Source organism: Pantherophis guttatus, chromosome 6, assembly GCF_059756535.1.
Source record: "Pantherophis guttatus breed Tessera chromosome 6, ASM5975653v1, whole genome shotgun sequence".
Taxonomy (NCBI): Eukaryota; Metazoa; Chordata; class Lepidosauria; order Squamata; family Colubridae; genus Pantherophis; species Pantherophis guttatus.
In genome coordinates this window covers 26,056,139-26,168,777 of record NC_142068.1, presented here as the reverse complement: position 1 = coordinate 26,168,777, position 112,639 = coordinate 26,056,139, and the positions used below count along the sequence as shown (strand labels likewise).

Here is a 112,639-nt window from a genome sequence, read left to right as displayed (position 1 = left end):
ATGTAATTATTGTTTTTACTTTGATCTACATTAACAAAGAGATTGAACTAAAACAATTGTATTCACTGTAGCCTCCACTTCCAGAGGGATGCTGTTTGCAGTTGTGTAAATTCATCCTTTCTGAGAGTTTAAATTTTAATTAAGAAAACCTGATATACAATCTTTGCTAGAACCATCGATTAGGATAAAATTCTTCAGACATTCTTTTATGACCTGAGGATTCATCTGCAGGAACAAAATAGTACATTTTGCAGACAGAATATTGTTGGTTTTGTTGTTATTTCATACTTTTTAGATTTAGCCATGTCAGCCATATTGTCTGAACTTTGGTTCAAATTGACTTCATTCATTTTTTCTTCCATTTATTCTTTATCGTAAAATTACTTTTCCTTCCAGCAAATAATTGGTGCAAGATATGATCTTGGATGATGATTTCAAGCATTTTACCCAGACTTTAAAACTTTAAATGAACAGTTAAGCCGTTAATGGCAAACATGTGTTTACCTGCTGTACTAAGATAAACGAAACATTGAAATGCTGAGTATAGAAAAAGGAGTTCTTTTTGTTTTTTTAAATAGGATTAATTATATAAAGGACAAGTTAAAGAAAACTACTGGTCAAGAGAGAAAGAGAATAAACCCCCAATGCATTGTATGAACTATAATCAAATTCAAATAATCACTATATTTATTATCTGTTTGTTTAATAAATAGATCCAAATAAAGTCTGGCGCCAACAGATGCTGGGTTGTTTGCATAATAAAAGTAGCATAATAAAAATAGATTTATGTGGGATTCTAGCCATGCAAGGTTCTTGCTTCTTTTCAACATTGAGGGCAAGAATGTCTTTCCCTGTTCTCCAAACCCAGGAAAACCTCCAGAATTGACACACATAGAAGCATGGTTATACAACAGTGTTCTTTTTCATACATAAAAAGAGAGAAAGTATCTTCTATATAATTATGAGCCAACTATTATTTTTAAAAGCACTATACATGATCAGCACATTCTTGTATTTCATACTAGTATGCACTGATTTTGATAAAAATCAAAATGTTCAAGGGCAGTTGTAGCCATATAGAAATCAAGTGAACGATGACCATACTTAAGGGGGAAAATGTGTGATTTTCTCCATTTTTAATATCTTGTTAGCTGTCCAGATTCGCATCTGTAATAGGTACGGAATATAAATCAAATAAATAAAATAACAGAATAATAATAGAGTTGGAATAGACCTTGGAGGTCTTCTAGTCCAACTGCCAGCTCAAGAAGGCAACCAGATATCATTCCAGACAAGTGGCTGTCCAGTCTCTTGTAGAAAGCCTCCAGTGATGAAGCACCTACAACTTCTGAAGGCACTGGTTAATTGTTCTCAGTGTTAGGATGTTTCTCCTTAGTTCTAGGTTGCATTTTCACTGTAAATGCAAATATATTTTTACTGTGCCAAATGTGCTAGCATGTATTAGAACTATCTGTAACTCTGTTTATCTTTGAGCACATTAGCATCAGCACTAAATTAATCTAAAGCTAGAGAAGTTTATGGAGATGCTGCTTACTAGCGCCATTTAAATAAATACAAAGAGGGTATATATTTTTTAAAATAAAGAGGAGATAATTATGTTTATTTCATATGTAGATTGCCCTTAAGATGACGTCCTGGTAAAATGCATCAGGGAAATACAAACAAAAAGCAGGTAGAGCAGATAAAGTAATAGTATGTTGGGATAAATTATATAAGGTACTGTGATTCTCAGATATATTTGATGTTACAAAGGTCCTGGGCCGATGCAGAAGGAAAGATGTAAATGACATTCTGCCACATATAAATCAAGCACTGTGCCAGCTTACAACGGAAAACGGCATCTAAGTTAAATAAATATTCTCTCACATGATCCTTTTTAAATATCAAGCATAGTGTTTCTTCAGAAAGCACACCCTGTTATGTCCACCCTTTTGTATTCCTGGAAAAGGCACATCCTGCTCACTTTGTAGTAATCCTAACCACAAAAGTGTTCTTTGTTTTTCCCTCTCAGAAAAGTAATAATGGTGGATGTCACTTGCTGGCTCTCATCCCAAACCTGAGAAATTCATAGGAATTGAAACAAGAGCCAAGTAAACGTCTGTGGTTTTTGTCAAAGAACCACTGGTTCAACTACTTGATGGTATGCCTAGATTAAACAGCCAATAAGAGTAAGCAACACTTAAGACAAACTTTGCATTCAACATGTCATTAGAACCACTGAAAAAAGGGGGTGCTAGACAATCTCACATTCTGTTCAAGAAACAGGGGAAATTTGGGGTGAGTTTGTTACAGTTATAAAAATGTTGCTTTGCAGCAAGCTTATGCCCATGCTCCTTTGATGCTTATTTTATAGAAAATCTCAGAACATAGATATTTAGCCCATTTTAAAGAACTACCCTCGCGGAAAGCCCAGTGTCTATTTCACACTGCTTTTATCTGACATATTCAAGGTTGCCTGATTTTGTGCTCTCATTTGTTGTATGCATCCTATTTATGAAGTTTAGAACAAATTGTGGTAATAGCCACTGCTATCTTTGTTAGAGTTACTATAATGTGTTTTCTGTAATTTTATTGCATTGTGTGTCTTTTCTTTAAAAAAAAGTTTTATTATAATAATGACAAATTTATGTATTTTATTGTTTTCCTATCTGGTCTAAAGGCTGTAATAAAGGTTTGATGATTGATGATGATGATGATGATGATGATGACGATGATGATGAAATTGCTTCAAAGAAACAAGGTGTATATCTACCCATTTCCTAAGTATCAGACATGCTTCTTGGAACTGTTGAAGGGACTGTGTTGTAGATTGGAAATAGATGATGCCGTATCTTTCCCCCTCTGTTGAGAGAGGGCTGTTCAGTTTTGACATAGATGGACTCTTTAACCTCTGTTTCAAACCAGTGATCCTCTCTGTCCAAAATATGGACTTTGTTGTCTTCAAAAGAGTGGCATCAAATGCTAAGGCGTTGAATGATAATGTATACAACATTAATGAAAATTGATACTGATCTTTAGCTGACTCTTGGTTCTGAAGACTAGTTACTGGAATGTTTCTTCATTAGCTTGCCCATGGAACTTCTCTAACTTGCTAAATTCTATATGTTGCTCCTTGGATATCATTTTTGATGAATGTTACAGTTTGGACTCACCTTGTTTCAGCTTTTCATTCTATACTGATATAGTTCTGTATTCTGTGCCCTGATACAAACAGCTAGTTCTGATTGTGGCTCCACAGTTCTCCACAAGCAATTTGGCCAAGAGGAGATTCCAGACATATATATGGCCTAGCCTTCTAAAATATATGCTTCTCCTAAAGCCCTTATTCCTCTGGTGATACTTTTATCAAAGATAGAAAAAACTGATCTGCCAAAGTAATCAACTGCTGTTAAGATTCCAAGAGTACTTGATTTTTGCATGTAATGCCTATCATCAGAGTGGCTTTTTAAGTGTGCAAGCAAAAGATAGCACCAGATTCATTTGCATATGATTTAAATGACATTTTAATCATTTCAATCATTTTTGGGTGCATTTTATAATTATTAGAGAAGGTTCTCCCAAAGTAGAAATTGTTATTATCACCATTTATACAGCCACATTATTTGAGTTCCCGAAGACATTGTCAGATATTCTCAAGACTCACAACTATTCAACATATGGTCCATTGCCATCAGATTTAATGTAAATTTTGGCGCAGAATAAAATAATTCTATTTTGCTAGAATTGTGCAGCTGATTAAACATTTTATATGTCCTTGTCCCTTCTATTTATAGCCCTTGTACTTAAAATATTGATTTGGTAAAATGAAATATATGTATCTGATTTCAGATTGGACTCAAATGTATGGACTGAGATGATAGCAATAGCTCTTAGATATTTGTTAAGTATTATCTGGACAATTTTCATAGATATCTATATTCTGAATCTTTTACGTGTAACACAGGGATATTGGTTACATTATTCAGTTTTTAATCCAGTAGTCTAAATGATATAAAAGTTACGAGCTGTAATTTAAAATCATTTGTGTACAGTGGCAGCTGCAGACAATTTTACAATCCTCAGCGATCTCCTTATTAAAGCAATGGCCAGCACTGTCAGTTTTGACAATTCTTATCACCTTAGTGAAAAATAGAAATGGGAGAGTCAAATGTTAGTTTTATTTTTCCAGCAGAATTACTTAATACCTGCCATTTTTTAGCTGCTGATTTGTAGTCTGAAGACAAGTTTTTAGGAACAGAAAGAAATTAAGTTTACAGAAGGATTATTCGTAGTAATACATTTCTAAAGCAAGTATCAGTCAGTGAATTGCTAATATGCAAGATGGCTTTTAGACACCATGGAAAAGTATTTGTGAAAACATTATTTTAGAAGTAAAGAGCTATAGGCATCATTTATACTAAAATAAAGCCAAACCTGCCAGGGCTTTGACAGGTATTTTAGGCAACCAGGCAGTGCAAAGGAAAATGTGAGTTATATATCTAAATATATATTAAAATTATGGTATATAAGCACCTAATGAAGAATTCTGCTGATTCTGTTGATTTAATAAATGTTGATTTACATAATTGTAGTTTATGAATGAACATTTCTTTCAAATGTAGATTTTTTAAATGTAGATTTCTTTATTTAGTTCAGCTGAACTCTGGACATAAAGTGGTACTACTTCAATTCTGTTCCAACCAGAAATGTAATTTTTAGTTTAGTTTTAGTTTAGGATTGTAGCTGATGCAATTCATTCAATAAAGTTTATGATATTATTTTTGATAAAATGGTAAAAATATGGGCTATAAGATATAACTATTAGGGGAATTCATTATTGGCTAAATTATTGTATCTAGAAAATACTAAAAAATGGGTCAGCTTGGAATACCACCTTGAATGCAGTGCTGGTCCTGTGCTTTATGTGTTGTTCCTATTTTATTTTATTTTATTTTATTTTATTTTATTTTATTTTATTTTATTTTATTTTATTTTATTTTATTTTATTTTATTTATTTTATTTTGGTTTGGTTTGGTTTGGTTTGGTTTGGTTTGGTTTGGTTTGGTTTGGTTTGGTTTGGTTTGGTTTGGTTTGGTCTGGTCTGGTCTGGTCTGGTCTGGTTTGGTTTGGTTTGGTTTATTATCAGATATTACTATATTATTATTTAGAGACTACCCATCTCATTCTCAGAGCAATTCTTTATTACCAACCTGGAGAAAGTGGCTGAAAGGATGATTATCAGTTTAGCAATTGATATAAAACTAGGAAATGTGGCTAACACTTTGGAGGAGAAAGATGGTTATAATATTTTATTAAAGTTTGTTATGAGATAAAATACAAATAAAAAGAAAGGTTCGAAAAGGATACAGTTGGAAAAGAGGTGTAAGGGTACAAAAATAGTGACTTCTGACTTTTTCCAGAGCAGTAGAACACAATAAAAATTACAAGCTCAACCTTTTGCTTTACATGTCTAATTATTTCAAACTATTTCTATGACATCAAAGTTAATCTAGTCATCAAAACCTAAATTTAACATTTCATTTTTTCTCCACTTTTAGCTCAAGGTCCAGAAGTGGTTTCCACGTGGAAACAAAACTAGTTAAAGTTTTCTCTTTAATTAAAACAGTTAGTTTCTCTATCACCATCATTTCATCTTTACCATGCATTCTTTCATTGTGGGAATTAATGTATCTTTCCATCTTTGTGTATATAAGTTTCCAGCCATTGTCAACATATATAATAACAATGTTCCAAATTTTATTTCAACCTCTTTGAACCAAAAAGAAAAACTTCTGGTTTCAGTTGTACATTTATTTTAAGTGTCGTCTTGATCAAAATTAAAATCTGGTTCCAGTATTTCTTCACTCTGTCACAAAGTTCACTAGAGATGATAAAAATTATCTTCTTTACATTTGCAATATACATTTGAAATTCCTTTATTCATCTTCAACAGTCTTCAGGTGTTAAATATCAGTGATACATCATTTTATTAAAACAAATACTTTGGATTATAATTCAATGTAAACTTCAATCCATTCATCCACATGTTTTCCCATTGATCAATCATATTATCACCAGACTTCTTTGCCTCTTGAATCATACAATCTGTAACATACTCATTTTCCATATTTCAACAACAGTTTGGCAATAACATATTCATCATTAGCACACAATGTATTTTGAAACTCATTTTTTTGAAGATTCAAAGCCATGCTTTTTCTTATCTATACTAAATCTTTCTTTTGATTGTAGTGATGTGAGCCAGTGACAAACAAGTCCTTCTAATTCCAATTCTTCTTTCAGCTTCAAGTTAAATTCACTTTGAATAAAGCATATTATTTCATGATAGGTCCATAATTTACTATCATTTCTTTTCTTTAAAAAGGCTTCTTTTTATAGCAGGTCTGCTGAACAAAGATAGTTGCAATTTATCCCACCTTAATAAATCCTTTTTAATATCATTCCAAACAGTCACAAAATTATTCTGAAATTATTCTGATGTTAGTGCCCATGGTCATTCTGTTTCTCTAATTTGTTAAAGGAATATCATTGAAAGGATAACCCAGTGGGTCATGATTGTCTAGTAAGGATATAGAATCCAAGATATAGAAAAAAGATATCAATAGAATGAGTGGTTTCAGAGGAAGGTGCATTTAAATTTTGGGAAACAATAATCCTTACAAACAAAAAATAAATTATGTCTTGCTTTTATCAAACATTTTGCTTTTCTTTTAATTGCTTAATTATTGCTTAGACTGAAAAACTATAATTTTAACATGTCTAATTTATATTTGCAAATTTCTCTGTTGTATAAAAATTACTTATTTATGTCTATATGAGTTCCTTAAATTTGAGGACTTTAGGAGAAAACCTCCCATACAACCACTGCTTACAATATTAGACAACACAGTATCAATAGTAGAGACCTTCAAATTTCTAGGTTCTACCATATCTCACAACCCTCAAAAATGGACACCCAACATCAAAAACGTCATCAAAAAAGCACAACAAAGAATGTTATTTCTGCACCAACTCAGAAAGCTCAAACTGCCAAGGAACTGCTGATACAGTTCTACAGAGGAATTATTGAGTCTGTCATCTGCACATCTATAACTGTCTGGTTTGGTTCTGCAACCCAACAAGACAGACACAGACTTCAGAGGATAATTAGAACTGCAGAAAAAGCAATTACTACCAACCTGCCTTCCATTGAGGACCTGTATACTGCATGAATCAAAAAGAGGGCTGTGAAAATATTTACAGACCCCTCGCATCCTGGACATAAACTGTTTCAACTCCTACCCTCAAAACAATGCTATAGAGCACTGCATACCAGAACAACTAGACACAAGAACAATTTTTTTCCTGAACGCCATCACTCTGCTAAACAAATAATTCCCTCAACATTGTCAAATAATTACTAAGTCTGCATTACTATTAATCTTCTCATCGTTCCTATCACCCATCCCTTCCCACGTATAACTATGACTGTAACCTTGTTGCTGGTATCCTTAAGATTTATATTGACTGTTTCCCTATGACTATAATTTTATTTATTTATTTTATTTATTTATTTATTTTATTTTATTTCTATATCGCCCTTCTCCTGCGGGACTCAGGGCGGTGTACAGCCGAGATAAAACATTGCATATAAAATTTAAAAACAGTTTAAATTTTGTTTAAATTTAAACAAAATTAACAACAGTGTTGTACCTTATGATTCTTGACGAATGTATCTTTTCTTTTATGTACTCCAAGAGCATATGCACCAAGACAAATTCCTTGTGTGTCCAATCACACTTGGCCAATAAAGAATTCTATTTTATTCTATATCATTTTTGCATGCCAAGACAACAGGTACATTAGCACAGGTAGACAATATTTATATCATTTACATTGCTTTTAGTATGCAATGATGATGTTTGGTGGCTGTTTCAAATATTTGCATGTATGACAAGCAAATATTTGGGTAGGAAGGGTGGGTAGGATGTATGAACTACGAATATATTTTCAACAGTTTATCTTGATCTGTGAGCACACTTCCACAGAGTAAACATACTCTTTAAAAAAATCAAACAAAGAAGATAGATAAAGCACATAAAATACAGGCAAAGCTTTGTTCACACTGTTGTTATCTTGACTTCTTTGATCACACACTGACGATACCCAAGTCTCCACTATTTCATAGCAGCTGTATTGAGATTGTATAAAATGGGACAAAATAACTCAAGTTAAAGGGGAAGAAGAAAAAGCTGAGTCATCTCAAGTTATTTTGGTAACTGCATATAGGTTGATAAACAAACAAAGAAATTGTTGTGGTCCGCGAGCAGCCTGCAGAGCTGGCAGCAGAGTCAGATAGTGAGGAGGCTGAGGAAGAGCATAGGCCAGTCCTGGAGTCTGGGGAAGACTCGGAGGAGGGCACTGTGTCGGAGGCAGAGATGGGGCCAGGGCCATCTGAGAGTTATGTGCAGAGTCTGGAGCCTCCAGAGTCGGACATCAAAGAGGCAGAGGAAAAGGATGAACCTGTTCCTAAGTGTGTCCATGTGCAGAGCTGCCAGAAGGCAAGAACAGTTAAAACAAAAGGAACGACTCGGGAGTAAGGCCTGGAGATGATTGGCCCCTCCCATAAGGCTTAAAAGAGGAGAAAAGGTGCATGGGCCCTTTGCAGGAAAGCAACGTTAATTCTGTTCCCAGTTGGCATTTCTGTTTGATTCTGGACTCTGTGTGGCTTTGCCAAGTAGGTCTTTGGCAGCATGTCAAGGGAAATAAAGGTTGGTGATTATCCTGAAGGACTTCTCCTGAAGGACTTTTTGCAACTAATTGGAACTCGGCTGTGAATGAACGTAATTCACAGCTGTTGCAATAAAAGAGGATTTTGGGACTACTCCTGTGTTTTAATGACTCAGGAAGCCTAGGTCACAACAGAAATGTAACTGAGGGATACATTGATGATTTCTTTCTGGAATGTTCTTCACTGCCCCACCTGATTGGATCCTGCTGCCTGCTTCTTCTCCTATACCATCAGACCATTTCTATTCTGTTAGTTATCCTGCTGATGGACAGACAGGTAAAGTCCAGGAATGCATTCTACTTACCTTTACTACCGGTTTGCAATGGGGCCATGCACGCTTGCTTGCTTCATGCGCATGTGTGCACACACTCTTCTGCGCATGCACAGAAGCATTTTCATGATGTCAGGGTCAGTGGGCGGGGCCTCCCACTGGTTTTACTACTGGTTCTATAGAACTGGTGTGAACCGGGGGCAATCCACCACTGGTAAAGTCCCAAGCCCTTTTACACAATACATTTAGTCTGGTGGTGCAGCAGACTAAAGCACTGTTATTAACTGTTATTAACATCAGCTGTCTGCAATTATTGCAAGTTCAAATCTCACCAGGCTCAAGGTTGACTCAGCCTTCCATCCTTTCTAAGGTAGGTTAAATGAGGACCCAGATTGTGGGGGCAATAAGCTGACTTTGTATAAATATACAAAAGTATGAAGGCTATTGCTTAACGCATTGTAAGCTGCCCTGAGTCTTCAGAGAAAGGTGGCATATAAATCAAATTTAAAAAAAAAACATTTTGTGGCCTTGAAAAGAATAAGTAAACAGAAAAATAAGTAAACAAACAAAAATACTCCTGTAGAATAGTTGTTCAAAGATTATTTGAACTCGACATTGTGGGCTTTATTTAGGCCACTCTACGTGGGCTACCCTTGAAGAGCATCCAGAAGCTTCAACCAAGTGCAGAATGCAATGCTGTCGGCAGTTATGTGTGACACTAGAATGGCACACCTTACAACTTGACTCCATTAGTTGCATTAGTTACCAGTTAGATCCAGTTCAAGGGACTGGTTTTGACCTTAAAGCCCTTCATGACAGGGGTTCAGATTATTTGAGGGACTGACTCTCTCCAATTACATCTACCTATCCCATCAGTTCCAGCATATTGTTGATCCCATCTGTTACAGAGATATATGTGGTAGGACCCAGGAAATTATCCTTTGAATCATATTATTAATATTGTTTAAGTTGTTTTTCCATATTGCTGTTTTGTTTTGTTTTAGATTTTATTGTACGCCACCCAAGGTCGTATTTTGTGAGATGGATGACCATATAAATGAACAATTAATCAGTGGAACAAATTGCCTCCAAAAGTTGTGAATGCTCCAACACTGGAAGTTTTAAAGAAGATATTGGACAACCATTTGTCTGACATGATATAGGGCTTCCTGCCTGAGCAGGGGATTGGACTAGAAGACCTCCAAAGTCCCTTCCAACTCTTCTCTTCTCTTCTCTTCTCTTCTCTTCTCTTCTCTTCTCTTCTCTTCTATCCTGTCCTGTCCTATCCTATCCTATCCTATCCTATCCTATCCTATCCTATCCTATCCTATATAATGAACAAATAGATAAATAATCATGTCAATTCCATACCGTAGAGGCCTGAATTCCTTGACTCCTTTTACCTCTTTCAGTGTGCAGACACCATATTTTAATAGGAATGTATGTTTTCTTAGTAGGATAGTTTTTCCCATGCTTTAAAAAAAAAAATACAGCTCCACAGATCATTCTTCTGATCCCTCTTCACAAAGTCTTTTGATAATAAGTTATTGAAAACAATATGGATGTAAAGTGGTGTTGATAACGCTGTTGTAATTATGCCTAACTTTGAATACAGAACCAGGAAGAAATAAAATTTCTGTCAATGCTACAGCAATGCATGAGGGAATAATACAACTAACTTCGCTCCATGGCAACAATAAAAATCAGTAACTAGGGTGAAGCAATAGCAACCATGGTCAACCAGCCATGTAAACTAGTTGGTAGCACTTCAACACATATTTAGAAATCAATCAGTTTCTAGACTATTTTCAACAAGAACGATTTTAATATTCATAGTTTTTGTTTGCTTGTTTTCGGTTTGATTTTAAGGGCTTGCATCCCGTACACAGCTAGAGAATTCCAACAATACTAGTCTGTCATTCTTCATATATTGGATAATATTCAAATATAATACAAAAAAAAAAATAGATTTGGAACAGTGCACCAGTCTGAGCTATCAGATATCGTTTCATTGCTATTTTATCTTAATATATTTAAAGAAATTAAATGCAGTTTAAATACTTAAACTTCAAATGAAATAATTTGTATGTGATTTCTTTTGAACATAGAGCTATAAATTAGCAATCCATATCCCAAAGACACATGCAGCCCCCAGCTCTTTTTTGAAGACCTTGGAGATCTCTTAGTTTATGTTACTAGATAAAAGTGATGCAATTTCCTGCAAATATTTGATGTGAAACCAAAGAAAACAGATGTTTTATAGTTAAGCTTTTGCTAGGCTTAACACATTTATAGAATGCTAACATCTCCCCCTCCCCCAAACAAGTAAATAAACAAAATTGAAAGGTAAAGGCCTCCCACCGACCAGTCCGCTCCCACAGAGAGGGTCTCCTCAGGGTGCCATCAGCCAAGTTATGTCGGCTGGTGACACCCAGGGGGAGGGCCTTCTTTGTGGGAGCCCCAGCCCTGTGGAATGAACTGCCCCGGAAATACGTAAGATCTCCGATCTCCGGGTGTTTCGCTGCGCATTGAAGATCCTGTTGTTCCGCCAGGCCGGGCTATCAACATAATAATTTTAAATTGGGGTATTTTAAATTTTTGGGATTTTAAATTGGCCAAATCTATTTAATTATTTTAATTTTTAATCATTGTTGTGTCTTGTGTTTTTAAATTGGCTGTACACCACCCTGAGTCCTTCGGGAGAAGGGCGGTATAGAAATAAAATTATTATTATTATTATTATTATTATTATTATTATTATTATTATTATTAGTAGTAGTAGTAGTAGTAGTAGTAGTAGTAGTAGTAGTAAGTCAAAAAGTCCTTAAGGCTCCAATACTATTTAAGAGTTACAATAGTATTGAGTTGTATGCATCCATCAGGGGTGAAATGCTTCCGATTTGGACCAGATTGCCCGATCCAGTAGTGAGGGTGGTGGGTGGTTCGGAAAACCGGTAGCAAAAATCCCACCCCCACCATGCCTAGCTGAGCCACGCGATCATAAGAGGTTGATCTACAACCTCTTCGGCTGAAAAAAATGCTTTAAAAAGATTTTTAAAAAGCCTCTGATGATCATGCGGCTGAGCTGGGATCGTCAGAGGCTTTTAAAAGCATTTTTTAAATAACCTCTTCGGTTGAAGAGATTGTAGAAAAAAATGGTTTAAAAAGTTTTTTTAAAAAAGTTGGCCACACCCACTCAGTCACATTACCCCCTCAAGCCACGCCCACAGAACCGGTAGTAACAAATTTTACATTTCACCACTGCATCCATCTGTATATGAAACCATGTACGTCCCATAAATACTTACAAAAAAGAAAACAAAGGAAAGAAATATATAAAGGGAAAAGAAACAATATCTGTCATCTGCACTGACTTTTAATCTGCCTCCAGATCAGTGGTGGGTTTCTACCGGTTCGCCCCAGTTCAAGCAAACCGGTAGTGGAGGTTGCGGGTGGCTCTGCCCACCCACCCGGACGTCATCATGGACGCTCTTGCCAGTGGTGGGTTGCCCCCAGTTCGGACCGGTTCTATAGAACCGGTAGTAAAACCAGCGGGAGGCTCCGCCCACTGACCCTGATGTCATCAGAAGTGATCTGCACATTGCACGATCCCATTGCGAACCAGTAGTAAAGGTAAGTAGAACTCACCCCGGTGTGCGCGCTCCCAGTTCTGAACCGGTAGCGAAGGTAAGTGGAACCCACTACTGCTCCAGATGTGTTTAAGAAAAATGGTGTCATCATTTAATAGAATCTTTTTTATCACCATCCTGATATAATCCTAGGAAGCCCTTCTCCAAATGTCTAAATGTTTTGGGGAAAGTACAGGTAATCCTCTCAATTTACAACAGTTTGTTAAATAACCGTTCGAAGTTACATTGGCACTGAAAAAAACATTGCAATCAGTTTTTCACACTTGCAACCATTGCAACATCCCCATGGTCATGTGATCAAAATTCAGATGCTTGCCAATTGGTTCACAGTTGCTGTGACCTGGGGTCATGGGATCACCTTTGGAATCTTCTGACAAGCAAAGTCAACAGGGAAGCCAGATTCACTTAACAACCATGTTACTAATTTAACAAATCCAGTTAAACCATGTTAATAATTTAACAACTCCTTAGCAACTGTGGCAAGAAAGGTCATAAAATGAGGCAAAATTCACTTAACAAATGTCTTGCTTAGCAATGTAAATTTTGGGCTTGATTGTGGTCATAAGGCAAGGACTGCCTGAAACTGTTTGAGTTTCAGGTAGTCTCATCGTGGGATGCCATCTATGAAAATATATGTTGGGTGTCTTGTTTACATTGTAGGAACAGAACTATGGTATTTCTACGGTGGCAAAAATGAAGAGGAGACTGGTATCCCTTTTTCTGATGAACAAATGTTATTAGAAGGCAGAAATTTTCATAAGCTTTCAAGTATTAACAATGGTTGCTTTCACAGTCTTTTCAGAGCACTACCATAATAGCATACCAGCTCCGGCTATAAATATCATTAAGTCCAAGGAGAAACAGACCATCATCAGCTATAAGAAGAAGCAAATTGAGCCATATCAGCCTAGGTTTCAAAATTATTGAAATTGTGTTACTGCAGATGATTCCCTCTGCTGGATTAGGAATATTTGTTTAATTAAACCAAATAAACCTTCAAAGACAATGTGTGTCTGGGGAATGAAAAAAAGTCGTTTGTTTTATTTATCATTTCTCAATTTTCCCCATGATATTTATGGAAAGTTGGGCCTCATGGAGGCACTTAAGAAATTTTAGGGTGGACATGTGTTAAAGAAGAAAATAATATGATGAACAGGACATAATGTTGGCAGACTTCCTGTGCATGAACGAAGTGCATTATATAAGATTGTGTTAATACCCTGGATACCAGTCTCTTCACATCAGCAAACAGGGAGCAGCAGTGTTCACAGTTTGGAGGAGTACAATCAAGGGATGACAAACAACAAAAGCAATGACACATCATTGAACTAGAAATTCCATCCCTTTTATACATGTCTTATGATATTCTAAGAAAGGACAGGACTTGCGTTGCAACAATGTGAGGCTGCTTTGAGCATTTTGACAAAAGAGATACAGGTAATGCAAGTAATCCTCCACTTACAATGAGCCAGTTAATGACCATCTGAAGTTATGGCAGACTTGAAAAAAAAGTTACTTATCATTTTTATCCTCGGAGTAACAAATGCTGCATCACCCCTGCTGTCATATGGTTGCAGTTTGGCAACCAGCTTGCTTTTATGACCATTTGAAGCATCCAGTCATCACCAGGTTGTGTTTAGCATCTCTGTTCTGCTGATATAAAAGGGTTAAATTGGAATGAAAAAAAATGACTATGTTAATTAGCCACAATTTTGATTCCAATGAGTGTGGAAACTTTTTTGAGAGGGCGGTAGGGAGGGGGAGGAGGAGGGGGAAGGAGGGAGGGGGAGAGAGAGAGAGAGAGAGATGATAGATAGACTGACTTGATATCTATTTCCTAAAATGGCAAAAATGAAGAGGAAACTGGTAGTAGCTTTTAATGATATTAAAAGGCAAAGCCTTTTAGCTGACAAAACCATGGAAATGTCTCTCTCTATTTCTCCATGGTTTTGTCAGTCTTTTGTCCTATTTTTTTCCAGCAAAATATTTTCATGTTTGCTGATGCTCAATAAATAAACATTAAAACTTTTTTGTTAGCTGAACAGAATTGATGTGTGTTATTTCTCTGATCTGGATACAGGGATTTCCTGAGAGTGTATTAGATTCAAACTGACTTGGAATTTAGTAACTTTCCAATATTAAAAATAATTATGTGATTACATCAAATAACTATTTGATTACATCAAATAGCTTCAGCACTATAAAAGTAGTTGATAGTCATTGTCCTTTAGGTGGACAATCTACAGTTTCAAGGACTGAAAGTTTTTCAAAGCAGGGTAGAGCTGTTCAGCCCAAGGATTAAACAGTTTAAAGATGTAAAGGTTTAAAGATAAAGAAGTAAGATCAAAGCCTTTAAAACTCTCTTCCAGAAGTAATTGAGCAAATATACAAATTGCCTGTCATAGTTTTTTCTACTATATCAGAGTCTTTTCTATTTTTTCTCTGAACATATGTTTCTAGAATTTGCCTGTGTTCATGTAGATTAATGCACGTATATTTTATGTATAGCAATGTTTTTGTTTGGAAGAAATTGCACATTTGATTTAGATAATGCCTATGAGGATACTTTAAAGTTTGCTAATGCTAATCTCAATTTCGTAAGAGTAATAAATTACTTCCAAATTAAATTTTTCTATGTGTTTAGTCTTCCTGAGAAAGAAAGCTCTTGATTGTGCATCATCTTCAACATGAGGAACTTGTGCTAAATTAGTGAGCATAGTGTTGTTTGATTAACGGATGTCAGATATGACTCCATATAATATAATATTTAGCCTTCTGCTTGTAAAATATAAAATATACAGTGACATCCTTTCCAACTAACTACTCTATATTACCACCCTGATTGCCTGGAGATTTTCCATCCCAATAATAATCACACTCAACTCCATTTAGCTTCCAAGCCTAGACAAGGTCAACCAGCTATTTCCACTCTTGTGAAACCTAATTAGGGAAAATATATATGCCTTTTGCACTGGAAAATGATACCTATTTTGAAAGTATTGTTTTGTAATCCAAATTACATAACTGATTTAGATAGAATTAATTAAATACATCTTACAAATATAGTGCTCTACAAATTAATAACTTTGCTAGAATAGGTTTTCTACATGGTTTTGCAGAACCTAGGAATTTTCCCCTCCCAATCTGTTCTATTTTAAAGGTATGTCATTGCTCATTATTGGAGCAGTGTTTCTTCCTTATTCTTCTTCCTCATTTCTCATTCCTCAGACAATTATGACTGTCCTTCAGCTGAAAATGTTGTCTTTGGGGGTATGCATTAGTCAGAGATAGTTGTCTTGAAAGTAGTTTATCATCTGCTCAGGGTAACAGTGATACATACCAAGAGATGTGAAGTAACCATTCACAAAAGTGAGTGATTCAGGGATTCATGAAAGTATGGAAGAAACTGGCTTGTTGGAATAATGGTGGAGATGATTAGCAACTTAATCTTGTTACACTGAGGCTACCCTGTAGCTATTTTTGTTATCATTTGAGATGCCCATATAAACTTTCTTGTCAACTGGTGCATTAAAAAGGAATATTGAACACATAAAGCCAAGTTGGTAATACCACAAATACAACTGAGGAAAAACGAGTTGCTGAAGTAAACACTAGCTGGAAGCATTTAGCAGTGGTGCAATGGAATATCTGCAAGAGATATTTTCCTATAAGCATGAACTGGTGGGGCCATAAAATAGACAAAGTAATAGAAAATAAAGCTAAAGTGCTTGGGATTGGATTATTTGAATTAAATTTCAATGAGCATCTACCACAAAACACCCCAGACTTAACAAATGTTGATAAGAAAGACAAAAAAGTCTGGATAATGGACATTGCAAATTGGAGACAGTAGAACTGAGGAGAAAGAACTGGAAAAAATCACAAAATAAAAAGACCTGCAAATAAAAGCAGAACAATTGTAGCAAAATAAAGCAAAGATAGTACCAATGAAACAAAGATAGTAATAGGCACCTTGGGCACACTTCCAAAATGTCAAATCCAGTCTAAATATCTGGCTGATTATGTTACCAACCATAATAATAATTTATTAAATTTGGCACTTAATTTGCTTAGATCTTCCTCTGTTAAAAATGGAGTAATGGCAGATTTTTTGAAAAGGCAAATGCTATGTCTGCTAATACAAAAATAACTTGCAATGATCAAAAACTGATGTGTTTAAGTTTTAGCAGCACCAGTGGTGGGTTCCTCCCGGTTCGGTCCAGTTTGGCCGAGCCAGTAGCGGTGATGATATGACGTCACTGAACCGGTTCTCCCCCCCCCCGCCCTCCCACCTCCCCACCCACCCACGTTATTCTTACCTTTTATTTGGTCCCACCCCCAATCTATTGCTGTCTCCTGAGTCCCAGCTGATTACTAGAGGGAAAAAACCTGTTTAAACTCTTGCCGCGGGGCTTCAAAGGGCTGTCCTACAGCTGATCAGTGTTAAAAGCAAACAAATGAGTCGGGTCGTAAGTGCGAGGACCTTCCAGAAATGACTCTGACCAGCTAGCCACGCCAGCTAGTCACATGACCTCCAAGCCACCACCCACAAAATAAGCCACGCTCACAGAACCGGTAATAAAAAAATTTAGAACCCACCCCTGAGCAGCACTATGGTTAGATTTTTGACTCAACATTCTTCTTTTTAAGATTAGTTTTGTTTAACAATTCTGATGTTTCAAAATGATGTGAGCTGTAATCCAAGATACCTGGAAGCCACAAAGTTGGGCTTGCCTAGACGACTTTAAAAATGAAGTGCTTTAAGTGGAAAAACATTAGAATACTTCAAAATGGGTTTCTTCCCATTAGTGTTGTGATTTACTATAATTGAGAAAACTGCGTACGATGATCAAACAGAGTGACATTTTTACAGCTGCATCAGAAAGAACATTAAAATGGCCCTGTTAAGCAAATGAGCTGCTTTAATAATAGAAGTGGCAGGACTTGAAAGAAACATGCAGGAAAATTTGAAACTGATATGGCTTGATTAATTTAGGTGCCCTTTTTGAAAGACAGAGTCTTCATTATTATTACAAGACTGCAACCATTGTTATTGTTTAATTAGTGGAAAATGAAAGGATGGCTCATTTGCTGGATGAAAATATTTTAACGCAGAGCATAGTAGGTGTGATTTCATTGCAATTCAGGAATATAATAATGTTTTCTCTTCTTTCATTTCTTCTTCATCGTTTTGTTTTTTTAAAGAGAAGTTGCATCCAGTGGTGGAATTCAAATTTTTTACTACCGGTTCTGTGGGCGTGGCTTGGTGGGCATGGCAGGGGAAGGATACTGTAAAATCTCCATTCCCTCCCCACTCCAGGGGAAGGTTACTACAAAATCCCCATTTCCTCCCAATCAGCTGGGACTAGGGAGGCAGAGAATAGATGGAAGCTGGGCCAGTCAGAGGTGGTATTTACCGGTTCTCCGAACTACTCAAAATTTCCACTACTGGTTCTCCAGAACTGGTCAGAACCTATTGAAACCCACCTCTGGTTCCATTTCATGTTTTTTCTAATCATTCTACTGAGATGCATTCTGGGTTCATTTGCTAATCATGAGAGAACTCATCCTGCTGCATTTCTGAGAACGTGGAGATATGAACTTGGTATATAGGTGGCATTGTGCCGCTTATACACAGTGTCCTTAAGCCAGTACTGGACACATTTGTCCTAGAATCTTCTCCAGGCAGCAAGGAATATCATAGTGTGCGAGTTTCAGAAGTCTCAAGTTTTCTGTTATCAGTAGCAGTATATCTTTGATACTACTATCTTAGACTTGATATGTGATTAGGGGTAAAAGACTCAAGGCTAGAACAGAGATTCCTAATCTTTTCTTGTACTGTATGTAGATCTCTGTATCATCTCTGAAACCTTTTGGAAACGACCATGCATGCCACCCATTTTAAGCATACTACCTTCAAAGTGTATCTACTTTGAAGTGTAGATAAAAGTTATCTGTTTTGGAGTCTTACTTTCAAGACCACCAGACTACTGGTTCATACGGTCATCACCCCAAAGTTCCACTCTTTAAAACTAGGGAATATAACATTATTAAAAGATGCTCATGAAACAAATAATAACAAGGGGAAATAATAATGTAACATCAAATACAATAGATATGAAAGAATATCATAATTGTCACCTCCCCACTCATTCCCCAAGTAGTCTGCAATATCCTCCTGGACCATCATCGATGTCCATAGGGTGCAAACTGGGAAGCATCAGACCCTAAGATTGTTTCAAAGATATATAAATTCTGACCACTTCTTTGAATGTATGAATTTCATATGTTCTTCAATTTCGCTTTGCCCTTCCAGTACTAGTTGTTGATACTTCCTCTTGGTCCCAAAAAACAATTCAGAAGGGAATAAAATCTAGCAGGTTCTGCAAGACTTCATAATTCAGCACTGTTATCTCTACTGTGGAGCAGAGCATATGGCCAAAATGGCCAACAGGTGGAGTCCAGAATAATTCCTTATAGATAGAAGTTAGACTGACCTTGTCATTCTCACCCAGTCTTATAGGCATTTAAAGGGGCTTTATTTAGGAAGTTACAAACCTGTAAAAGTTTGTAGGCATGATCAAGCTTTGGGGAGCCATAGACCTGCTGAAGTTTTAGACAAAGCGAACAATGAACTATAATGGGGAAGATAATGGTTCCAAACTGACAGAGCTATACAAACAGAGTTCCATATTTCTGGCTATTTTTCCTGGGGTTGAGAAAGGTCTTTGGAAAAATAGTGTAGAAGGTTAACACCCGTCCCTCTCCTAGAAGAATGAAATATTCTAGGAAACATTAAAAAGGCAGAATATTTCCCCTAAAAGAGAAAGAGAAATCTTAAGGGACACAGAAACTCAGCCCCAGCAGATATTTTGGTGCCAGCTTATCTACAAGACAAAAGACCTTTAGCTCCAGGATGATAGGATTAGCCCTCACTCAAGATCCAAACCAGGACAAAGCCATTAAGCCATAATAGGAATTGCCCAAAGCCCCTTCATTACCTCACCCAGCAAGATTCAACCAAGCCTGGGACTCAAGACAACCTACAAAGTTACCCCTGCATGGCCCATGGGAGTCTGACAACCTATCAAAATACATTTCTTTCTCAGGAACAGGAAGCAAGTTCAAAGCCCAAGAGAGGGTATAAATCTCTCTCTCTCTCTCACCCGTGTGCTTGATTGCCCAGGATCTCAAACCATATGGTCCTGTCCACCATTAAACCATCTTTCCAATCAGCCCCATGTTTCCAGTGTCTTTTTCCCCACTTGGAACTGAGCCCAGATGGATATTTCTTCCAACAATAGTTTTTAAAAAATAAAAGTTTTCATTTTTAAATACACTGTTTCTACCTGTTCAGCCACCCATATTGGAGATTTTATTTATGTATTTGAATTTATTAGCCACCCAACTCGAATAAACTATAATTTTCATGCAACTCAAGTTTCAAGTCAGTGAAAACCATCTTGGTGATTTTCTATGGTTGTGTAGAGAAATGTGTTAGGAAATACAAAAAGGTTTTCCAGAGCAACTCTGAAATTCCAGGTTATCCATCTCTGGTGTAGAGTGAATATTGGGAGTCATGCATAGGGTTGACATGCATGACTATTTGCTTGATTTTTACCTATTCATAATATGTTTCATGACATTTTCATGACATTTGCCTTAGGATATGGAAAAAGAAAGGTCTGTTGGCTATCTGAAGTGATGTTTCTTTTTCATTTTCCTACCAGCCAAACAAAATAAATCCAGTTACATTGCTAAGTGGTCTCCAGAGTTTGAGCTTCTGGCAGATCCAATATTATGTCAGGCTCATATTGGTAGAGTAAAAATGGAGTTGATTTTTTTCCCCATCCTTGTGGAGGGAGTAAACATTTGAGACATTTGATTCTAGTGTCAATTTAGTGAGCTGGGAAAATATAATAGCCTAGATGCATTTAGTGATCACAGATCACAAAACTCTTCATTCTAACTCTCATCTATCTATCTATCTATCTATCTATCTATCTATCTATCTATCTATCTATCTATCTTCGATATCATCTATCTATCTCTATCATATCCGAAGTTCATATTGCCACAGCTCAATTTGAGCTTTCCAACTATAGAAACAGCCATTCACAGATGCTGGCAAAGAAGAACTAATTTTAGATTTGTCTCTCTGTACTGTATATCCCTATCTCCCAACAGGAGTCATAGGATTGCATCCTGGAAGGCTTTAGTAAAAACACTACCAAAACTCCATCACCGCCTAATATTTCCAATGTAATAAATAAGTGTTATTGAATTTAGTGAAAGTTTTGAGTCGATACATTTAGAGTCAGTCTGTTTACACTGTCGCTCTACTTAGTTCAGCCTTTTCTTGTGGACCCTTTGTTTGGTTTCCAGTACCAGTGCCTTCACAAACTGATTGGCAGCAATTAGCAAGCAAATCTCTTCATAAGTGGATATATCAGTTGCTAATTGTCTCAGATCAAGAATTGGTTTAAAGGCATATACACAAGGGGTAGTTCAAAACTTGGCAAGCCTAAATCAGACATTATTTGAAAAGCAGAGTGATAATGTTGTTAGAGTACTGAATGACTCGGCTGTCAGCTTCAGATGTTGTTCAGCCATGAAGTTCAATGGGTGACTGAGGGTCAGTGTTTTCTCTCAGCCTTAATTTTTCTCACAAGGTTGCTGTAGTGTGAGAAAATGGAAGGGAGTTTATGCATTTTGGTTTATCCTCATTGGGGAAAATGCGAGATATAAAGAAAAAAAAAGTGTGTAAGACAGAAACTACATTTCAAATTTCAATTCCTGGATAGCTCTGCACACAAGGCACTGTAATTTAACACCAGCTGTCTGCAATTAAAGTAAGTTCGAATCTTGCCAGGCTCAAGGTTGACTCAGCCTTCCATCCTTTCTAAGGTAGGTAAATTGAGGACTCAGTTTGTGGGGGCAATAAGCTGACTTTGTATAAATATACAAAAGTATGAAGGCTATTGCTTAACGCACTGTAAGCCACCCTGAGTCTCCGGAGAAGGGCGGCATATAAATCAAAATTAAAAAAAAAATTCTAAATATGACCATTCTCAGTTAACAGAACACGTTTGGGTGGAGGAGAGCGTGTGAGTGCAGAACACATTTGGGTGGAGTGTGTGTTTATTTGTGTTTAAATCTCTTTTAAACAGGACATAAAAGGAACATTAGTATGCTATAATGTTTCTCAAATATGATTCGGTTTCCTTAGTATCGTTCATGATTATTCTCAATGTGAACAATGCACACAAACACATACGTAAACACAAAAGCATCAAGGTGACAGCAGTGGTGGTCCCTCCAACTTGAAAGACCTGCTTGTTAATGCTAGATCAGTTGCTGGTATAACATTTAATCCTGGATGAAAGGGCTGACTTGGCATGTAAAATGAAAATCAGACTGACAGAAGAGCAGCGAATTAATCTTTCCCAGCATTATTCACCAGAGAATGGCACAATAAGCTAGGATGAAGTGGCATATCCATGCTCTATAGAAATTCCAGTTAGTTGACCAAAGGCTCCATCTGGCAGTCTGTTGATTTTGAGAACAAACTGATGTCATCAGGCGTTCCAGAAAGGGTGGAGATATCATTCATCCTGCTGCCTAACCATTTCGCTTCATAACCTAATAGGTTATGTTCAGTGGTGGGTTTTAAATTTTTTTACTACTGGTTCTGTGGGTGTGGCTTGGTGGGCATGGTATGGCTTGGTGGGCGTGGCTTGGTGGGCATGGCAGGGGAAGGATACTGTAAAATCTCCATTCCCACCCCACTCCAGGGGAAGAATACTGTAAAATCTCCATTCCCTCTCCAATCCAGGGAAAGGTTACTGCAAAATCCCCATTTCCTCCTGATCAGCTGGAACTCGAGAGGCAGAGAATAGATGGGCCAGTCAGAGAATAGATGGGCCAGTCAGAATTTTTACTACCGGTTCTCCGAACTAATCAAAATTTCTGCTACCGGTTCTCCAGAACTGGTCAGAACCTGCTGAAACCCACCTCTGGTTATGCTGGAGAAGACTCCTGTGAGTCCCTTGGACTGCAAGGCAATTAAACCAGTCAGTTCTAGAGGAGATCAATCCTGACTGCTCTTTAGAAGGCCAGATCCTGAAGATGAAACTCAAATATTTTGGCCACCTAATGAGAAGGAAGGACTCATTGGAGAAGAGGCTAATGTAGGGAACAATTGAGGCAAAAGTAGAAGGGGATGACAGAGAATGAGGTGGCTGGATGGAATCACTGAAGCAGTCAGCATGAGATTAAATGATCTCCGGGGGATGATAGAAGACAGGAAGGCCTGGAGGAACGTTGTCCATGGGGTCGCGATGGGTCAGACATGACTTCGCAACTAACAACAACAACCTAATAGAAATAATCTTCTGGATTGGATTACTTTAGGGGTCTTGTCCTGTGGGATTTCACTGTCTATATTGAGGCTGCCCAGTCAGAAACATCTCTATCCCACTTGATATCTAGTTATGTCAGCCCTTTCAGGTTGTCCAGATCTGGAAACAGACTACACAAAAACTAGGAACTAGACTAGGAAATCACTTGAGTTATATTATACGGTAGTAGCAGAATCTTGCAAGTCTGTTTGCTTTTTTACTTCACTCCCTCTTGCTCTCTAGGGTGCCCAGGAGGAGCCAGGTTAAGTTTTTTTTTTTCCCCAAATAGGTTCCATTCTCCCTGAGCTCAAATCATGTTTCTGCACATTTTGTTTTTGTAAGTTACTAAATAGTTTCTTAAAGGCCTGTCACCATGGCTCTCTGCAGGCCCCATGCAGAGAGCAGGACATATATTAGATTTAGCTTTCTGTTCAGGTAGAAGGTGAAGGAGCCTTGTGTGATTTTTCTTGTCATGACAGATGGGCAAAGGCACTTCTCTTAACTTGACTGTGGCTTCCACCTGCAAATTCAAGAGTTGTCCTGAGTCCAGAAGGTCATCCAAATTATAGTCTTGCTCCCAGAGCGGCAGTCAAATTCAGTCCAGAGTTAGAACTGGAACAGCAGAGAATCATAATGTGCCTTACCCACATTATCTAGATACTGGGTCAAGATTTCTACAGTATCTCTTGCTTGATCTAGTTTGGAGATGTGTAAGTACCTATCATCAGCATTCTGATTATACCTCATCCTCAACCAAAGTATAACCTGTCCCAGTGGTTTCATTTCATGTTGAAATAATAGTGTAGAAAGGAATTAATGCTATAGAAGTCCCCAGAGAAATACCATTGGATCAGTTTCTCTTTTACTGACACTGAATAATCCTGACCGTTTAAGAATGAACAGAATCTTTGCAAGGCAGTGTCCCCAGCCCTCACACAGTATTCATAAAAATGAACCAATGGCCAATGTTATTGAAAGCACCCAGATCAAGTAAGACTACTGTAGGAGGAGTACATTTTATGGATTTATAGCTGCTATGAATTATTGCAAAATACTTTAAAGGGGGCTACTCTTGAAAAAACATCTGGAAGGAGCAGTAGTAAAAAGTGCAGCAGCCAAACATTCATATAAAGGTTGTGTGGAAAGATACCTGCTGGCTGCCAATTTCTTCCTGGCACAAACTGAACTTTTGATATTGCCTTTAAAACTTTAAATGGCTTAAGGATTGGAACCTTTCCCTTTACAAATCTGTTGGGTTCTTAGGTTCTGCTGGATGGGCTCTTTTGAAAATCCTCCCCCCTCCCCCCCCCACACACATTGCCATCCTGCCAATTGGTCATTGTATCTTATAAGAGGACTGGATAAGTCAGAGCAGTATGGGGCTGTTATTCTTGAGATTTGGTATTATCTGTGGATTGGGGGCAGCATGCCTCCAACTACCCCTTGCAGAGGAATGAAAGCAGAACGGAAATGTACTGTAAGCACCCCAGAGATTCTTGGTTGGTCCTTTCAAAAAAAAGAAAATGCTGGGCTAAGATGGGCTTGGCCTGGAACAGCAAAGCTATTATGTCCTTATGTCTTTGTAACAGGCAGAATAACAGATTTGGAAGGTACCTTGAAGGTCTTCTAGTCCAACCCCCTTCTCAGGCAGGAAACCCTATACCACTTCAGACAAATGGTTGTCTAATCTTCTTAAAAATTTCCAGTACTGGAGCACCTACAATTTCTGGAGGCAAGTCATTCCACTGATTAATTGTTCTCACTGTCAGGAAATTTCTCCTTAGTTCTAAGTTGGTTCTCTCCTTGATTAGTTTCCACCCATTGCTTCTTGTTCTGCCTTCAGGTGCTTTGGGGAATAGCTTGGCCCCCCTCTTCTTTCTGGCAGTCCCTTAGGCAAGAGAATGTACTCTCTTAAGAGTTGTATACAGGTAGTCCTCAACCTACGACCACAATTGAGCCCAAAATTTATGTTAACTGAGAAATTTGTTAAGTGAATTTTGCCCCATTTTACAACTTCTTTTGTCACATTTGTTAAGTGAATCACTACAGTTGTTAAATAGTAACGTAGTTGTTAAGTGAATCTGGTTTCCCCATTGACTTTGCTTGTCAGAAGGTTGAAAAAGGGGATCAAATAATTCCAGGTTACTGCAACTGTCATAAGTGTGAGTCAGTTGTTAAACATCCAAATATAAATCATATGACCATGGGGATGCTGCAATGGTCTTAAGTGTGAAAAATGGCCATCAGTCACTTTTTTCTGTGCTGTTGTAAGTTCAAATGATTACTAAATGAACTGTTGTAAGTCAAGGGCTACCTGTATAGTCCCCACTCTCTCAGGGAGTAGATTTTGATGAAGATGCATCTCTTTGACGAGATTGCTCATTGTTATTTGATTTTGGTATTCATTTTATCATTAATTTCATTTGTATATATCACTGATGGCTAACCTTTTTGCCATCACGTGCCAAAAGCGGGGGAAGGGCGGGGAATCGTGTGCACATGTGCCCACACCCATAATTCTATTCGCCCTACCCCCCATGCATGGGCATGTGACCCACTTGCACCCCCCCCACACACTTTTGGCACGCAATGGCACAGTGGGCCCGGTAGGCCCGTTTTTCACCTCCCCAGGCTCTAGGAGGGCGAAAACGGCTTTCCCAACCCCCCCTCAGAGGCCCTCCGGAGGCTGGAAACAGTCTGTTTCCCTACTTCTGGTGAGCTCAGAAGGCCCAAAAATTGGCTGAGCTCACGTGCCCACTGATATGACTCCGTGTGCCACCTGTATATATGTTTATTGTTCTTCTTTTTTTTTTTTTTTTAAATCTACTAGGTCTTTGGAGGCTTGGTACAGCAGAAAGCTAGGGTGTGAAACAAATGAACAAATAAATAGATATGTACTGTATAAACACATTGATACAGGGAGGAGCAGATGAATTAAGAGGCTGTAACATAAAAATAAGAAAGCCCAGACTGTGACATAAACAAAGCTTTATAGCCCATAAAGTATGTGGTTCTTCCTGAAAATCATTTCCTGGGTTCAGAGGAATATTCCCGCCTATCCAATCCCCCAATATTTTAAAGAAAAGAGATCACTACACTGAAGGCAAAGACTTGCACTGAAGAAGCTGTGTTGGTACGGTTTATCCATAGCTCCAGCTGAATTTACAGGTAAGATCCTTTGTGATTTCATTTCAATGCAAATCTCTCTTGATTTTTCTCTAATATCTTTTAAAACCTGGACTAGCCTTTCCACTGAGTACTTTTACTTCTTCCCCAGATATGGACACCACTTTACCATTTGTTGAGGATATCACAATGTTGCCATGTTTTCATTGTCAATCTCCTGCACCTGCTAAGGCAGCCTGAGGATGGTTTTGAATGCTTTGGATGTATGCATAGTATTTTCCATGTATTGCTAGCACAAGGCAGCTCATGTATCCAGTCTAGTGTGAACAGTTTAGTGTGTGGACAAGGAAGCTTGTGAAGTCTCAGAGGAGATGGGCAAATGAAATTGGTCCAGCAGGTCTGTTGTGGGATTGCGTATGGTATGGCCTTGTGTATGGTCTCTTAGGCTCTAAGTCAGTGGTGGGTTGCCCCCGGTTCAGACCAGTTCTATAGAACCATAGTAAAACTGGCGGGACGCCCCGCCCACTGACCGCAACATCATCAGGAAGCTCCTGTGCATGCGCATACGCGGCCCCGTTGCGAACCAGTAGTAAAGATAAGTAGAACCCACCCCTGCTCTAAGTGTTTTGCAGTGCTGCTTCGGCTGTGATGGAGTTTGGAATGCCAGCTTCTGTCACTATTTTTGTTATGGGTATTTTTTTCCCCCCTTACAGGTTAATTGACCAATTGATTTAAAAGTGGTTTGTTCGTTCATTATTCAGTTTAGAGCCCACCCAAGACTGCAACATATACAGCAGCATTAAAAGCAAGAAAGTAGTAGAACAACAGGCACCCCTACCATGTGCGTCTAAAAGAAAGAAGATACTTAACTGGACAAAATTCTAGTGTCTTGATACCATCATAACCAAAGACATGGGGCAACAACCAAGATTCCAGTGATTTTTTTGAACATATTCAGAGCCCTGCAGATATCCGCTGTTCTTGAGTACAGGCACTGTAACAGAGAAAGTGTGCTCCAAATAGATGACATTGCTAGATGAAGGGGACTTGGAGCTCACTATCTCTGCTTTAGATGGTTCCTCAAATGTCACAGGTGTTGCCTTGACCAAGAGTCATGCAACCTAAACCATCTGACAGATGTAGAGTTCATGTATAGCACTCCTGCTTTGGAATACCAGTTCAGTTCAGGCCATGCTCCGAAGGAGGCAGCCTGAGGGAGTTTTCTGAATGCATTGGGGGTGGATGGTGACCATGTGGCATTCTTGTATGTTTGTCATTATTCTGGAGAGAGGTCAGAAACCCAGTTTCCATAAACAATTTGGTATACTTTAAAGGGTGGGTCTATTATTTTATCGATATTTATACAGCCAAATGCAGTTCTCAAACTCTTCAATAACATGGCTCAGCTGCATAAATCCAAATGATCACAAGACGGTAGCCAAGAGATGCAAAACTTTGCTTATAAATGTTTTCTTAATGGTTCATAGGCTAATGGTTCATAGGCTGACCAGTGGACAGTTCAATAGTCATCTTGTTTTAATTAAGTAAATTTAAGTAAGCTTTTTTAAAGATGTTATTAGTTGAGATATGTGATTTAAGATTAAGAGATAATGTGTTATGGCAAAATAGAATATATAAAATTGTGTTAAAGATGACAAAAAATTGTACAAATTGATGATCGGATCAAAGCTCTGTTCCAAAAAGATGTAATTAATTTGTGTGTTTGAAAAAAATTTAAAAAAATTTGCAAAAAAAAAAAAATAGTCACCTTGGAAACATTTTCAGAATATATACTCAAGAGCATCCACAGTTTAACCTGACTGTCACACATAGCCAAATCCTCAAACCCTAACACAGTAGCTACATTCGGGCAACACAAACAGGCAGTGGTGGGTTGCCCCCCCGGTTCACACCAGTTCTATAGAACTGTTAGTAAAACCGACGGGAGGCTCTGCCCACTGACCCCGATGTCATCAAAATGCTTCTGTGCATGTGCAGAAGAGTGCGTGTGCGCGAGCGCGAGCGCGAGCGAAGCAAACATGCACATCCGGCCCTGCTGCGAACCGGTAGTAAAGGTAAATAGAGCCCACCCCTGAAACCAATGACCAATATATTGCACTAGAGACAGATGAACATTTTGCTGCCATGTAACAATTGCCAGGGTGCTAAGTCAAATTTGGGAGGGGGAGAATATTGGATGGAGTGTCCATACACAGCAATTTATGATGTTTCTCTCCCCCCCTCCCCAGGTTTGTAATCTTTGAATTTCACCCAGAAGCAACCACCAATCAGACTGACAGGGCAATCACCTTGACAGACTGAGTTGTACAATACAGCAACAAACTATGATTCCATTCTAGATGTGTAGTATAGCCCAGCTATGATGGCAGCAAGATTTAGGGCAGTAGAAGTTACTTCAGCTTCCAAGTTTGAAAGGACACAGGGCAAAGGCACTTGTGAAAGGACGTAACTCTGACCTTGGGAAGGAATCAATGAAGTGTTAAGCAAAAAGAGAACTCGGTCCTGAGAAAGTGAAAAGAAATTCAATCAATCCTGCCTTGATTTTGTCTGGTATAAATTGGTCTATTCTAGGAGTCACCAATCTTTTGCACCTCAGGGACCACTAAATTAATAATTTTAAATCCAGCGGACCACTAATATGATCTGCCTAATGACCAGTTGGGTGGGCGTGGGTAGGTGGTCATGTGACTGGGTAAGCATGGTCAACTCGATGTCACTCACGTTGAGGGGCCCCTATTCACCCGTCCCCTCCCAGCCGCTCCTTGCCTGCCAGGCCGGGCTCCTTAGGGCCCCAACAGGAAGCAGTTGTTGGAGCTAAGCAGTCACCATGAGAAAGAGTTGGCAAAACAGCTGGCTCAGTTCAAATTGGATCTGACCGAGAAGGATGCTCAGCAGAAGCACCTCACTGAGGACTACGAGCATAGGCTTTCCAAGCAGAGGGAAGACCTGTGGGAGTGCAAGGCCAGGTACCGGCGTCTGGAGGCTCAGCAGGCTGAAATGGTCAGCCAGTTCCAAGCCATGATGCAGTCCCACCGGAACAAGGCCCTCCGGCTCTTCGCCATCAGCGGCATTTCCCTCCAGCCTTCGCCCAAAGCCCCACACCAGGAGGCTGATGCAGACTCCAAGTCGGAATTTCTCCAACCCGCACAAAAAGACCCCGAAGGGGGAGACTCTCTGCAGCAACACAAGCATTCATTGCATGTATCCGGCCTAGGGGCCGTAGTTTGAATGCAAATAATTTTTCTGTGGACCACCAAAATTTTCTCGCGGACCACCAGTGGTCCATGGACCACCAGTTGGTGACCACTGGTCTATTCTATCTGTTACAGTAAAGACCATCCTTGGAATTTCTGCTGCTTTTATTCCTTGACCTAGCAGCACCCTTGAAAAGGGTGTTCTAATTGGAATCCTACTGTCTTCCACTCTCTTTTGCTCCTTGTCGACTGTCAAGGGAAATCCAAGGCACGGAAACAATTTTTGAGTTTGTATTTTTATGCATTTATTTCTACCTCGAATGAAAAGAGGTGGATCTGATTTGTAGCCCTCTTATGAATCCAGGTCGCTATTGTTTGTGTGTGTGGGGGGGGTGTCCAGCTCCTTGCCCACCTTCAGCCCTCAGGGGTTATCGATACACACACATCTGATGGCGATGAGAGATGTGGTCCAGAAGACAGGTGGGAAACTTCGGGTTGCGGAAGGCTTGGCACAGGGCAGCTGTTGTGCGCCTGTATTTTCCTAAAGGTTACTTATCAGCCAGAAAAGGAAGGAAAGGAAGGTGGATGAGGAGAGTGCTCCCTATTCTCAGGACAGGATGATTAAGCTCTGGCCCCCACCGTGTCCTGGCAGGACACTTCCTTCTCTTGGAGTGGCTCAGCCTAATTTCTCAGAGGTGGGGGGGGGAGGGTTGCCAAAAGTCTTCCCCCTCCCTCCTGGGTTTGCCCCGTGGGGTTGTCCTTGCCAGGGGGAGGGCGAAGGCTCTTGGCTTAGGTTAGCAGGAGTTCCTCTCTGAGGCCCCCAGAATTGCCCGAGGAGCCGGGCACTTAAGAGGAGACCTCGCTCTCTCGTCCCTTTGGCGGGAGGCGGGCGTGCAAAAGGCAGCGACCAGCTCAGCCTCTGCCCCTCCGCGGTGGCGGTTGCAAGCAAGCCCCCTTCGTCGCTCGCTCTTTTTCTCTCCATCAAGCGGCTGGCAAAGGAAGCGAGCGAGTAAGCGAGCGATCCCCGGGGGATTTTTTTTTTTTCTGTTTGTTCAGAGGATGCTTCGGCTCCTGGCAAGACGAGCAGCCTAAGCCCTGCCCCGGGGGATCCCCCTGGAGCGGAGCAATCCCCGCTCGCCCGCCCACCGGCCCGCTCGGCGGAGCGCCGCGCCGACGCTTCCCTGGAGCCTCCCGGCCGGCGATTTCTCAGCGCCTGGAGCTCCCACGGCTGCTTCTCTCGCCTTTTTTTTTTCTTTTTTTTTCTTTCCCCCCCATTGGTCGGTGATGTATGCATTTACATCGCCTCCCAACTTTTCCGAAGAACAGCTTGGTAAGTCGAGATCCCGGGCGGGCGGGGAGTGCAGAAGTGGGATCCGGAGTAGGGAAAGAACCGAGGAGGTGGGCAGTTCTGGAGCAAGAGGCGTAGTTGGGGGTGAGGGGTGGGGTGGGGGGGGCTTTAAAGGCACAATGCCAGTGGACAGAGGTGTGAACAGCAGGGAAAGGCACCCAAGAGCAGGGATCGGGGTATGTCACTTTTCCTTTGATTATCTCTCTTTGTAAGGATGGCGAGGAGGGAGAAAAAGTATTGAGCGTGTGCAGAGTTCATTCTCTCCCACTCCGCCCCCTCCATCATCGCCATCACCTCTGAACCTAAGTTTCTTTTTAAAAGGACTTGTGTGAAAGGGAAGCTGCGGGGACCAAGACCCGAGAAAAACCATTGCCTTTTACAAGAAGCCTCTCAAACTCCGCGCGTTCCTTTCCTGGACCGTTCGGCTTCGTGTATAAATTCCACGTCTAAACTTTTTTTCGTTGGATTTAGCTAGAGATAAGAGGAGGAGGAAGAGAAAGCCTTTGCAATAGAAAAGGAAAAACTAAAAGCTTTCTAGAAAAGAAAAGGAAAAAAAAAAAAACCCTAAAAGCTTCTCCCTTGTCTTTTATGGCTAAAGCAAGAAAAGGACTTTTTTCCTCCCTGGATTTAAAGTGCTCCTAATATGAAATGTATAGGCTATTGCAGCGTTACTTGCTTTACACATGGTTTTATTTCTGTGCACATTATGTTTGGTTGCCTGGTCCCCATTGTCCTGGACTTGCAACTATCAGCGAGTTTTGGAACAATGTGATTGCTGTTTAACTCCCAGGGAGTCCATATAAGTGGATGAGCTCTCACTTCCTAATGCAGTAGCTCAAGTAACACTGTGTATTCAAAAAAACCTCCTCCTTACTTCAACAAGCTTAGCAAAGACTTTTCAAACCTTCCAGAAATAAGAAAGGTGGTGTTTGGTGTCCCATGTCTATGCTTGTCATAGGTTATTCATTAAGATGAAAGTATCACTCCTGTGATCTTTCTATCAACTTTTGGTAAATGTGTAATGCCTTCCATGAAACTGCTATGTACAAAGAGATAATTTGAAAAAAGGGGGAATCTTGCTATTGTTGGGTTGATCTCTGCTTAAGACCATGGTTAACAGTGGCTGTTTAACTCCCATCCTAGTACTGCTAGCTGTGGATAATGGGAACTGTAGCCAACATTTTGGGGATCCCAGTTAAAAAAGAGGGGGAGAGAGGGAGGGAGAGAGAGAGAGTGTGAGAGAGAGAGAACTGGCATTCTGGCAAACAAAAATCACCACAGATCAGTGGTGGGATTCAGCCAGTTCGCACCACTTCGGGAGAACCGGTTGTTAACTTTCTGAGCAGTTTGGTGAATTGGCTGTTGAAAGAAATCATTAGGGCAGAGAACTGGTTGTTAAATTATTTGAATCCCACCACTGCCACAGATGTGTTACTGGAGGTATTGTGGAGATCCCCATGCAAGCAACTTTTAGCTTTTATTAAAAAAAAAAAAGGATGATTTAAAAAAAATCTAATAAATAACAATTCACTACAACCATGTGCTGTAGCTTTTATGGCAATGGAAAACCTGTGGCCTTCCAGATGCTACCAAACTACTATTTCCAGCATCCTCACCATTGGTCATGCTAGCTGGGGCTGCTCTAGCAGTATCTGAAGGATGTTTGACTCCCCAGAACTCCTGAAGCAATTAGCTTTTCATCTTTGAATAACTTAATAGATGATCCTATACATATGATCCTATTCTGGAAGTGTGATAAATGTGTATATAAATATACAATATAAATTGTTTTTGCTATCTTAAGTAAGCAAGCAGTACATTTCTGGGATGTATACACTTCTTTTAATGAATGTGATAGTAAGTTGTTTCTTTGAAGGATTCACAATTCACAGGTCTCTTCTCATTGCTTATTACCTTTAATCAATGTTTACACTTTAGGTTCAGGAAGAGCTCCTGTGCATTTAAACTGAAAGATGTGATTTAGAACAGGGTCGCTATAGCTTTTTCTTTGAGAAATCAATTAATGGCCACAAACAGCAACTTAAACCTGTTACACTTCTAGTTCTCATGATTTTTTTCCTCCATGGAATGGTACATCTGATGTGTCTGTTAGGATTCAGGAGTGCCTTTGATGTAGTAAAATAAGATCAGTTTACTTCCAAGCCACACTTTAGTGCCAAGTCCTTATCTCTGAAACAAAACTGAAATACTCTGCTCTTCAAGGACTCCTGTGAGATGCTTCTTATGCCTTTTGATATACAAGAAGTAGTTAGGACTAATTTATTTTTAGTTAATAAGTGTCCTCCAGATGCATCTCACGCATTTTAGCCTGCCCTCCACAAGTATTCAGATGATATTTTCCAAGAAAACTACCATTGTTGAAGTTGCAAATTTGTGAACATTTTATTCTTTTCTGTTGCTGATGCTGTTTTGCCCTTCTTAAATGTGCAATCTGCTGTACAGTGCACAAAGCTTACACAATTCAGTTGTACAAAGGCTCTTTCTTCTCGCTGAATAATGGAGACAGACAGGATATCCTAACTAAATAATGTAGCAATTGGTTCTTCCTATCATCCATACCTGATGCTAGACTCAGTATATTAACTATAACATTTCTAAAATAGATGCATCTTCTGCGGGATAAGCTCAGTCACTGTTTAGAGGAGGAAATGTGCCTTAAATATTCTTCTTATGGTTTATTATGAGGTCGAAACTTAGTAAGTATTTGGGAATAAGCAATTACTGTGATATTTGGAATCACTCAATCAGCTGCATTTGTTTCAGTGTGATCATTCCTATTGATCTGCATTCCTATATGAGTTAAAATGATAATTTTTAATTGAATGATTGTAAGCTGCCTAAAGTTGCGTTTGGCGAGATGAGTGGCATATAAATTTAATTATCAACCAAACAAATTAAATACCATTATTCTGGCAACTTTGTTACTTAAATTACACAGTATTTTAAGAGCGATATGGAGAAGCCACAAAATTAGAAAAGAAAAAGAAAATATGTTTATTCCCATTGCTGCTTCCCAATTTCTTGATCTGACAAAATCACAAATGTTTGTTTCTCTATGCTTTCAGAGAGCAAAGGGCAAAGATATTAGGAGAAATAGAAATGAACAATTTTATCAGAATACTGGTGCCTCTACTTTAATTCTCAGGACTTTGTAGTGCATGCAAAGAACTTACAAAGTGACATATACTAGGACATAACCTAAGTCAGTATTGCAGACTTCATTAGTTTTCTTTGATAAGAACAGATCATAGGTTTTCTTTAAATAATAGAAATATTCAGGCAGCAATATAAAGGCTAGCTCCTTTGGGAAAGTTGTGCTGACTTCATAAAGCACATTTGCATGTCAAGGGAGATTATTCTTGATGTGCTAATAGATTGTAGTTTAGGAACAGTAAAGCATTTTACCATATTAAGAAACTGAATCTTCTAATCTTGACAATGGACCTACTACATTTGAAGATTCTTTTCATATTAGCTGTTTGCTTATGTTAACAGGACAGGTAAGGTTATTTCTGAAAATATTCATTTATATGTTTACAGTAAAAATATTAATTTAGATACCTTAAAGTGGGTACAGGCCAAAAAAAATAATAATAAATTAAGGAATGTTTCCTCTGATCTTGGGAAGGAAGATAGAATTTTATATGGCAGAAATGTTAATCTTGCTGGCTTGAAAATAAAGAATACATGTATAGTTTGCTTGCTTTAGTCCTTTATTTATATCCTACCTTTTTTTTAAAGAGCTCAAGGTAGCATGTGTGAAGCCATTCCTCAATTTATTCTGTCAACAAATAGGTGAAACAGGTTGAACTGACAGAAAACAATTAGGCCAAAGTCATCCAGCAAGTAGCACAATGAAACACAACCTTTCATTGTGTCTCCCCCAGTCCTGTTTCAAAACTTTTACTTACCGTATTTTGGGTCTTCATTATTTCATATAATTCAGCAAAGAAAGCATAAAAGGTGGCATTTTCTTTTTAATAGTTGCTGCTGGAGCATTATTTTGCTTTTTTTACAACAGTTACAAATTAACTTTAGTGTTTTCATGAACACTTGAACTGAAATATTGAAATTAATTCAGTAGAATACTATAGCATTAAGTAATATATATATATTACTTAATATATATAATATATATAATTTTTCAGTAACTCTTACAGAAAGCCTTATAAGATACGTTATCATTGTTTATGCTGCATGCTGATAAAAATTAGACCTGAATTAAAGATATCTTAGTTTAGCTATCTTTACTGTCATCAAAGATTGCTGCTTTTGAATTTGTCTTGAATTTTCATGAAATTTGCTTTCTGCTATCCACTGGTAGAAATGTTTTTTTCTGATCCTACAAGTTCCTAAAGAAAAAAGAGCAATGACTTTGCTGCCTGAACACAATTTACGAACTCAGTTCTATAGATTTTATTCCAACAACATTCTTCCTTCATATACTCTTCCAGAGAGTATATGAGTATATAAGAGTATACTCTTCCAGAGAACTAATAACTTTTTATAGGCTTTAAGCAAATATTTATGTTATTCATATGTAGGAAGCTACATCTTATTTCAATTGTATTGTTATGTTAGGCAAATTCTTTCACATAACCATAATCACTTACCTTCATGTGAGTTTCATGGCTAAACAGAAATTTGAAACTTCCTACCTGGATTAAATGTTTTCCCATCCAGGCTAATATTTCATACTAAGCCTGATTTGACTATGGTGAAACCAGGCTTAGTATAAACCAAAATTGGCTTGATGCACATATCATACTAAGTGAAAATGCATGATTTATAAACCAGAATGGCTGAGTTCTCCAATCTGTTCACCAAACAAATCATGTTATGGCTTGGCACAAAGTGTGAATCCAGCCCAAGTTTCTCATGTTACTAATGGACGACATCAAGAAAGATTTTATGTCCTGTTTGTGGTCACCTGATTGGCTACTGTGGAAAATAGAATGTTGTAATATTAGCCTGAACTAGGAGAACTTGTCTTCCATTTATTGGGTTTTCTTAATAGAGTTGACTAATTGCATGCATGTCAGTACATTAATTTTAAAACAAACAAACAAACACCAGCAATATCACAAGGCCGGAATGAAAGCCAGGAATAACCTCTTAGAGAGCACATCCACGAGACAAAACAGTACAGCACCAATTCTTTTCACTTCTTTGCTGATTTTAGTATTCCTTCTGTTACAACTTTTATTATTACCTTTTTATTTTCTATTCTTGTTTGTAACTTATTAGCTGCACTGTATATGGATTATAGATCAAAGCAATACACTGATTCTGTCACCACCATCATCATAAGTTTATGCTTTGCTGAACCACTTTTTTTAAAAAAAACCAATTAACATTTAAATATTAGTGCAGAGCTAATAATAAAAACTTAAGAAGAGCCAAAGATCTATATGATATATATATATAGCCCTGTTCTGCCATATATTTTTTGGCCCAGTTATGGCTGTTTATAGGCTTATGGCTTCAGGTAGTAGAGTAAAACTGATGTATAGCCACATTATAAGCCATTAATAGCAGTCAATATCTGGATTTGTCTAATCACCTATAAAAGTCAGATGAATTCTTGGAATATCAATACATTTTGGCCATGTTTGAGTGACTATTCTCATTTGGAGTAATCAGTGTAATGTGAAAAGGAGTAAGAATTAGTAAAGCAAAGAAAGTAAGGAATGAGATAAGGGGAAAAAATCCAATAAATACCAATATCATTCAGTATACCTTACCATAACTTTCTCTTCTTGCAAACTATCTTTTTTACCATATCCATACAGTGCTTCATATATCTCCAATGAGCACACCAAATGACATCATAAACATACTTTATGATGCATTAAATCACCATTTGCATTGAATAAAGTACACACCATAAATTCTAGTTTTACTCAGTGTTCAACCACTAAGTTTGAATTTATTCTCATACATATTTTACATCCATAATATATTCTTATCATAATCATCAACCAACCTTCAACTTCATAATCACCAAAACATTCCATAATTTAAATCTAATAGACAACATTCATTTCAATTCTGCTTTTCAATGCATCTTGTCATTCCCATACAAATAATTGCAGCATTCTTTCCAGCATTCCATTATTTCAGTTTCATCCCACATCATTTCATCATTTTAATTATTGCTTGGTTCTTTCCTCCCACTTTCAAAACAATTTTTTAAAAAACATCCATCAAAACCACCCTCCATTTTCTCTGTTTCTTTTAATTGTTCCTTCTTCTTTTTGATTACATCATTTGGAATTATCCTTTTTGTAGAAATCATACATTATATTATCCTTTTTGGAGATGTAATGTATTATATAATATAGGAATAGCACTTAAACTTATATGACACTCTACAGTGCTTTACAGCAGGGGTCCCCAACCCTCAGTCTATGGACCGGTGCCGGGCCACGGTGTACCAGAAACCAGCCCATACAATCAAACAAAGGCCCATCCATGGGATGCAAGCAGCACATGAAACCACGCCCCGTCCAATCCGCGGGAAAACCTCTCTCCATGGAATCAGTCCCTGGTGGCCAAAAGGTTGGGTGGCGCCGCTCTACAGCACTCTGTGAACAACAGCATATTGCCCCCAACAATCCAGGTCCTCATTTTACCAACCTTGGAAGGATGGAAGGCTAAATGAACCTTTAGGATCGAACCTGATCAGGATCGAACACCTAGCTGGGAGCAGAGTTAGCCTGCAATACTGCATTCTAACCACTGAGCTACCATGGCTCAATATTATTCTGTTGTTCTCAGTTTCTGCAGCAATCATGTTTCTCAATGTATCCATAGACTTTTTCACTGTATTATTCCACTAAGCATCCTGTTTCACATTTCCCACTTGTGCAATTACTTATACTTCTGGGCACCTTAACACTTTTGTTTTTCACTCTCTTCTAAGCAAATTCCATATCCTCTTTGTTTATGACAACTTCCCATTCATTTTTCCTGCAGTAGTTCTCCTTTTACTTTAACTTGTTACCTCCTTTCCTTTTCTGTTTCACTAAAAGCACTACAAAAAATATTTTGTCTCATGTTTCAAATCCTCTTTTGTAAACACCCTCAATATTTTATTATATACAATCTAATCAATCAAAAGTAGATATAAATCTACTTTTTGGATTTATATTCATTCCTTTGCAATGTATTCCCCAAACACTCCATCATTCTCATTGATTCTTAAACATCCAGTTGGCCCAATCTCTTTTTCGATATCACTAATTTCATTCCCATCTATGTATTCATTCATTCAAAGGATATCTCTCAATCATTTTTATTCAGAGTACCATACATATTTTCCAAATCAGTTGTTTACAATAATAACTCATCATTATAATACTCATCACTATGTTACAAATTCATAATATGTACATAACAACTACTACCAGCCTTTGAATTTCTATTTTCATAAATTCCCACAACAACACAAATGTTACACATTCATACTTTCTGAACATATATTTTAGCTTTTCATGCACAATTAACCCTACATTTCCACTTTAATGCATTCATATTTATTAACTCCACTTCACAAAACCAGACCTCATTCAGATCTATTATATCTTTTTCCCCTTCTCTTAGTTTTATTGCTAAAAAAATTTACCCATTTTAATTTCATTCATTCATTCATTCATTCATTTTTTTTATAATGTAGTCCTTTTATGTTATAGTCTTCTATGTCATCAGATTATTGATAAATGTTGACCTGCACTGTCCATCATGGCTTTGGTCAGTTGAAACTTTTATGTAGCACTTTTTAGTAATATGGAGAGGATGTAGAATATATATACCACATGTTGTATTCCTTGTTATTAGTAAGAAAAGTATTGGTTACTTTAAGCACATTTTGGCCAACATGCCACAAGGGCAAAAAAATCCCTAATGTTACCCCAAGCATATTTGTAAAATATACACATGCTAGGATTTCTAATTTAAATATTACCTTGCTAATCAGTCTAAATGATATTAATTCAGTCACTTTCTAAACTTAAGACAGAGTGAAAACATTCCAATGCTAATACAACCTGGGTCTGAATTAAAAGGTCTTAACCACTAGTCAAGAAAATATCACTAGTCAAGGAAACACAATACTTAATGCAGTAGAGAAAAAATAATTATTCATTTGTTCCCAGTTCTCATTCAGTTAAGTGAAACAGAATTTATTGTTAAAATTTCCTTCATGATCCTGTCCAGAAGAATAAAACAAGTGTTACATTTACACTTGTCTTGCACTTACATAGTTTAGAGATGGGTCAGGAATGAATGAGAATGACCCTGCTTTTATTGCACTGTCAAATGTGGTCTCAGAGCTGAAAGAAATCTCTGAATGGCAATAACAAGATTTTTAGTTTTCAGTAAAAATGTAGAAAAGAGAAATTTTAAAAAGGAATTTGGGGAAAATAACTACATAATTAGTTTCTTTGTGAATTAAAAGAGGATTTTTCCCCCCTCAGTCTCATTCATCCTTACAGTACTATGCATAATTTTATATATTATCTATGTCATGTGTTTATTCACTTCTTTCCTGATCTAAAATGTCCTAAATATTTTAATCTTCTTTAATAGAAGGTTTGCTTCAATGTCTCCATAATTTTGCAGCGTAATCTCTGGACCAGTTTTAGCTGTATAATATCTTTTTAAAGTCCGATAACTTACACTTCTAAAAGTATTCCAGATGTGATTACATTATGACACCAGTATTTTATTTTCAGTTATTCCCAATATTTAGATTTACATTTATTTAAAGTATTTGTAAGCTGCATCTTAAACCCCCTGGAACTGAAAAAAAGCAAAATTTGACACTACCTGAACTCAATTAACATAATAACAAAACAATAAATAAGATTGCAAGCTAAAAAGATTCAAGCTAACCATTTCACATCCCTGCTGAGATCAAACTGAATTACAGACTCATTTTCAGATATATATGCAATGAGGGAGGAAAGTGTATGATTTACTCCTTTCAGAACATTCCAGGTATGTCAAGAAATTTCAAACTGTACAACATTTGAAATGTGAGTGTTGGAATGTTGAGTTTTGGATTCCCATTTTCCCCATATGAAATCAATCATCTCTCATTTGCCATGTTTTGATCACACATAGGTGTATATATAAGATGGAATATTCTACTGATTGTGAATCTGATGGAAAATTAGCCAACATGATTACAGTATTACAGTTTACAGATTACAGTTATTTTTATTGCATAGGAGAAACGATTCTTAAGCCTTTAAACATTTGTGTTTTGTCTGCATGAGCAACCACAGAATTGAGCTCTGTAAAGATTCAATAGCAGCGGGTTCATCTAATAAGTACACTTTGTTAGAGCACAACAGCCATGAAGAAACACTTCTCTGACTATATTTTGCATTTTTTTTTTAATTTGATTTATATGCCGCCCTTCTCCGAAGACTCAGGGCGGCTTACAATGTAAGCAATAGCCTTCATCCTTTTGTATATTTATACAAAGTCAGCTTATTGCCCCCACAACTAGGTCCTCATTTTACCTACCTTAGAAAGGATGGAAGGCTGAGTCAACCTTGAGCCTTGGCGAGATTCGAACCCTGCAGTAATTGCAGGCAGCTGGTCTTAATAACCAGCTTAATAACAGGGTGCCTTAAACCCCTGTACTACCAAGGCTCTTGGTAGTATGCAAATAAAGCTCCAAAGTATAATAGCATGAACTATAAATTCATATGTAGATTGCACATTTTTGCCTTTGGAGATCTGCTTGCAAAGCTCTACAATCTGCATGGCCTCATGATTTCTTTCCAGGCTTGTCAGTGGCAGTTCAAATCCTTAAGAAGAGATGTGAAATTACAAAATACTGCAATCAGAAATTTTCTTTGAAGAAAATGAAAGATTACCATCAATTTTTCACAATCAGTAGCTGAAATCTGTCTGTGATGTTCACCATTACTTTTTAGTCCTTGCTTTTGGGAGAGCAGTGCCCAGGTTGTACAGTATCTACCACACAAAGGCTGGTCAAATAACAAGAATCCTACGAAGTTTTGATAGTAGGACAGGTAATCCTAAAGTCTCCCACTATAGTCCCAAATCAAGGTTGCAGTCTGAAACTTTAATTGCTATGTCACCCATCTCTGATAGGTTTCATGCTATCTTGATTGGTTTTATTCCAAATTTCAAGAAAACATTATGGGAAGGGAAGAATATAAATTTTAAGGAGCCATAAGGTGGGAAAACTGCAACATACCACCAATCTTATTTTGTGTCATAGAATAGATCATCTAGGTCAGTAATGGCAAACCTTTTGGGCTCAGTGTATCTAAATGTGAGAAAATGCCTAACTTTACTCAGTTGGTATGTCCCTTTCCCCCCAAACAAAGGAGAAATAATTATCTATCTCCCCACCCGCCAGCCATGTTAACCACCCTAAACAGCAGCACTTGGCAGCAGGGCTAAGGCTAGGCCTAAAGTAGAGGCCCAGGCCTTGTCTTCAGTCTTAGTGCTACTGCTGCCAATGAAAAAGGTTATTATGTATTGTATATAGTGTATAGTTGTCAGTTGAAGTTCTCGTTCTGGTCCTCTATTGGAGCGGGAAAATAATCTCTCCTAATTGGTTGTTTGGCTGAGCAGTTTCATATAAAAGGAGCTATGTCAGCCAGGGTGGAGATTGCCTCACAGGCAGTATTGAATAAAGAACTGTTAGAAATCACTCTGGCCTCGCCTCCATTCTTCACCCAGAACTTAACAAAGGTCATCTTGCACTATTCCCCAAGGTGCACAAACCTTGGAGACCAGTGTGGTTGCTGCCGTGGCCCAGTGTTCCCCATGATCTGCCCAAACTGCTTATCTTCAGATCCTCTTTCTGAAGAGACCCCTTTTTGACAGACCCCTGCAGCCTACCTGAGGTTGCTCAAAGTTGCATGAGGTCTTCGTTCTTCAAGCAGCTTTGGAGATAATGCTTTCCTGCAGCCTCTAAAAATCATGGAAAAGCATGCCCCAGTCTTGCATGAATTTTGGAGGTTCCAGAGCAGAGCAGAGCAGAGCCAATTCTTGTGCTGCCTCAATATGTCCATACTGCATGAGAATGGGATATGCTTTTGAGAATAGCTGTTGTTGGGATTTGGTGAATCCTGGCATGTCCACCTAAATTATCATGATGTGTCACTTTTGAGACACATATCATAGATTTGCCATCACTATCCTAAAACTATCTTTCCTTAGCCATTTTCAACACAGGTCTTTATTTACTTTTGACTAACTCTGTTTTGGGGGGAGTGTTGTAAAAACATATGAATAGCCCTGATGGATAATACCAAGGCTCACATTAGCCTTGAGTGCTCATTCAAATGCTTCTGGATAACTTCCAAGGAGAAAGTGGAGAAATATCCCTTTTCTACAGCTATGACACTGCAAATGATATTTGGAAGGCTGTTTCTCCAACCTGGAGAAAATTTTAATTCTTCAAAATAGCCTTGACAGACATGTCCTTTATGAATTTATCCAATCCTCTTTTAATGCCATTCAAGTTGATGGCCACCATCATGTCACCTGGTAATAAATTTGACAGGTTAATTCTGCACTTTATTTTTTAAAAATGCTTTTTGTTCTCTGTTCCAAATCTTCTTCTAGTGAGTTTCATTAGATGTCTCTTATCCCTAGTATTCTGAATCAGAGGGAAAACCTCTCCATATTATTTTCTCTGTCATATACAGTATAGTTCAGAGGTGGGTTTCAGCAGGTTCTGACCAGTTCTGGAGAACCGGCAGCGGAAATTTTGAGTAGCTCGGAGAACCAGTAGTAAAAATTCTGACTTGCCCCACCCCCATCTATTATCTGCCTCCCAAGTCCCAGCTGATCAGGAGGAAATGGGGATTTCGCATCCTTCCCCTGGATTGGGGAGGGAATGGAGATTTTATAGTATCCTTCCCCTGCCATGCCCACCAAGCCACACCCACAGAACCAGTAGTAAGAAATTTTGAAACCCACCACTGGTATAGTTCTATACACTTTGATAGTGTCATACGTGGTTCTATATACTTTGATAATGTCTCTGCCCCAGCCCGTCACTTTTGTTCCAAACTAAAGAGTTTCAAAAATTCTGGCTTTTACTTGCAAGGATGATGCTTGGGGCCTCAATAATTTTGTTTGCACTCTTCTGTGCTTTGTCCAGCAATGTTATATCCTTTTTTTTTCTTCAAATAGGATGTCCAGAAAAATAACCAGAATTTCACTTAGGCTATGCCATAGGTAGATATAAAGGCACTTCAAGGTTGGCTGTCAAATTTTCCATCCCTTTCTTAGCATGGATTCTTCTTGTTCTCAGCTGCCACAAATGAAATCAACATCTTCACTGAGCTGTACAGTTTCAAATCTATATCTTATACCCAAGGGAGTTCCTTTTTTTGTCTCTCGGATATTAAAATAAAGTCTCCTTCAAATTGAGCTCAACTCCTAGCAAGTTCAGTAATGTCTCTATGGTATTTTCTTGGCAGCAACATGGAAATAGGATACCACTGCATTCTTTCAGGATTTTTTTGTTCATTTGTTTTACTTTCATTTAACCTACAGCTCCGATATTCCTTTGAGGTCTCCCATCCAAATATTAACCAGACCTCTTCCTGGTTAACTCTCAAGTCCAGAGCAGGCTTCCCATTTGCCTTAACCCTAGCCCTAACCTACTGAGATGGTTGTATACTAGTGGAGTAATAAATTAAGAACTTTTTGAAATACTATATTATTGTTAAAGGAAATATAAAATAAAAAAAGAACCAGTGGCACAGAGATATAGTTGTCAATGGTTCTCATGTTTACAATTAGAAAGATTCAAGATTTAAAGCCACCCACCTTGATGTAACATGGGCAGCCTATAAATTTTATAAATAAATACATACATAAATACATACATACATCAATAAATACATCAATAAATACATAAAACAAAATAATTCATAGTGTTGAACATTGTAAGACTGAGTTTGAAACAGAATTGTGTACAAATGATAAATATGTAATTGCTAAAATGTTTAAACTTATTGAAATGCAAAATTTGGGCTAAAATTTATCCCATTTTAAATATAATATAAAGCTGGAACAATGAGAAAAATGTGGCTGAAAAGAAATGTACACTATGTTGTAATCTTAAAGAGTACTTTTATTAAGTATTGTACCAGAGTACTTATATGTTATATGTTACCAGAGAAATTGTCTAGAATATATAAAGTGACATCAAATTTATGCTGGAAATATAAACAAGAAGGAGCATTTTATCAAGTTTGGTGGATGTGTAAAAAAGCTAGAAGATTCTGGGTCCAAATATATATACCAATTCACAGATTCTTAAAAATTAATATATAATTGAAACAAAATGTTTCTTTTGGTATGGATGGAGAAACAGCTGGAAAAAAGTCATGGAACTTTTTTTAATACATGAAAAGTTCAGGAAGATCATTGTATACGTAAAGATTCAGGACTAGGAAAGGTTGGTGAAGATGATGGCTAAAATGTATTTGATCAGAGAAAAAACATTATCTACATTTATTGCTGACTGAAAATCTATTATAGATTTTTCACATGAAACAGGAAAAAATGAATTAATAATAGATGGTTTTGATTATTAGATTATGTAGTAACCATAGAGTAAAAGATACATGTATAAATTTATAATTATACTTATAATTATCTGCTTTGTAGATCAATATGTAATTTGTAACTTTTTAAACTTTACTTGTAACTTTACAATTCTTTGTAACTTTGTTCTTTCTTTTCTATTTCCCCTTTCTTTCTTTCTTTCACTTTTCGCTTTCTCTTTTATTTCTTTTTCTTTTCTTTTTATTACGTTACATTAGTTTGTATCACTGTCAAGTTTACCTTTTAAAAAATCTTTAATAAAGGTTACATATAAAAAGTCAATTAAAAGCTCTTGTATTAATTGCTAGAAGGATTTGAACATTGCTGAGAGGCAAAATGAAACACTTTTGTTCATTGGCAAAGGATCAAAGATTGAAAGGTTAAGTTAATTTTTATTCAAACAGAGCTGAATTTCACTCACTTGTGAACTCTTGTACCACTAGACTACAATAAAACAGATATGTGGGCAATAAAAGCAAGCTGACATTTATTTTTAGTCCCTTTTTAGCCTTACTCTCTATTTGTGTAAGAGCACCATTATTCTGTGGGTTGTAAGTAGCAAAAAATACCTCGACTTACTATGTTGACTGGTTCTTTAAAAAAAAACCACTATTTTCTCTTCCTCATTGGAAAAAAAGTGACTAAGAGGAACTAAAGATTTCCATTGTTCTACTGTTTCAGTCATTGGGTTCTGTCTTCTTTTTCTTGCCAGACTCTAGGTTATGGCTAAGTCAGAAAGTCAGATGGATATAACTGAAATGAACTCCCCAAAACCAAAGAGAAAACTGCGCTGGAGTCCACTGGAAATTGGACTTGCTGCTGTAGTGCTGCTTCTTGCTATAGTGGCCATCACCATGATCATTCTGTATGCAACATATGATGGTAAGTAGGAGCCCCTCCCTAAACTTAAAATGTCGGTAACAAAAATTGAAAACATTATATTATAAGTGAGAAGAGAAAATGTCAGTGAATATAATTTACTAGAAACAGATTTGATTACAATACTCTAGGCAGAGCAATTTGATTAGAATGATTGAGCTGTAGAATTGTTGAAATTTTAGCTACTAAACTAGAAAACAGTCCATATTATGTTGTGATGTAGTATGATTTAATGGCTAAAGGGTAGGACTAGAACCAAGAACACTCAAGATCAAGTCCAGCCATAGGTATAGAAACTTACTGAATGACTTTGGAATGATAATTCTTTCTTAGCCCAACCTACATCAAAAGCTTGCTGTTGTGTGAGTAAATGAAAATAAATCTTCTGAAGATATATTTGAATTCTTGGAGAAAAACAGGGGATAAATTTAACAATTATAATATATAAAATAAGAGTCTCCTTTTAATATTTGTATCTTAAAATCTATTTTGACATTTTTAATACTAAAACTTGATAGATCTGTATTTGAATCAGATTTCTCAAAGGCAACTAGGTAGGATTCCATCGTCAACTAGACAGTCAATGTAACATTGTGAATATAGTTATATAGTGAATATGTCACACTCAAATTCCCATGTTGGGCTAGTCATTCTGTATCAAACCAAAGACACAAGACTGCTGTTGTGGTAATAAAATGGAGACACCCCCCATGAAATCTGCAGAAAAAAGGGAGGGATGGATAATAAATATAACTATTGCATTGGGCCTTCAGGACTGACAATTATACTATAATTATATTTTAAAGTATATTTGCCAACATTACACTAATATTCTCCTCCCCTGCCTTTTCTGAGTGTTAAAAATATAAAGGAATCCTCCAACTAATCTATATTGCTTGACACTGGAAAATGGTAATTAGAGGTGAATTGGCACTTTTTAAAAATATTTGAGTTTTATTTACTAACAGATAGATTGAACAGAGTAGCAACATGAAGGTTAAATATGCATTTCAAAACTCTGTATCTGAATCTGACACTTCTCTGACTGTATCTCTGTATTTGACACCTAGAAAAAGGCAGATCTCTTTCAGAACTTATTCTCTTTCTTTTGTCTCCTATCCATTTCTCACCTAACATTAATCTCTCAAGGAATGCCTATTGTTTCATATTGGTTTTGTCCCTTCCCTCTGGGTGGTAGAGAGAATAAACCTGAATTATCTGTATTTCTGGGGCCACTTCCTAGTCTTTGGGTTAATTTCCTGTAATCTTGTAATAGAAGATGTGATAGGTAATTTTATCACTGACTAGTAAGGAGTATTTGCTGCAATTATTTTATATTCAGATTCAATACAATAGAATTCTTTATTGGCCAAATGTGATTGGACACACAAGGAATTTGTCTTTGGTGCATATGCGCTCAGTGTACATAAAGAAAAAATAAAATATATTTTTCAAGAATCATAAGATACAATTTGTGATAGTGATAGGATACTAATAAGCAATCAAATCATACTAAGAAACAATAAAAACAATATAAGTTGTAAAGATACAAGCAACATGGATATAGCCATAAGTGGCAAGAGATAGGTAGTAGTAAGGATGAGAAGAACTACAGTCTTAGTAGTTAATTTGACAGTGTTGTGGGAATTAGTTGTTTAGCAGAGTGATAGCATTCAAGAAAAAACTGTCCTTTTGTCTTGTGGTTGTTCTAGTGTGCAGAGCCCTATAGCTTCATTTTGAGGGTAGAAGTTGAAACAATTTATGTCCAGGATGCGAGGGGTCTGTAGCTATTTTCACAGACCTCTTTTTGACTCGTGTAGTATACAGGTCCTCAATGGAAGGCAGATTGGTAGCAATTATTTTTTCTGCAATTCTAATTATCTGGTGAAATCTGGGTCTGTCTTGTTTGGTTGCAGAGCCAAACCAGACAGTTATAGAGGTGCAGGTGACAGACTCAATAATTCCTCTGTAGAAATATATCAGCAGCTCCTTGGGCAGTTTGAGCTTTCTGAGTTGGCACAGAAAGAACATTCTTTGTTATGCTTTTTTGATGATGTTTTTATGATGATAGACTCTACTGTTGATACTGTGTTGTCTAGTATTGTAAGAGATGGTAGTATAGGAGGGTTTCTCCAAAAATCTACCACCATTTCTAAAGTTTTGAGTGTATTTAGTTCAAGATTGTCCTGATTGCACCACAAGGCTAGTTGTTCTGAAGAAATAATACAAGATCATTTCTTCAGAAAAAAATCCCTTAGCCATTAAAAAAATTAACACATACATGCTTAACACACTTAATTCAAATTCTGTTAGTCATTTCCTTTTCACTGTGACAAAAATATTTCCTTTCTGCAGCTTCAAAAACTGTTTAGAAGACATATATCATATCTATTTTAGCATCTTAATTCTTTCTTCTTTCTATCCTTTGGCAAAAATTAGATTATCCTTAGGTCCAAATAATGTAGTATTTTTCATAATTTGGTGAAGTTTAAGAATGTGCATTACATTAAAGTGTGGGTAGCAGAAAAGAGATTGAGTCTTACTTTTTTTTTTTATAATAGTTACATTATAGAAAGGATGTTCACCTAAGAAATTTTCAGTTCCTTTTTCACATAAATTGCATCTGCTACCATAACTCAGAGATCAAATATTTCTTCCTTGTCATCTGAAAACACACACATGGAAACAAATATCAGCAATTCCAATTTCTTGTCAGATCTTATCACTTACTTGTCCTTAAATTAAGCCTATCTATGTGGGCAGAAAAAAATCCAGATGACCATTAGAGGTCAGAAAGACATCAACAAGCTTCTACCAAGTGGCCAACTGGATTGTTTTCAGCCCAGATTTGGCAGCTGCATCCTAAGTATCCCAAAGCTCTTTCTGTAGATGGGTAGTTGAGATTTTAGTTCTCTAAACAGACCTAAAAACATCAGTAAATATATGGTTAGCCACACACTTCCACCCACACTCCAAACAAGTCTATTCTGGGTGTCTTTTTTGTCTCAGAGGGGTGTAATCATCCATATTTGAATTAATCTGTCTTGCTGCATGAGGACCTCAATCCAAAAGTGTTAAAAATTTCCAACCACAATGACTCTCAGTGAGCAGTAGTAAGAAGAATGAAAGAAATCGTCTTACTTGGCTTTTCCAAAAACAGTATTAGCATCATTAAAAAAAGGGAGCCCTGAAATCACTGGAAAAGTATTGCTTCCTCAGGAGAAATGCCATTGATTTAAAACATTTGTACACCACTTCTCATTAAAAGTTGGAAAAATTGTCCATCTTACTTTCTGAGCTCAAATCTGATGGACAATCAAAAGGAGGTTTGTTTTCAACTGTCAATAATTGTTTTGCCCTCAAACCAATCTCAAACTTTATTCCATACACATTTTTAGTTTTTCATCTAGCATGTTTCCTTGCCAAGTCAGGCACAGACATGATGAAAAAAATATGGTAAGTCTTTTCCCTCTCAAACAATACTTTGTCTTTTCCTTTGCATTCATGCATACTGAGAACTTCACTTTTTCCTGTCCTAATTTCAGTATACTTATTTTATATTGATGAAGCTTCTATTTTAATTCTTTGCTGTCAGAATAGTGACCTAGTACTAGGACAAATCCAAATGTCTTGAAGAAGCAGATGTCTGCATTATATAAATAGGCACATTTAGTTTATATCTATTAGGGATGAGTTTCAAAAGTTTAAGTACAATGACGTTAATGCACTATGAAAAAAAAATAACATCCTTATCCATCCTTTTTGTTTTTTTCCAGATGGTATTTGTAAAACTTCGGACTGTATAAAATCAGGTAAGATAGATAGAATGTCTCCATTTCTTTTACTATATTAATAAGGAGTTTCTGAAAATAATGTGTCCCAGAGACATGAGCACAAGCCAGTGTTTTGTGTTGTGTCTCTTGAATTGTGTTTTACACTTCCACTCTGCATGACAATCTGCTTTTGAAAGTCAGAGATATAACAATACAATACCACAGTGGAAACTGTAGAAAGTAACTGCAGGTAAGCAAACTCAAGAAAGATATATTTATCACAAATCTAGGATTGTGAAGTTCTATTCCTTTGATTAAAAGCAAACACAATCATGGACTCACTTGCAGCTGTACAACATCAGGCTAGAGCACTCCTAAAGTTAACAGACAAATACAGAGCCTTGTGATGAGATATTAATAGATTTCCCTCAAACAGTCTTGGTCATCCTATGAAATATCTCTATAAAATGCCTAAGGTTAAGGGAAGTGGACCTAATGATTCAAAATGTGGTGTTTTGTTTGATAATGACAATATATATAAGATGGTATGCTGATTTAATGGCGTAGGCATAGACTCACCCATGCTGGTTCTAATATATAGAATCAATCTTTGAATCTCTGGATGTCAAGGTTTTCCTTGTCTTGAAATGACAACCAATCATTTCACAGGGAAGGGGAAGAAGGCTTGTAGTTTTGCTCTGCTTATATGATTAGCTTATTAAAATACCTCTTAAAGTACAGTAACTATGCTGATCATTGTGCTAATCTTAATCGCATATAGTCATGCAAATAATGTTGGAACCAAATAGGTAAAATGGCTGAACTGAAAGGGGGCAGTGTTCATTAAAGCTTTGAAAGGCCCAGAACAATATCCATGTTTTTAACCGTATGTCAGAGGTCCTACAAAAGGGACATATTTACCCTTATACAGGCATAATAGAAATGCATTCCTGGTGCAAAATTAATTAGGCTAATGCTCACTTTCTTGCTATGCTGCAAAAGGATGAGCAAAAACAGTTGACAATCCTATTGCAGTGTGGTATGACAAACTAAGAAACATGTTTTTAGTTGTTTTGAAAACCGGGGGCTTTTCTTCCCAACCACTTTAGATTTAGAAAGCAATATATTTAGTTTTGTGCATTCTCAGTGGTGTATACAAGACTGATTCAGGAGCATCCACGGGGAGCGGGGAATGAAAAAGGTAAGTTGGCAGCTACAAATTATCGTGTATAAAAAAGGGACAGGGCTTCAATTGCCTGCAGATGCCCCTGGTCTAATCAATTACATCGTGCCAAGATGTCAAGTGGCACATGATTATCAGGGATAAGTTCTGAAAGAGAAAGAAAATAATGTCAAATCATAACCAGATGATAAAGGTTACAATCACCTAGTGGAAAAAAGCAGATTAGCGCAAAGGTCAAAAAATTCCGTTGTATAGCTGACCCAAATGAAGTCTTTTGTCCTCTCACCTGTCTAACATGAAGAACAGTTTTAAATTTGCATTAATGACTTTAGCTCTGTGAACAGAGAGTAAACTGGTTTCTTTTCTGTGTTACATTTTCTGCCCTGACAATAGTGGTGGAATTCAAATTTTTTTACTACCAGTTCTGTGGGCGTGACTTGGTGGGCGTGGTGTGGCTTGGTGGGTGTGGCTTGGTGGGTGTGGTAGGGGAAGGATACTGCAAAATCTCCATTCCCAACCCACTCCAGGGGAAGGATACTGCAAAATCTCCATTCCCATCCCACACTGGGGCCAGCCAGAGGTGGTATTCTCCAGAACCTGTCAGAACCTGCTGAATAGTGCCCCTGCCTGACAAGCATGGCAAGGGGATGGAGTAGGTGTGGAGATGGGAAGACATCAGGACACAGCACATTAACTTTTGAAATATTTAAAAAAATATATGGTCAGAATTCTTGAAAAGGGGCAGAAATTAACAAGAGGAAAAATTATAAGACTAGTGGTTTGTTGTTATTTATCATAATGGTTGAGTTCATGTACTGCATTGAACCAGGACAATTAAAGACTTAGTTATCTATATGACAATGTTTGAAACTTTGTTGGTGTTAATTAGGGAAGGGGGAGAAAATTGTGACACAGAATACAAACTAGCCAAGTTGGTTAGTTTAAGATTCAATGTATCATGTGACCTAGAATGTGAGTTAATTAAACAACACTGATTAGCACTAGTGTGAATGCAGTCAAGTTCATGATACTAATTTTTCCTTTAAAATCTCGTTGCACGTTTTATAGTGTTCTGGATTGTACAGAATTCTGATTTGTGGGAACAGAGATAACATGAAGGTGAAACTTTATCTAAACAGCATAATTGACTCCTGCAGTGTCTGGCATGCTATTTATTAGAATATGTTCACTCATCAAGATTAATGTTTAATAATTAATATTTGCTTTTCAAGGTTTCTAGTTAATAAAATATTTTTACTATCCAAGACCAATTAACCTAGAACAGAATGTTAAGCGTACTTAATCAAAATACTTTTTAAGTTGCTGAATCATCTTCCTGAGGCACATTAAGGAAACTGCACTTTCCTATATTGAAAAAAGTGCTGAGCCATCACTTATTGGATGTTTTAAACTAGTTAACAATTTGCAGAGGTATAATCTTATGTTTATATATTTATTTATTTTTATCCCACCTTTATTGTTTTTATAAATAATTCAAGACAGCGAACATACCTAAATTTCCTTCCTCCTCCTATTTTTCCTAGTGAGGTGGGTTGGGGTGAGAAAGAGAGACTGGTGAAAAGTCACCTAGACACCCAGTCAATTTTCATGCCTAAAGCAGAACTAGCTTTCATTCTAGCGTGGCTCTTTAACCACTCTTGATAGATATATAACAGATTTGTGTCAGATTCCATTTTCTGGGAATTCATGTAATTGAAAGGTTATTTTTACATGAATTAGGTGTTAAATATCTCCAAGAAATAAATACTGTGCTGAAAAAATGAATCTTGATAACTGACTGTGATAATGATATCAGGTATTTGTGATCCTCTTTTGTATTTTGGGGGATTCAAATTGATTTTAAAAAATAGTTTAGTTTGCAAATATAGTCATTAAAACAAACCACAGATGTGAGTGAGGGCATTTCTGAGTAAGAATATACAGTATCTGCACTTTCTGCTTGGCCAGTTGTCATTATGGGTCCCCCAACTTTCCTTGGAACAGATGTCATCCTCCCTTACTCACCGCCTGTTGCAAATGAAACCACAAAGTCTTTGTTGGTTTCGATTAAAAAAAAAACACAACTCTTTTCTCACCAGAGCTGTCTTAAACCCTTCAGAGCAGATGTTCCTCAGAAGTTCTTTGTTCTGATCTTCTGGTAATCTCAGCTCCAACTGACTGCAGTATTTGTCCTCTTGCCACCCTTCAGGGGCTGGTCACTGTGCTATGTAGACAGTCTCCAATGGTGAAATTCAAATTTTTTTACTACCAGTTCTGTGGGCGTGGCTTGGTGGACATGGTGTGGCTTGGTGGGCATGGCAGGGGAAGGATACTGCAAAATCTCCATTCCTACCCCACTCTAGGGAGAAAATACTGCAAAATGCACATTCTTTCCCCACTCTGGGGCCAGCCAGAGATGGTATTTGCGGGTTCTACAAACCAGGGGTGGGTTCTAATTACCTTTATTACCGGTTTGCAGTGGAGCCACACGCGTGCGTAAGCAAAGCAAGCGCTCATGCGCTCTTCTGCACATGCGCAGAAGCATTTTGATGACATCAGGGTCGGTGGGTGGAACCTTCCGCTGGTTTTACTACTGGTTCTATAGAACCAGTGCGAACTGGGGGCAGCCCACCACTGCTCCAAACTACTCAAAATTTCCACTACCGGTTCTCCAGAACCTGCTGAATTTCACCCCTGACAGTCTCTACATGTTTTTATAGTCTTGCAGTTGATCAGTGATGGCAAGTTAAATCAATGAAACTCTTCTCATCCCTAGAAGCTCATGTTCCATTCAAATCTTACATCTTTCCGTGGGCATCCAGCAAGGCTTGCCTTCCCTACATGGATGATAAGGACAAGTAGTCAGGGATGTGCAATCAGATCTTGCAATGGCCATAGTCCACATAGCACCAGCCTAGACTTGTTAGTAACCCATTTCAATCCAAACTGGAATTTCTGGCCTAAGAAGCAGCAGGAAACAGCAGAAGACAGAAACATCTTAAGCTAGAGTAGAGAATTGTTCTAAGTCTGTTTCCTCCTAACAGCAGATTTATGAGATTGCATACCCATAAACAATTTGATTCAGAATTCTTGAACAATGCTCTAAGTTTGTAGAATGAAATATAAAGGAAAGGAATGGATCTCCCAAAGATTTGTGAATTTCAAGGACAACAGTGTAGTTTCAGGATCAAGGGTCATTTTGGGGAAAGGGGAATGATTTGCTATCAAATTAATGTTGATTCTTCGTGACCACATAGATTAGATTTACTACACAACAATCTATCCATAACCTCAGGTCTTCCAATAATGCATTCATTGCAACTGTAACTGAGTCTATCCCTTGCTTCTGGTGTCCTTTTCTTCCACCTTTCCCAGCATCAGAGCCTTCTCCAGAAAGCTAGGTGTTCACATAATGTGTCTCAGATAGGATAATCTGAGGCTGGTCATTTGTGCCTTGAATAAGAACTCTGGATTCAACGACCCATTTATTTATTTTCTTGGCTGTCCATAATATTCTTAAGAACCTTCTCCAACACCAACGTTTGGAAGTGGAAGAAAAAACCCTTTTCCAAAAAGAGGTGGGCAGGGATAAGACAATAATAATATTTCATTAAATTTGATTTACATTTAATTAAAATTAATAAGATTACCCTCTTAACTCATCTAATTATTTCACTCTGTCAAGTTACAACTTGATCTTGACTTTGGGAAATTTGGGTGGGGTCCTGTGATACTCAGATCTCTTTTTTGGAACTTAGAGAACCTTAATGGCATTTAGATATAAACAAAGTTTACAAATCAGTTTAGAAGAGACAGTAAATCTACCACTAATACAGCTGTTGTGGTATCATGGAAAAAGGAATTGAACTCAGATTTACTCAGTTAATCAAATCAAGCAATGAGATTTAATCATGAGGATGGTGAAGTCTGAATCCCCCCAAGTATTATAGTTTAATAATTACTGTATGCTTATAGCCAGCTGACTGCCTTGCCTTATGTAAGTCTATTAGAACTGAAAATCTTTTTTGCCAAATGCTGACACTAGCTAAAATCTGAAAAGTTTGAAGTGGGTTGCCCCACTCCTTCAGCTTGGAGAGGTTGCATAGCAGTGACATCCATGCTGTAATATACTGTACTCTATTGGGAAATCAGTGAGTAAGAGGAAATAAATAGACAGATAAGGCTGTGTCCAATCTTGTCATTGCATCATGTAGGGACTGCAGTTGCTAAATTCAAGACAACACATTTGCTTCATCGTATCATATACAACATATCATTACCCTAATTATTGTTTTCAATGAAACATGCTTTTACAAATGTGATTTAATTTTATTAAGTTAATGATTATAAAAATGGTTTTAAGCAGCAGTAGGTCTAAACAAACAAACAAAAAAAGTTACATTACTTGATGTAGTAGACTAAGACACAAAGACTTCATAGTTTAGTCTATATGTATTTTTTCTTGTTAACTCTGTGGGTGATAATTGCAATCGTAGATTTCAATGCAAAAATACAGATAACAACTACATAAAAGCAAGGAATTAAGAGTTCTTGGTATCTCATTGCTGGGATTTTTGCACCCCAAGTATAGCAGCCCTAATATTTAGTACTTTAAGTATGCACTATATCTTTAAACCCATCCCTGTCTCTATAATAATTTTCCTTCCTCCTCTTGAGCCATAGAGGACTGTATTAAATAATTGTTTTATTGATTTAATACAAATGAGAAAAGATTGCACATATGATCAAGATTCACAGACAAACAAACAGTTTGGGGAGGAGGCAGAGAATAATATGTTTTATATCACTGCCATATTTGCTTTTTCATAGCATCACCTCTCTTTAGAATTACATCTGTCATGCCCTGATAACTTCTCTGCTTTGTTAAATCTATATGTTGAAATGGCAAATTTAGGCAATATGGGGCATTCTCCAGTCATGGAGATTCCCTTCATACTTTAGAATTCTAATCTTTCAGGTCTTTGAATTGTGCTGGGTCCCCAAAATAAGTAGAAATGTCCCTTTCTTAACATAAAAAAGAATATGCACAGATATTGGGAGAGTGACCTCTAATATTGTTGGAAATATGTGCTCTAGTACTGATTTGTATATTATCAATGCAGTATAATGCTTAAACAGAATTAATATTATAGATTTTTATGGCTAGTCCAATATCCAGTTTTAATTTCAGTGCATTCCATCCAGACATTCATGCAAGCCTCATTGCATTAAAAAAATGTGATGCACTTTTAAAAATATCTCAGTGAAAGAATATAGTCCTTAGGTGTAATTTTAAAGAACACTGCCATTCAGAAAGAGGAGCCTCATCTTGACAATTGGAATCTGGAGAACAAAGTCAAAGAGCCGAGGTGTTGCAGTGGTTAGCGTGCAGTACTGAAGGCTACTTCTGCTGACTGTCGACTGCCTGCAATTTGGCAATTCGAATCTCACCAGGCTCAAGGCTGACTCAGCCTTCCATCCTTCCGAGGTGGGTAAAACGAGGACCCAGATTGTTGGTGGAAATATGCTGACTCTGTAAACTGCTTAGAGAGGGCTTTTACAGCCGTCTCTAAGTGCTATTGCTAAATAAATTAAGTTTCCATTAGGCAACACCAGGTTGCAATTCAGAAGTGTGAGTAACCTGGTATCAAATATTTACCTAATATTTTTATATTGAATTATATCATCATTTGGTTTTAGGTCAGCAAACAAATAGCCAGGGCAGATAACCAATTTCATAAAGTAACATTAAATAAAATAAAATAAAATAAAACAACAACACTGCTATGCAAAAACGAAACCAAAGATTAGAAAATAACCAAAAAATTAAAACAACACGTAAACATACAATGACAGAATAAAATGCATGGCTGAATTCACATAACATATTAAGCTGTGCTTTGTTCAAAAACCAATTCTTAACTGTCATATATGAGACTTGACTTCATTGTTTTTATCTTTCACTTGATTGCAGTAGGTGAAGTCAAATCTCATGGACAGCTATATATGACAGTTAAGAATTAGTTTTTATTTTTTGGCCCATACTGCAATCTCACACAAGTAGGTATCAGGAACGTAGTGTGCTTCAGGAAGGGGACCACTGTGGTAGCAGCTGGTGTGCTTTAATATGTCTAGCATTTATAGGGCAATCCCTGGCAAATTAAGATACAGTATAAATAGTATCTTTATAAATAAATAAATAAATAAATAAATAAATAAATAAATAAATAAACAAATATTAAAAGGCATGGAGTGGCTCAGTGGCTAAGACACTGAGCTTGTCAATCGAAAGGTTGACAATTCAGTTCTGCCAACCTAGCAGTTTGAAAGCACATAAAAAATGCAAGTAGAAAAATAGGGACCACCTTTGGTGGGAAGGGAACAGCATTCCGTGAACCTTTGGCGTTTAGTCATGCTGGCCACATGACCACGGAGACGTCTTCAGACAGCGCTGGCTCTTCGGCTTTGAAACAGAGATGAGCACCGCCCCCTAGAGTCAGGAACGACTAGCACATGTGTGCGAGGGGAACCTTTACCTTTTTATATAAAGTTAGATATAAACATGGATAAAAACATGGACATTGATTTTCATGTTCCCTCAGATGAAGGGAGTTTTGTTTCAATCAGCTCATGTTCTTGGAACAGAATCTTCCACCGAACCCAAAATATTTAACATGGTGTGAAATTCAGATGTTATTTATGGCAGTCTACAATTTTGTATTTGGATAAGTTCTATTAGTTGCAACAATACTGACACCCACCGAACTGTGCTGTTGTATAGTGGAATTCTATATATGTGTCTTCAAAAGTAATTAATATTCAGTTAATACAGCTTGGCTTAATTCAAACACTTGAGGGTTACAACTCCTATTGCAAAACTAAATATTAATGTTACCGCTTTATAATGATAAAGATCAAGGTAGATTATTTTTTAAAAAAGAAAATTACATTACCCTTAATATGACTTTCTTTATTTTTGTTTTATGACAGCTGCCCGAATAATTGAGAACATGGATACAACAGCAGAACCTTGCAATAATTTTTACCAGTATGCTTGTGGAGGATGGTTAAAAAAGCACATCATACCTGAGACAAGTTCCCGTTATAGTAATTTTGATATTTTAAGAGATGAACTAGAAGTTGTTTTGAAAGGTCAGTAGTACAAATGAGTCACTTCAAATTTTGGATCATTTTGTTTTTTGTAAGATCATACGTTTTTTTGACCAAGAGTAAATAAAAAAGATAAAGAAGATAATACAGATCCCAACAATGTGGGGCTGAAAAAGCCACAACCAAAAAGAACATCCCCAGCTAAAATCCACATCAACAGTGGGTCAAGAGTAAACATATCTGAGTGATCTTGGTCTCATTTAGTGGGACAGACTCTGCATTGCATTCTGGCTCTTGCATCATCTGACTCAAAAACTGACTCAAAAGGGATGGACAGTTGTCCTAAAAATGAGAAAGAAGATAGTTAGCTTAACAAGTTGAATATAGTGCTCAAAACCTTGATAGTCCGAACTGGTCAGTCTTACGGTTTATATTTAGATACAGACAAATAAGGACTGTAGTAGAAGTATCAGGTGTTAAATTTGATGAGAATCAGAAAAATAATTTGGGAACAGAGACCCCATAAAAACATTAACTGAAACAGCATTACATTCATCTTAGAATATTTACAGAGGGACAAAGCAAATGTCCAAAATGGAAGAGAATTTGTGGCAGAGGTAGTGCTGATTTCTAGCTATGCTGAGTTTTCACTGACCAGGTTAAAACATACAGCATCAAGTGTTCTGTTCTTGGTTTTGCTTCTTTTATTTATCTTCCTAATAGGACCTATAGGAAGAGAAATTCCACTGGTGCTTCTAAGAAAGAAGGATCAATAGATCCTTCTTCAACCTGCTTGGAAAAGCACCTTTTTAATTTACACTCTGTGGTAAAAGGCAGCTATGCTAGCAGAAACTTGCTACAATCTACAGGGGACCTTTAGTTGTGGCTCTTTCTTTCTTGAAATAAGCCTCTCTCTTCACCATGGAAATTTAGTTCATCATTCTGCCAGAAACTCTGAGTTTGGACTATAAAGTTTTGAATTCTGTTCTCATTTGTTTTTTTATAAGGCTAATATGAGTGAAATGGGTATCATTATGTGTGCTTCTGCATAACACCTGTAGAACATAACCTACATAACCTATTATGTATCACACTTGGTAATATATATATATCTTTATCATTTTCAGATGTTCTTGAGAAGACAGACAGTAAAGATATAGAAGCTGTTGCAAAAGCAAAAACACTCTATAGATCTTGTATAAATGAAAGTAAGTTGCTTGCTAAATTATCACATTTAAGAGTAATGAATATAACTTTGTTCTGATTGATTGATTGGTCACCTATCTTACCTCAAGGTAACTTTGGGCAGCTTACTAATACTACTTTTTAGTCACATTCTTGCAACTGCTATCAACTCACGAAGTTTTCCTGACCTGCTCCCAAGTTGCCATAGGCAGGTGGATGGGGAATCGCACCTCGCTGCTGCATTTAGGAATTTGCACCTCAGTTAAAACAAAACACATCCTAGCCAGGGGTGAAATCCAAAATGTTTCCCTACCGGTTCTGTGGGCGTGGCTTGGTGGGCATGGCAGGGGAAGGATACTGCAAAATCACCATTCCCTCTCCTCCTGGGGGAAGGATATTGCAAAATCTCCATTCCCACCCCACTCTGGGGCCAGCCAGAGGTGGTATTTGCCGGTTCTCTGAACTATTCAAAATTTCCGCTACCGGTTCTCCAGAACCTATTAGAACCTGCTGGATTTCACCCCTGATCCTAGCTGGCCGAAGTCAAGGCCTTCTCTATGAAGACCCACAATGGCCGGAGGGAGTGACTTCTATGAGCCTCAAAACTGCTTTGTTGGGGAATGTGACTGATGACACACCTTCAGGGCAGGGGGAAACAGGGTCAGAGGCAACCAAATGAAGTTAGAGCTGGCTTCACTTGGTCCGTGCTGATATGGCGCTCCTAATAAACAACTGGATTTTTCTTGAAGCTTTGTTTGAGGCTCCTGCTTTTATGAGGGCATTGGTCAGGATCCTGACAACTGCTTTATAGGCACCCTAATATGCTTTGCATATTTAAATTCATATGTATGAGGTTAGTATCAGTATATTGAATTCTGTACGTATTTCTTAATTAATTGTTTCATTTCTCACGAAGAATAATACAGTCAATTAATTTAAATCTACTTTTTCGATACTGTAGGAGATCATAGATCATAGATGATAGAATGTAAAAAATGGTTGTGGCATCTATAAAGGAAATGGTTAGCAAAAAATAAAAAAGAAATCTTGGAGAGATTATTTTATTCACAGTAGACATTACTGATTCTTAAATTATTGACAGTCCACTAAGGTTTGGTTTGGTTTAGTTTGATTTGGTTTGGTTTGGTTTGGCCACATAGGTGGGTTCAATACCTCTGTAAGCCATAACTAGAAACCATAATTGCTATCTTCCTATTAACCATAAGAGAGAAACAAATCATTTTATAGTTTAGGCCATAAACCATAGACCATGGGAGGGAGGGAGGGAGGGAGGGAATGGAATGACATCATGTGACATTATATTATATAAGTTGTTTCATTTCTGTGATGACATCATCATATGTATAACATTGTTGTGACTTGTGTCACTTACAAACCTATTAAATCATATTCTGTGAAGACACCAAAAGTTCAAGTTACTTCCATCTATTTGTTTGTTCTCCACCTTTTCTTGTGAGATATGATTCTGCAGAAAATGTTTGTTTGGAAATGCAGGACTATCACCATACATCATTGTGATAATTGAGTGGTTTAAGAAGTCTGTACCTGTAATTAATGGAATTCATGTTTATTTTCACAAGCCGCAATTAACAGCAAAAAAGGGAAACCACTAATTGACCTAATGACCAACATTTCAGAATGGCCTATAGCAGCAGACAACTGGGATCTGACTCATGGTAGGTGAATTCAAGTTATTTGTTCATTATAATTTTCAAATGGGAAAGGGTGGAGTTAGAACTATCTTTATCCAACACTGACTATATATTTTTACTACTTTAGGCTCCAAATGGAGTGCAGAGGAATCCATTGCAGAGTTAAATTTTCAGTTTGGAAGAAAAGTCATTATTAACATGTTTGTTGGCACTGATGATAAAAACTCCTCACAACATGTACTTCATGTAAGTTTGTTTTTCTTAGAGATGTCTAAAAATGCATTTCTTCTGGCTTGTATGGTTAGAGAAACTACGGATTTTAAATTGCCTATCCATAAAGATTTGTGTTGATTCATATAAATAATACATCATCCTGCTGTAGATTCTTCAATATAGTTCACAAGCAAGGATGAAACAGAATGGTAATGCACATGTAAATCCCTTTTCATTTCCATTAAAAATGTTTTGCTAAACATGTCATATACAGTCAGGATTCATTTCCTTTGATAATTGAATTTAAATCATCCTGACCCAAATTGCTTGATTGTATATGCTTAGGAAAAGTAATTAACTTTTCTAATTTTGAATAGAATCTGCCTGATTAACTTACCCATCGATTTTGTGATCCCCAGTTATGGAATCTCCATTAAAACTGATGTTCAATTTATTGTAACAGACTAATAATTACAATGTGTGCAGGGTTAGGAATGCAGCCAATAAAGAACAGTGGCCATTGTGAATACTTGGTAGCAGCCAAGGGATAAGCTATTTGCTATTAGTTCTATATAGATTTCTTTCCTCCCATAAAAGAGCAATTGAAATAATGCTACATCTTCTAACTGCTAATTAAACTCGGGATATCAATCTGTAGTCTGAATGATGCTGAAGTTCTACTTTTGATTGTGTCTTATGACATTTACTACTAAGAATACCGAATCCCCATTTGTCCTTTGTCATTCTTGAGCAGTAATGTCTTCTTTCTACTTCCACAGATGCTTAGAAATTGAGCATCTATTTTCTCTTATAGGAAGTATAGCAGAGTGAAACTTTTATGCCTTGATACCACCATCATATTTTCTTTTTCTTGTCAACCACCCACAGTGTTAGAAATCAGGCAGGCTATCCATTTTAGTCCTCTCCTCTCCTCTCCTCTCCTCTCCTCTCCTCTCCTCTCCTCTCCTCCCCTCCCCTCCCCTCCTCTCCTCTCCTCTCCTCCCCTCCCCTCCCCTCCTCTCCTCCCCTCCCCTCCTCCCTCCTCATTTTCTCTCCAAATTTTTAGCCTTAGATTCTCGTACTTAAAAAGTCTCACTTTAGAGGCACTTTGAAAAAAAATTACTTAGAAAAAAAGTAAATATCACTGCTTGCAATCTTTCATCTGCCCACAAATTGTTGTTCTATTTGTGGACTGATTATTTTTAAACTTGGTTTTGTAGATTGATCAACCTAGACTTGGACTTCCTTCCCGTGATTACTTTGAATGCACTGGACTGTACAAAGAGGTATATGCAAGTTTAGAAATAAGCAAAAGTTTTCCACAAAAAGTTAGACTTTCAACCAGCCTAATTGCTGACAAATTTGGCAGCCTCACTGAGTGTCTTCATTAAATGCTAATAAAATAACAACAAAGAAAATAACAGTATCCATACATATATGCAAACTATTTATAATAACAAATATATTTGCTACAGATTTTTATAGTCCAATTACATTTGAAAGATATAATGCTGTTTTACTACTCTACAAAAATTGCCCAGCATATCCCAAAACTGTTAAGTTTCTCTGTGTATTTATTTTGTACAACATGGGGCATGATGGCTCAGTGGTTAAAGACACTGAGCTTGTCAGCTTGCTCCAGCTCCTGCCCACCTAGCAATTTGAAAGCATGCAAATGCAAGTAGATCAATATGTACCACTTCGGTGGGAAGGTAGCAGCATTCTGTGTGCCATTGGTGTATAGCCATGCTGGACACATGACCACAGAAAATGTTTTTGGACAATGCTAACTCCCTTGGCCAGAGATGAGTGCTGCATTCTAGCTGGACAAAACTGGGCAGGGAAACCTTTACCTTTATCTTTATTGTGTGTAAAGGAAGAATCCATGCCACTTTCCTGTTTAACATTTTTTTTATTGAATTATAAGGTAAAATAAGATACAAAATACGAAAGTAAATAGGAAAGCAGTGGGGCGGAACGGGGAGAGGAAAAGTGAGGAAGGATTAGGAAAAAGAAAAAGAAGCATTGACTTCTGACTCTCTCTGTTGCAGTAAAATAAGGCATTAACATCAAATCACAACTTTTTGTTTTTTCATAATAATATAAACTAGTCATTTCTATAAGGATCTATCAGTCTAATTGGTAAAACCCAAATCAAAATTTCATTCTTTTCCACTTCAAGCACAAAGTTCAGAAGCGGTCTCCATGTGGAAACAAAAGTACTTATATTCTTTTCTTTAATCAAAATGGTCAATTTTGCCATTTCAACCAATTCCATCAGCTTCTGCAGCCATTCGTCCATGGTAGGAATCGAAGTGTCCTTCCATTTTGGTGTGTACAAGTCTTGCTGCTGTCAACATATATAGTAACAGAGTTTACTTACATCATTTTATAAAAATTTTCTTTTAAATTATAATTTAATATAAATTCATGCCACTTTTCAAACAAAGCAAAGAAATCCCACATAAATGTCTATTGAAAATTTTACCCAACACAGACTGAGTGCATATACAATAAGCGCTCTAAACAGAATATGCATTTTGTCTATCATTCTATATCTTTAAAGCTGATTTTCAATTAAGGTTTTCTTGCCTTGATATGTCAGATTAACAGATTGATATGCTCTTCTTAATTCTGTGCACAGCTGATGATTGGGTGCAACATCCAAACATCAATATAAATTTCATACACAAAAGGCAATATTAATGAAGAAAACTCTCAGGTGTTTAAGTTGACCCAAATATGGATTGTGAGTATACAAATTCCAGCATGCCAAGGAGAAAAGCTAATTAACAAGAGGCAAAGTACTTATGGAAGAGCTTCCTTCAAACATTTAGAAGGTTGATTACAATGAATAACTGTCTCTATAATTAATGCCTTATCCCAACTCATGATTTAATGCAATAATTTAGAAACTACTAGGACTAGTTAGTACTTCCACAGTTTAAATTATGAGATTAAATATACACTATAAATTAAATATACACTATAAAGGGACACAGTGGCTCAGTGGCTAAGATGTTGAACTTTTTGATCAAAAGGTTGACAGTTCAGCAGTTCAAATCTCTAATGCTGTGTAACAGGGTGAGTTCCCGTTCCCGTTCCAGGTTCTGCCAACCTAGCAGTTTGAAAGCACATAAAAAATGCAAGTAGAAAAATAGGGACTACTTTGGTGGGAAGGTAACAGCATTCCATGTACCTTTACCGTTTAGTCATGTCAACCACATGACCATGGAGACGTCTTCAGACAGCGCTGGCTCTTCGGCTTTGTAATGAAGATGAGCACTGATCCCTAGAGTCGGGAACGACTAGCATATATGTGCAAGGGGAACCTTTACCTATAAATCTAAAATAATACTCATATTATCTCATATAATCTTAATGCAGTGTTATGGCTGATGTTCATTAAAGGTATATACTAACTTACCATAATATAATATTTAAAATTATTTTAAACTGTTCTTTTTATTAACATTTTAATAATGTTACGATGTTAATCATAGTATTAAAGCAAAACATTCTGTTTTCTTACAGGCCTGTTCAGCCTATCTTAGTTTCATGATTTCTGTAGCTAAGTTAATTCGCCAAGAAAGAAATCTCTCCATCAATGATACTGAAATTTCTACAGAAGCAGAAAAGATAATGGCTTTTGAGAAAGAACTTGCACATGTAAGTTAACTCTCTTATTTTATATACAGAATGTTTTGTAAGAAGAAAAATATATGGCGTCTACCTCTTTCCCTCATTCCCAAAATTATACTATTAAATCAGAGATTTTAGGGAGAAAGTAGAGATAAATTTATACATGAAACGAATATTTCTATTTCCTTCTTTTGGGGGATGGGATGCTCCAGGGAATACAAAAATATTCCATTTTAATTCTAAACCAGGTTGATCTGACTGTTCGCACAATGGTGTGGTCCAGAAAAGACTTCCAAAACAGAAAGTGGTTCATAGTATTTCAGATATGGATAGTATTTCAGATATGGTCAGAAATACGATGGCCATAAAGTGGCTGGATTAGAATGGAAAATGTTCACAGATACCCTGTTTTCCCGAAAATAAGACATTTTCTGATAAAAAGCCCAATCGGGCTTTTGAGTGTATGTGCTAAAATAAGCCTCCCCCGAAAATAAGCCCTCCCTGAAAATATTTAAACACAGAGCTGGAAATCAGCAAGAGGAGCCCCATCTTGCTCCACGTGCCCCAAAATAATAATACCAAGCACTTATTTCGGGGTTCAAAAAAATATAAGATAGAGTCTTATTTTCAGGGAAACACGGTAATAAATTCCTTACTTCTAGTTCTATTTCTACTTCTGCTTTGACATTATTGCATCACATGATAATCCTTCAATACTTATTAGTGATATATATTAATGCTACTCTAAGAGCAATAATAAAAATGTATTAATTAACTCATGTACTCAAGGTACAATTGTTCCAGTAAAGAGAAAAGGCTGAATATTTTTATATTTATGACTCTAGAAATACACAAAAACGCTGAGTATTTAATAAATCTATGTACAGTATTATACTGCCACATTCTCTCACTGGTAACATTTTGGATTTAGACTTTGTGATATTTTGAGTAAACATATTGAAATCAGTGGGATTTAGGTTAGACATAACAAGTCATGTTGATCTCAGTGAGTTTATTCTAAGAATTACTGACAGAGTGATATGAACTTATAAATCAGGGCTATATGATATATCAAAATGACAGTCTAGTTAGTAGCATCTCCATCCACTTCTTGTTCTCATGCTAAGAAGAACCTTTTGTCCTGCCCAGGATCTATTCTGTTACACTCTTTTGAATCTCAGTGTTCTGAGATTGAGACTTTTATGTTCTTGGAAAGTTGCATGATGTAGAAGCTGGCATGACTTGAGATAGGGGTATTCAAGGTCAGATTCATCCCAGAGAATAGAATAATCCCCAGCTTCAGCAAGAGGATAGAGAGGGCTTCTGTGTTTCCTAGGATCCTGCCCCATGGACCATAAAGTCATACTTTCTTTCTTCTACCTTTTATATACCAACAAGCCAGTCATTTATGACTTAATCTCTTTGATTTGAAGGTTTGCTTTGCCTTTTGTATTAAGGTTTTATTTTTATTTTATTTTATTGTTTTTTGCTTTCCTATCTCTGCTGTCCTTTCTTCAAAGCCACCCCTTTTTATAGTATAAATTTGTTTTTCTAGATCACAACCAAAGATGAAGACAGAAATGATCCACTTTTGCTATATCACAAAATGAAGATGGGAGATGTCCAAAAAAATTTCTCCATGGAAATCAATAATCAGGTACAATATTGGGAACATGTTGTTTCCAGCTTCTGCCATTGACTAGCAATATATCCCACTTAAAAAAAAAAGTAAGTTTAAGATGAAGCTTTTGAACTCAAAATGCTAAGCTAAATATACCAGCCTGGTGTGTATCTAACTGATAGCAGGGAAAGAAAGCAAATACCCTAATAAAACTGGTCATAGGACATACACTTCTTGGTAATTAACAATAACATGAAATAGTTATTTGGTGGTAAAGATTATAATGTGACTAAGTATATTCCTATCAAATCTTATGAAAATTGTGCCTTGTTTTTAGTTCTAAAGAATACCAATTCGATCACTGCTTTTTTTTCCAACCACGGATACGTACATATTACTGGAATTGGAGACAAACCATCTGAAAAATAATCATATAAATATTTACTTCCTTTCAAGCTAGAAATATATATACCAAAGTCTACATCTGCCTGCATATCTTCTTCAAGTAGATTCGAATAGTGAAATTAAGCTACAGTTCATTGTTGCAAATCAACTCTTAACAGCAGGTCAAAGTTTAGTGATATAAATTGTTTCATTGGTCCAACAAACTGAGATGTAATCATATCTACATTTTATGGCAGATGTGACGCTTATATGATATTTAATAAGGACAAATTTGTTCATGTGACAGAAGGATAGGAACAGAACCTACGTCCCAAGGCTAAATTCTTTGACACTAAGTTCTAATAAGATATGTCAATCTTCTGATTAAAGAATATCTTTTGTTGACTTGTTCTCTAAGCTTAATAAACTGATTTGTATTATCAGTAATTTCTCAGCATGTATAATTTTGAGACATATTGAAGAAAGTATAAAATAAATAAAACCTCTTTAATTTTTTAAAATTTAAACATAGGAGTAGTATGCAACTGAAAAAGGCTATCATCTGCTTGATCATTTGCCCAGATACCATTAATACTGGATTTAAATTGTAATTTGATTTTATATGGTTTTATTTTTGTGCTTTTTTTTTTACTTTAACCTGCTAGAATCCCACAAAAATCATTTCTTTTTTTTGAAAAAAGTTTTTTATTTTTATTTCTTATACACATATTGTAAATGTACATTCTCTTATCCATAATTGATCATATATATATATATATATATATATATATATATATATATATATATATATATATATATATATATATATATATATGTTTTCTCAGGTTTTCGCGGGTGTTTGTATGTAGGTCTTTGGTTATTCGGGTCTTCTCCCACGTAAAATTGGAAGTGTCTTGGCGACGTTTCGACGAAGTCTCATTCGTCATCTTCAGGCTGGTGTTCTCGGCTTCGTGCTTCCAGGCTTTCGTGCGATCTCACATTGCTCCTGGAAGCACGAAGCCGAGAACACCAGCCTGAAGATGACGAATGAGACTTCGTCGAAACGTCGCCAAGACACTTCCAATTTTACGTGGGAGAAGACCCGAATAACCAAAGACCTACACACACACACACACACACACACACACACACACACACACATATATATATATATATATATATATATATATGATATACATATCAATAACTTTTCATTGATTTGTGAAATTATGAAGTCAATTACTTCATAACTTTACCATTCAAACTAGAACCCACTCAGAAGGGTATTAGGTGAACATTAGGGGTTCCTGTACCTCTTGGAAGTCCTTTTGTAGTTTTCTGGATATTTGCAGACCAGACAAGATGGGCCTAATCAGGTTCATCCAAATGTACAAAAGAGCACAGAATGCATTTCCTGCATTGCTGCCAGCAGGACAGGATGGGATTCTGGAAACTAGATTTTGGGGCATGCGTCATACAAGACAATCTCACAAAAGATGGAGAACCCAGCCAAATATCAATTTCTCAAGCCACAATTTAATTTTCAAATGTCATATGCTAATGTCAGTTTTCAAAATCCAAGTAGATAAACTGTTAAACTATAGATACTTATTGTTACCGCTAATTAGGATGACAATTCTTTTCATTTTGTTCCTAAACATATTTGGCATAATCCTTAAACATATCTAAGACCTCTTGAAACCACAGCTGTCTCTCTGATTATAAGAATTACCATCATGTAAATGCTTTTAGAACTACAGTCCTTTGATTGTTTTACAGCTCATTAATTTTAAATTAAAGCTATTCAACTTAATTTATTGCCTGTTGGCCAAGAGTTTCTGAGCACAGCTAAACTGCTTAACAGTGGCTTATTGTTATTATCAAAGGTTTTAGGTTTTTTTTCCTCTTATGAAGAATTTGTTTAAAGGAGCAATCTGGCTGTACAAAATCAAATGACAAAAGATGAAGCAGTGGATGCAAATTATTTTGATAAGCCAGTTGTTAAGCAATATGTTAGTACAATTCACTGAAATATAAATATATTCTTGAAAAGTTAAGTTTCAATTAGAGAACCCATGCTCATTGTTTCAGAGATATTTCCTTACCTAGATCAATATACAGAATTACCATGGGAGGACAAAAAAGCAGTGGGAGAAGGAGTGAATTCCAACTTCCTGCTTACTTCCTTCTCACTTTGCGTCAGCTCTCCCAAATAAACCAGATAAACACGAGAAAGTGAACTAATTCTACTGTATTGTAAGGCTACATTAACAAAATATCACAAGTCCAAAAGTGCAAACTTCCTGACATCACTTTTGAACTACTTGATCCATTAGGGCAGGTTTTTCCTAAGTTTCTTTCTCTGACCGGTAAGCCACTGGGGGCTCCTGCCTCTATTCTGATTGTTTCCTAGATAGCATCTCTTCCCTCATTCCCCAAGGTCATCCACGCATTTCATTACACTTTGCAGTGGGAAGCTGACAGGGAACTTCAGAAATCACAACCACATTATTACAGGTGACTACAGTGGAATGGAATTGCTGAAGATTGGACATAAGTTTGCCGTTATAACTGGTCTGAAGATCCTTGAAATTTCAGGCCAGTGGGAATAATGGGTTCTGGATTTTTCTTTTTTTTTTTAATTTGATTTATATGCCACCCTTCTCCAGAGACTCAGGGCGGCTTACAGTGCGTTAAGCAATAGCCTTATACAAAGTCAGCTTATTGCCCCACAAACTGGGTCCTCAATTTACCTACCTTAGAAAGGATGGAAGCCTGAGTCAACCTTGAGCCTGGCAAGATTCAAACTTACTTTAATTGCAGACAGCTGGTGTTAAATTGCAGTGCCTTGTCTGCAGAGCTATCCAGGCTCCTGGATATGCATTCCTTAGGTTAGCCCGTTTGAGGTATCTTGATTAAAAAATGTTGCTTTATAATGCATCATTTCACCCAATTGAAGTTTACACAGAGACAATTCAGATAAGAGAGTCCTAGTAGGATATAGATAGCTTGTACCACTTAGGTATTAATCCATCCAGCCACTAAATGTGGAGGGGTCCTTGGTGCTCTCTGAACTTGCTTGTTTACTTACAGATGTTTCATTACTCAAACTAGGTAACATATCAGTGAGCTACAAATATTCTCCTTTCTTGGTACTAAATGTGGAGTCAATGCATTGTCTATAGAAGGGAATGTCCATATTTGAGCAGATATGGATCGTGAAATATATATAACTACCTCAGTCTTTTTGTAACATTAAAAAATAGCATTTTATACACAACTTTATGTTACAAACAAAGGAGAATAGCTCAGGGTTGAAATGAAGGGTCTTTGGTGCTCTCTGAGCTTGGTTATCTTGTTGCAGACATTTCATTACCCAAATTAGGTAACATCATTATCTTTTATAACATCATTATAAAATTAAGTAATTTTATATGTTTGCTTCTACCACACATTATGCGATTTACATATACCTGCTTTCAAACAGTGCATAAAACATTCCAAGCACTGAGTAAACTTTAAGGCACTATTTAATTTTTGAAATAAGAAATACTAAAATTCAAATGTATTGTATCTGGAAGTAGGAGTCACTCACAGTGTGAAATCTAGACATAGTAGCTAGTGCAGTGGTGGGTTCCTCCCGGTTCCGCCCAGTTCCGCCAAGCTGGTAGCAGTGACGATATGATGTCACTGAACTGGTTCTGCCCCCCTGCCCTCCCTGCCCCCCCATGTTATTCTTACCATTTATTTGGCCCCACCCCCAATCTATTGCTGCCTCCTGAGTCCCAGCTGATCAGCTAGAAGGAAAAAAACTGTTTAAACTCTTGCCGTGGGGCTTCAAAGAGCCGCCCTACAGCTGATCAGTGTTAAAAGGCAGTGTGGTGCCTCCAAAAACAAATGAGTAGACTAGTGCCTGCAAAAACAAATGAGTAGACCGATGCCTGCAAAAACAAATGAGTACACCGGTGCCTCCAAAAACAAATAATAGAGCCCTGGTGGTGCAGCAGACTAAAGCACTGTTATTAACATCAGCTGCCTGCAATTACTGCAAGTTCAATTCTCACCAGGCTCAAGGTTGACTCAGCCTTCCATCATTTCTAAGGTAGGTAAAATGAGGACCCGGATTGTGGCGGAAATAAGATGACTTTGTATAAATATACAAAAGTATGAAGGCTATTGCTTAACGCATTGTAAGCCGCCCTGAGTCTCCGGAGAAGGGCGGCATATAAATCAAATAAAAAAAAATGAGTAGACCGGTACAACTCTGCAAGCAGTTAAAAGACTGGTAGACCAGTACCTCTGCTAAATCCTAAAAAATTGTCACATGACCATCAAGCCACGCCCATAAAATAAGCCACACCCAGAGAACCGGTAGTAAAAAAATTTAGAACCCACCCTTGAGCTAGTGACTGAGAAAAAGACACTTGTCACATTGTCAGATGCTTAGGGGATAGGGGAAAGTATTTGATAAAGTTCTGTTCTGTGAATGCACTTCCTAAAACCAATATCTGGATTTAAATCCTTAAAATATTTGGGAATGGGATCCCAGTTTAATAAAGTAACACACTACAATAAAATAGTTTTGCAATGAGTCTGGGATGCGTCCTCCCCCTCCGATATGTTGTTTCTGAATGCTGTTAACAACTGTGCATAGTTTTCTTTTATTTCCTTATTATATTGTAAATGTAATATAAAGAAGGGTTATAACACAGCTTAAAAAGACAAACAGTCTTCCTAAAGCATATAATGCATTTGACAGAATCAATGATAAAGACTTAATGCTAAGAGTAACATTGTCGAATGTTTTATCCTACACAACGTTTCTTTCTCCCCACAGACATTTGACTGGCTAAAATTTGTAAATACTATAATGAAAACAGTGGCAATTGAAATTAAAAATACAGACGACATAATTGTGTATGCTCCAGAATATTTAGTCAAGCTAAAGTCTATCATTTCCAATTACACTGCCAGGTATGCATGCCAAAAGCATTTTAAGTTTTTATTTTTTGAACACGCCAATGAATTTTGTAGTTCTACAAATAACAACAAATGGTGCTTCTTCTTGCTTTATTATGCAGAGAAATTCAAAACTACATAAGTTGGAGATACATCATGGATATGGTGAGCAGCTTAAGTCGCGACTACAAGGACACAAGGAATAATTTCCGTAAGGTACAGAAATCCATAAATTCATTTTTTACACTTAACCTTTGAATATAACTCCTAATATTTCTGTGGGCATCCTGATATTTAGAGAGTAACTTGAAAATATTGGTTGGTAGCTCACAATTGGCACATCCCTTTCATGTTTGGACAATTGTGATGTTGGTCTCAGGGACAAACAGTTCTTTGAATTCCATCAAGATGCAAAATAAGCAATTATGAATTTATTTGATCCTTTTTTTCAAAATATACTTGGAATGAGGACCTCTGCCTCTCCAAATGTTGTTGAACTTTGCCTCCCAACATTCTCCTCCCTTTTCAACATTATGAGGAAGTCCTAGAATTGTAGATCCATAACCATGGCCCATTCATAAGTTTGTAAATGCTTTGCTCTAAATTGAACAGGATGGTTAGATTTCAGAATGCAATAGGAATGAATGGGACAGACTAAATGATCTTTAGAATTCTCTCCAGCTCAAATATTCTGTGATTCATTGAAGTGCTGGATCCAATTCAACCAAAATGAAGTACTTATTTTAAGTGGAATACTGTTATTTTGCAGACGAAAAGAGCTTAACTTTGGCTGGAATGTAGTCTCCACTCTCTGATTCATGACATAATTGTAATTATATTTTGAGGAAAATTAAGTTTACAAGCTGGAAGATGGTGTTCTGCTAAATATTACATTCTGCAATATATCACAAAAATACAACAAAAATTAAACTGAAGTAAAATAGAACAGCCAATGCCATCTTCAAGAAAATTAGTGTAGGAGTCCTAACTGTTCTTTTGAACTTTGCTGATAACATTTCTCTGAAGTTCTTTCATCTTTGCCATATTATTTATATGATTATTAAGAAACAAAATAATCTGTTCCTTTTCAAACTATTCTGTACAAAGAGCAGAATTTAATGACTCCTTAAATCTGTTCACATAAGATTAAAGGAACAGGAATAAATAGATAGATGATAGGTAGATGATTGATGATGATAAAGTTACAGTACCAATAGTGAAGATAGCTTCTTCAACCCATATTCAACACACATAAAAAAAGGATATACAAGCTACATGTCACCTTTGAAAGCCTGGGATGTAGCTTCCAGACCACCACCCCTACCCCATAAAAAGTTGAAATGTTTATTTTATTTATTTATCTAATTTATGTCACCTTGGGCCCAACTCAGGACAGTGGTCACCTGTTGGATATGACTGCCTAGTCGAAGCAATGGCAATATGATCTGGTAGGGGATCTATCATTATCCCTCTGTCATGGTCAAATCATACCTTGGTGACCTTGAGATCCTTTTATGTTGTTCCAGCCTCCATGTAGGGAGGCTGAATCCATTTGGGCAGTCCACCCTAGCAAATGGGTTCCAGAGGGATTTGGAGATATCCAGGGAGTACATGCTGCACTGTCCTGCCAAAACTCTGATTACATTCTGGAACCAAAGGGCAACCAAGGCTTTGGGCAGGATTGTACCTGTGTAGCCTCTCTTGCTCTCAACCAATTGCTTCCGATATTCCCTGTGGTTCATGGAGGAGCTATGTGTTTTGAAAAGGGCTAGTCAATGGGTTCAGGCAGTGATAAATTCTTCAGTGCAGGAGGGGACATATCTGGGAGCCTTCAAGGAGCCCTAGTTTGTCTCCTCTTCAAAAAACCATCTCTTAATCCTACCTGTCTGGATAATTTCCATCCAGCTGTCCACTTTCCTTTTTAGGGAACATGATAGAGAAGGTGGTTGCATGTCAGCATTAGAGGGTCCTGGATGAAATGGATTATCTGGACCCCTTTCAATTCAGGGCAGTTATGGGACAGAAACATTATTAATCATACTTGTCAATGATCTCTGGCGAGAGCAGGATGAAGGTAGTGCAGTGGTGAAATCCAAATTTTTAAAATACCAGTTCTGTGGACGTGGCTTGATGGGTGTGCCTTGGTGGGTGTGGCAGGGGAAGGATACTGCAAAATCCCCATTCCCACCCCACTCTGGGGCCAGCCAGAGGTGGTATTTACCGGTTCTCCGAACTACTCAAAATTTCTGCTACCAATTCTTCAGAACCTGTCAGAACCTGCTGGATTTCATCCCTGGGGTAGTGCATCCATCCTTGCTCTCCTTGACCTCAAAGAGGTCTTCAACACTATTGACCATGATATCCTTTTTGGGCTAAGTTCAGGGTTTCGAGCTAGGTGACACAGTTTTACACTTGTTTGGCTTTCTCCAAGGTCAGTCTCAATCAGTGTTGATAGGGAGTGAAAGGCCTATCCCACGGTACTGTGCTTCAGGACTCAGTATTTTCTGCACTTCTTTTTAACATTACATGAAGCTGCTTGGTGAGGTCATCCACTACTATGGGATGAGGTACCATCAACATGCCAATGATAGTCAGGTTTACAACTCTAAGCTAGGTGACCCAAGTGATGCTGTCACTGCCCTTTTGTGGTGCCTGGGGTTCTGGAGGGGGACAAAAGGCTCTGGATAAATCTTGGTCAGACTGAGTGGCATTGGGTAGGTTGAGTTCTGTACAGTTGGTAATTGTGGCTATGAAAGCCTTTGTGCAACTTCATGTTGTACGCCAGTTATGCTCTTTCCTGGATCAGGAGTCCCTGTGCTCAGTCACCCTAGTTCTGGTCATCTCATGGCTGAACTATTGCAACATGCTATATACATGGGGCTGCCCTTAAAGAATATCCAGAAGTATGGTGCAGAACACAGCTGCGTGGGAAGTTCTTGGGGCCTCTAGGATGGCTCATGTTACACTGCTGTTCTGCAAGCTGCATTAGTTGCCAGTTCATTTCTTGGTCCAATTCAAGGTGTTGGTTATCACCTTTAAAGTCCTTCATGGCATGGGTCGAGTGTACCTGAGGAACTAGCTCATCCCAATGAGATTAGCTCACCCATCCACACCAACAGAAGAAGTGACTCTAGGAGACATACAAAATTAAATACATACTTAATTACATTAATATAAACATTAAATAAACAATTGTATTTATTTTAACAAACTTTAATTTAACAATTAAATTGCATAAATCTTTACTTACTTTAAAAAAATAACTCCGATCACTTCATCCTGATCTACATTGGGTTTTCTTGGGGAATGGCTTCCAGGATATGACTCAAAAGGACAGCTATGGCCCATTATCTAAAAGGGTTGCATACTGTATGTCCCTTACAAAAATAAAATGGGTTGCAACACATTTGAAATGAATCGTGATCAAAAGGCTAATTAAATTACAGAATTATACCAAGGTTATGGAACATTGTGTTACTTAAGGAGAGCTCTGATGCTTCATCCAGGAGGATGCAATGTTTCGTTTTGATCAACAGAATCAGTTTGGAGGTTGGAGAGACCTCAGTGAGGTGTTGTCTAAAATGCAATGATTCTCCCCAGAGAAGCTGTGAAAATCCTGCAAGCACCTGCCAATATTTCAAAGGGGAAAGCTTGGGTCTAAAACACTCTGATTTTGGCTATACTGGGTGTTTTATAAATTATAAAACCATTCCAATAGTCAGTCTCCAAGTGCAGGCTGTTGAAATGGACAGAAACAGCATATGCGCTTCTTATCCTGTAGTAAGGGAAACGCATGTGGAAACAATTTTCTTAAATGTTTTTGTTTGAAATATCACAGCAGGTCATTTGGTAAGATACAGAAAGATTTCACCACAATCATTGTTGACTTTTTGATATGCGCAAATTACAGGCCAGTTGCCCGCACTTAGAAGAAAAATACCCTGTTCCTTCTTGGATATGTATAAATGCACACAATATAGCCACCACTGTTGTGAAGGCAGGATAACCCAGAATGGCCCCTTCGTAGTAACATAATTTTCAAAACTCAAAACAAAATATCAGACAAAAATGCTATTGTAAAACTCTGCTGGCCAGAAAGTGATTTAATAGAGCTACAGTATTACATTCCTGTATCACAACCTAGAGACTTTCAGTCCTTCTCCAAATCTAATGCTTAAACACCATTAAAAATAAAATCCAGAAAGCAGTTTTCATTGATTTTCAGGTTTTACCAGAATTCATCTACTGTAAAAGATTGCAGGCAAATTTCTGAAACTGTCTAGAGCCTTTTCTGCAGGGGAATGCTATCAAATTGACACGGCTCCTCTTTCGCCTGGAAGCTGGTTCTCTGCTAAATGTCTGGCCATTCCTTGTTTCCAGAGTGTTGAGTTTATGACTAAGTCCTATTTGCTTCATATCTTCCTTCGTATCTGAGGAGGAGAAAGAAGAAGTGAGGAAGTGTGATAATATCAAAAAGCAGAACAAATATTCCAGAACATGTAAAAATCATGTTATTAGCTAGTCTGCTGAGGCCTTGATAACTTTTATCTTTATAGAGATCATTTCTTTTCAGCAGATACCGCTGCTGGGGAAGAGATGTTGGGCACCTCACAACATCTGGGATTGCTGTGAGGCAGTACCAAATACCTTTTTATGGTAAAATTGGGCAGCAATCTGACTATGCAAAAAAGCAAAAGTAAATGTAAGATAGCTTTTTGTAACAGAAAATTAATATTTGAAATTAATAATTTTCTGAGATCCTGTCAGTGCATACAGATAAAAGCTCATTCATTGTTGTTGCATACCTGCTGAGAAATAGAATTATAGTAGTCATGCAGGATAACCTGTTATTATGCCAATGGGGGGGGAGGGATAGTCTAATACTGTTCCTTATTGTCTTGGTATGTTGGGAGAGTGGTGAAATCCAATTTTTTTTTACTACCAGTTCTGTGGGCGTGGCAGGGGAAGGATACTGCAACATCTCCATTCCCACCCCACTTATTGCCTGGGATGGCTGTGAGGCAGTACCAAATAAAAGATGCTTTCCTACAGTTTTCAAGAAGTTGTACTTAGAGAAAAAGAAGCACAAATAGTCTCACCCTGCTGAGCTTGATAGAGCCTGTTTGACATTCTCCAAACTCCTGAAACAATGCAAAGAGCAATGTGTTCTCATTTTACTATCTCATTTTTTAAATATCCCTTATCCACAAACACATTTCATTCAACACTGATTAAAAGCATTCAGGGAGGACATGAACTGTTTCCAAACTCATGTGTTTTTGCTTGTTGCCACATGCATAACTAATTTATGTTTATGCTCTACAGGTTCTGTATGGCACAACCTCAGATACTGCAATTTGGCGCCGTTGTGCAAACTATGTCAACAGCATTATGGGGAATGCTGTGGGGAGGCTTTATGTCGAAGAAGCTTTTGCTGGAGAGAGTAAACATGTGGTAATTATCATTGATATAATACTTAAGGAGGTGCTGGGTTCATATGAATGGCAGGAATATCGCAGTAGAAGTTTGGGAACTAAACCAGGCATATTAACAACCGCTTGGAAAAATCCTGTGATTCTGTTTTATAAGACCAGGCAAGAATGACAGTATTCTGGGCTCATAAAGTAGATACAGGCCAGAAGGAAAGGAACTGTAATCCTGACAACCAGTTTAGCCTGTGTTGTATCTGACTATAGTATCTGATCCCATCTGCAGCACCAATCTGCTTTGGACCCTTTGCCCCTGCCATTTACCACATCGGAAGTTTAACTTGGGACCAGGTTTTTGTTATTTTTAATGTGTTTAGTTTTATAGCTGTAATGGCTTTTATGCTGTTTTAATTTTTGATTGGAGCTGCCCAGAGTTGATTATAAGATGGGCAGCTATATAAATTTATAATTTTATTTATTTATAATGCAATTTATATGCCGCCCTATCTCCAAGGATAAATGCTTTAAATACTTAAATAAATAAAAAGTAAAGCACTTTGGGCAATGTTACCTGCAGGCATGAGTCTTCCAGGGTGGATTATCCTCCAGAGAGAGCAAAAAATAACTTGCCATCTGCAGGAGGACAGTAGTTTCTTTAATGACTGTCGGAAAAAGGAGCCATCAAATTCCACATGATGACGCTCCTTCATATCTATGGCCTGTATTTGGGAAACCAATCTGGTTTTGTTCAGTTGAAATGGATTGACAAGTATTGAAATCTCTGAGGCATTACAGTAGCAGCAGCTTTCCAAAATGTGACCTCAGTTCAGAAGGCACATGATAAGCAATTGCTGCAGCAGCTGTGGCTTTTACAATAACAGTATCAGATATGCAACTTGTAGCAGCAGAGAGGTGACAGGTCCTAGAAAGGCCAAGTGTTTGGGAGCATCCAAAAGCATTGCAGTGACAAGTTCCTGCTGTTCCTGCTCCTGCTATGGGTATCTGGTTTTTATTTCTTCAACGGTCTGTCAGGCAAGATGCACAGATTCAAACTTCCTGGACATTTGTTGCAAGTTTGTCTTCCCCTTCAGCCCCTTGAGAAAAGTTTTTAGATTATCCCAGTGGTGGAATTCAATTTTTTTTTTTTACTACCGGTACCAGTTCTGTGAGCATGGCTTGGTGGGCATGGCAGGGGAAGGATACTGCAAAATCCTCATTCCCTTCCCACTCCTGGGAGAAGGATATTGCAAAATCTCCATTCCCACCACAGTCTGGGGCCAGCCAGAGGTGGTATTTGCCAGTTCTCTGAACTACTCAAAATTTCCGCTATCGGTTCTCCAGAACCTGTCAGAACCTGCTGAATTTCATCCCAGGATTATCCCCTTTCCCCTGTCTTGTTCTCAGGTTTTGCCCTGCCTTTGCTCAATTAATAAACTAATATTGGAGAATCTTACCTTACTCCTTTATGGTGAGAGAATCCATTCTTTGTTACTAATAGTCAGTTTCACAGTGCCTACAGAAAACTTCCAGGTTTGGTTTTCTATGATTATGCTTCTTTATTTTGCTTGCTGGTCCTAACATGGGAAACATTTCTGTTTTAAGGGGGAATTTTGAAAGCATAGGGCGAACTGGCTCACAGTACAGCAACCTTGGAAAACTTGTAAGTTCCAAAATGGCTACCAAAAATGGCATATCCACTCAGAAACCCTCTTGGGTCAGAAGGGGGAAAAGCCCCCAGAAAGGTCTGTACTATTTCAGTGAAATGTTATGGGCTCCAAATGATAGCAGCAAATCAATGTGAACCTAAAAATGCTGCCTTGCTTTGCACCATGCCAAATTCTTATTAAGGATTTTTAAAAGTTGAGATAGCAAGGTGTCTGGTAAGCATGGAGGAGTCCTGGGCCCTTACGTGGACATGATAATGCTGCACCCTGAAATACATTCAGCAGCACACAGAAACCATAGTTCTCCCCCAAGTGGAAGAAATGGAACTTTGGAGGACAATATAGTCAAGATGGTGATTTGAATATGTATCAGAGGTGGGTTTCAGCAGGTTCTGACCAGTTCTGGAGAACTGGTAGCGGAAATTTGATTGATTGATGTGTCTTGTTTTTTGCACACCTATATTGCAATCCTTTAATAACACAATTCAATTGTGCAAGTATTTTATCTTGCACAATTGAAACCAAATTGGAACCAAATTCAGTCTATTTTAATAGGGACTTTCTGGACTGGTTTGTAGCATATACATTTAATAAATAAATAAGATTTATTTTTTTCTCAGAATGAATTCATTGGAATTAAGTTAAGTTAAATTTTTTAGCAAAGACTCTAGCTCAATAAATATACATGCTTTATATGAGAAAATTTGGAGCTTTAATCCTAGAATCTCCAAACAGGTGATAAAAACAATTATCTGGCTGTAGGATAATATTATGTCACGTTAGCACTAGCTTTCATTTGAATGAGTAAACATTAAAATTATTATTTTGGAGACCTATTCCACTTGATTAGTTTAGTTTTGCAATTATAGCAATTTAATTTTTTGCCATTGTCAACTTATTTTGAAAAAAATATATATAGTATTTCTGGCCACAACAGTTGGAATATAAAATTTCAGAACATGACCTATGACTAAATTATAATTAAGAGTATTATCCTAGATTTGTCTAGTCAGAAGTGAGTCTCACTATGTTTATTGGTGTTCCTTTCGGATAAGCAGGTCTAAGGTTTCAACCTTAATCTTATTGTACCATATATTCCCAGGTTCAAGAAATGATTACACAAATCCGTGAAGTTTTTATTAAAACACTGGAAGAACTCTCTTGGATGGATGCAGAAACCAAAAGGAAAGCAGAAGAAAAGGCAAGATTTGTTTAATGGTTATCTTGTAATTTGAGAATACTTTCTTCATTTAAAATTTAAACAGTACAGGCTATCTAGCAAAAGAGTAATGTATGTATGAGAGAGAGAGAAAGCAAATGTATCATATTTCAGGTAAATTATTGGCTAATTCCCAATCTCTCACTTTTTCAAGCTGACATAAATAAATATTGGCAGTACTACAATTAATGAAGTACAGATTGCAGTTGTGAGCTCACCTATGCGTTCTGGTTGTCTCAGAGTGCATTTTAAAATGAAGTAGTAAAGGGATGCTTCAGAGATGTTTTACGGTGAGCTCATTTTTCATTATCCAGAACATATTATAAGAAAAACTCCAGATACCAACATCTCCATCTTGCATCTGAAAACGTTTTTATTTTTTCATTACTACTCTCATTATTTTTCTTGTTAGGGAAAAAGAAACTTTTAAGGAGGGGAGAAAAGGAACAGATACAGAAGAACTTTTGATCAGTAGTTTTAAAACCCGGTGGTCTGGAAGCATCCTAAGAGTTTGTGTTTGATCAACTAGGTAGTATCGTCCTGCACTTTGACCTCTGGTTTATATTTAAAACATAATACTGTATACAAAAAGCCCACAGTGTTGCATATTTGAGTCCCTAATTCAGTTCTTAGCTTGACTGTTAAAAGGTTCTCAGTATAACTTACTTCCAGGGGTCTTTTGAGAATAAGATCAGTAGAGAGGACCACACATTGTATACTACATTGAGTTTCTAGAGGAAAAGTAGGCAGTAAGTGTAATAAATATGTATATAGATCTTTGTGTGGCTTTAGCATCAATTCTGCAAGCAAAAATGGGTAATGTGAAAACACAATGTTTTTGGCATTCATGAACTCAGAGTGAACATTCTTATATTTTACTTAACTGGCAACAAAGAAATTATTCTGTATTCAACTGGAAAAAGAAGAACTAGAGAGTGATTCAGACATGTTGCCTGAATTGATTATATTTTGTTGCGGTCTTCTATTGGAAATCCCAAAACGAACATTCAGGAAAATCCTGGATCGGACAATAGCATCATGACCTGGTTGTAAAAACAAGATCTGATCGAAAAACGTTGTAAATTGAGTGACCTGTGACTATTTCCTGTGCTGTCTGAATTTATTATTTGATTCCAATTCATTTTGCATCATATTTTTAGGCTGTGGCAATTAAAGAACGAATTGGCTATCCTGATGAGATTCTGACAAATCCTGAAAAATTAAATCAGGAGTACAAAGGTGTAAGTATTCATTATGTAAATGTATTGTAAACAACAGATATTATATGTCCATATTGAAGGTGTAAATTTTAAAAAAATCTCATTTGACATATGCTACACAGGAAGATGCCCTGTTATGATGCTTTTGCACAGACCTTATTCATTGTAAAATCCTGCACAATTTTAGTAATCATCCACTATTCTGTACATACACAGAAATAGAATTTATGACTACCATTTTACCCAAAGTTCAATGTCCTTAAATATTGTGGTTTGCCTGCTGCCCATTTACTGAAGACCTATGGAAGGATTCCCCAATAATAATTTAATTAAATTTAAATTGGAAAACACAAAACCATGACTATTATTTTATGAAAGCTACATTGGTAGAAACATCTCTGATAAAGGATTTAATTGCTATTTTTAAAGCCAGTAATTTTTTATTGTTTGATTAAATCAAGAAGTAAAAATCGAATGCAAGAGGAATGCCTATTATAAAGGGTTACAGAAATTAGCCAAGTTAATAAGCTAAAATAATTCTACCAGATAGCCAGATATGATCTCATTTTGAACAGCTGCCACTTTCTATTAATTAGGAGGTGTCTGACCCCATTCACCTACATTTGGCAACTGTTTAAAATGCATTCAGATCGTCTTATTTGTCCTTTGTCCTGGAATGTGATGCAGTTACTTTTGCGATTACACACAGCATATTTACTTCCTGAGTGGAAGATATTATTGGAGTACCAAGATTCTTACAGGAGTCAGTGTGGACAGATATAAAGAAGAGGCCCTGGAGGAACCTTTGTTTTATAATATTTTACATCCACAATTACAAATTCTTATGGATAGTTCTTAAAATCTAGCCTGGGTTAGTTCAGAACAATCTTACTGCTTTTTCTAAAAATCTGATTATGATATTTAGCTAGGAAAAAGCTTCATAAACTTCAATCAATCAAGCTACAATATCCCATTAGGATGAATTGTATTTATATACTAAATAATAACTGAAACTAGGAGGATAAAATATCAAAAAGATGCATTTTGCAAATTAACCTTGCAAAACTTAGAGAATATTAAAACAGATTAAAATGGTCTGAAGGATACACACAAATATTGCTTTGTTACTATTAGAAATCTAATCAAAACTTAGAGAATATTGAAACAGATTTAATGGTCTGAAGAATACACACAAATATTGCTATTGTTACTATTAGAAATCTAATCAAATAAAACAATAAAAAGCCATTTTCTGGTTGTACAGTAGAATACATCATGATAAGGAATTGATAAGAATATACACAGATCATAATTTTCACCACTGTATTCAAAATAGAACCCTATTTTGGCTCTACCAGTTGTTAGACCACATGTATTAGTTGAACATTTAATTAGACTTATACTTTCGGGACTCGGTTTCTATTTCTGTCTATTAACTCTATCTATTGATTGATCAATCAATCTAATATTAAAATAACCCTTAATTTACACCTTCATAATGTGTTCTTCTTTTATTACTATTCCAGCATTATCCCTTTAATGTAGGACATTTACCATATAACATTTGATCTGCTGGGGTTTGTGGCTAAGTGAGTAAAGAGTTAATTGTGCAGACATTTTGCTCAAAAGTCTTATTCTTCTGAACTGTGCAGAAATGGAAACATCAGTTTGTTTGTTGTTCACTCATGTTTCTTGCTAGCTTTACTTTATTTTTTAGAAGGAGAAACAAGGGGAACATGTACGCATACTCAGAATAACTCAGTGATTAGGCAGAAATAAAGTTTCTTTTAAATTAAGCTCAGTTCTTGTTGATTTCATGAACCCCCTATGCAGTTTTTTGGGAACAATATCAAAGGGATTTTTCCAGTGCCTTTTTCTGATACTTTTTATCTGCTTCCCAATCTTGGAACTCACCATCCAAGTATTGATTCAGTCCAACCCTACATAGCTTTTTGAGATCATCCAGGTTTGGCTAGATGCTGCTGCCTGACAGGTTGCAGAGAAAAAGGAAGAAAATAACAGAGAGCAAAATAAATCTAAATGGAACCAATAAGAAGTAAACCAAAAATCCAATAAGCACAATATCTATAAAATGCTGATAATCTGCTATGGAGTGAAGGAAGAGAATAGAATGGAATATCCTGAAAGAAGAATATACTTAATCAGCTGGAATTTTATACAGAACAAGCCATAGCAATTACATAATATGGTTGCTATTCTGTGTGATAAGATAGAAGAGAAATTGAGAATCCTTCAGGAATGTGTAGGGCAGTGATGGCTAACCTTTTTGCCATCACGTGCCAAAAGCGGGGGGAGCGCAGTGGGGTTGCGCGCGCACATGCCCACACCCATAATTCAATGTGCCCCAACCCACCATGCATGTACATGCGACTCCCCCATGTTCTCCCCACTATTGACACACGATGGCATGGTGATATCAGAAGGCCCGTTTTTTTACCCTCCCCAGGCTCCAGAGCCTTTCTAGGAGCCTAGGGAGGGCGAAAACGGCCTTCCCCACCCACCCAGAGGCCCTCTGGAGGCCAGAAACAGCCCGTTTCCCGACGTCCAGTGGGCCCAGAAGACCAGAAAATCAGGTGGCTGGCACGCACATGTGTGCTGGAGCTGAGCTAGGGCAACGCTCGTGTGCCCACATATATGGCTCCACATGCCACCTGTGGCACACGTGCCATAGGTTCGCCATCACGAGTATAGGGCTTGCATATACTTATATTTCAACTATAAATGTAAGTCCAATATTCGCCTCCCTCTTTCTCTCCAGGGAAATTAATGTGTTGTGTAATTGTGATTACACAACACATTAATTCATAGTTAATTAAATCAATATTTATTAAATTAATTAAATTGCCTTGATTTGTACAACTCAATGAACTGCAAGCTAGCCACAATGGCTAGGTTTATATAACACACCTAGATATAAACTAGCCAACAATATTTTGCCCTAATATTTTCCACAGTTTCTGTGTATATTTTTGTATGCGCAAACATTATTGCTCATTCTCTCATATTTTTATTTAAGTTGACCTACAAGGAAGAAGAATATTTTGAGAACTTGATTGAGAATTTAAGATTTGGCCAGAAGGAAAGGCTAAAGAAACTTAAAGAAAAAGTGGACAAAGATGAGTACGTATTTATATAGTTTGAATTTAAATATGGATTGTTGACTATTTGTAAGAACATCTGTTTGTAATCAAAAAGACTACCAACTTTATGCTGTAGCAATCATTCCTTATGCTAAAAGGGAAATCTGTTCCCCTGGAATGTATGGCTTCCCATAATTAGGTTATGTCTCTCCACTTTGCATTCCTTCTTCAGTCTATTCATTGTTGCATCCATTACTGCCAATTTCTTCAGTATGTTTTTGAGAAAAAAGTTTGTATATTCCTACAAATATATATACAATTCCTAACCTATCATTCACTCCTGAGTGTGGCTATTGGCCTAAAAATAGTACCTTTCCCTGTTGTAAAGAAGTATTTTAAAACTCCATCTGTAGCACTAGAAGAATCTCCATGAGCTGAGATAGACATAGTCCTCTGGGGTCATTTTTCTGTAATCTTTCCCTAGAGCTCACATCTGCCCTGTTAGTTCTGTTACCTGACAGATGTGCAACAGTGAGAGAAGAAATGTTGAGAAAAATCCATCCTAAAGGAGCTATTATAGAACATGTCTATAATAGCACAGTTGTGTGATGTGAGCAATTAATAATTGTGAATGATGTGACTCCCAAATAATACAATCTACAAACATTAAGACTGAAGACTCTATAACTTCCAACAAGCTTTTTTTGTGGAGCATCATTCCAACCTTCCTTTCTTTCCATAGAAGGAAAAAAAAGTTTCATCTTGCAGAAGGGGGAATGAATAGTAAATGAAGCAAGGTTCCTTAAACCATAGAAGAAGCTCAAAAGCTTTCTGATTGGATGGGATGCTCTGATAGTCTTCTCCCATCAGTAATGAGGACAGGGTCTACAATCAACTGTGTCATTTCCAGCTCAGACCTTTCATATGCTGATGATCCACTGCCTTTTTCTATACAAAAAGGCACTTCTTTTTCTCCTTTGAGAAAGGAACTGAAGGTACAAGACTAAGTAGGCCAAGGCAGATTGAGGCAAAATCCTGAATGAGTTGGATTGTACCAATAAAGCAGAATATTTGTAGCTCGGGGTTGAAATGAGGAGATCTTGAGCCCAATGAAAACTCTAGTCATAGTCCCTATGCACATGTGAATGAATGCACAGGGATTATCCTCTGATAATGTGGTATTGCTGGCTCATTGAATTCCTATTCCATTCCTTTAACTGTGATGAAGGTATGTTTGCAGTAGTCCTTAGAGATTATCTGGGACACTATGTCCTTTTTTTTTTTTTTTTTGATACTAATAGATGGGTGATCTTCAGAGCAGCCAGTATTACTTTATCAGTAAATAGTTTTATATTTTGTTATAATATTATAATGATAATTAAACAAAATCAGCTTTTGACAAATGATGCAATGTGAGTCTAAACAACATAAGTGAACTGTAGAATAGTGATAATGCATCAATTCACCAAAGAACTCTTGTATTTATGGTACAACAATGGAAACAATGAGAAATAAGTATTAATAGTACTGATATGCATAGGAGTAAATAGTGTCATGGAATAAGTTCAAAATGTTTCTGAAGAAAAAATGTGACCTTGAGTATTTCTTATATGAAAAATGTCATATAGAATTAAGTGTATGAAACCAGTTGCACAATTGCAAACTACCAAGTTAGTCAAACACACTATAGTGAAAAAACAAGTTTGTTATCTTGATTAGGAGAAGATTGAAATTCACATACATTAGTTTCCATGCAGGCCATGGGGAATACACAATAATCCAAAGAATGCTTATTGATTAATTGAAAGTAAGCCAATAAAAATGTTTATTATGAATAAATAGTATAACTAGGTTGAAATAATAGCTAAATTGCTCTTGTATTTGGTTTATCTTAATAGGGCACAATTTATTCAGCAATTAACCAGGCAGAACATTGCTTATTCTTCAAAGCAGAGTGCATCTTTAAAACATATCTGTCAATATGACTTTGATGTAATTTCCTTTAAGTTACTTTAATTACTTTATTAAGTAATCATAAAACAAAGAATTATGAGCAATGTTGATTCAGTTCCAAGATATTTGTTGAACATATTAAAAACATTTCAGGTCAAAATTCCATCTTTTGGCCTTCTCTTCCATTATTGACAAATATAATGGAAAGCTAACAGATTTTTATGGTTACTGCATATATAGAGGAGTGCCTTAGGAAAAACAGAAGAGCTCAAGGTTCATTGCCAGTTTACATCATAAACATTAGCTTGTGGTTTATTTCATCTCAGTGAGGCTCATTTATGTATGAAAAAAATTGAAATATTTGCTGCAGATTGATCCAATCTATCATTTCAGCCAAGCTAACACAAAGAATCCCACTAGCAAATAAAATGTTGTGCAAAGCTGAAACCTTGTCATGGTTCTTTCAATCATCAGAAGCATGCCATTTATATGTTTTGTTTCAATAATATCCAGATTCAGAGGAATTAAAATATATTGTATTTCCTCCTCCTCTGGATGTCAACTTTAACATTTTCATGTGTTAATTAAATTTTCTGCAGATGGATAACTGGAGCTGCTGTTGTCAATGCATTTTATTCACCTAGCAGAAATCAAATTGGTAAGTGAATATTGCTTAATCTAGCCATCCCTACCTGCTGCCCTCCAGATGGGCTGTCTACAATTGCACCCAATCAAGCTGATGAGGAGTTGTAGTTCAGCACATGAGGAGAATGTTAGCTTGGAAGAAGCTGCTCTAGTCACTTGGGAAGGAGAAAGTGATTTTTTAAGCCTCCTGTCAAATCCCAGCATTCATATGGATCATGACTGGGTCAGGATTTGGAATTTATTTCCTTTCTATCTGCTCGTTTATACTTTCTATACTGAAGCTCAGATACTATTACATACTTTTTGGACATCTCATGTTTTTAACCAGAAGCTCAATAACTTGCTATGTAGAATGCAGTTCTTATCTGAGGTGGTTTTATAACCTTTCTCTCTTTTGTGATTTACTTTGGCTACTTGCTTTAAAGGTCTGGGTTGGAAAGGAAATTCTGTTTTCCTTTGGAAATTGTGAAATATCAACCTGATAGATTCAACAGAGCAAAAAACAACTGGAAGGGAGAGACCTTCCCAAGAGCATTGATTTCATTTCTCACATTAGAGGAAGGCAATCCCTTTTAGCCTAAAGGCAGCATTTTAAAAAAAATATTATAGAAAAATTACATTCCCAAATGAAAATGGGACTGAAAATCTCAGAGGTGTTTTATGCAGGAGAGTTGGGAGTTTAATAGTACTCAGACTATTTCCAACTTCTTTGTTTGTAAAAAAAAAAAAAAAAGAAACACGTTGAAAACTAGTAATATTGCTACACAGTCTCAGTGACCGAATCTCTGAATGTTCTGAGTTTGTTTAGCCCTATTTTAATGAAACAAATTTAGAAGAGCTAATGCTGTTATATAATCATTGCTGATTGATGTTATTACCCTAATCTTCAAAGATACCCTGGAAAATTGTAAAATGCCTTTTATAAGCCAATGAGCAGTTTCTAAAGAAGAAGTGAATAACTAGGTATGGGTGTTTTATCCAAAATTACCTCACCAGTGTGACATCAAGAAATTGAAAATTAAAATGTAATACTAATTAGTCAACTGAAAAGAACTATTTTCACCTGTGGCACTAGAGGGGAGGGAGAAAGAATTATCTATTTCACCCAAATATATCCTTATAATTTGTTTTGAAGGAAGCTGAAAAGAAAAACATAAGATGAGAAAATTCCATACATGGACTTTTACTTGAATGAAATTAAATTTTGTCTTAGTAAATTCATTACAGAGGCAATACTAAAATTTCATACTTCACTTCAGTCTGTAAAGAGTATTTTCAAAGTCACATTGAAAATGTGTCTTCAAAGTGGAGAAAGATGGGAAATTTTTAAAACACTTCCCATGGATTGAAAACATACTTTATTCATATACACTTTTATGTATCAGAGCTACAAATGTGGCATATAACTTACCACATCATTTAAACTTTGCAATCATACCTAAAGTAGCAGTTAAATCAGAAGTTAGATTTTTGATATTTTAAAAATGAATACGTTTTCATTTAAAAGATATATACTGTAACTCTTGGTTACAGATCTCTAATCTATTAATATTGTTTTGAATTTTGTTTCTGTTTTTGAGATTAGGTCTCATTCCTAGTTTTGCTTCATCTTCATAAGTACTCAGTCCACTTCTTCCAATTCCATTAAAAATATTGAACACTATGGAATAACAGTTTCTCATTCACATTTGATAAGGAGCCAATAATGAGCTGTGTCTGCTATGGTGTTTTGCTGTTCATTTCATCCTTAATTAGTATGACTAATTAAGTATGAAATGCTTTGACAAATGCTGTGCTAAAATCAAGATACATTATGTTCATAAACTACCTGCTTAAAAAGTAGATTTAACATAAATTGCCTACTTAAAAAATGAAATTATAAATCAAGTTTTAATAGTTCAGTTGGGAGAACAAGTGTCTGTTACTCCCAAATATCCATTAAATTGCATATTGCATCATGTGGTGATTTGTTTAATGACATAATTGAGCAAGTGATGTAAATTAACTTAAATGGCATAATGTTTATTATGGCATCATTACGTAAGTGACATAACTCACCAGAAATGTAGATGCAACAGACTTGTCTATTATTTGGAGGGGGGGTATGTCCTATCTGAAATTGTTCCACTTAATCTGACATCCACTAAATTATAGGCAATTAAAACCTCTTTGTAGATTTCTCTTGCTTTGGATGTTTATTAAGCACAATCTTGTTTTCAGAGAGTTTATAGATTGGTTGCTTTATAATATGCCGTAGAATCTTCTAGTATTCAATGATCTACTATCATTGTCATGCTTATAGTCTGTAGATCCTTAGATCCTTGGTGGCACAGTGGTTAGAATGCAGTACTGCAGTCTACTTCTGTTGACTGATGGCTGCCTGCAATTTGGCAGTTTGAAACCAGGCTCAAGTTTGACTCAGCCTTCCATCCTTCCAAGGCTGGTAAAATGAGGACCCAGATTGTTGGGGGCAATATGCTGACTCTGTAAACCACTTAGAAAGGGCTGTAAAGCACTGTGAAGCAGTATATAAGTCTAAGTGCTATTGTTATTGCTATTGCTATCTTATTTGCCCCCGGTTTTGAAGACAGGGACAATATTTAACCTTCTCTAGTTTTTAATACTTCCCTCATTTTACAGATTTCCTCAAAGATAATACTTAGAGATTCAGTCAGATCACTGGCAAATAACTTCATATTCTAACATAAAACGTGCACATATATAAATTCATTCAAGACCACTGTGTATCTATTAAACTGAAATATAATCCTTCTCCTTCAATCAGCTTTTTGTATTGTTCAATTCTCTCCTTAGACAAAACTCAGGCAAAATAGAAAATGAGTAGCAATGTTCTTTCTTCGTTAACAGTATTCCTTATGCCATCTTTAATTTCTGGGTCCTGTTAGGTGACATAGCAATTGAGACAATCAAGAGCAAGACATTATACATTTATATCTTGCTATAATGAAAATGACTTTCAGATGGATGTAAGCACAATGCAAAAAGAGCAATAACTGAATTTGATCTCCAGTTATTTCCTTGCTAGAATTTATTCTGCTTTAAAGTTCTGCAGGTATACAAGATATTAACACTGAAATCCCTGGTCTCATCTTTCTGTATAGTTTTTCCTGCAGGGATTTTGCAGCCGCCCTTCTTTAGTGCATCACAGTCTAAGTCTCTGAATTTTGGTGGAATTGGCATGGTCATTGGACATGAAATCACCCATGGCTTTGATGACAATGGTAAGACAAAACAAACAAACAAACAAGATTTCATAAATAAATTCAAGGGGAAAAGAGATATTGCTATAGTATTTTTCAATAACATTTGCACTAGAGGAAAAAAGTACTCCACCAATTGAAGATTGATTGAGTGAGCGAGTGAATGAGTGAGTGATTTGATTTATATCTTGCCTTTTCCCTCCCAAATTGAAACTCATTTTACCTTCCTACATTTTATCCCCACAACAAGCCTGTATGGTAAATTGACTCCAAAGCAGTTTCAGTGGATGAGGGTAGACTAGAATGACTAAAATATCCCTATGTCTGATCCAACATTCTAACTACCATGCTACATTAGTGTGACATAACAGTGTTAACTTTGCCTACTATTGTAAGTGTCTATTCATGTGTATTTCCCTTTTGCCTATGAAAAGAGCAACAAAGAAACAAATTACCAGGCCCATGTTTCTTGGAAATGCTTTCATTATGTTAAAATGCCAATCAACTAACGTAACAGTGCTTATGTGGTGGCGCAGTGGTTAGAATGCAGTACTGCTGCAGGCTACTTCTGCTGACTGCCAGGGGTTCGATCCTCACTGGGTCAAGGTTGATTCAGCCTTCCATCCTTCTGAAGTTGGTAAAATGAGGATCCAAATTGTTGGGGGCAAGTAATATTGCTATACAAAACATCATATCAAGGACATTAGTTGCAGTTAGGAATTTGTAATAAAGCCACTTATTGAAATATTAGTCCTGTCATTCATATATCCCTATACATCTACATATGCATACAGACACTTACACCTTACCAATTGCAATTAGGACTGGCAACTCCATCACTAAATGGCACAGTCAGTAAATGAGGTTACATGTGATCATGCCAACTTACAACATCCATTCTGGCTGCAGCCATTAAGCGAATCACTGTGGCTCATTAAATGTGATATCCATAACCGCAACTTGCGACTTCTTGCTGGCTTTACATTTTGAAAGCCAGCTATGAAGGTTGCAAATGGTGATGCTGTGACCATGGGATACTGCAACCATCATCAATATGTGCCAGTTGCCAACTGCCTGGATTCCTATCACATAACTGGGGATACTGCAATAATCACAACTTCAAGGACTGGTCATAAGTCTCCCTTTTCAGCAATGTCATAACTTTGAATGGTCACTGAAAGCGTGGTCAATAAGCAAAGACTACCTGTGTTTACACCTGGTCAGAGATAGAGATAATATAAAAAATAGACATATTTAGTCCTAGCATTGCACGATACTTTATTATGAAGCAGTGGGGAACCAGCAGAAGGCAATTTCTGCCAGTCATTAGATGTGCAAGCAGATGGAAGCTTAGGGGAGACTACGTAATCTAAACACACTTCTATCTGAAGCCTGCAAAGTCTCTGGGATAAGATTAAGCCAATGGAAGGAAAAATATCCTATGCTTCAAATCTGTGGACTAAACAGCTTTTGGAGAGGGTGAAAGCTTCACTCATTCTATTAACAGCAGAATTAGTTAACCAGATATATGTTGCATCACTGAAAAGCATGCTGGCTGAATACTTCAACAATGAATCAGAATGATAATGTACATGAGAACTAGGTGTGATTTGGATAGTTCAAAAGGAAATACCCATAAGTATCCTTGCTGGGCAAAACACTTGGTAATGTTGCACTGCCGCCTCTGTTCTTTATGTACCTGTGTGTAATTTCACAACACAAATGCAAAAGAGTGGAGCTTATGACATCTTATTACTACACAGGTTTCTCATTTTGGCTTCATTATAGTTAGGAATAGATACTTTTTTCCTAATAGGTTTTCTTCCTTCTTTTCCAAGCTGTGGGTTCACTACATATTTACTGATGCAAGGTGAGCTTGAAAATGGGTGCAGCAGGGCAACAAACAAGTTCCTTTTTTATATATATAGAAAAGGATGTGGCACAAGGCACAGTTCATGAAAGTAGTGCTCAGCATATGACCATCTGTTTGAAGTTACAACTATGCTGGAAAAAGTGACCTGTGACTGGTCCTCATAGTTACAACCATCGCAGCATCCCTATGGCCACATGATCATGAAGCAGGTGTTTGGTAAGTGGCTTGCAATTATGAAGGTCACAGCATCCTGCAGTCATGTGATCAGCATTTGTGACCTTTTCACTTGGCTTCCAAGAAGAGAAAAGCCATATTTGTGTAACAACAGTGGCAAAAAAGGTTGTAAAATTGGGTCTGGTGACATAATGACTCACTTAACAACCCATCATTTAGCAAGAGATGTTCTGGTCCCAGCTGTGAACATAAATTGAGAACTACCTCCACAGCCATTCCTACTTTGCGTATATTGGATCCTATCTTGAACTCTTTAGGAAAGTTTTCTTAAAAAAACCCTACACTCTTGGCATATTTAACTGTGATATAATGCCATTTTTTATTACCTATGCCTTTCTAATTCTATTTATGCATATTTCATTTGTATTGCAGGTAGAAATTTTAATGCAGAAGGGGACCTCATAGACTGGTGGACTAAAGAATCTGCAAACAATTTTAAAAGTCAATCTCAGTGCATGATATATCAGTATGGGAATTTTTCATGGGATCTAGCTGCTGGACAAAACGTATGTGGGTTTTTTTAATACAAAATTTACAATGTATATTTTGGGTGTGCCATTTTATTTCATTATGCAACAAAGCATATATAAATAGGGGACCAGTTCTTAGAAGACTGGATTTCTATTCAGTAAATCTAAACATTTGTGTTATCTATCAGAATGATTCTCAAATTTGTTTCCTGAAGGATAAGTTCAACATTTGGTTGGTTGTCACTTCTCAAGGTTCATCTGCTAGAATTCAAAGATAGCATAGAAAAATGGACATTTTGTCCCATTTGGACATAATATTAAACTCATGCAGGCTGGGATTGTCAAGGAGATTGGCATACAAATCTGAAATATACATTGACACACACATACAGACACAATCCAAAATTTTAGCTTCAAACTCTTCTGTACTTATCAACTCACATTCCTGAAAGGAGAAAATGGAAGTTGTTTGCTTTTAAATGAACAAAAGATTGCTTTATTTCAGAAGGTAATTTTTTTAAAAAAAAAAACAACTGGTTGATCCTTATTTGTTAGCCTAACTTAAATTTGGCCTTTGTTAACTGGCATAATTGAACATTTCTGCATTATTGTCAGAATATTATCAGAATATTGTCATGTTCATAGATTTTTTAAAAGATAATTAAGATTTAAAATATGTGTTTTATGTTTTATGTATTTCATGTATATAGAATGTATTTTAAAGATTGTATTATATATTGTAGCTGTAATTTAAAAATATTTAAATACCAAAGTGCTCAGGCATTTTGATTTTAAATCTACTCAGTCTCTGAAACTTTTAAGCAGGTCAAATGCGGGGTACAAATTTGAAAAATTTACCACCAGGTTCAGCTCTCAAACATGCTGTGATTAATTAAATATAAATTTTTCAAGCTTCTCTGCATAGTAATGTTGGAAAAAGTAGAAAAAGGAGCCCATGGAAGCAAAATTTTGCTAGGATGGGCAACACAGAGGGCTCTAGCACTCTGATCTGTTCATCTTGTTTTGTTTTGCAATTATGGATAAAAATAATCATTTATTTTATTTATTTATTTTGTCGCATTTCTATGCCGCCCAAGGGACTCATTTTCTACCATTTTTTCACAAAACATGAAGAGTAAGCCCAAAATTAGCTTAATATTTTTTAAAAAAAAATTTCCCTGATCTTTCCTCTTCTACACACAAAAAACTCCAGCAAGCAGGAATCAAATTCTACACTTACCTTCATATAAAAGAAAGTCTTATCTGCTTTCTATCATAAACTCACCTTTATGTCTCCCGTTTATTACTAAAAGTGGGTTGCCTTCCAGATTAGTACAGAATCAAAGTATCAGCAGTTCAATAAAATAAGGTTTATTCATTTTGGTTAACTGGAATTTCACTATACTGTTCTCCCTACAATAGAAAATATTGATCAATTGATTATGCTTATATGCTCTTAAGAGTTAGGGTCTTTTATTACAGGAATATGTAAATACAACAAATATGTATTCTCAAGGCAACAATGTTAAGTTCTATCATTTTCATTCCATTAACAGCCTATAAATGTCCATCTCTGCACTTAAATAGAGTTTTTATTTTGAATTTCAAACTTCTTCATTGTAACTGCATATCCTTATGGAAATTCCTGGTGATGGGCTTCAAGAACCATAATAGCCATTTCTCAAAATTCACCTTGAGGTCTGTGCAATATCTTGTTTATTTTGTGCAAGCAGAGGACCAATTTTTATAGAAAAGGGAAGATGGGAAGATGGAAAATATACATGTTATGGAAAATTTGAACCAGATGTGCAATAGATCATATTACAGACTTTCCTTTTTCTGTGGGATCCCTTTCACAGAAATTAATAATGAAACATTTCCCTTTAGATTTCATAATTTTTATTGTATTTTGACCTTGAAGACATTCATTGTTCTTCTTGGAACTTGATTATCTTTAATTAGTTAGATGGTGAAAGAAAAGAATAAAAAGAAAAGAAAACCAGGGTCCATTTTCATTTCTTCATTTTTTTTCCCTTTCAGCTCAGTGGAGTCAATACTCTTGGTGAAAATATTGCTGATAATGGTGGCATTAGACAAGCATACAGGGTGAGAAATGGCTACTTTCTTCACAACTAGATTATTTCTTGGAATTTATTCATTGAAATACAGGTTTCCAATGGTACTTCTTTGACACAGGTCTGGTTTATTAAACCTCTAAAAAAATTTTCCTCCATATAAACTTATATACATCACTTTTTAATGCATAGTTGGTCATTGTATTCCCCAATTCTACTCTGTCTCCAACCTGTCTCTCTTCCTCTCTTTTATTTTCATATCTTTCAAAAGCTCTTCTGGTGCATGTCACCATTATTTTCATTGTGTAGTTGTGCAAGTTCTATATACAATATACTGTGAAATGCGAATTCTGCACTTGCTTCCTCTGTCAGTTGCCCTCCTTAAATGTTGTAATAGATTTATCATCCCCAGCCAGAATAAGAAAGATAGTACTCTGCAAATCTGCTAAGATCCATGAATTTGTATGTGTTTAATGGGCCCTCAAAGATACATTACTCCATTATTTCACTAAGCATCTTCTCAACATTCCATCATGTTCTTGTTTCTTAATTTTAAAAGCTGCTAGGCTGCTTACAGAATTAAACATACAATTCAGAGTTCCTACTTATAAAAAGTAATCAATAGATTTGAGGTTATAAATAATATGTTATAGTGAATTCGGCAAGCTATTGGGAGTTAATTTACTGAAATATCATTTGATAAAATTCTAAATGATGTAAAATTTCCTACTGGTAGTAATGGAAATGGAATGGTAGTAATGGAAAAAATACTTCCTGTCTGATATTGCTTTTAAAATCTTAATTAAATGTGTACATATTATCAAGTTAACCAAATGTCTAAGGCAAAGTACATTCCAGCAAGGATTGCATTGTTTTATCCGTACAGAGAGATTAAAACTCTTTTATTTTTATATGACATTTTGACATTTTAAAAGAATTTTTTACTCAATAAACCATGACCAGTTTTACCAAAATAAGGTACCTAAAGGTTGTAATTTTTTTTTTTATTAATTGTATATTTCATAGTAGTGCAAAGTGATTCCTATAGGCAATTTTTACTAATGGTCAAATATATGAGTTCATTCATACATTCATTCAATGTACTTGCTTCTACATTTAACTTTATACTTTATGGAAGGTGTTGTGGGACATCACATTCTACCAGGTGACAAACTGATATGCATAGAGTTGTATTCTTTCTCATTACGATTCATCATAGGCTGGGGGATCAAATTGGGAAGACAAAGTATAGAAGATTGAACCCAAATGTTGGTATATTGGAGATGTGAACTGATGTGAAAAAAATCTGATGGGAATAAAAGTTGTGGCAGAGCTTCACAATCCACAAAATGCAATTTTCATTTCCAAGTAGAAGAAACTGACATTTTAGAACATATTGAAAACCACATTATATTTTATGTGGCAAATTAAGAATGAGGGAGGCAAACTGTATAAGACTCACAAATAAATTTTCTTGAGAGTGTGACTTCCAGTGGTATTATGTTGGGTAGGAATTTTACCATCAGTCCTTTAGTGTTTAATCTGGCAAACGATCTTATTAATATTAGAGGGATGGTATTCACGATGGACATTAAGATGATAAGAGAGAAGAAGGTTTTAACATTTTATTCATCTATATGGATGAATCAGAGAGGATGGATCTTTTAGAGGAACACTACCTTTCAGAATGAAATTTCAAAAGGATTTTGAAACAAGCATAGATAGAAATGGAGTTTGGAGAAATGGCCATTTGAGGTATTAAAAGTGGTCGTAAAATACTCATGTGGCATTTTCTTCTGACCACATTATCTACCAGTGTCCAGTATGTAACGTTTGCATCAGGGGTGCACCTTTACTACCGGTTCGCAACGGGATCATGTGCGCACATGAGTGAAGCAAGTGTAGATCACCAATGATGACATCCAGGACAGTGGGCGGGGCCTCGTACCAGTTTTACTACCAGTTCTTGCAAACCGGTCTGAATCATGGGCAACCCACCACTGGTTTGCATATGTTTGTGTACCAAAACTAGCTGGCAATAGAAGCAGCATTAAAAAAATAAAAAGCACTGACAAAGTTGGTTTCCTACTTTAACTCTGATCTATTGAAACAATGAATGTATGAATGGTGTCTTTGCTGTCTTACATGTTAGATAATTTGCATCTCAGCATACTAATCAAGCATGGCAGGAAGAGTTCCTGAGCTCCACTTGAACGTTACTCTCTGTCCATGTTTTTAAAGGAGAGGGAAATAAGGCTTTTTTTTAACGGAAAAGCTAGTGATCACCCTATGCTGGACCGATTCTCTCCTGTCCTCTTTATTAACTGGACATTGGTAAATCAATGTAATGCCCTTGATTCTTATGATAGCTCAGACCTCTTAGACTTCTTTCCGATGTATATTTACTGGGAGCTGAATTCACGGATGCTTACTTGTATTGTCCTGTTTCAAAACAGTACAATCTTTCCCTTTCCTCTTTATTTGCCAGGCCTATGACTCTTACGTACAGAAGAATGGAGAAGAGAAACGGCTTCCTGGGCTTGACCTGGACCATAAACAACTATTCTTTCTGAATTTTGCACAGGTAATATGCTTGGGCTTGATTGAAAGCTTTGCAAATTATTTTGAGTTACAATTTCACAGTTAAGTTGGAAACAGCAGGCTGGCTCTTCTCCTTCTAATATGAACTGGCAGGATTGCTAAGGCGACTGCCTTCATGGTCGTCAGACCAAGAGGTGTGTTGCCTGTCAGATTAAGTTAATCACTACCCTGTGAATGAATGCATTCTGGAGGTGAGCCAAGGAGGTGAGCCAAGGAAACCAACTCACCTGTGACCCTCTACTTTGTTTTTAGAGCACTTTGCATCTAGACGTTGTCTAAGAACTTTTCTGCATTGCAGATTTAAGCAGCTTGATTCCTGTCCATAAACCACTGACAATGAAGCCAGCTTAGGATATCCCTTTGCAGATTTCAGTCCTTTCCATCACTTTGGCCAGAGTGATGTTTTCTAGGTGTATTGTATTTCCAATAGTCCATAAGTGATGGGTTCCCCTGGAGGGGAAGGGAAGGGGATTGGGAAGGGGATTGATCACTGTTCTGAAAATATTCAAGTCCCTTGGGACAGAATAACAAAATGGCAGAATTCCTATCAGTTTCAAGTCCATCCTTTCATTGCTTCATCAGTGAGCTTATTTAAAAAAAAAAACAAGGCTAAGTTTTCATCATTCCACTGGTGAACTTGGAAAAAATAAATGGCTACAGAGGAAAGAGAACTGGAGGGGAGGGCACTTTACAATGAGACGAAGCACAGCAGGTAAACCAGACTGTGCCATTTGAGCTGTCATAACTTGAAACATCCAACTTCTAATGAGTAACAAGAACAGATGGGCAAGGTTGCCTTCCTAGTGGTCTGAAGGCAGGCAGAGGATGTTGTTATGCATCCCTGCTTCAAGAAATGATCGGTAACTCATACTGGCAATGGGGCAAGCTGCTTGTATAGATCAACTACTGTATTAATATTCCACACACTGTCTCAATTTCCTATTCCATGTCACAGCGTTGGCCTCAGAAAAGTTAAAGAAGCAACTTCAATGAAATCATATTTTCTGCAAACTTTTTTTTTCTTTTGTTTTCAAAGGTATGGTGTGGGACATACAGGCCGGAATATGCTGTCAATTCTATTAAAACTGATGTACACAGCCCTGGCAAATTCAGGTAAGTATTCAAACGAACCTTTAAAAACAACACTATTATTTATGTTCAAATCAAAATATGTCCCTTGTCTTCATAGATTAATGCCATGCTTAATGTGTAGGGCTTTGTAGCACCAGAGTGTTGTTTTTCTTCTTCATTCTTTTTTCTTCCTCATTCAATATTGGCTAGTTTGCTCTTCCCCCTCCTTGTTCCTGGAACAATTTGCAATCCCACTGCACTTAATCAAGCAGACATAATCTCCCAAGTGCTCCCTCCTCTCTATTACAACCAGTGCCATTCTACTAGCTGCAATAGATAAGGAACATCCTGCAGGGAGGGAAGAGTAAAAAAAAAAAAAAAAGATGACAGTAGCAACTGTACAGCTACCATATTGACAGCATCAGCACCACACACCAAGGGACCTCTGGCATAAAGAATGTACCATGTAAGAAGCAACTTAGAACTAAGGAGAAATTTCCTGACAGTTAGAACAATTAATCAGTGGAACAACTTGCCTCCAGAAGTTGTGAATGCTCCAACACTGGAAATTTTAAAGAAGATGTTGGATAACCATTTGTCTGAAGTGGTGTAGGGTTTCCTGCCTAAGCAGGGGGTTGGACTAGAAGACTTCCAAGGTCCCTTCCAACTCTGTTATTCTATTCTATTCTATTCTATTCTATTCTATTCTATTCTATTCTATTCTATTCTATTCTATTCTATTCTATTCTATTCTATTCCATTCCATTCCATTCCATTCCATTCCATTCTATTCTATTCTATTCTATTCTATTCGTCCATGTCCAAATAAAGTTTTGGAAGACACTATAGGAGTTGGGGGAGAGGGGAAGAGATGTGATGGAAGTTAGGCTATCATATTTAAATAAGTTCAACATTTTCTCAGCTAGTACAAACTGACTGTTTGAAAAGCCTATCCATAATAACAGCCTCCACACTACTATTTGAAAAGCAGCTCTATTAAATTAAATGGTCTAATGATAGACAATATGTTTATCATACATGAGCCATCAACAAAATTTCAGAACCAAACAAAATTTTTGCTCTGTTTTATATCAGTTTTGAAATGAATCATTTTGTTTTATTCATGTTTCATTATGTTTCATGAAAGCAGCATGAAAATTCTGAAGCTGGCATCATTTTTTAAAAAATAGCTCTCTTAATCTGGAGTGTTTCCAAATTAGATTTCAGTTGGAGCAGATCTTTATCCTATTATTGGCAGCGTCATGACAGTTGGGAAAGATCACATCTAATTCTATCTAACTTGGAACATATGTCCACTTTTTTCCCAGCCAGTTATGTTGCAATCTGTAGTGCCTGTCTTAGTCCACAAGGACAGTTTCCTTTTAATTTGGATGTATTTTATAATCAGGTATCCAATGTACTGTTTGTGGTCAAGCATCAGAGATGTCATCAGGACTTAGATTGTGCTCAGTACAGCATATGAAATGATAGAAATGAAAGTTAATTTGCTACACATGTGCTAAATGACATATGAGTGATAGCAGCCATGAGGCTGACTATACTGTATTTCTCTGGTCCCAGTATGGAGTATCAGGTACTGAAAAAGCAAAAGACAGGAGAAGGAGGAGGCAGAGAAGGTGATTTGTCAGTATACATCTTATTGCAGAAAGAAAAGTAAATGTGTAATTCTGGTCCAGAAGGCAATGGAAGAAAGCCAGCATGACAATTTTTTTTTTCTTAAACGTTGATCTTTCAAATAGATCCAGCAATACTAAATTGTGTTTTTTGTTTTTCTTGCTCTAAAGGGTTCTGGGATCACTGCAGAACAACCTGGAGTTTTCTGAAGCCTTTAAATGTACTGATAAAGATTACATGAATCCTGTGAAAAAGTGTCGTGTTTGGTAACACCGCTGCACATAGTAGAAGCCAAGAGAAACAAAAAAATCTGGAATGTTTTAAGCACAATAGAAGTGACTTTTCTGCAAAGGGGACCATAAAAAGGATATATCAGGTGCACTAATAAAGTGGAATTTTTAAGAAAGAGAACAAAAAAAGCCTTGCTCAGAAAGCCTCATCCAGCAATTATTCTGATTAAACTAGGAAAATGATAAACTGCTCCAAGTAGGAATTTCATTTTTATTTTTATTTCGAAGATCCTTCCTAATTTCCATTCAGCTTTCAGCTTTTATGTTTTACTTTGTTCATTAACATATTGGTTTCAAAGCAAGTCCCGCCAATTTCAGTGGAACTTACTTTTAGGGGCGTGTGCTCAATTTGAACAATCTAAGTCACGTAAATGCATTATTAAACTTTGAAAACAGATGAAAAAAAGGGAATACCAAACAATGCAAAAGCTTGAATGTGAAATGTAGCTAAGTGTGAGATTTAGAACCTTTCCCATTTTTCATCACACACTTGTTCTTCAGAAATGGCCTTAGGAGCTTTAGCACCCAGAAAAATTTGCATGGGCCTTAAGTTAATGTACCCTGAAACCCATTGGAATCTAGATACTGTTTTATAGTGGTAGCAGCTAAGTAGAGTCACCCATAACAAATTTGGCTCTCCATATAGAGTATATCCTTCTTACAAAAGAAGATGTACAAAGTCAGTAGTTATGGATGAATGGGGTATGCAATCACATGTGTGATGATAATGTGTGCCTATCATAACCTATTCTATGTGCCATTACTTTTTGGGTTGGAGATTAATTGTAGGTACTGACCCATCACTGGATGTAAGAAAAATAGGCAAGCACTGTTGTCTTACAACCTAATGTCACCTATTTTTATACTCATAAGTGATGAGTCACAGGGTGGAGGATCTGTTGCTTCTTCTCAATTTTACACTACGTATAGGTCTTCTTTTTCTTCCAGATGGAGGCTCTCTGTAGGCTCCATTTTCTCTGCCTGTTCTCCTTTCTATTTGAATCTGTGTTCATCAAAACAATCCAAAGACAACTTGATAACTCTATGAGAAGGGATTAAACTATTGAACCAAATGTGTTGCTTGTTGCTTTCTAAAGCCAAACAATACTGTAGATAATTTATTAATTTTTTAAACATATCTTATAATTAGTGCAGTTGTAATCAAATTCCTCCATGTTTTTTCTAAGATTTTCCTGATTTTTCTCAAATTTTGGTCATTTTTTTAAAAAAAGGCAAACATGTTTGTAAAATTATATAGCGTAATGCTCTTTTATATTTAATTCTGAACTATTCTGGTCCTGAATGGATGCATACCATTGGAATGTCAGGGTACAAGCATTCTTTAAATGGTTAATTTTCAATACAAAGTCCTTAAGTAAAAGAATGTGTTGATATATGGACTGATTTTGAGATAAGCTTTCAAGATAATGAAACATTGGGACATAAATAATTAATACAAATAATGTTCATGATTGTTCTAAATCAGCAGAATCTTTGTTTCAGTAATAATGTTCCATATGTGGGGATGTATATATTTGGATTCATAATAATAAAAATACTTAAAAATCTGCTGACATGCCCTCCTGCAAACAGACAAGAAACATATTGCTTCTGATATTGATTTCCAAAAACAACTGAATAAATACCAGAATACCTCAGATGACTTGACCGAGTCTGCTTCTGAGCATCTAAAGATTTTATGTGCATTTGGATTTTCACATTTGTCATCTGATGAAGCATTTTGATAATTAAATTTAAGCAACATTTATCTTATTGTCTAGAACAATTGTAATGTGTGTGTTTTTCTTGAAAATGGTAACATAGACATGCAAAGACAGGCTCTCATTCTGGACCATTAAACTGGTCAAATATAACTTTTGTAGAGAATCACCAACATAACCAAATCTAGTATAGCTTTCTTGTGGTTAAAAGAGAATTTTATTCATAGCTATAATGCTACAAAGCTGGTATTTTTGTATTATTATATATAAAACTTATATTCATAGTGATATTATCTCTATGATTGCCATTTTTTTTCTATACAATTTGGGGAGATTCTTTTTGAGCTTGGATTTTTCCTTAAAATGGCAAGCTATATTCTCCAAAAGCATTTAAGATGCATCTATTCTTATACTTGAACTCTTCTAATCTTCAAAGACATCTCTATCCACTTTGGCATAATCTGATTTTATAAATAATAAATTTATGATATCAAAACAGAGGATCTATTTTGCAGACCGTGGAAGTTGCCATGTCTGATATAACCTGGTAATCCATAGACTTTTAGCTGCTAAAATGCTTGATTTGTTAGTAACTTCTGATTTTAAGATAGGAAATCGTTTGTACTCATTTCTGATATATTCGCCATGTTGAGGTAAAACACACATATATAGTGGGGGTTTTTTTTAAAAAAAAGGAAAGGATTGAAACAAAATGATCAATAAAAGAAGAAAAGGGTTAAGAAGAATCCTCCTGGATCATGTCAAGAGGAGGACAAGAATCCTTTATTAAATGAATCGAACCAATGCTAATTTCTATTCTGATAACAGCCGTTTGGTGATCACAAGATGCTAAACCTGAAGAATGGAGGAATGACAGCTGAGGACCCTAAAATATTTCCTTGATTGCTGCTTCTTAGAAGTCAGATAAATGTTTAATCTCATCCATTTTGATTCCATCCAAGAGTCCTTGGAAAATTAGAGCTCTAATAACCTTATATGCTGCACTAGATGAACCCAATTCTTACAGTTTCAAAGTGTTACTACATCAATTAGTACTAAACCTTCGGAATCCCAAGAATCTGCTATTTTTCTGAGACATACTGAGGACTGGGGATCAAAAAGCAGCTGTTGAAATATATTTAGTGAAACCTGAAATAAATTGGCCTGCAAGGAATTAGAATAGTGAAAACTTCTCCTTTTCTTTCATCCCATTTTCTAAACTTTATTCCACATGATATATATTATTCCTGTCAAGATGTCCCTTCATTTGACCTCTATATTACTCCTTCTAACCACTAGATATTTCAAGAGATGCTGAGAGATACATGAATCCAGCTACTGAGAAATAGTGGTGATAGTGCTAGAGCCAGGTTCTATTTCATCCTTGAGCTGTAGAATTATACTGAGTGATTTGGACCAGAAACTTGTTCTCAGCTCAATTTACCTATTATGGGGATAAAATGGAGATCCTTGCATAAGCTGCCTTGAATTCTTACAGGAAAGGCAGAATAGAAGTTTACCTGCACTGGTCATTTCATCAGCAGTTCAACAGGATATTTCCTTGGTCATTGGGATGTTCAACATGACTAGATCAGGGAAGTGAAGAAATTTTATTTAGAAAGGCCTTTAAGTCTCATTTTCTAAAATGGGGGAAAAGGTTCGCCGCAATCCTCTTAGTGAAAATGTATAAGCAACACCTTATTTTACCTCATGGCATGGGTATTTCAATTAATTGGGCCTTGAGTTTGAACCCCTGCAATATAACATCCATTTCAAATCTGCAATTACTTGTGTTTTTTTTTTCTAACTGTGGAATCAGATCATCAAATTTGCTTCATGTGGTTGTGAGCTGCTTGAAGGTCAACATGAAAAGGAAGCGGGATATGGAACTAGAAGGAAAAAAATTCCAATAACATTTGAAACACTTAAAATGAAAAATAAACACAAAATAACAAATGAATTCTGAAATATTGTTTTGGGAAAGAAACATAGAAAATAAAAGAGCATTAGAAGAACTCTTCCCTGATTTAGAGATATTAATGCAAGGTGGAATCTCTTGGACTCTTTTAACCAAACCCTGTGGATACTCCTTGGCAACACATGATACAAGCTGGCAGCATTGTTCCATGCAGATAGCAGCCACTTGAAAACAACTGGAGCCCAGTATCAGCATATTCTGCTTTGGCACTTGACTTATGTCACATGTTGTCCAAACAAACCATAGCCATGTTTTACAAAGCAAATTTCTAACTGAAGATTCACACAGACTGATATATTAGGCCCAACTGAATTCCATGAAATAAGCAATGCCAAAACATTTGGCCCTGTCCCACATTATTGAATAGCTGGATGAATTTCCACACAACAGTAAGTCCTTCATAGTTTTCACTGTGTCTGCTTTTACAACTATGTGAATTACAAAGTCCATTTCAGACAGAGCACATTAGTTTACAAATGTTGTAAAATGTGATCGTGAAAGACAGACTTGTTCACCAAATAAACTTTTAATTGTAGAGCACATATCTTTTTAGGCAGGTCTTTTTTCTTGCTAGCTCAATTCCGTTGCCAAAACCAATAAGATTTTTCACAGTACAGTGAAATATGGTTGTTAACTAAATATACTCATATAGTCAGAAAAGTTGTGTCAGACAGTGACAAAGATGGGATTTGCATTCATTTAAATTGCAACGTCCAAGCAATTGGCAGGACTGCTGGCTCAAAGACATCAAAACAAAGACTCAAACAAACAAACTATATTAAAAGATAAAAGTCAAATGTCATCTGAGTAGAGTTTTATTCTTTGTAACCTCATGGACATACAGTTTTCTTAAAGTACCAAAAAGAGTTGCCATTTTTTTCTTCTGGAATATATCACCTGGGAATTCCTTGATGGCTTTTAACAAAATATCTGCTCAGACCCTACTTAACTTTTAAAACCAGCCAATTGTTGTGAAGTGACTCTCTTCTGCTAGGCAAGGATAAGAAAACATTTGGCTTCCAGATGTTTTGGACTAATCAGCATAGCCTATTGTCAGACCATAAAAGACACATCCAGATGGGATTACACTGCTTATTCTTTCAGAAGGACACATATACCAGTATTTATCTTTTTATGACATTTATCCTCTAGATAAATGCATTCAATTGCATGTATTAGAAGATAATGTTTGGTATTCAGTAAGACATGGTAAGAAGATTCTCAGGTTTAATAATAACATTTTACTATTTGATAGATATGCAAAATGTAAGGGATTCATTACAAGTTACAACCTTCAGAAATGTAAGCTGCAAGAATTTCCATGTATTAACAGGAGGTTGGACTTAATGTCTTTAGGGGCTTTTAACTGTGAGATTACATGAGACAGAAACCATTTAAATGGCTCCATGTGGTAGCTATTGTATATGGCGAGATGGTATTTCTGCCAACATGCCTTCCCTCAAAACATCCATTGTGACCTGGCTTACCTCTCTTAGCTCTCCTGACATGAAACTATTTAAAGCAGATGTCAGCATATAAATTTACTCTTAGTTGCAAAGACAGGAGACATAAGATCTCTGGAATTAAGCTTGCAATTCAACATTATCTAAAAATAAAGGGCAGGCTACAGGCCAATCATGTGTGCCAAACATTCAAATTAGCCATTTTCACCATAAATGGCTCTTTAAAATGGAATTGTCTTATGACAAATTTATTTCAATGTTCTTCTCCTTAGATCTCCTCTCATTAAGAATGCTTTCAAAAATTCTCCACCTTGTCATCATTTTTATCGAAGTGACAAATCATTCTTACAGCTGGTATGTCATTGTTATATCCCATAAAAATGATTAAGTTATTTGGCATAATCTATTAAATGTTAACTCTAAGAAGCAATAGAGTTTGTGAACATGAAAAAGGTTTTTTTTAATCACGATTGGTGTAATTAATACACTAAACATATAAAATGAACCACCTTTATCCAAGAATATCATACTTGGACTTCATATTTTGTTCCCCATTCCATAATCTGATTATTATTATTGTATTAATATTGCTAATGGTTATTGGCTAAATTCAACAAAGTAACTGTAGACAAATCAGAATATCTCATCATCAATGCATCAAAATGTATATGATTTTACAAGCAGCACAGCAAAAGTTAGGCATACTCATACAAACTGAATATAAACCATATTGTTCACATTGTACAGAGACTAAATAAGAATTGTCTCACCAAGAGCCTTGGTGGCGCAGCAGACTAAAGTGCTGTTAACTAGCACCAGCTGCCTACAATTACTGCAAGTTCAAATCTCACCAGGCTCAAGGTTGACTCAGCCTTCCATCTTTTTGAGGTAGGTAAAATGAGAACCCGGATTGTGGGGGCAATAAGATGACTTTGTATAAAAAAAGAACACTACTTAGGGGGGGCCAAAAGCCCTACTAAGCAGGTATATACAAAAGTATGAAGGCTATTGCTTAACGCATTGTAAGCCACCCTGAGTCTCCAGAAAAGGGCGGCATATAAATTGAACCAATAAATAAATAGTTTGTTAAATCAAGAGTGATTTTTGGTTTTTTTTGCATCCTTACAAAAATGCAATAAAGCAAGACATGGACAATTGATTCAATAGACCCTTTCCCACAAGGACACAATCTTAGCTCATATGGGATTTGTTTTGTATTTGCCTTCAAGAACTGCTGACAATAAATTGTACCGATGTTAGTATTCTTTAGAGTTTATCGACTGTTATATAGCGTGGCCTAAAGAAATGGGCCTATTTGCTGAAGATGATGTTCCTGGGTAAGTTAATTTGACCCAGTTGCACTTTTAGCTCTTAGGTATGCTGTTTAAAGACAGTAATCATTCGGTTATTTTTATTTAGTATTAACATTGGAACAGAATAAGTTAGAAAGGACCTTGGAGGTCTTCTAGTCCAAACCCCTTCTCAGGCAGAAAACCATTTCAGACAAATGGTTGGCCAATCTTTTCTTAAAACCCTCCGGTATTGGAGTGCCCATAACTTCTGAAGGCAAGTCATTCCATTAATTAATTGTTCTAAGAAATTTCTCTTTAGGAATAAGATTCTGATCTCTCTTTGTACATTTAAACTAAGGAGTTCAGCTACATATTCATTGCAAGAGAGAGAAAGAAAAAGAGAGAATACATTACTCAACGATATTGGAATAATCATAAATGCATACTGTCTGGCCTGCAAATAAATGCCTAGTGGTAGATTACATCTAGGATGGTTGATCGTTTCCTCATAAAGAGGATTGGTTGATTTGATTTGATTTGATTTATTTATTGATTCATTCATTCATTCATTTACACATGGTCCAGGAAGACAGCCTTTTCTGTCATGGCACTTGTCCTCTGGAACATTATTTCCAGAAATTAGACAGCTGTCCTTTTATAAAACCTTGAAGATCTGGTTTTGTTAGTTAGCCTTAGGCCCCAAGTATATGGTTGAGTCCATATCATGGTTAATTGTTGTCTTGGTTGTTTTTTTTAATCCTGGCTGCCATGTATTTATTGACATTGATTTTGTTGATCAAGTTATAATATTTTTTGCTTTTAATCATTGTGCATTTCCAGAGTTAAATATTTGAGATGAGCAGCTGTACAAAGTAATAAAATAGATAACAATAAATGGCCAAATAAAATAAAAATATTCATGCAAGTTAAAAAGTATATTTTACTATTTTTCTTCAGGATTTGTGTGTGTTCTTTTATGCAAGAATAAATTATAAATAACATGGGGAAATAGTTCATAGTGATATTTTTTAAAAAAACTTGCTAGGAAATATTCTGTGAATGGTGTCGTCCTCTCTACCGTACCAGATTCCATTATAGCATAGAGAACAGCACTTTTCAGAATAGGGCAGCCTCCATATTTCTCTGGTCAGAAATATGAATTAAAAACACATTTTGAGAGAGATCCTTCTGACAAAGGATGATTGCGAAAAGATATAGTTACGCAAAAACACACAGAGATTCTCCTGGGGAAGTTTATGTAAGAAGGAATTATGTAACAAGGAACAAGAAAAACCAGAGAAATTTGTTTTATAAAAAGTGGATTCATGCAATGATTTACGTCAGCAGTTCGGTGGTGCAAAAGAAGCTCTGAATAATAGAGAAAGGAAATGAATGAGGATGTTGTTAGGAGCTAGTTTAAAATCATCAGTTTGGAATACAGTTCTTCAAACAGCCAAAGCCTTTTACCTTTGCAAAGAAAAAAGAAAAAAAAAGCTTTCTGTTTATCTACTTCATTTTCAGAGTGTTTTAAAACTTAAGAAATTCTTGTGATGTTTTTGGGCTGGCTTGTTTGTTCTGAAATAACATACTTGTTTTTCTGCCACATACCACACTTAATTAAAGTAAGGGAAGACAGGGAGGTGGTAAAAGGGATCACCATACAGTGATAGAAGTACACATCCGTAATCTTTTTTTCCATCTCATAAATATGGGCTACGTAAGGGAATCTCGGCCTTGTAATCGAAGAACACTGGAGGCACAAATGTTTCCTGCCCCTGGTTTGCAAGTATATTCCTGCATAATTCTCCTATATATGACCTGCTTGTAGTCATTAGATGTATTTATAGTTAAGTGTGTATAATCATATAAATAACTATAATAAGATAGTAAAGCTGTTATGCCATAAATAACTATAGTAATACATAACAAAAAACTATAATAACATAAATAAAATATAATAACTAGTTACAGGTATATAATAAATTACATGAATAACTAGCAGATTGAAATATGGTGAGCTCAGTTTCTGTTAAAACTAAATTATCCACTGCAATCCTATCATTACTTAAATCAGGTTGCTGCACAATTTGTGTTGCAACAAATTTCAATTCCTTCGGCGCTGGGAATGAAGCAGCTGAAAAGGCCTTGGGGGAAAAGAATAAAAACAGCAGGCAAAGGCTGAAAGCTAATCCTAAAATATACAGGTTCAGAAATGATACCACACTTTGAGATCAGGCAAATAACCATTGCTAGTTTCTTTTCTTGTCGTGGCTGGGATGTCTTGTGTGGGTTATTCTGAGAAGTTAACAAGGGCTGATTGGGAAGAAATTGCTCAACAATCAGGTTAGTGGGCAGAATAATAGAAGTTTTGCTGAAATTGCTATTGGCAACCATCAGATGTCGAAACCTGAAATGTCATCATGATCCCCCTCTGGCTACTAGCAGCCACGCGCTAACAAAGGTTGCCAATCTTCCTTCTTGGCAGTTTAGAAAGCCAGTGAAGAACGAAACACAAAAGTCAAGAGTCCATTCTTCAAACACCTAAAGATGTGATTTCAACAGTAGCATTTGACTTCTGTAGCTAACAAACAAGGGATGATGAACAGCTGAGGAAGTAAAGATCTTTTCTAATTGTAGTCTCAGTTATCAGACCCCTTACCCTCCCTCTTGTTCAGGCACAGGAATTTCCAGGAACCAAAATGTGAGCAAATGATGGTACAACGTACTTCTGTGAATGACTAAGAAAACAGAAACCATGTACAAACGTTTCCCTTCCTAGCAGTTCTAAATAAAACACCAGTGTCCAAATAAGAACTCTATATTTTTTTAGGATGCAATATTCCAAAGTGCCAATATTTATAGAAAAACATTTTCCCATCAATGTTATTATTCAACTATATGCCCTGCATTCTCTAATTTTAACAACTCTGAAATAGGTTGGTTAAGAGCATGTGACTTGGCTTCAGATCGCTTAGGGAGATGTGTAGATGTTGAATAGTGACAGAAAACCCAAACCATTTTATCATCATAAGTTGTTGTGTTGCTATTCTCATTTTTGTTTCGTCTTCCATGATTTTAATCACATTCTCCCTAAATGTAAATATACAGAAATAAGACATTTCATCAGATGGCATAATTGTTGCTGTGAAAACAGCCAATGTTAAGTGTAGAAGCTATGCCACCTACTGGCTGTAAACGAAATGTACTGTTACTAAAAGTAAGGTCAGAAATATACAGTAGCCCCATCAAGTGGCAGATTTGCACTTATGTTAGACTGCAACAGCATATATTATTAGTTATTAGTTCTCAGATTTCATGCAACAGATTAAAAAAAGGGACAAAATTTGAGAATATTTACTATTTAGTTCTCATGATATGCATGCCTCTCTATGTATTTCACTCAGAGTAAATAACCTCACAGAACTGCAACATAGAGTTTGGAAAAGAAACAGTGATTACCCTAAATTGAACTGGAGAAGAGATACCAATGACTTCAACATTTATTAAAACTATTGATAGCCTATTAATTGGACAATAGATATAGTAGATTACAATTCCTCCTTAACATAAAGAAATTTGTTGTGGCATGAAGTTGCTATTACTCAGTTATACAATGTGTGACTGGCCTGTAGATAAAATTCAGGTTCCATTCACAGGATCTCAAGTTAAAAGACTGCACTTATATTGAAAGTATCTCTCAAGAATAATGTTAACCAGCATTTAAATATTCTTCAGAATCCTTGTTTCAAAGTACATCATAGTACAAATCTAAAAATAAAAAGTAAGAAACAAAAAAGAGATGACAATAAAGCTCTAAGGATGTTGGAAAAATTCAACAGCATGCAGTCTGTTGTCACTTTAAGATGCAATGTTACTATATGTTGTATGAAGTATCCACACAGAGTATTTGTGTAATCTGAAGGAAGAGAAGTACTGCTGTTATGCTACAGGTGTTAAGCAAGAACAGAGTCAGTTTTGCTCAATTTCATTGGACCTATTTTTTTCAAATAAGTGTATGTCAGGTCACACTTTAATCACTGAGCCTGAGTGGCTCAGCAGACTAATGCTACTGTTAAAGGTAGTATTTAGCTTCCAGCTGCCTGCAATTACTGCGAGTTCAATTCTCACCAGGCTCAAGGTTGACTCAGCCTACCATCCTTTCTAAGGTAGGTAAAATGAGGACCTGGTTTGTGGGGGCAATAAGCTGACTTTGTATAAAATATGCAAAAGTATGAAGGCTATTGCTTAACGCCTTGTAAGCCGCCCTGAGTCTCCGGAGAAGGGTGGCATATAAATAAAAAATAAAACAAAATAAATACTCAAATCAAGATATTTCACAATATATAGAAAAATGGCAGTAAAAGTCTAACCGAGAGAAATCAGATACACTTGCCAGGGATTGTTTCACCTCTCACATTGCTCCAAAGAAACTCTATAGTATTATACCATTGAAATAATTCAAAGGAAAATTCTAAACTCCATACCTAGGCAAGTGAAGACAATATTCACATAAGAGGCAACTGACTCCCTGCTTAAATCCTCACCAGCTCAAGGGCTGCCAATAGATGGTTTAAAGTTTACTGTGACATCTACTCATTTATTCCATTCCAAACAGCAAACCTAAGATAACCATATGTTCTGATGGGCAGGTCATAGAGAAGTCTTAATTCACTGGTATATATTTTTGAATGATACAATATAGGTTGTAGGATAAGTCACACTCAGGGGTGGGCTGCTGCGGGTTCGCAGGGGTTCGGGAGAACCTCTAGCTAAGATTCTGTGCAGTTCAGAGAATCCCCAAATCCCACTCCTGGTTGGCCCTGCCCACGCCACCCTGGCCCACAGGAGTCCCCATACGGCCCATTTTAGATGCAGGTAAGTGCAGGGCGCACGCGGAGGCTTGGGGAGGGTGAAAAACGGGCCTACTAGAAGTTTGGGAAGACCAGAAATGGCCCCATTTCTGGCCTCCAGAGGGCCCCTAGAGCCTGGGGAGTTTGTTTTCGCCCTCCTGGAGGCTAAAGGAATGCCTCTGGAGCCTGGGGAGGGCAAAAATGTCTCCCCCACCACCCAACACCTAGCAGCAGACTCTTCGTCATGAATATGAACAAGCTGCTGGTCACCCAGTGTTAGTCCAATAATGCAAAGAGCTCGTTCATTGTCTCTGTTAAACTTGGCTATTTTCTTCGCATCTTCTTCATCAGCAGGATCCCATGCTGTTACATCCGGTGGATTATTAACTATGTCCCACAGTCCTTCTCTACGCAGAAGTAGAGTACATTTTGCAGACCAGGATACATAGTTTGTTCCATCCAGACGGGTTATCATGGAAAAATTTGCTGCTTGTTCTAGTGCCATCTTCACTTGGATTGTTTATCACAAACACAGTTTGTTCTATTCACATTAACTCTCAGTTTAGCTTTTAACAATCCTAGTTAGTTCTGGTTGGCTCTGGGCCCATAACCAATGTTAAGGATATTGTTGTTGTGTTACCAACCAGCAGAGTAAATGCACAAAGAAATGTTGCTGAGAGCAATGAATAAGAGTTATGCAAACTGGTTTATCAAAAGCTTACTTTATAGTAGAAAAACAGTCTCATAGTCTTTAAACAAATTCCAAGTCTTTGCCAGTTAAATCAGTCCAGTAGTTACAGAATCTTCTTACCCAACAAACATTAGTTGGTTAGAATAACAAACTCACTCTGGTTCACAAACCATGATGGTTGCAGATCCATCAAACGATAGCATATCATACTCTGGTAGCATATCATATCAGCTTCATCATCAACAGCAGCATATTATAGCAGCAACTGAACACGTTACAATACCTTGCTTAAATACTCTCACAACCAGTCATTACCTAATTACAGCATGACTCAGCATTAAAGTCACATAATACATTTACAGATTAAAGTTACAGTACACATATATTGCCTGGACAACATAGTTAGGCTCAAACCATATCCTAACAGTGCAGGAGGCCGACTAGGCTATGCCCACCATGGCCACACCCACCCAGCAACCGGACAGAGAACCCCTTACTAAAATTTTTGAAGCCCATACCTGGTCACACTTTCAAACATAATCTTACATTTTAGATAGGACATTATAGTATATCTGTAACGGTATGTGAGAATAGCCTTGGGAGACAGGTCATAAAGCTGCAGAATACATAATGGTCAGGCAAGCTGCAGCTGAGTCCACAGAAAGAATGAGGGCATGGTAAACAACCCAGAAGAGATTCTCTCTAGTTTATTGGCCTGTAAAGGCGACGGGGGAAGAGATATACTTTCAGACTTTATAAGATTCTGTTACCATAACTTTACAATAAAGTTAGGGCTATATATACACATTTGTTATAAGGCTATGTATGCATTTAGATTTACACAAGTGTGATAATTTTTAAGATTTTCTAGTCAAGGTCTT

The 112,639-nt window shown here is 36.8% G+C and overlaps 1 protein-coding gene across 5 annotated transcripts; it reads left to right on the top strand.

The window, feature by feature from the left end:
- The first annotated feature begins 30,216 nt into the window (after window positions 1-30,216).
- On the top strand, window positions 30,217-101,543 carry MME (membrane metalloendopeptidase). Of its 5 annotated transcripts, none has more exons than XM_034439169.3 (23): window positions 30,217-30,784; window positions 45,153-45,322; window positions 49,096-49,131; window positions 57,266-57,427; window positions 58,513-58,593; window positions 60,172-60,267; window positions 60,371-60,489; window positions 61,677-61,742; window positions 63,991-64,125; window positions 65,654-65,755; window positions 70,941-71,077; window positions 71,185-71,278; window positions 76,388-76,516; window positions 79,258-79,356; window positions 80,535-80,615; window positions 83,632-83,735; window positions 86,248-86,306; window positions 89,416-89,535; window positions 91,994-92,127; window positions 94,132-94,197; window positions 96,655-96,750; window positions 97,804-97,880; window positions 99,644-101,543. In XM_034439169.3, the coding sequence occupies exons 2-23, from the start codon at window positions 45,163-45,165 to the stop codon at window positions 99,741-99,743; spliced, it is 2,253 nt and encodes a 750-aa protein (XP_034295060.1). In that variant the 5' UTR covers window positions 30,217-30,784; window positions 45,153-45,162; the 3' UTR covers window positions 99,744-101,543. The 5 variants fall into 5 exon arrangements, with proteins under 5 accessions (XP_034295060.1, XP_034295061.1, XP_034295062.1 ...); XM_034439170.3 differs by having other exon boundaries at window positions 30,375-30,463; XM_034439171.3 differs by lacking the exon at window positions 30,217-30,784 and adding an exon at window positions 30,808-30,978.
- The last annotated feature ends 11,096 nt before the right edge of the window (window positions 101,544-112,639 follow it).

Excerpts from the sequence above, each read along its gene's own strand:
- MME (XM_034439169.3), top strand. The coding sequence starts at position 45,163 with ATGGCTAAGTCAGAAAGTCAGATGGATATAACTGAAATGAACTCCCCA. Across the intron at positions 79,357-80,534 it reads AAAGGAAAGCAGAAGAAAAG|GCTGTGGCAATTAAAGAACG; the intron begins GCAAGATTTGTT and ends TCATATTTTTAG. Across the intron at positions 97,881-99,643 it reads CACAGCCCTGGCAAATTCAG|GGTTCTGGGATCACTGCAGA; the intron begins GTAAGTATTCAA and ends CTTGCTCTAAAG.